At 36.2% G+C, this 144,179-nt stretch overlaps 3 protein-coding genes and 1 long non-coding RNA gene across 7 annotated transcripts; 3 read left to right on the forward strand and 1 right to left on the reverse strand.

Moving 5' to 3' along the window:
- Positions 1 to 1,207: 1,207 nt before the first annotated feature.
- golga1 (golgin A1) lies at positions 1,208 to 25,575 on the reverse strand. 2 transcript variants are annotated; one of them, XM_048210484.1, is made up of 23 exons: positions 25,399 to 25,575; positions 24,466 to 24,742; positions 20,655 to 20,745; positions 19,865 to 19,939; positions 17,795 to 17,925; positions 17,541 to 17,669; positions 16,213 to 16,382; positions 14,158 to 14,269; positions 12,911 to 13,006; positions 12,326 to 12,451; positions 12,143 to 12,238; positions 10,491 to 10,586; positions 10,300 to 10,395; positions 9,865 to 10,017; positions 9,668 to 9,763; positions 9,102 to 9,191; positions 8,899 to 9,001; positions 7,786 to 7,946; positions 7,529 to 7,684; positions 5,722 to 5,781; positions 5,358 to 5,624; positions 4,691 to 4,777; positions 1,208 to 2,822 (listed from the first exon to the last, which is right to left on the reverse strand). In XM_048210484.1, exons 2-23 carry the CDS (start codon positions 24,589 to 24,591, stop codon positions 2,745 to 2,747), a joined length of 2,595 nt encoding a protein of 864 aa, XP_048066441.1. In that variant the 5' UTR covers positions 24,592 to 24,742; positions 25,399 to 25,575; the 3' UTR covers positions 1,208 to 2,744. The 2 variants fall into 2 exon arrangements, with proteins under 2 accessions (XP_048066441.1, XP_048066442.1); XM_048210485.1 differs by lacking the exon at positions 19,865 to 19,939.
- A 4,496-nt stretch (positions 25,576 to 30,071) lies between these two features.
- On the forward strand, positions 30,072 to 96,306 carry si:ch211-158d24.2 (multiple epidermal growth factor-like domains protein 9). The gene is made up of 6 exons (XM_048210486.1): positions 30,072 to 30,731; positions 43,928 to 44,126; positions 60,019 to 60,158; positions 70,106 to 70,255; positions 78,904 to 79,173; positions 94,160 to 96,306. Exons 1-6 carry the CDS (start codon positions 30,287 to 30,289, stop codon positions 94,633 to 94,635), a joined length of 1,680 nt encoding a protein of 559 aa, XP_048066443.1. The 5' UTR covers positions 30,072 to 30,286; the 3' UTR covers positions 94,636 to 96,306.
- On the forward strand, positions 61,489 to 67,582 carry LOC125280149. 3 transcript variants are annotated; one of them, XR_007187544.1, is made up of 6 exons: positions 61,489 to 61,748; positions 62,403 to 62,449; positions 62,670 to 62,790; positions 62,890 to 63,082; positions 64,706 to 64,830; positions 66,999 to 67,582. It is a non-coding gene; the product is annotated as an uncharacterized LOC125280149 (long non-coding RNA). The 3 variants fall into 3 exon arrangements; XR_007187545.1 differs by having other exon boundaries at positions 64,774 to 64,830; XR_007187546.1 differs by lacking the exon at positions 64,706 to 64,830.
- A 9,787-nt stretch (positions 96,307 to 106,093) lies between the features above and the next one.
- Positions 106,094 to 109,359, forward strand: si:ch211-158d24.4 (uncharacterized protein LOC560966 homolog). Its single transcript, XM_048210860.1, has 4 exons — positions 106,094 to 106,500; positions 107,323 to 107,353; positions 107,478 to 107,543; positions 108,169 to 109,359. The coding sequence occupies exons 1-4, from the start codon at positions 106,306 to 106,308 to the stop codon at positions 108,594 to 108,596; spliced, it is 720 nt and encodes a 239-aa protein (XP_048066817.1). The 5' UTR covers positions 106,094 to 106,305; the 3' UTR covers positions 108,597 to 109,359.
- The last annotated feature ends 34,820 nt before the right edge of the window (positions 109,360 to 144,179 follow it).

The following is a 144,179-nucleotide window of genomic DNA, read 5'->3' on the forward strand; positions in this document are numbered from 1 at the left end:
AATATAATAGCACTTGGATTCTTTTAGGTTTATTTTGGGGGGTGTTTACACAACACCATTTTCAACTAAAAACTGAAAAGTTTGTATGCATTTTGGTCGTTCGATTACACGATAACAGCGTTTCGGAAGCCTGAAAACGTAAACTTTTGAAAACGGGTTTCATAGTGCAAGCGATAACGGTATGGTTTGCAAAAACTTGCACTTTGAAACCTGTTGAAACCTATGACAAAGTTGTCAATACAATCCCATTCACACGGATCTGTGAAAATGATTAGAAATGCTGTATTCTGCATGCCAGGCCAGTAGTTGGCGATGTCACGTATAGACTGCATGGCGTCACCACTTTCACATTTTGTAGTTTAAATGGAGAAGACAATGGTATCGTTTTCAAAAACTTGCACTTTGGGGGTGTTTACATGACACCATTTTCAACTAAAAACTGCATTTTTTTTATGCGTTTTCAGGACTGTTGCGTTCTGTCGTGTAAATGAATGACCAAAACGCATATTAAAATTCAGTTTTTAGTTGAAAATGGTGTCATGTATATACCCCCAAAGTGCAAGTTTTTGAAAACTATACCGTTGTCATCTCCATTTAAACTACAAAATGTGAAAGTGGTGACACCATGCAGTCTATAGGTGACATCGCCAACTACTGGCCTGGCATGCAGAATACAGCATTTCTAATCATTTTCACAGATCCGTGTGAACGGGGATCGTATTGACGACTTTGTCATCTTTTCTATTTTTCGTACATCGTTGACATGCAAACGTACCGTATGTAAAGGCTCTTTCCCTGTGGTTTTCTTGTGCATACAAAAGAGAGACTGGTGCACATTTAAATATATCCTTAACAGCTAGATGTTCGGATTGGTTCTGTGCACAGTGCATAGAATTTTTGTAGAATGCAGTTGTCACTCCGGTAAATGACTAAACTTTGTGTGTATAGAACGGGAATAAAGCTCTAAAAGGTGAATTGACATACAAATTTAGCTGAAGTGTGTATGTGGCCTGTATGCAGTAGTCACCTAGAAACTAATCTATAATCTCTCAAGTGAAACTGAATGTTAATGTTCATCGTTAATCATTGATCCATTAGTTCTGCTCAAAAATGATTGTCTCATCACTTTCAGATCCACTGTTACAACAAAAATACAAGTCAGCACTGGTAACCACACAAAAGCACAAACGAGTCTTCAGACTAAAACTCACTGAGAAAGATTTTAATTTTTTTATCAAGTTTTGATATTCCTGACATACCATGAAGTGAAACCGAAATAAGGATGTAGTGGTATTTTGCTGAAAGCAGAGGCAATGGATACTGTCGTGATGGCTACAGTATCATAACATCAAAACAAACATGAATACAGTTGTAGAAAAGTGCATTATGGATCTTCCATCTCATTTCTTTCTAAGCCGTTCACACACAGGGCATTTTATCTGCATTTTCCAATAGGATTTCAGAGAACCTTCATTTACGGCACAACAAATTCTCTGCGTCAGCTGATTCAAGCTTCAGAAGGAATTTCTTCAGTCTTTACATAAAACAGAAATTCTTTGGGTTTCTTTTTCTAAAAACAGGAAACACATGTTAAGCATCACGCACGGATATTCAAAGCTCTATTCAGCTGTTTTTACCAGAAGAGTCTGTCATTTAGAATGGATAACCTTAGTGCTGATGTGGCCTTCAAAGTGTTAAAACACACAAAATTACATCGTTCTGACAGCAAAACACTGGCTCTGACTGAAAACAACTTGGTTTTCACAGGTAAAATGGAGAGATGTTTCTATTGACTTGTTCTCAGAGAAATATAAATGCAGTTGCTAGTAATTTAGCCTTGAATGTTAAGGCTTCAAGTGTACTCAAATGCTTCAATATACACTCAGAACCAAAGTACAATCAAAGCATTCAGTATAAGGCATGCATGCTCGTTTCCTCAGTCTGTGCATATATGCCTCTATGTTACAGTTTCAAGCCCACAGTGAAGAATCTCACACATATACATACACACTCATGAACAGCATTGAGACTAATGCATGTGTATGATGACCAAAAAACATAACTTAAGTATCCACTGATTTATAAATCATCACTTATATACAGGTATTCATATATAAATACTTGTATGGAATGTACGTAATTAGAATTTACACATAAACAAGGCAGATTAAAGTAAGATGCTTCCACATATTCAAAATCACAACCGTATATATCTTATGACATCCCATTCCTGATTTTCATTGACGTCCAGTACTAGAGGAAAAGGGGCAGATGATTATAGTCTTCATGAAATGGAGTGGAAGATATGATTGAACACCAGCTCAAGCAAAACTGGTGTTAGAAAAAAAGTAAATGGAAAAAAAACTCATTTTTGCGTTGAAAGATCTTCAGTTGAAGGATGTTGGAAACAGCAGTGGTAGTTTTTTTGAAAGCGGATGAAAATACAGAGTACATTAATGAGACGGATGTTGTCATTTATCCATTGCTTAAAAGATGAAACTCCCAGTTCACAGAAAGATGATGTTCATAAAGCATTTGTTTTTAGTCCCTGCAATATTTTAGTGAAAAATGGACAGAGTTGTTTTTATGTCCCATTCTTTAAAGGGCATGAGCTACATAGGAACTGTTGAGGCAGAGATTGAAACTGCAGAGTCAGCAATTGTTCTCTTCAAACATCAGTAGTTTCCTACTGTGATCATTCACTGTTCCCTCTTTCACTTTGTCTCAGAGATGTTTTTTGTCTCTCAGCTCCAACTTGAGGTTCCTGAGATGGAAGGTCGTATGATTCCTTTGGGTGTGGGCTTGGAACCAAACCACGACATCTAAAACACAAACGCAAAACATTAGATTCAAACAGTGCTTCATTCAAACACAACGTTTAAAAATCATTTCATCAGTGAACGGGATATTTTGCTGAATGTTGTGACTAGGAATAGAAATTCAGGAATTGTATTAGATTTTTTTTTTCTTTTAGTTTTGATATCTATATGTCCATTCTTCTATTTCTCTATCGATCCATCCATCTATCCATCCATAGATCCATCCATCCATCTATAAATCCATGCATCTATAGATCCATGCATCCATCCATCCATCTATAAATCTATGCATCTATAGATCCATCTATTGATTCATCATCCATCCATCCACCCATCCATCTATAGATCCATCCATCCATCCATAGATCCGTCCATCTATAGATCCATGCATCCATCATCTATAGATCCATCCATCCATCGTCTATAGATCCATCCATCTATAGACCCATCCATCCATCATCTATAGATCCATCCATCCATCCATAGATATATCATCCATCTATAGATCCATCCATCCATCGTCTATAGATCCATCCATCTATAGACCCATCCATCCATCATCTATAGATCCATCCATCCATCCATAGATATATCATCCATCTATAGATACATCCATCCATCGTCTATAGATCCATCCATCTATAGACCCATCCATCCATCATCTATAGATCCATCCATCCATCCATAGATATATCATCCATCTATAGATCCATCCATCCATCCATCTATAGACCCATCCATCCAATCTATAGATCCATCTATTGATTCATCATCCATCGATCCATCCATCCACCCATCCATCTATAGATCCATCCATCTATAGATCCATGCATCCATCATCTATAGATCCATCCATCTATAGACCAATCCATCCATCATCTATAGATCCAAGCATCCATCCATCTATAAATCCATCCAATCATCTATAGATCCATCTATTGATTCATCATCCATTCAGATCATCGATCCATCCATCCATCCATCCATCCATCCATCCATCCATAGATCCATTCATCCATCATCTATAGATCCATCCATCTATAGACCCATCCATCCATCATCTATAGATCCATCCATCTATAGACCCATCCATGGATTATTGTTTAAATTAACCAATGTAATTAATGAACACATTCTTCAGAGTGAATAACAGTCAATACTTTCAATCAATTATTATTAACATGAATAATATTATTATTTAATAATTCAATCACCTTTTTAAAGCCAATAGTGGATTATTTAATTGATTATTTTGTTATAATGTTTTGGCCAGTAACTAATATGATATAAACAGATTTTTTGATACTATGATGTCTGCTTTTAGAAACAGTATTAACACAACAACTCCAATCTACAGTTTCAGTTTTGAAGTGAACAATAAATGCCTGATAATATTCTGCTTTTATAATCATTAAATAAAAAAATAAAAATATAAAAAACTGTTGATATGTACATCCCTAAATCTGTTTATTCTAAATCTGTTTGTTAAAAAGTTAAACTTCTGTATATATATTTATTAAAAAAAAAAAATAATAAAAAAAAACTTTTCCACAACTCTACACAAACCAGTGTACCATTGAAAAGGGGCAGCGAGTGTAATGTAGCACAGTGATGTGCAGTGCTTTCCCTGCTCTCCAGCACTGCTGTTGGGTCGAGCTATAAATACCTGCCAGCTGCTATTCCTGACCGTGTCACTGAGTGCTAATGGTTTGATTCAGTGCGGTGAGCCAGATATCCTGACCCACATTGTTAGCTGCCTTAGCAGAGTGGCCTAGTTAGCTCACGGGTGCGGAGGAGAAAGCTGCCAGGTGTGATGAGGGTACAGAAGAACCTTACCATCATACCATCAAAGATTTGTTTCTCTTACACACCTTGTACTCCAGAGTCTGTTTTAGCATGTCCTCTTCATCTTTTGTGAAATGCAGAAGTACAGAAACGGCTCTGATGAGCTGGAAAGCCTGAACAAATAGATAGAGAGACTCAGAGAGAGGAAACATCTCATTGGAGCATTCATTCAAGCATCACTTACAGGTACACTAGTCTGGAGTTGAGTAGATGACTCTCTAGTGTTTAAAAATCAGTGATGCACAATTGCACATACCAACTGGATAGTAATAAGAGTACTATTAGGGTAAATAATGTCCCAAAAAAACATTTTATAGTACACTGTGCCTACAATAATCTGAATTACAACTATTTGAATACATTTTAAAATGTAATGTATTTCTTTGATGGCAAAGCTGAATTTTCAGCAGCCATGTGACAGTCTTCAGTGTCACATGACCCTTCAGAGAAGCTCCTTTTAAGAAACATTTCTTATTACTATCACTTATTATAATTTGAGTATTTATTTGAAATAGAACCTTGTACCATTATAATTCTCTTTACTGTCACTTTTGATCAAATGAATGCATTCTGGCTGAATAAAAGTATTAATTTCTATTAAAAAAAACCTCTACTGACCTCAAACTTCAGAATGGTAATGCACATTGTTTTTTTATGTCATCTGAACAGCTCAGATACTGTTCAAGCCCTCACCTCTGCCTCTCTAGATGACATGAACTTCAGCACCACGTGTTTGAGGTACTCAAAGTTGATCTCCCTTGTGTCGGTGAGGTCTGAACTGTTGGTGACTGTGGTGTTGGAGGTGATGGGAGGCGGGCCTGGGGTTTGAGGGAATCCTGGAGCTGGAGTTGGAGCTGTGGTGGGCATCTGTGTCTCCGAGAGTGTCTTGTCGGCCAATCTCTCCTGCCTTCCCTCCTGGAGTCTCTCCTTCATCTCAGAGTCCGGATCTGGTTTCAGTTTCTGTTGCATAAACATGTGAGGAAATGTTTACTGACAGCTGACATGGGCTGTGTTCCATACAATACATAGACAAATGCATCTGAATAAACACACGTACCAGCTCTTTCTGTAGCGTCCTCTTCAGTTCTGCAAGCCTCTGCTGTAGCTGCTTTATTGTCTGCCAAAAATAAATAAATAAATAATTAAATAAATAGAGTAGATTGTTTGGTCCTACTTTATATTAAGCGTCTTTAACTACTATGTAGTAACATTTAAATTAATCATTTGATACAATGTGTACATACAGTGAAACCAAAAATTATTCAGACATTTCTGATATATTTTTACTAGTGGGTGCAGGATGCTACTGTTCATTTATGTAAATGAGGATAGCAAAATAAAATAAACTGACATATTATACCCCAAAAATCTTCATACAGTGGACTACCAGTAAAAACAAATTTGGAACCAAAAATTATTCAGACACTTTGACCTGACCATGTTTTACTTAAGTGTTATCTGACATAATTAAGATTAATTAATGACACAGTTTAACTCTAAGATTGTATCATATTTTATTAAACTATAGTGAATAAACTGTATTAATGAATGAAATGTTCAAGGTGTCTGAATACATTTAGGTTTGACTTTACATGTTTGTATATTGTACTTATTTAAAAATGACCTGCATGAAATTACAGTTGTAATTAATTTCTGTAACTTCATCTTTAATTACACTCTTGACCCTTCCCTTACCCCTTAACCCACCCTACCACCAAACCTGTTCCTAACCTTACCCATATCCCACCTCAATGGCAGCAAAAATGTTTTACAATACATGAACACACTATGTACATTGTACCCATTTTTTTGTATGTACATAATACTTAAAGACACCTAAAATAAATTGTGATTGATTGTTTTGAATATTACATTCAAACAAAATCATACAAAATGTTCTTGTTTACAAACATTTTTTACTTGCATTATAATGTCAAGTGCAACAGAATATACAATTTTCAAATTATAATTAAAATAGGGTAATATTATTGGTGAATATAATTTTTTGCCTCCAGTGCAGGCTTGGTTATGGCAGTAAATTTGTTTCAAAGGTAAAGAGTAATATAATGAAAACTTATTTACAACTGTTTTTACATGTACAATAATATGTATGAATGAATGGTCTGCAATGAAACTAGACAATTTTTATGTTGTCTTTAAAGACAAGTACTTACATTTTAACCCCCATAAAAACATTCTCTAAATAATGTATTGCTGTAAATTATGTTCTCCATATAATTAAGTTCTTACGTGTAATTACAAGTTTATAATTTTTGACAAAAATGTTTAATGCCCCTATTATGCCATTTTTAAGGCTCCTGTTTGCTTTACAGGTCTCCTACAATAGATTTACATGGAAGGTCAAAAAACACTTTCATTTCATTCAAGGATTCGGTCTTTCTTAAACTCCTCCTTTCTGAGAGCCTACTCTGCTGTTATTGGTCAGATGGCAGTGTGTTGTGATTGGTCTACCACTTACAGCATGTGTCGGAAAATGAAACGTCCATTACCATATCTGAATTTCAGCTCGAGCTTCCTCGGCACTTGTAAACACAGTGATATGAACAGTAACAATGGTGTCAGATTGTTACAAACCTACGTAGGTTTGAGCAGGAAGTAAGACTGGAATTACTAACGACTCGTTTCAGGTAGTTCAGATTAGGTTCATTCCTTTGGGAGACAATAACTCCATTTGTTGAGCACTTTGACCTTTGAAACTCTGCAGACCTTTTACCTTAAACCGCTATATTACAAAAAAAATGAATGCTGATATCCAAAAAAAGCACTTTAATAGGGGCACTTTAAAATCTCTGCTCTTCTTAGAACTGACATTCTTTCATTTCATTGGTTTTGTTTGCTCTCACCTTGTTCTTTTCAGCCAGTTGTTGCTCCAGGTCTTTATTGTCCTTTTGTAACTGGTCAAGATCACTTACAGTAACCGTCCCGTTCTGCTCACCATCACACTCGTCTGCATGTGACTGCGCTGTCAATCTCAACACCTCACCCTCGAGATCAGATACCTGCACACACAAAGAGATGTGTAAATACAAAAACATCAAATTGGCAAGTCAATGTATCTAACAGCAACAGGCAGCTCAGGTGGGTAAAAGCAAACACCAACCTGTGACTGGTAAGAAGAGAGCTGTTGTGTTTGTGTCAGGACTTCCTGCTGAAGTGATGTCAGCTGAGAGTTGTGTTGTCGCTCTCTCTCCTCAGCCTCCATACGACGAGACTCACACTCAGTCTGCAGAGAAGACAGACTGCTACGGGCTGCCTTCAGCTCTGACACACACACAAACACACACAATAAGAAACAGAAGCTTTTTAATGCAAACCATTATAAAGCACAAACTTTTCTGGCATCAATGGATCTAATCTGTAGTGCAGAACTCAAAAACATTATGACTGTAGTCCAGATTTTAAATCTTTGTAACAAATTTTTCACTGAACCAACCCACTGAATCAGTCAAAGCAGTAACTGAATTAACATCTGACTCACTCACTGAACAACCTTACTTTTGGTCTAAATCTAAAAGGTACATTGTCGAGAACGGCAGTAACATAGCGTGATTTGCTAAGGCAGCAGACTCTGCACACAACCTATATGCACCCATATGCATGCTGCTTAAGTGGAAATGGACGCTGTCAGATTTGACCGCAAAAGATGTGGTATTTTGATTGGATGTATTTATGCATTCATGTAGTCATGCATTTACGGCATTGTGCCTGTTAGAAAATATATGGTCGGTTTTAATGTTATTTTAAGGTGGGGAAGAATTAAATGAACGGCAACATTCAGCATTTTCTTCACATACCTCCTCTGTCACCTCACGTACCCCAGTTTGGGAACCGCTGGGTTAAGACATGCTTTTTTTGGACTTTAAATAATGGCGCAAATACTAGTAAATTGACTAGCACAAACATTAGTAAATCCCACTGCATGATTCATTTAAATACTCTCCTCCCATAAATTTTGCTTCTGAAAGGGAAACTCCTACAAATGCATATGCAATAAGGTCAGCTGCAAAAACAACTTAGCCCATGACTTATCAGTGCTAATTTTGCACTGCGTGTTTTTAGTATATCCCGACAGTAGTTTTTTTTAATGCCAAAAGAGGGTTTGCGATGGCGCAAGCTGTTAGAAAATCTGGCCCTAAAATGTGTAACCAAAACAGTATTTTTTTTTTTTTTTTTTGGAGGGGTTAAACCAGTTCCTGTCCTGCTGCATGCTTACCTTCCTTCAACGCGCTTATTTCCTCCTCCTTTGTCCCTAAATCTTGGGAAAGACGACTCACTTCCTGTTCTGCCTTCTCAAGAGACTCTGTCATTTTGCTGACCTATAAAAGACAAGCAATAAGTTAAGTTCCAAGAACAGGTACATGACTTTATGAGTGAACAAAAAAATGTATGCATGTTTGAATATGCCAGTGAATTAACCTGCTGTTGGAGTTCTTCCCTCTGTTTTCTGGTTTCCTCCAGAGCTTTGGCAATTTCAACACTGACCGTCTGTCTGCTGCTCATCTCCGCCTGTGACAACAAACAAATTTGTAACACAAATACTACATTGGTCAGCAACATAACTCAAACAGATACCTTTCAAAAGTTTGGGGTCAGTAAGTTTTTTTTTTATTATTAATAGTTTCATAGCAAAGATGCATTTAATTTATTGACAGTAAATACTGTCAATAAAAACTTTATCAAAACTGATAATATAAAGGAAATGCTTCTTGAACACCAAGTCAGCAAAGGATCATGTGACACTGAAGACTAGAGTAATCATGCTGAATATTCAGAAATACACAGCATCACAGGACAGCAACAGTTATTTTAAATTGTAATAATATTTCAACAAAAAAACAACATATTTGTTCAAACAAATGCAGCCCTGGAGAACTTAAGAGACTTCTTTCAAAAACATTTGAAAAATCTTACCGACCCCAAACTTCTGAATGCTAGTGTTACATAGTGAATATGTTTGTGCAGATGCAGTAGATGATTCTCACTCTAGACTGCTCTACTTCTGCTGTTAGTCTCTCTACGGTGCGGTCAATCTCAGCTTTGCTCTTCAACAGTGAGGCCTTTTCCTCCTCCAGTAACCGCTTGAGAGATAGACACAAACAACAGACAAACTTTTAATAATGTTCCCATGTTTCCCATGAGTTTATGATAGTCAAAGAAAGACTAGTGATGTTTCACACACCAGGTTGTCCTGATGCTTGTTGACCTCGGTTTCTCTCTCCTTCTGTAGTGCGAGAAGTTCCTCCTCAAGTCTGGCTGTTTTCTCCAAGCCTCTCTGTCTCTGTGTCGAGACCTGCTGTTGTAGTCGCTCTCTCTCTTCTGTCCACTCCATATGCTATGGGACCAAAGGGTAAAGGTCAAAGGTCAAAACTCTAAAAGGCAAAGCTTAAGGGACTTTAAGGATTAACAATAAAGCTGACTTGTAAGACTGAGCTGTTTGACAAACCCATTTTTTAATAACCCTAAACACTACAATATCTTTTCCTCGTCTAATGCAAGTATGAGATCTCTGACACAAGAGGGCGACATTTCATCAAAAAAATTGGTAGGTGTGACAAACCCATGAACAGATCTGGCTATTGGGATGTTCAATGAGACTTTGACTGATATAATGTACCAGTTTTTCTGTGTGCGTTTCACTGTCTTCAAGTTGCTGTTGCAGACTCTTCATCTTCTCAGTGCAGTCAGCCAACCTCTGCTCCAGATCTGAGATCTGACAGAATACACACACACATACATACATCACTCAGATCACTCAGCCACGGTCATGTGATGTGTGGGTTAACTGGAGAATCACAGCGTTCTCACCTGTTTGTCCGTCCTCTCTCTGTAAGCCTTGGATGAGTCGTCTTTGTGCTTGATCAGAGTCTGCAGATCTGTGATGCTGGCGTTCTGCCGAGAGATCTGGAAACCAATGAGAAACAGGAATTCTGTCACTGAATTAATTCAATTCAATTCAATTCAATTCAATTCACATTTATTTGTATAGCGCTTTTCACGATACATATCATTTCAAAGCAGCTTTACAGAGAATGCATGTCAACATTACAATTTAAAGAATGCAGTTAGCAAATAATGTAATAATTTAGGCAATTAATTTATAATCACTGTTAGCAGTTGAACTGAACGTTAGAAGCAATGAGCTCCTGGAAAAATGAATTACATTAACAATAATTAGGATATAGAAATTGTGCAATGTGCGTGTTGATCCAGATTAATCTTATTACAGTACAATAACTGTATAAAACAATTTAAGTACAGTACAGTGAATCAATTTGATTCACAATCCATAGATTTTTGACTTCATTCCAAAAGGTTTTTGTAAATTCAATTTGATTCAATTAACAATGAAATATGATTTGAATTAGGGCTGGGCGATATATCGCATGCGATTGTCACGCGCATTTCGTCAGTAAAGCCGGTTCCCTGATTGCCGCTAAATCGCCATCACCTGCTTTCAAATGGAGCGGCATTTAATAGACAGAGCCGTAGTTCACTGACAAGCTGCGCAATATCGCGTTCAATATCGAAGGCGATTCATCTGCGATAATGAACGCGATATTGCGTAGCTTGACAGTGAACTATGGCTCTGTCTATTAAATGCTGCTTCATTTGAAAGCAGGTGATGGCGATTTAGCGGCAATCAGGGAACCGGCTTCACTGACAAAATGCGCGTGACAATCGCATGCGATATATCGCCCAGCCCTAATTTGAATAATGATTAAATTCTGTTTTTTTTTTTTTTTTTAATACATTTATTGGATTCTTTAAATACTTTCTACATTATCGTTCAAAAGTTTTGGGGTCAGTAAGACTTTTTTTAAAGACAATAATGCTTTAAAAAAAGCAAAGACACATTAAACTGATCAAAAGCGACAGATATTTATAATATTATAAAGATTTCAAATAAATGCTGTTCTTTTAAAATTTTCGATTGATCAAAAGAATCCTAAAAAAAAAAAAATAATTTCATGGTTTCCACAAAAATATTAAGCAGCAGATCTGTTCTCAACAATGATAATAATCAGAAATGTTTCTTGAGCACCAAATTAGAATGATTTCCGAAGGATCATGTGACACTGAAGACTGGAGTAATGACGCTGAAAATTCAGCTTTAAAATCACAGGAATAAATTACATTTTAAAATATATTCAAAAAGAAAATAGTTGCAATAAATTGCAATAATATTTCAGAATATTACAGTTTTTAATTTTTGATCAAATTATTGCAGCTTTAGTGAGCATAAGAGACTTCTATCAAAAACATTTTAAATGGTAGTATAATGCGTTTTGCGTAAAAAAACGAATGCAAGTAATAAAGTGTTTACTGAAACCAAAAAATAACATGAAAGGAAACACATTAAATACACATACATACAGGCTATTTCATTTTAATTATAATTTTAAAAACATTATGTAATAGTGTCAAGCAGGGCATGAGTTTAGATGCTGGCGGTTTACCTGGTCCTCCAGTGAACTGACTGCTGTGGTGTGATTTGTTCTCGCCTCCAGTAACTGTCCTCTGGACTCCTCTAACCTCTGCTCTAATGAAGACTTCTACACACACACAAACACGACATGTGGAAATTAGATGACTGAAAGTGCAGTAAGATGAAAGGCATGTATACATATGTGTCCTCTGACCTCTTTGAGCAGTTCCTGTAGGTGTTCATCCTGAGAGTAGTTTGCTTCTAGTCTTCTCTCTAAGGAGGCGGCCTTCTCCTGCAGATCAGCTAATAGACGCTCTCGCTCCTCCTCTGTCACTGCAACCTGACCAATCACAGTACGGTATGAAGAGTTGTAACGAAGTAAGAAATGAAACACAGAGCTGCATATAGGTCAATCCATTTACACACACTATATATAATTTAGCATCAGGGCGTAGGAACAGGACACATTTTTGGTATATGGAGTGCAATGAAAGGGAATGAAGCACAAGGATCTCAATATGCATTGTTAAAACCATCTTAACCTTGACACACTAAAAAACAACTTGGATATAAAAAGGAATTGTATAGAAAGCAGATAAATGCAATTTGCATATTAGATAGGGTAATTAAGAAGTGTTTATTCTGATGTAATTTTAAAGCCTAGAGGTTTTGACTGGGTGCTACTCTCATGTGCGCCCGAATAATTTAACACATTCTCAGACAGCAATTTTCACTTGCAAATGTGAGTGACTGCTTTACATTATTAGTATCAATGAATTCTTTGTTGTGTCAATCAGACCTTGTTCTTGTGCTGCTCATGCTGTAGCTTGAGCTTATTGTGTTCAGACTGGAGATGCTCCATTGATTTCTCTAATGCTTTTGCATTGCTTTGTGCCTGAAAAGCAAACAAAAGAAACAACAGAATGTGGAAATGATTTTTACCATACCATTCAAGGAAAACATATTGAAAAACATTTTCCAGTTTCTTTAAACAGACATTGAGCATGTTTACATGCACACCAGTATGCCAAAACCAGCTTATTGAAATAACCTTTTGTCCGGGTTTACATGCAAACCAATAACCCGAAAACACAAGAAAATGCTTTTAAATTCGTTTATTAATAAATCAGGTTATTTCCCGGTAGTGACGTCAAAACGTAATAATTTGCATATCTGACTCAAGAGTTTTTGTTATGTCAGTTGTGATGTTAAATAAAAGCATTAAAAAGCAAAGAAGAGTATTGAAACATGTCAGTGGGAAACTTACGGCTCATATATTATCCTCTCATACAGTTACAGATGCAGCATTTTGACTTCTACTTTTGCTGCACAAGATGAGAACACATTTTTATAATTCTTTGGGTCAACAAAGAGTCTGAGTGTGTGATATATTTCCTCCTCCCTTACTGCAAAACATTTACTCTCTCTGGATGCGCTTAAATCCTCAGTAAGGGCGCGTTCCTGTCACACATGCGCACTTCAATAAGCCGACAGAAAGCAGGTTAATGCGTTTACATGCTGGGCAAAATCGGCATAAGAGAAAAAAATCTAGCTGGGGCAATCGGTTTATGCTTAAGCCTTTTATGACCTTGTCTCAGATAAAGGAAAACAGGTTAACATGTTTATATGACCACATTAATTGTCGGCTTATCAAGTGTAATCGGGTTAAGAGCGTGAATGTAAACGCACTCATTGACTGTTTCTTCAGGAGTGTATGGTTACTTCAGGGACAATTTATGTAAGTGAAAGCAAGGGTTTAAATATTTATACAACAGATTGCAGTCAGATTGCAATATTTATACAACAGTCAGCAATAAGATAAAGATAAAATACAAGTAGTTTTAATAATAATACAAAAAGATTTCTTCATTAAATACATCATGAGCAATGTTACGCCACTGTCATAAATGTATAAATATGATGTATAAATAAAAGTGAGAGAAGTGAAAACACTTATAATGGAGTAGTGACTATGCTCCCAAAAGTAACCTTCTTGGCTTCTGAGCGTCATCTGTATTGATGAGCTGAAAGTTGTCAAGTGTTCACCTTCTGGAAATCCTGTGAGACCTGCTGGATGAGCTCCTGTAACTCCTGCTCTCTCCTCTCCAGATCCACAACCCTCCTCTCAGCCTCCGCTCTCTCACTCAACAACTCATCCCTGAGAGAGACAGAAAGACAAAACTGTGCTTTCTAAAAACTGGAAGAAATAAGCTAACTCCACAGATGCACAGAATAATCTGACTGCAATCTCTTTTTCAGAAGGAAGATTTTGCACACTGCTATTTTTAAGTCTGAAGAGCACTGATATTTGATAAAATGAAATCATACCTAATTTTACACGTCCAAACATTGGTGTTAACCCTTGTGCGGTCTTCGTTTGGGAAGTACACTCAGGGTCTTCGGGGTCTCCACAGACGCCAGGCAACAAAATGCAATTTTGTAACAAAATACTTGTTTTTTTGTGTTTTTTAAACAAATGTAATTTTATTCTGTTTATTAATGTTTTTACTCCATATTTGTGCAGTTTTTGGAGGATTTATCATATTTTTTAAATTTATATAAATAAATTAAAAAATATTTTTTTTGCAAAAACAGCTTTTTATGTAAAATTCACTTTATAAATGATCAACATTTTTAAATTTCATTTATGGGGATAACATGGATATTTTGACATGGTTTAGTGTATGATTTTTGCCCATCTTTTGGAAAATGCAGTTATAAAAAGTAAAAAAAAACTATCATTTTTACAAGTAGACGGCTGCAGAGCTCCACTATTTGCTATGTGCTATTTGACTGATTGAAAGACATCTTTTCACAAGTATTCTTCAGTTGGATTCATATCTAAATATTCTGAAATCACAATTATAACAATAAAGGCTACTTTTTGTCAACGTTTAGTATTTTTTGTAATGAAAAAAATCAGTTTTTCAATAGTTACATTATGATGAGACTCCACTTAGAAAATGGACAAAATTCATCCGAAAAATCAACATTTTTGAAAAACGTATTTTTTTCAGTACAAAAAAATGCTAAACTTTAACAAAAAGTAATTTTTTATTGTCTTTTATTGTCATAATTGTGATTTCATAATATTTAGATATAAATCCAACTGAAAAATACTTGTGAAAAGATGTCTTTCAGTCAGTCAAATAACACATAGCAAATAGTGGAGCTCTGCAGCCATCTACTGGTAAAAGTGATATATTTTTTTTTACTTTTAAAACTGCATTTTCCAAAAGATGGGCAAAAATCTTACACTAAACCATGTCAAATTATCCATGTTATCCCCATGAATGAAAGTTTGAAATGTGAGTCTTTTATAAAGTGAATTTTACATAATAAGCTGTTTTTGTATTAAAAAAACAATATATTTATTTATTTATATAAATTTAAATGATATGACAAATCCTCCAAAAACTGCACAAATATGAAGTAAAAACATTAATAAACAGAGTAAAATTACATTTGTTTTTTAAAAAAACAATTATTTTGTTACAAAATTACATTTTGTTGCCTAGGGTCTGTGGAGACCCCGAAGACACTGAGTGTGACTCTTTTTTTTTTTTTTTACACTAACATAAAAACAAGATATCACTCCAATTTTTTTTTCTTTGTAGATCTAGAAAGTGTTAACAACTATACAAAGTTTCATGTCATTTGGACAAAGAGAACATTTTTTTTTTCATTTGAGCAAACGTCGTTTGGGCTCTGTGCAGACCCCAAATACCCTATATGGGTTAAAGGGATAGTTCACCCAAAACTGAAAATTCTATCATCATTTACTCCCCCCCAAGTTGTTCAAAATCTGTATAATTTTCTTTGTTCTGTTGAACACAAAGGAAGATATTTTGATGAATGTGTTAATCTGAACAGTTTTGGGGCACCAATGACTTCCATAGTAGTTTTTTTCCTAGTCAATGGTGCTCCAAAGTGGCCTGGTTACAAACTTTCTTCAAAATATCTTCCTTTTTGTTCAGCAGAAAAAAATAAATTGATAGAGGTTTGGAACAATTTGAGGGTGAGTAAATGATGACAGAATTTTCATTTTTGGGTGAACTATCCCTTTAAGGAAGTCAAGTTCTTCTATACTTTCTCACACACCTTTGAGCCTGTAGCTGCGAGTTGATCCTGCACATCTCCTCGTGTTCCTCTCCCAGCTCATACAGCTTGTCTTGGGTTTGACTCAGCGTCAGTCTCGCCGTGTTCAGCTCCTCTCCTCTCAATTTGAGCTCTTTCTCCCGCTGACTCAGCTGTTCCTCTCGCCTCAGTAGCTGCAGAAGTAATGCCCACTTATGATCAGGCTGCTTAAATGCTTGGGGAGCAATTTGTTTTTGTTGTCTATAGTGCAATGAATGAGTTTTCTGACATGGCTTAGTTTTAGATTAAATATTCCTCTAAAGGTGCCCTAGAATTAAAAATTGAATTTATATTGGCATAGTTAACAAGAGTTCAGTACATGGAAATGACATACAGTGAGTCTCAAACTCCATTGTTTCCTCCTTCTTATATAAATCTCATTTGTTTAAAAGACCTCCGAAAAGCAGGTGAATCTCAACATAACACCGACTGTTACGTAACAGTCGAGATCATTAATATGTACGCCCCCAATATTTGCATATGCCAGCTCATGTTCAAGGCATTACACAAGGGCAGGACGTCTGGATGTGCACAGCTGAATCATCAGACTAGGTAAGCAAGCAGGAACAATAGTGAAAAATGGCAGATGGAGCAATAATAACTGATTTATTTTTAGTGATATTTGTAAACTGTCTTTCTAAATGTTTCGTTAGCATGTTGCTAATGTACAGTTAAATGTGGTTAAAGTTACCATCATTTCTTATTGTATTCATGAAGACAAGAGCCGTCGTTATTTTCATTATTAAACACTTGCAGTCTGCATAATTCATAAACAACTTCATTCTTTATAAACCTCTCCAACAGTGTAGCATTAGCCGTTAGCCACGGAGCACAGCCTCAAATTCATTCAGAATCAAATGTAAACATCCAAATAAATACAATACTCACATAATCCGATGCATGCATGCAGTATGCATGACGAACACTTTGTAAAGATCCATTTTGAGGGTTATATTAGCAGTGTAAACTTTGTTTATGCACTGTTTAAGGCAAGCGCGAGCTCCGTGGGCAGGGAGCGTGAGCATTTAAAGGGGCCGCAACATGAATCGGCGCATTTCTAATGATGCCCCAAAATAGGCAGTTAAAAAAATTAATTAAAAAAAAATCTATGGGGTATTTTGAGCTGAAACTTCACAGACACATTCAGGGGACACCTTAGACTTATATTACATCTTGTAAAAAAAACGTTCGATGGCACCTTTAAGTAATGCAGGAAATGGTAGGAAGTTGATGTGTGTAATTTTTCGAAGTATGTTTTTTGCTATATCCAACTTATAAAAGAATGTGCTCACCATGTGTTTGACTTTAGCCAGTTCCTGCTGCTGAAAGCCCTCCAGCTCATCCAGGTCATCTCTCTTCTGGAACAGACTTAAACTCTGCTCTGTCATCTCATCTAACCGAGCAGTCAGTGACAACTTCTCCTGTTTGAGAGAAAGAGGACATAACAATCATAAATTATTAGGATATTAGATGCTTTTAACCCAAAGCACACTTACAAAACACTAATCAGAGCAACTTTATCCAGTATGTCACAAAGCATCTTTACCTGCTCCAGTGAAGCCAGCTTTTCCATCCACTCCTGGTCCTTCTTCTCTAATGCTAAGGCCATTCCTTCTGCCATCTTGGCCCTGTTGGATTGGAAAGCTTCGTTCTGGTCCTGAAGTTTGCGCATGGATGCTGATTGAAAACAAAAATAAGACAAAAGCTTCAATCTTTCAGAAATCCTTCTCAGAGAAGTAATCACCAGATCATTTTCAACATAATGCCTACGGACCGCATCTGTGGTGAACAGTCCTTTTCCACAGACAATGCTTTAAATGCTTCCCTCGGTGTGTGTAAACGAACAGCAAACATGTTAATAGTTAATACACTTACAATGGAAGCTTAGCAGAAAAGAGAGCTGTAGGGTTTAAAAGCAGAAATTTGCAGCTCATTTTTTTGTTAGAGCACATGAATGAAATATTCAGTAATTCAAATGTTTTGAAAGTAAGCCGGAATATTCCTGTAACTTTTAAAACCGCTTTAAAACAGACAACATTGTAACTCAGTGGTTAGGTGTTATCACAGATGGTAATGTTAGACTTAATATACGTAAAGTCAATACATAACATATTAATTTTATCTTTGTTAGTGTTGCATTAAATGTTATTAGAGACAAAAAAACCACACATTTTCATTAAATGATTTGAACAACAACATTATATAATTTCCAGATATCCTTGGTAGTAAAGCTGTAAAACACATTGTTAGTACATGCATTTATTATTATTCAATTGTAATCAGTGCATTTATCCTCTTAATTTGGGTCTAGAAATGGGGTCTGTGCTTTCAGATCATGACACTTCTGAGCAAAATAGAATCTTATATTACCTTGCTATAGCACAATCTACACTTGCTGAAAACAATTATGTCATAAAAATTATGTCATAAGGACTTTAGTGGATGTAGAGTAGTATTCTCAATAGATTTCACCTTTAAAACTCAAATGCCATGATCCCAAAGACACATTTTTCCCAGGCATGGAAAACTCCCAAAGCAAGAGGTTAAAAGAATGTTCCAGGTTCAAGTCAAGCTCCATCAACAGCATTTGTGGCATTTTATTGATTAATTTACCAAAAAGAATCATTGACTCATCCCTCAGCTTTAAGCAAAAAAATAAAAGAGAGAGGAAAAAAAAAAACACTGAGGGATGTGACCGGTTACAAATGGTATTATATTAATATATTGTTCTTATAGTTTATTAAATTATTATTATTATTATTATTACTGCTGCTGACTTTATCTTTGTAAAGCTACATCAAGTGTTCATCTACCCAACTATTTTCACATAAAATAACGACACAGTTGGACATAGTGGTGTTTTAGAGGTAAAAAATGACATAAATACAGTTCGGTTTCTCGCACAAACCGATCGTTTTGTGTCTTAGGACATCAATGTGTCGTCACGAGCTGCAGGGTTTAATTTGGACTTGTCTGTGCATGTTTTTTTTTTTTTACTCTTATAGACAAAGTTCCCATTGGCGTGCATTATACGACTGACAGACCGCAACGGTTGGAGTTAAAAATCATCATTTCTGTTCTACTGAAGAAACAAAGTCACCTACATCTTGGATGCCCTGGGGGTAAAAAACTGCAAAAAAAAAAAAACTGCAAAAAAAAATAAAAAATATGCAGTGCTCAAGTCAAAAGAAGTTCAACTTTTAAAAAACATGTTTCCAGACTTTGCTTTTTTTTTTCAGTTCCACTGCCATGTGTCTCACGTTTTTTCAAAGCAAAAATGTGTTCCGTCTGAACCAGCCCTTAGTAGTCACATGTCAGCTTATTTAAACAACTGAGGGTAGAAATAATTTTTTTGTGGTAATGTTCATGATTGCAAATGCTGTTGATAGAGCTTAACTTACATAGAACCCAGACCAAGAGGTATGTGATAAAACATTTAACAGTCTTCTTTTTTTGGTTTCTGATGAAGAACCAACCTTACTTGTCTATAAGTTGATCATGTGTAGCCAGAATACATGTTTGTGTTAAAGCATCGGACAAACGAATGGAAAACAGCAAAGGAGAGAAAGCCAAAAGGAGGAAGAGGTGAAAATGGGAGGAAAAGAACGGTACGTACAATCCTGATGCTTCTCTAATGCAATCTCAAGCTTCTCCTTGGTCTTCTGCATTAGCCGAAGCTGCTCAGCGTAGTCTAGGGTTGGGGAATGGGATACCAACACACAAACACACGACCGGAGGGAGGCAGAGGAGGATGAGGGGGAGGATCACGGGTAGGGTGGGAGGAGGGACAAAAACAGGGACGAGAAAACAAAGGGATAAACATGATTGAGAAGATAAACAAATGGAGGGAAAAACAATGATTTTCTGAGATGAGAAAACCAGACTGACTATGAGGCTGTACAGAGACAGCTACCTTTTCAGCTGACCTTTGACCTTTAAACTAATACATCATCCCTGATCAGGTCAATTATGCAATCATCTTATCTAGCACTGCTCATTTAGGGTTAAGGGAGTTTCTAGATCAGGCTATGTGTAACTGCATACCATGACAGGCTGATAGTGAGAGCCAGGTATCTATTATTTATGCAGATTTTTCCAGGTCGTTACAGTGGAGTCATTTGCATTCATGCCTGACTTGAATGTGGCAAATCTGTCAAATGCTATGTGCGTTATACAGTTCCGTTGTGGCAAAAGGTATAAAAGGTTTAAAGGTATCCGAATACAGACTGAAATAGATTCGCCACATAAGAGTGGTAGATGAGAAGGGTGTACACATAACAACCTGCTTCTAGTTTTTCCTTTTCTCACTGATTTTGTCACGTTGGCCTTTCATGTTTTTTTCCCTTCTTTCAGTCTCTTTCTCTTGTTGTGTTTACATGAGTTTCAATGTATTGTGTTGGCGATACCTGAGAGTTTGGCCTCCAGCTTTCGTATTTGATCATTTCTGCGCTGAATCTGAGAAGAGACGTCATCTCTGGAGCTGCTGCCATCAGACGCCTGAAAGCAAAAGATATATATGAAGACACATTTATCATCTTCACAGCACTATATATATATATATATATATATATATATATATATATATATATATATATATATATATATATATATATATATATATATATATATATATATATATATATATATATATATATATATATATATAATATTATATATATAGAGTACAGTCCAAAAGTTTGGAACCACTAAGATTTTTAATGTTTTTAAAAGAAGTTTCGTCTGCTCACCAAGGCTACATTTATTTAATTAAAAATACAGTAAAAACAGTAATATTGTGAAATATTATTACAATTTAAAATAACTGTGTACTATTTAAATATATTTGACAAAGTAATTTATTCCTGTGATGCAAAGCTGAATTTTCAGTATCATTACTCCAGTCTTCAGTGTCACATGATCCTTCAGAAATCATTCTAATATGCTGATTTGCTGCTCAATAAACATTTATGATTATTTTCAATGTTGAAAACAGTTGTGTACTTTTTTTTTCAGGATTCCTTGATGAATAGAAAGTTCAAAAGAACAGCATTTATCTGAAATACAAAGCTTCTGTAGCATTATACACTACCGTTCAAAAGTTTGGGGTCAGTAAGAATTTTTATTTTTTTGAAAAGAAATTAAAGAAATTAATACTTTTATTCAGCAAGGATGCATTAAATCAATCAAAAGTGGCAGTAAAGACATTTATAATGTTACAAAAGATTAGATTTCAGATAAACACTGTTCTTTTGAACTTTCTATTCATCAAATAATCCTGAAAAAAAATATTGTACACACATATTTTGTACAATTGTACACATTAAATGTTTCTTGAGCAGCAGATCAGCATATTAGAATGATTTCTGAAGGATCATGTGACACTGAAGACTGGAGTAATGATGCTGAAAATTCAGCTTTGCATCACAGGAATAAATTACTTTGTGAAATATATTCAAATAGAAAACAGTTATTTTAAATTGTAATAATATTTCACAATATTACTGTTTTTACTGTATTTTAATTAAATAAATGTAGCCTTGGTGAGCAGACGAAACTTCTTTTAAAAACATTAAAAATCTTAGTTGTTCCAAACTTTTGGACTGTACTGTACTGTACATATATATATATATATATATATATATATATATATATATATATATATATATATATATATATATATATATATATATATATATATATATATATATATATATATATATATATATATATATATATATATATATATATATATATATATATATATATATATATATATATATATATATAAAACTAGAAATGCATCAGTATTAGAATTCTGGCCAATACTGATTAGTATTATTTATTATTTACCGATTTACCATTTAATACTGATCGCCAATTATATATTATTTGTAGTATTTTTTTTTTTGTATCATTTCAAATGTTATGGCAGATTAAAATTCTATGGTATTGTGTGTAAAAATTAAAACACACTAAAAATAAAAATCAACCGTTTTAAAATGCAAGTGAATTTAAGCAGCAAAAATTATAATGTACAGTAAGAAAATGGATATATATTTTGAGATTTACATTTAAATGGTTAGTTCACCCAAAAATTTAATTTCTGTCATTAATTACTCACATCGTTTCAAACCCGTAAGACCTTCTTTCATCTTCAGAACACAAATTAAGATATTTTTGAGGAAATCCTAGAGGTTTTTATCCCCCACAGAAAGCAACGTAATTACCGCCATTCATTGGAGATTTTTGAATAAACTCGTTATTTTTTATTTGTTTTCAAAAAGTATTCTCTTTGCTTCAAAACATCAAGGTTGAACCACTTCAGTCGTGTTGACTATTTTAACCTTTTCTGGACCTTGAATGTGGTAATTACATTGCTTTCAATGGGGATAAAAAAAACAATGAAGATGAACGAAGGGTGTGGAACAACATGAGGGTGAGTAATTAATGACATCATTTTCATTTTTGAGCGAACTAACCCTTTAATAGGGTTTTAAATGTTAACTTTGATCATGAGATGACAGTAAATATCATCTAAATGTAAAAATAGTGGAAAAGAGCATGAACAATTAAATATACAAATTAGGCAATTAATTAGAAAAACACAAAACACTAATATAAGAGAAATTACTAATATAATCGCACATCCCTCAAAAGAACTATATAAGCCAAAAGGGAGAAAATATTTATTTTATATTAAAAAGAAATATCCTAAAGTTAAATTGCGCACATGCAGAATCATTTAGGTTTTTACTTTAATAATTAAAACATTTACATTTACATTACATTGGGGTCCAAATCCATTGGTTTCTCTTGATAAAACACCTATAAGTGTGGCTTTGATTTAGACCTGTTATTGATACTCTCATTCTCCATCAAGCCTGAAGGCTGCAGCTTTAATTATTTAGGGCGAAAGACAACCTGAACCTAACCCTGAGTGTGTTGCCATTAATTGCTAGAGGACAAGAGTGTCAGGTTACACTGGTTTGTCAAAGCATGTGATATTATTTAGCACTTTCTATAAAGCAGCATGGTACAGCCCTCTAGTAATAAACTTAGACATACTACCAGGTTACTCTGGTGAAGCACTGTACAAACACAGACAGTACACAGTCATATGGCTTTCACTAGAATGGATACTGTAGATAAGACAGTCATTTAAAACAGGAACAACCTTACAGCTGTTTACAAGCTCCATGCTGCTTTTCCAATAGGAAATATTTAGGTATTTACTATGTCCACCAATCAAAATGTGTCAGCTGGTACTTTACTAGACTTGGAAGGTTTTAGTTTAGAATTGAAAACAATTTTCACAATAATAACTTTTTGGGGAAAAATAGATGTACCACCATTCAGACAAGCATTAGAGAAATATCCTGTAGAATTAGGTTAATGCATAATCTCTATTTGACCAAGAATATACACAACCCTTCATAGGTTTTGGGTCAGTAAGTATATGTATGTATATATGTATAAATATATATATATATATGAAGACTTCAGATGCAAAACCTCTAAGTGCCATCTGAAATTTTCTTCTAAAATTCTAGTATTTTTATCAAGCTTTTATGTTTATGTTCAGTTATTTCACTTTAATGGCAATGAAAAGGACCTATTAACTGACATTGAAGTGAAATTACTGAACCTAAACATACAAGCTTGATAAAAATGCTCATTTTAGAAGAAAATTACAGATGGCACTTAGAGGCTTTTGCATCTGAAGTCATATATATATATATATATATATATATATATATATATATATATATACACACACACTCACTCTCATTCAACACATTCAACTGATCAGAAATGCCAAAGACATTTTTAATGTTACAAAAAGATTTCTATTTCAAATAAATGCTGTTCTTTTGAACTTTCTTCATCGATAACAAGAAATCAGCATATTAGAATGATTGCTGAAGGATCATGTGACACTGAAGACTGGAGTAATGATACTGAAAATTCAGCTTTGCCATCACAGGAATAAAGAATATTTTAAAGAAAACTTACAATATTAAATTGTAATAATATTTCACAATATGATGGTTTTTACAGTATTTTTTAACAATTTTTTTTTTTTAATTTTGCAACAGACCAAGCAACTTAATTGGCCTAAACACCACAAAGATTCATAACTGCACAATGAAGATATGAGATCGCAAAAAGATGAGGACTGAGAGTTACACAAAAGTATAAAGAGAAAGATCTACTCACAAAGTCATCCCCTGAATCTGCGCCCACAGAAGTGATGGACTCTTTGCTCATGGAGCGAGGGATGCGGCCTGAACGAGGGGCAGTGGCGGCTTCCTCTGCCAGCTTCTTCTTCAACTTTGCAAACATCTCCGTAGTGTAGATGTAGCCTATAGCCGTGTGTGTGAAGCAATGATTTAAATGACTCTCTGGGACGCTTTAGGGACTTTGCAAAGCAGAACTGGTTATATCCACGACATGCGCAGATCTCATTCTGGGGTTACTCTCTGCTGCCTTAACTCTGTGGAGACAATCACATCACTAGAATTACATTAGCAGAAGAAATTCACTTGGTCTAGTGATCACACTAATACAATCAAAGAAGGATTTTAACCAGCAGATGCTTTTCTGAATAAAATAAGCCTGCTGTGCTTCTTATTAGGGAATTGCTTAGTATATCACTTTCTAGCATATATATGTGCCTGGATACTAGACAGTGTATATACTCCTGTTTATATAGTTAGTGGAAGTGACATAAATGTCCAAAAATAGTACTATACTTATACTGACACTCAACTAATGAATTATTTAAAGCATATGCGTTGTTTTCAAGCAATACTGTAGAGTTAAATACAAATATCAACCCATAAAACCAAATTCTGATGCGTTTCAATGTTTTAGAATAGACTACATGATCAAAAAGACTCAATGTTTACACTGCTTGATATGCTACATTGTAGTAAGCTAACCAGTGTCAGGTTTGATTATGACACGTAAGCTTGATGCCAAACCCATTTGTCCATCACATGCTGCCACTGCATGCCAACATCTAAACACAGCTGTCAAATAAAAAACGCAAAGCGGAGCAATAAGAGATAATTGTAAACAAAGCTAGCTAATGTTAGCTCTCGTGCATCTTCATTACTAAATCAACAGAACAGACAATCGTGAACCTACCGTGAAAACTCCATAAACTCTGAAAGAACTGATGATTATTGTCATGGAAATGCACGGTTAACGCAAATATATTTCCAGGCGTTACATCTGTGTGTGCTGTTTTTGTCGGGGTTAGCAACCGGCTAACTAACTTCACCACGTAATCTTCAGTCACCAGAATCTTGATGACGTTCCAGGAACAACTTGGCGATTGTGCTCCGCGCTGATTGGACCACCACAGGAGGGGGGCGTGGCTACAGGTTCGCGTGATTTCATGTCAAACATGAGAGCTGTCATATACTCACAAGGCTCACAGTGTAGTAAATTAGACGCATACAATTATTAAAACTATTAATGAGACATTAATGTATGAATGTTTAGATGGTTATGTAAGATATTAAAACAATAAATAATAAATAATTAATTTGACTTAATACACTCTGATGTTGGAAGGAACAATGTTTTTTGATATTTTATTTTTTTGTTAAATGCATGGTTTTATTTTTTGTTAAATGCATAGTTTTATTTTTTCACAAAAAACAAAAAACAAAAAAACAATTATGACCCCTGCTGTAAATCGTTTTGTTATAATAGCTTATAGTTTCTTACTAAATATTACGTCATCATTATACAAACCCGATTCCAAAAAAGTTGGGACACTGTACAAATTGTGAATAAAAACAGAATGCAATGATGTGGAAGTTTCAAATTTCAATATTTTATTCAGAATACAACAGATGACATATCAAATGTTTAAACTGAGAAAATGTATCATTTTAAGGGAAAAATAAGTTGATTTTAAATTTCATGGCATCAACACATCTCAAAAAAGTTGGGACAAGGCCATGTTTACCACTGTGTGACATCCCCTCTTCTTTTTATAACAGTCTGCAAACGTCTGGGGACTGAGGAGACAAGTTGCTCAAGTTTAGGAATAGGAATGTTGTCCCATTCTTGTCTAATACAGGCTTCTAGTTGCTCAACTGTCTTAGGTCTTCTTTGTCGCATCTTCCTTTTGTTTTCTATGGGTGAAAGATCTGGACTGCAGGCTGGCCATTTCAGTACCCGGATCCTTCTTCTACGCAGCCATGATGTTGTAATTGATGCAGTATGTGGTCTGCCATTGTCATGTTGGAAAATGCAAGGTCTTCCCTGAAAGAGACGACGTCTAGATAGGAGCATATGTTGCTCTAACTTGGATATACCTTTCAGCACTGATGGTGCCTTTCCAGATGTGTAAGATGCCCATGCCACACGCACTCATGCAACCCCATACCATCAGAGATGCAGGCTTCTGAACTGAGCGCTGATAACAACTTGGGTTGTCTTTGTCCTCTTTAGTCCGGATGACATGGCGTCCCAGTTTTCCAAAAAGAACTTCAAATTTTGATTCGTCTGACCACAGAACAGTTTTCCACTTTGCCACAGTCCATTTTAAATGAGCCTTGGCCCAGAGAAAACGCCTGCGCTTCTGGATCATGTTTAGATATGGCTTCTTTTTTGACCTATAGAGTTTTAGCCAGCAACGGCGAATGCCACGGTGGATTGTGTTCACCGACAATGTTTTCTGGAAGTATTCCTGAGCCCATGTTGTGATTTCCATTACAGTAGCATTCCTGTATGTGTGATGCAGTGTCATCTAAGGGCCCGAAGATCTAGGGCATCCAGTATGGTTTTCCGGCCTTGACCCTTACGCACTGAGATTGTTCCAGATTCTCTGAATCTTTGGATGATATTATGCACTGTAGATGATGATAACTTCAAACTCTTTGCAATTTGTCTCTGAGAAACTCCTTTCTGATATTGCTCCACTATTTTTCGCTGCAGCATTGGGGGAATTGGTGATCCTCTGCCCATCTTGACTAAATAAGTTGCAAATTGGTCCTCCAGCTGTTCCTTATATGTACATTTAACTTTTCCGGCCTCTTATTGCTACCCGTCCCAACTTTTTTGGAATGTGTAGCTCTCATGAAATCCAAAATGAGACAATATTTGGCATGACATTTCAAAATGTCTCACTTTCAACATTTGATATGTTATCTATATTCTATTGTGAATAAAATATAAGTTTATGAGATTTGTAAATTATTGCATTCCTTTTTTATTCACAATTTGTACAATGTCCCAACTTTTTTGGAATAGGGTTTGTACATAAAACATGTGGAATGTATAGGGGAATTATCAAAAACTCACTTAAAATGGATAATGAGAAGTGAATATGAATTTACAGATGACTCTTCATCTAAACACTGATAACAGCATTTCAAACAAACCTCAAATGACAGTAATAAACACAAGATGGGGAGATAATAAAATAAATAAAACATTATTATTATTATTTAACCTGCCAACTGTCACTGGCCCACCGGTGGGCCCACAGCCATTTCATATTAAAACAGTAACATCCTAAACTAATCTTGACAAACTATAAAGCTTACTATCTCTACTTTTCATATTATCATACTCATAAGGCATGTTCAGACCTTTATTTTGAAATAGCGACGAACATGAATCATGAAAGATTGGTTAAAACATGTTTGTTTTCATGCCAAGAGTTCAAAAGATAACATCCAATAAACCTGAGAAAAAAGGTCTGAAAATGTTTTTAATAGAAAAAAATAAAAAATAAATGTATGATTGTGGCGGCGAGCTATAACCCGCATACATGTTGTTTTTATGTTTATTAGAGGAATTCATATCAAATTCTGCCAAACTTCCCATACTACTTCTATATAGGATGTCTACTTCATAAATTGTTTGAAAATAATGGAAATATATGGTTCAGATCACTCAAACCATATATGGAAATGGAGGCGCCTTTATATGGTCAGTAATGGAGCTTGGTTCTCATCTAGTGAAAAAAAGTGGTACTGCGCCCAAACAAAATCTTACTGAAAGCTCATTTTTTGAGATATCAACCTAAAATTTGGAACACAACTTGTTCAGATTTTTGTCTTTGATTTTCTTGCAGTTTTAGAGTAAAACTTGTTTTGTAAAATATATATTTTATATAAAATATTATATTTTTACATTTTACATTTCAATAAACTTAAACTTGTACAACTTTTTTTTCTGTTTATATTCCAAAGTATTCTTGAATTACAAACAATTAAGTTTGGAAAGTGCATTTTCATGTCTATAAAAAAAGTGGGGGTGACAGTTAACAGAAGACATTCAAGATCTCTATGTGAGGGCTGAAGATTTTTCCATTGTTGTTGTTGTTTATTTGTTTGTTGTCAGCTTACAGTTGGCCACATGCAGTCCTTTAAGATCTCATATTCTCATATGGGTTGTGTAACCATGTGGACTGTTTTGGCCATCATATATCACTTGTTTGCCCATGCACATGCGTATTCGGAGAAACAGGACTGTCCTTCAGCAGGAGAGTCTATTAACATTGTGCATAATACAATGCCATTTGGGACTCTTTTAATTGTTTTATTGTAATAATCACAACCTGTCCCAATAACAATAACACCTTTCAGTTCTAAATATTTTAAAAACAAATAGAAGTTGTTTCAATCAAGGACAGAAATGCAGAATCACTATTTTGATTATGTGTCAATTTCCAATAATACAGGTATATTGAATTTCAATAGGCTATCCGTGTTTTATTACTTATCTAAAATCTATAGCAAAAAATCAATGCAAATCTATATTTAAAAATGTAAATAGGTAACCTAACAACACATTAAGTGACAATATTTACATATCTATGGATATAGCCTCCCACACCCCTACCCACACTTTTTTGTTTGTTTGTTTTGTAGTCAACCTTTTTTATTTTACCTTATTTAGTACATTTAAGATTCATGTCAAAAGCAATCTCTGGTTATTATTGTGTGTCTCCACCTGTGCAATGTCACAGCTCACTGCCTGAGCCCCATGTGTTCATCCACACATGAGATGTCCATATGGATGTTGGCCTTCACATTGATGAGGTCTCAACACAGCAGGAATGTGGGTGAGGTGTAAAGGAGGCTCTGTTTTAAAACTCTGTTTAGAATGCTGGCATTACAGTCCAGCAGAACAATTGCACTTCTCCATCTTGTATGGCTGGCTCAGGATAGTGTCACATGCACCACAGATGTTCCTCATTCTTTTGCACAACCAGAAGATGGTGCTGCTGATGATAATAACCTGACAGTGCTTGGAAACTGATACTGCAGGAAATCAATCCAGAGCTCAGAATACCAACACATAAATAAATAAATAAATAAATAAATAAAACATAGGATATAATAAATGTCAGAATATATAATACAAATAATTATATAAAAATAGAATAAAATAGAAAATAATGAAATTTTTAAACTAGTCGTTGTTCAGTGTGGTGTATATAGAATCCCTATAGACAACCTTAGTTATAATGTCACTAATCCATGAATATAATTGCTCGCGCGGGCGCAGAATGAAGTAGAATTGCGTGATAATGTTATTTTGAAAGTCCTTAAATATTTCGAAACGCGTTTTCTTATTTTTTTCTCCACGGCTGATTCAACAATAGGCTATAAAACGAAAATATTGTAATGATCGCCTGACTGCATGAACCAGCCAGCGAGGTTTCGATGCGCCTGGTTTTGACCAATCAGACGCCTCACCGTCTGTCAAGCGGAGAGAAAAACAACACATCGCACTTCAGCGGTTATCTCATCCTGCATTCTGATTGGCCAGTACGTGTGCCACTCTAAAGCGCTTCGCTGCTACTACAGGTCGGTGCGCATCAAACACCTTGCAGTCGGTTCAGAGCCATTGAGAAAAAGGGGGTCTCTCTCGGATATGGTGGAGTAGGCTACATCGGGGCGGCTTGGAAACCACCTGGTTTGGAATAACCCGATGGAAATTGGAGGACGGAGGCATTGCGAAGTCCGTTTTGAGGAGGTTTTCATGGAGCGTTGAGATTATTATTATGTGGTGGCTTGCCTTAATGATGTTTACATCTCCGGCTTTCCCATTCATCGTGTTTGTGTGCATGGGGTTATCCGAGGCAGTTCATTCCTACGATGCGCTGCCGTTAGTACTACGGAAATCTCGTACAATCGCCGAAGAGCATCCAGATACGAGCGCGAACGAGTTTCCTGGGTACCGGCTCGGTATTGTCGCATTAACACCAGCGCCCACGATCGCGTCCGCCAGAAAACCGATAAATGTCGCCGCACCAGCAGCCACCATTAAACCACCAACAACGGACCCCTCCACCCCATCCCTGTCTAATCCCAGCTACATGGCCGCGTTTGATCGGAGGAAGCTCAGCTCCGTTGAAGCGCAGATGAAAGACACGCAGATCTCTGATAATAAAGCAGACAGATCAGGCATCGTGCCCGATTTTAGCACAACCTCTGACAATTCTCAAGGTGAGTTCAAATGGATAACGAAATGACTGAATAGTACAATTTAGAAATCACATTTATGGCAACAAAAATGACGAGAATACTCTTATTAAGCATGTGATTTAGTAGCTCTATCTAATCAGTGCGAACATCAGGCCTTTCCCTGCCTTCTGCTTCATAATCCTGTCCTGAACAAACATCATTCCTGCAGTCCGCCGTCTGCCTCTCACAATCACTTCATTAGCAGTCACAGCCATGAGACATGATGAGGGGAAGATCAACACCTCACATCTATCTATCTATCTATCTATCTATCTATCTATCTATCTATCTATCTATCTATCTATCTATCTATCTATCTATCTATCTATCTATCTATCTATCTATCTATCTATCGTTCTGTCTATCTATCATCTTTCTATCGTTCTATCTATCTTTCTATCTATCTATCGTTCTATCGTTCTGTCTATCTATCTATCTTTCTATCGTTCTATCGTTCTATCTATCTATCTATCTATCTATCTATCTATCTATCTATCTATCTATCTATCTATCTATCTATCTATCTATCTGTCGTTCTATCGTTCTGTCTATCTATCATTCTATCTATCTATCTATCCATCTATCTATCTATATATCGTTCTATCTATCTATCGTTCTATCTATCTATCGTTCTATCTATCATTCTATCGTTCTATCTATCATTCTATCATTCTATCTATCGTTCTATCTATCTATCTATTGTTCTATCGTTCTGTCTATCTATCATTCTATCGTTCTATCTATCTATCGTTCTATCTATCATTCTATTGTTCTATCTATCTATCATTCTATCTCATTCTATCTATCTATCTATCTATCTATCTTGTTCTATCTATCTTTCTATTGTTCTATCTATCTATCTTGTTCTATCTATCTTTCTATTGTTCTATCTATCGTTGTATCTATCTTTCTGTCGTTCTATCTATCGTTCTATCGTTCTATCTATCTATCGTTCTGTCTGTCTATCTATCTATCTTTCTATCGTTCTATCGTTCTATCTATCTTTCTATCTATCGTTCTATCTATCTTTCTATCTGTCGTTCTATCGTTCTATCTATCTATCATTCTATCTATCTATCTATCTGTCTATCTATATATCGTTCTATCTATCTATCTTTCTATCTATCGTTCTATCTATCATTCTATCATTCTATCTATCATTCTATCATTCTATCTATCGTTCTATCTATCTATCTATTGTTCTATCGTTCTGTCTATCTATCATTCTATCGTTCTATCTATCTATCGTTCTATCTATCATTCTATTGTTCTATCTATCATTCTATCTATCATCCTATCTATCTATCTATCTATCTATCTATCTATCTATCTTGTTCTATCTATCTTTCTATTGTTCTATCTATCTTTCTGTCGTTCTATCTATCGTTCTGTCGTTCTATCTATCGTTCTATCTATCTATCGTTCTATCTATCGTTCTATCGTTCTATCTATCGTTCTATCTATCTATCTATCTATCTATCTATCTATCTATCTATCTATCTATCTATCTATCTATCATTCTGTCTGTCTGTCTATCTATCTATCTATCTATCTATCTATCTATCTATCTATCTTTCTATCGTTCTATCTATCTATCTATCTATCTATCTATCTATCTATCTATCTATCTATCTATCTATCGTTCTGTCTATCTTTCTATCGTTCTATCTATCTATCTTTCTATCTATCGTTCTATCTGTCTATCTTTCTATCTATCGTTCTGTCTATCTATCTATCATTCTATTGTTCTATCTATCTATCTATCTATCTATCGTTCTGTCTGTCTATCTATCTTTCTATCGTTCTATCATTCTATCTATCTATCTATCTATCTATCTATCTATCTATCTATCTATCTATCTATCTATCTATCTATCGTTCTATCGTTCTATTGTTCTGTCTTTCTATCTATCGTTCTATTGTTCTGTCTATCTATCTATCGTTCTATCTATCTATCTTTCTATCTATCGTTCTATCTATCTATCTTTCTATCTATCGTTCTATCGTTCTGTCTATCTATCTATCGTTCTATCTATATATCATTCTAACTATCATTCTATCATTCTATCTATCGTTCTATCTATCTATCTATTGTTCTATCGTTCTGTCTATCTGTCATTCTATCGTTCTATCATTCTATCGTTCTATCATTCTATCATTCTATCTATCTATCTATCTATTGTTCTATATATCTATCATTCTATCTATCTATCTGTCTATCTATCGTTCTATCTATCGTTCTATCTATCTTTCTGTCGTTCTATCTATCGTTCTATCTATCGTTCTATCTATCTATTGTTCTATCATTCTGTCTATCTATCATTCTATCTATCATTCTATCGTTCTATCTATCGTTCTATTGTTCTATCTATCTATCATTCTATCTATCGTTCTATTGTTCTATCTTTCTATCGTTCTATCTATCGTTCTATCTATTGTTCTTCGTTCTATCTATCAATCTATCTATCTATCTATCTATCTATCTATAATTTTTTCTGTCTATCGTTCTATCTATCATTCTATCATTTTGTCTGTCTATCGTTCTACCTGTCGTTCTATCATTCTATCATTCTATCGTTTTATCTATCTATCTATCTATCTATCTATCTATCTATCTATCGTTCTATCTGTCTGTCTATCGTTCTATCATTCTATCTACCATTCTATCATTCTATCTGTTGTTCTATCTATCGTTTTATCATTCTATCTGTCATTCTATCTGTCGTTCTATCTGTCGTTCTATCATTCTATCTGTCGTTCTATCTTTCGTTCTATCATTCTATCTGTCATTCTATCAATTGTTCTATCTATCATTCTATCATTCTATGTCTCCTCCATCCATCCATCCATCCATCCATCCATCCATCCATCCATCCATCCATCCATCCATCCATCCAGATTAAATCTATCATTCCATCATCTGAATGCATTGATTTAAAGTATAACTTGACCTTTATTTTATTTACATATCATCATTATGTAACAGGCTCTTATGATGTTCAATGGGCCTATCCATTGATATAATATGGCAAATCATATTATAATGTGCCTGGGCTCTTTATTGATTGAACTGCGGGGCATTTGTCCTAACTAGCCAGTTGTCTGTCTGTCCTGACTTTAACCCTTCAGTATGAAGGGATTCAGGAGCTGTGAGCTATATCAGTTAAAGGACATCATCAACCAGTACTTCCAGAATATCAGCCCGTATTTCCAGCTGGGATTGTTAACATTCTTGGTGGAATGGTTTCATTACTATGTTGCTAGTAGATTATCCATTGTGTGTATGAAGAACCAGGTCACACTGTTAATGAGACTGAGGTCTACATAAATCTTGCATTTACATGGTCGTTTGGGTGCACCAATTGTTCATATGGAAATATCAATAGACTTGGCCTACTTTTCCATAATAATGCTAAATCCCCAAGACAACAAAACCAACAGTTACCACCAGTGCGCTGACAAAAGGGTCATTGACCCCACTGAGTTTACACTACATATAGGCTTAGATGTTTGTAGATATTTCGAAACTTATACCCACTTTCAAAAGAACAACTGGGGGACAAAGAAAAGCAGCTGGATCGCATAGGGGTGTTTCTGCATAACATTTTGGCTAAATTTGCTTTCTTGCACTAATCTTCAACCACAATCCCAACCAAAATGCAAAGAAATGATACCAAACAAAAATGGAAAAAAATACTAACATATTTCCAGATGAGTAAAAATAGGCAACATGTACCACAGATGTTTAACCCTTCTCTGCCCTGCCATTGTGATTAGACATACCACTGCTATTGTTCCTGATGTTGAGGTTATAATTGGGAGACAATGTCCACAAAAGCATGGATTGTCTAAGCCTGCTGTTATTAGGAAACAGGAAGTGCTAGGCAAGCCCTTCAGATAACAGAACCTCTGCAGGCTCAGAGAAAGTGGGCTGGAAATCGAGAGTAGACACTAAATAGAACTACTTCCATTTAGATTGATATATTTCACATCAATACAACAAGCATCTTGAAGAAAAATGTCCAGAAGGCATTTTTATTGTGAAGACACTGGGTTGGGCAAATTCAGAGTTTAAGAATTGTTTTGAATTTTGAACTGAATTGGCCACGTAAATTGAATTTTGAAGTCGAATTACATTGAGAGGAAGATAAATTTACTGAATTCCCATTCAAAGATTTTATTAGTCCAAAACAACAACAAAATGGTCCTGCTTCTCTTTGTGAAATACATAAAATCATTTCGCCATGGTGTATAATTTTTTAAAAAAAAGTAATGCATTTAAATTAATTTTTAAATTTTAACTTTCATTTAAACATTACAACAATCATTTAATTTATGAACTACCCATGTTATCATACACAAAACATATGGAGCATTTCCAGAAAAAGATCATATACATACATATACATATAAATAGCCTATACTATGTTCTGTATGAAATACTCAATTTATTTTGTATTTATTGTGTTTATATTATCCTTATATTAACATACTGCTGCATGTAGTTTTGACAACTTAACTTAACATTAGAATAACTAATATTATGTTGTTTTAACTTTAAAAAAAAGTAAGTTTTCATGCTGCCTTAACATTTTAAGTTTAATCAACTTGGGTTTTTTGAGTCACACACACACAAAAAAAAAAACCTCCACTAAATTTTAAGCTGTGATAACTAATTGCAACAAATTATTATTATTTTTATTTTTACAGTCGTGTTATTTTAGTATTATTTATTTATACTATTATAGGCCTAGTATTAATATTTTGAATTTTTAGTTTTTGTTATTTGCTTTTGTCTTTTTTATTTATTTTTTTAAATATTTCTATTTAGCTTTTGCTTATTTTTTTATTTCTGTTTTAGTAATTTTATAATTTTAGTACTTCAGCTTAAACTTTAAACTTTATTTCATTTAGTTGCCAGGGCAACATTTCAAGTTTCAAGTTTTTTAAGTTTGTTTTTGATCTAGTATTTACATTTCATTTTATTTCATTTCAGCTGTATTGCAATCAATGGAAAAAAATGTTACTGTATGTAAATTAAGTGTTTAAATTAAATTAATTTGTTTCCAGAAATACTTTAAACTCTGTTTTGTGTATGAATTCATACAGAAACATGAAATTATTATTGAAAACGACAATAAAATGTAATCCTTTTCATTTTATTCCATTTTAATTTAAAAGGCATTCTTTTTAAAACAAAGGTGATCCACTTCTGAATGTTGCACAACCCTATAAAAGACATCTGTTTAGATGCATTTACTGTAATCATAAGCTTTCTTACGTATAGGACTTTAGCTAGAGGGGCATGTGAAATATTCTAATGGAAACAGATAAATCCTTTACGATGAGTATGATTTTAGAGGTGAGCGAGTTTGACCTACATGCTAGCAGCTGTGCATTAGATGGCCCAGTGAACTGTCTGACTCGAGTCTGTGTGCCCGAGTGGGATGAGTGCCATTTCCACTGGAACTAATGGACAGAAGAATATGTTTGTTCTGAAAGATGTGACTCTTTCACACTGAGACACCCTTGTCATGTGTTCTTTCTTTTGTTGTCTGACACTCGGTGTCTGTCTTGTCTTTTAGATTCATATCTAACATGGAACGACCCCTAATATACAACGGCACCCTTCTTCACAGTAAACAAGTTCATGTTTAGTTCATGTTTTTATTTACAGATGGTTCATTATCATACGCCCGAGGTGAATGAATCCACAACACATTTACCTCACATCAAAGGTTCATCCTCTCAAGATGGTTCAGTTGTAATCGCACTGTCATATTTAATATTTTCAGAATATTCTCATAAAGCGATGAGTCTGGTAGGCAGCCTCATTTACATGGATGTATGTATAATCTGTCAGACTGTGATGTGTAAGCTTCTTATCCGCACCCTCCACAGCCCCCCTCAGGAGCAGAAGGTGTTTTCGTACACACTCCACAGCTCTGTGTGTTAGAAGGTGTGTCTGTCGGTGCATACAAATGATGTTTTTCGCTTTCGGCAGGTGCCCCTCTGGGTGACCTACTGCAGTAAATCTGGTAAAATGGGGTCTTGGGGATGAAGGCATGAGAGATTCACAGAAAAAATGTCTGGCTCTTAATGGAGTTCATTGATCTGAATCTTCAGTCATATGCATTAATCTGCACGACGAACATGCCATTGTTGATGTTACTGGTAACATTACATTGACAATGTTCTTTAATAGATGTGTCTGAGTGCATTGATTATTGTGTTGTTATATGCACGCAACCGTTCAAAAGTCTGTGGACAGTAAGATTTTTTATGCTTTTGGAAGTCTCTTATGCTCACCAAGGCTGCATGTAGTTGATCAAAAATACAGTAAAAACAGTAATATTGTGAAAAATATTATTATAATTTTTTTTTTAGATTTTAAAGACACCCTGTGGTGAAAATCAAGTTTTTAATGTTGTTGTTTATATGCATATGTGGTATTTTTAATATGCTTTAAGACAAACCATTTGCAAATTCATATGTCAACACCATTGCTGAGTATTTTATCCTTAAAACTGCAGTGAAAAAAAGACTGGTGTCCGTGACGTCAACTACCTTTTAGCCAGTTACGTCAACGTGCCGGCGGGCTTTAGCATATCATTAACAGCGAACTAGCAGGGGAGTCTCGCAGCTTATCCTGGTATACTTTTCTGCTGATATGAAAAATCATGTAGATTTAGAAATATGGTGGGTGTATGCTGTATATTACGATGTTATGATGAACTATATGCCTTTCTCCTCTGATGTTCTGAGTTGTTAAATCGTTTGTAAGGATACTGATTGTTAGAAAGCAGCTGTCTGACTCTGACATGGTGAACGGGAACATGGTTATTGTAACATTAACAACACATTATTATCTGTTTGATAACATAGTTAAGCAAAAGGCTAATCATATTAATTACCGTTATCTGTCCGATGTTGTAAAGAGTGATACCGTTGTGCAGCGTTTACCTCAGTAAGTTGACCGAGTGGATCTCTGAGCTGGTGTGAGTGGAGGTGGAGCTAATTTGCATATTCATTGATCCATGTATATTAAATGAGGCAAGGGTGTAGAGTCACATTCAAGCTATTTTAAGGCATGAAGAAGTTTTTTTCACAGAAAAAAAACATTTAAATATGTCATTTTGATGATCAAAGATGAGTTTTAAGGGATAAAATTATTGACTACAGGGGGATGTTAATAATGTTTAAGATATTATTAATTCCTGTGATGGCAAACTGAATATTTAGCATCAATACTCCAGTCTTCAGTCACATGATCCTTCAGAAATCATTCTAATATGCTGATTTGGTATTCAAGAAGCATTTATTATTATTATCAGTGTTGAAAACAGTTGTGCTGCTTAATATTTTTGTGAAAAGCATTTTTTTTCATGATTCACGGATAAATAAAGTTAAAAAGAACATTTATTTCAAATTTAATTTTTTGTAACATTTTAAATGTCTTTGCTGTCTCACTTGTTTTCAATTTTATGCATCCTTGCTGAATTAGGGGCTGTTTACATGACACTGTTTTTAACTAAAAACAGAAAATTGGCAAAAATAGTATTTTGGTGGCCTGAAAAGTAGGGCTGGGCGATATATCGCATGCGATGATCCATGTCGCATTATGATAATATCAAGATTATGAATATACAAGCCACGCAATATCGCGTTCATTATCGCAGATGAATCGCCTTTGATAATGAACGCGATATTGCTTGGCTTGTCAGTGAACTACGGCTTTGTCTATTAAATGCTGCTCCATTTGAAAGCAGGTGATGGCGATTTAACGGTAATCAGGGAACCGGCTTTACTGACGAAATGTGCGTGACAATTGCATGCGATATATCGCCCAGCCCTACTGAAAAGTATACGTTTTTGAAAACAATATCATTATCGTCACCATGTAAACAACAAAAATGCAAATTTGTGAAAACGGTGATGTCATGCGCATGCGTATTACATGTTTAGGGCCCTATCATTCACCCGGTGCAATGCAGCGGCAGACGCGATGCAAGTGTTTTTTGATAGTTTCAGCCCGACACAGTTATCAATTTCATGTCCTGTGCCACATTGTTTAAATAGCAAATGCATTTGCGCCCATTTGTGCGCCCATGGGCTTGCTGGTCTGAAAACGAGGTGTGTTCAGGTGCATTGTTGGCGCGTTGATATTTTGAGGCAACTGAAATAGACTTTGCCATTGACCAACTGGTCAACCTGGTCTAAAGTCAATGGCACAATATTTTTTTTGTTATTTAAAGAGCGCGTTAGTAATATGCATGCATACTTTGCATATTACACACATACAAGGATGCGCAGCAGCACACGAACATTCCAAATATTAAAAATAAAAGGATCACAGTGTAAAAGATTATGATTATGTGCATAAAGATAAAAATTCTTTGGTGGAATCTGGCTTGTAGATGGTCTGCTCGCGCGCTTTAACCTCGCACACGAGCAGATCCGTTTCCTCGCTAGAGAAGGGTTCAGTTTTTCCACTTGAAAATCCTGCCATGTAAATAGCGAATCCGCCATGGCGCAAACGCAACTGGATTTTAAAGTGTCTGTAGGTGCATAATGTTTCTTTACAAAGTGACATCGCCAACTACTGGCCTGGCAGCAGAATACAGCACTTTTAGTCATTTTCGTGGATCCGTGTGAACGGGGATCGTTTTCACAAGGTTGTCATCTGTACTCTAAAAAAGCAAAGTAAAACATTTCTGTTTTTAGTACATTGTTGTCATGTAAACACCCTAAAAGTTTTAATTTCTTTCAAAAAACAAAAAAACAAAAAAACATAGTTATCACCTGTAAAAAATATTTACAAAAGAAAGAAAAGTCATACAGGTTTGGATCAACAGTAGGGTGTTATGTCATTCTAAACCCATATGACTTAGGAGCTGTTTACACGACACCGTTTTCAACTAAAAACGTAAAACTTTTTATGTGTTTTGGCCGTTCATTTATATGACAACGGAACTGTAACTGTTCGTTACAGTTTTGGGTGCCTGAAAACGCAAACTTTTGAAACCAGGGTTTTAAAGTGGAAGGTTTTGAAAACAGTCTCTGTGTAAACCACAAAAAACATGAATATGTGAAAACGATGACGTCATGCACATGTGAATTACATGTTCAGTCTATAGTGTTTCATCGCCATCTAATGGCCTGCCAGCAGAATACAGCATCTTTAGTTGTTTTCACGGTTTCGTGTGAATGGGGATTTTGACAACGGTGTTGTCTGTATACGGAAAACTCGAAGGAAAAACTTCTCCGTTTTAAGCATATCGTTGTCGTGTAAACGTAATCTTAGTATTCTTTTGTGGAACGCCATGTACATGAATTCATGAGTGAACAAACTGCTCTTTTGAGTTGGATCTTTTCAATGAATCAGTCGATTAGCTCATCTGATTCTTGAGTTCACTCAATGATCTGGTTACAGTTCACTGGATTTTCATTAAAAAAAACCTTACATTTCAGTCTGTCCCTCACACAAAGCTCTCGAATCTCTTCAGAAGACTTGAAATATAGCGCATGAGTTGCACGGACACCTTTTGTGATGTTTTTATTGTGTTTTTGCTTCATTTTTGAAGCTTGAAGCCTTTGTACCTGCATGGAACCTAATTGCATGTAATTGGTGGACAAGCATTGAAATTCTCCTTTTGTGTTCCATGGAAGAAATCAGCATTTGGAACAACATGACGGGAATGATGACAGAATTTTAAATTTTGGATTAACTGTTCCTTTAACACCTCATCTGGCTTTGATTTCTGTCCCCTGAACTAAATGACCACCAAAGGGAATAAGCCGTTCCCTCTAAGGGATAAAAGGGTTGCTTCGGGTATACACGGATGAACAAAGGCTGATGAATAAAAACATGTATTACATGAAAGATGGATTCAAATGTGCTCTTTCAGATTTACATTTTTATAAATACAGCCCTCTTTGCTTTTTAGATCAAACACATGATCATTAGCAAACAGAATCAGTGTCCTAGTAAGTTATCACATACTCGAGACAGAGCTGTGGTGCTCATGAGGGAAAAACAGGTTCAATCAAATCAGCCTCCCTAGTAGTGATAAGAAAGGAACATTTACAACCAATTATAGTCAATTCTAAGGCTAATCACAGCTGGACTCAACATACAGATGTTGCTGATCAACTCAATAATGCTGAGACGAATGGTTTAAATTCAGATCAATATTTAAATATTACAGCGACATTGCTGGAAAATCGTCTTCGATTTGATCACAGTTGGTATAGATTTGCAATTACACAAGCTTCACTTATTCCCTTGAGCAGGCAATTGCTGCCATGTTGGAATATAATGTCACTGAATTGCCTTTAGAGGTTGTGTTCTACATCCTCTCCTGCATACTAAAGATCTGCACTCTCTCAGTCTAATATCAACTTAATGAGCTATCAAAGAATCAGGCTGGAGGGAGTCATTCATTACAGCTGGCAGAGATCAGCAAGATGGAGTAGAGTGATGCGTAGCAGACTTGATCTTGAAGGAGAAATTTACTACAGAGCAGGATTGCTGCATTAACAGTGCTTTATGTTTTAACGCTCTACGGTTGACGGTTTATCATGGTTTCTCCATTAGTTGCAGTTTTTTAACCAGGGTTTGCTACACAGTTCGAGTGTTGTCGTATGGAGCTACTTCAACCTAATATAGCCCTAAATTTGTTGTTGTTGTTGTAACCTTATATATAAGTTGATTCAGTGATATTAAATAATATTTTTGACTTTAATGAAATTAAGTAAGTTATAGCGCATAAAACCAACCAGATATAATGGAAAATCTATTTTACATTTTGGTGAATATAGGAGAAATTCATATTAATTTGTATGTTTTGAGTCATAAAATTTTCTAATTCACCATGTAAAATAGTTAGAATTGCCAAGAGAGTGTACAAAACAGAAAAAATATAACTAATCATGACTTATGTAATATATTTATTTGTTCATTTTTAAAGGGATAGTTCATCCAAAAATGAAAATTTGATGTTTATCTGCTTACCCCCAGGGCATCCAAGATGTAGGTGACTTTGTTTCTTCAGTAGAACACAAACGATGATTTTTAACTCCAACCGTTGCAGTCTGTCAGTCGTATAATGCACGTCAATGGGAACTCCATCTATGAGTAAAAAAAAAACATGCATAGACAAATCCAAATTAAACCCTGCAGCTCGTGACAACACATTGATGTCCTAAGACACGAAACGATCAGTTTGTGCGAGAAACCGAACAGTATTTATATCATTTTTACTTCTAATATCCGGTGTGTGAGGTCTGAATGCACTCTAACGCGGAAGTGATCTCTCGCACTCATTGACCATATGCAGGAGAGATCACTTCCGGAATCTAGTGATGGGAAGTTCGGATCATTTTACTGACTCAGACTTTTGAGTCTCGTTCAGCAAAATGAACGAATCTTTTTTCGAGTCATTTCGTTCATTTTAGCAAAATGTAATTAAAATGTTACGTGTTACTTCCCCAACACATATACTACTTATGCAAACGTTGATCACACTACAAACAGTACAAAACTACAATGCTATAAGATACAGAAAAGATTAATTCATTCTTTACCTGGGTCTTCAGTTTATGATAAGCTGATTAAGCTCACCTCACCTCTTGTCTGACAAGCGTTCGGGTTTAAGTCATTCCTTAATGACGTGACAGGCAGCCCCATATGCTAAACCAATGCAGCCTGAGCCGGAAAGAGAATTGATTAGTTCTTTTCATGACTCTTTCGGGTTTTGAGTCGTTCCTTAATCACGTGACAGACCCATACGCTATTTCTGACATTTCTGTCACTATGTTTTTGTTACTGTTTCTTTCAGGATCTGTGGTGTGTTATTATTTTATAAATAAATAAAACCCTGTTATAAATAAAATATTGATTAATTTGTCTTTTTTACAGTCTATCTGTAAATAAACACTAGGCTATATAATAATATAATAATCCAAGCCTACAATACAAAGTATTTATAGCCTAGTTTATTCATTGTTTACTCCAATTTTGAGTTTGCTGATATAATAATTGCTTTTCCTAGGCAGACTTGACATATTTGTCTAATATATGTATAAGAAGATTGCTCAAAAAGGACATAATGACATAAATTAAATGACATTGGTTTAGCGTATGGGTCTTTCACGTGATTAAGGAATGACTCAAAAACCCGAAAGACTCATGAAAAGAACTAATCAATTCTCTTTCCGGCTCAGACTGCATTGACTGAAACAGGTGAACTACTACTAGCAGTACAGAACCTATAGAATATTGCGCATGCGCGACTGAACGAATCATCCCCGAGATGACTCATTCTTCCCAAGTCACATTAAAGATTCGTTCAAAATGAACGAATCGTTCAAGAACGACACATCACTACCGGCATCAGAGCGCGTTTTCAGACCTCACACACCAGATGCTCAAGGCAGTTGGACATAGTGGTGTATTAGAGGTAAAAAATGATATAAATACTGTTCGGTTTCTCGCACAAACCGATCGTTTCATGTCTTAGGACATCAATGTGTCGTCACGAGCCGCAGGGTTTAATTTGGATTTGTTTGTTTTTTTTTAATCTCAAAGATTTTGTTACCATTGCCATGCATTATATAACAGAGAAACAAAGTCACCTACATCTTGGATGCCCTGGGGGTAAGCAGATAAACATCAAATTTTCATTTTTGGGTGAACTATCCCTTTAAAGAAAAAAAAATTTGCAATGATAAATTTGTAAATGAATTTATGACATCCATTGCAGTATATATTTTTACATGTCTTTAATAATATTAATATTTTGAAGTTATGTCATAATTTGAGCACATTTCTGGTTTGATGTTAATTTGAAGTGATTCTTGAGCTTTATTCAAGGGTCTTTGGGGGTTTATAAGATGAGAAATTCTTTCTTAAACCAATAAGATATTAAGGAGAGCAGATATACACTCTTATTAATAATAATAATTTCAAAAGGGTTTTTTTTTCGCAGTGATGCCATAGAAGAACTATTTTGTGTTCTTTGTGAAGAATATTTCAATAATCTAAAGAAACCTTTATTTTTTTATAGTGTGCAGGGTGAATTTGTCTGTATTTTTATATCAATATTTGATGATCTTAACATTGCCCCTCTTTGGTTGTCAAATATTCATAAGGAATCCTTTGTCTGTCTCCTCTGAAGAGCTGGTGTGTAACTGCAGCGGTGAAGGAGTGTCGGACCCTGATGAGTGCGAACGTGAGACGGGTCAGTGTGACTGTATGCCGGGTTACACTGGGCTGCAGTGTGAAGAGTGTGAGGAAGATCACTTCACCAACGGCACCATTGGCTGCCTGCCCTGTGCATGTGACACCTTCGGTGCGGACGGCTCAAGCTGTGACAGGTAAGAGGCATTGTGGAACTTTAAATTCAGTTTTCAGAATTACAAAAACATATACTATCGTTCAAAAGTTTGGGGCCTATAAGATTTTTTTTAAAATAATTTTTAAAGGTGCCATCGAATTGAAAATTGAATTTATCTTGGCATAGTTGAATAACAAGAGTTCAGTACATGGAAATGAAATACAGTGAGTTTCAAACTCCATTGTTTCCTCCTTATATAAATCTCATTTGTTTAAAAGACCTCCGAAGAACAGGCGAATCTCAACATAACACCGACTGTTACGTAACAGTCGGGGTGTACGCCCCCAATATTTGCATATGCCAGCTCATGTTCAAGGCATTAGACAAGGGCAGCCAGTATTAACGTCTGGATCTGTGCACAGCTGAATCATCAACAGCGAAAAATGGCGGATGGAGCGATAATAACTGACATGATCCATGATAACATGATATTTTTCGTGATATTTGTAAATTGTCTTTCTAAATGTTTCGTTAGCATGTTGCTAATGTATTGTTAAATGTGGTTAAAGTTACCATTTCTTACTGTATTCACAGAGACAAGAGCCGTCACTATTTTCATTTTTAAACACTTGCAGTCTGTATAATGCATAAACACATCTTCATTCTTTATAAATCTCTCCAAGTGTAGCATTAGCCGTTAGCCACAGAGCACTATCAAACTCATTCAGAATCAAATATAAACATCCAAATAAATACTATACTTACGCGATTAGACATGCTGCATGACAAACACTTTGTAAAGATCCATTTTGAGGGTTATATTAGCTGTTTGAACTTTGTTTATGCAATGATAGAGTCGAGAGCTCGGGAGGGGGCGGAGAGCACGAGAATTAAAGGGGCCGCAGCATGAATCGGCTCATTTCTAATTATGCCTCAAAATAGGCAGTTAAAAAAAATAATTAAAATTAATTAAAATAATTAAATGGCATTTATTTGATCAAAAATACTGTAAAACAATAATACTGTGAAACAATTCAAAATGATTTTTTTTTAAATGTAATTTATATCTTTGATGGCTGAATTTTTTGCAGCCATTACTCAAGTCTTCAGTGTCCTACAGAAACAATGTGTCAAGAAACATTTCTTATTATCAGTGTTGAAAACAGTTGTGCTGCTTCATATTTTTGTGTAGACTGTGATATATTTGTTTCAGTATTTAATGAATAGAAAGTTCATAAGAACAGCATTTATTTGAAATAGAAATCATAACATTATTAACGTCTTTAGGGGTGTAACAATATACTGTGTCAAAATATATCACAATACAAAAATGCTAAAATATTTATCATGGATGTGCCGTATATAGTTTACCCAAAATAAAAGTTTAGACTGATTTAATTTGACATCAAATATGGTAATGGCACATCAAATATGGAAACAAACATAGAAGCTCACACATATGAGCTTCCAAGTTTATTCATTATTATTAATAAATGAAAAATAAAATACATGATTTAATAAAAAAATGACATTTAAAACTTTTAAAATGTGCAAGCATATTTGTAAAACATAATTTTTTATTATTTTTTTTAGCTAAGCAGAATCATGAATTTATTTTCTAGTGTCACCATTGCTGTGTGCATGGAAGACAAGGTCAAAGTTCAAACCTATTCAGGTCCACCCCTGATGTAATGACAAATTTAGCATTTTAATGAACAGTACTTTTTGTTTACTCTCACTATGCATGTTAGATGTAATAATTTTTTTTTTTTAAATTACTATTTTAACTCCATTTTCACTTTGTTCAAAGACCTGAGAGTGAGACCAGTATTGTATATTGTTACACCTCCACTTTACTGTCACTTTTGATCAATTTAATGCATTCTTACTGAATAAAAGTTATTATTATTTTTTGAAACTTTTGAATGGTAATTTAAATATAACTAAAAGATACTACACACAGGATATCTGCTCAACTAATAATAAATATGTATGAAATTATATTCTAAAAGTTTTTGCCTGGTGTTGTCTTAACAATCTTCATAAAAATTCCATTTCTCCCAGTTGCTCAGAAATAATTTATTTTTAAGCCTTAATTTATGAATCAGTTTCTCCTAGAGTAGAATTCTTTAAGAGTTGGTCCATTGTCCATTTAAAACAGAAACAGACACAAAAACTTTTGACACTTGTTGTTTTATTTTTAAAAAAATATATATTTATGAATCTTTTTTACCTTTAAAAATATTCCCAGATATCCCAAGAGGCAGGGTTTTGTCAGATTTAGCTAATTTTCTCCCTAAAGTATATAAGTAAACAGATAATCAAGCAGATTATCTCAATCCCGTATTGCTTCTCTCTCTCAAAACCTTGAGGACATATCAGTTTCCTCTTGGCATATTTGTCCTGTGCTTTAATTGTTTAGAAGGTTTACAGTGAGACATGCTGAGTATTGCCAGTTTGAGCCTAATTAAATGACATTCCCTGCAGGGAGCAGATTGTTGTGGTCCCGGCTTTGTTTTGGGATGAGGCCGTAAAGTAATTGGCTTTTAGAGCCCGTAACCATGATTCCATAATCAGGATTAAGGCTAAATTTGGAGATTTCTTTAAGGACGAATGTATAGTTTTCTTAGCTATTTGAGAATATTTTTAGCAGACTGCTCAAGTAATGTCAGTTTTGAACTGCAGCATTTCAGATAGTTCAGCCTCACATTATATGAAGGTCAAAATTTATGATCTGTTATATACCTTCTCAAAACCCACCCAAGCGTTGATTCGCGGGAGAAAGAGTTTATCAAGCTATAAGTTAGTCATTATTCAGGTAGACCACCATATTTTTATTCAGCAATAAAGATTTGATGTTGTGTGATCTTTGTAATGAAGCTTCTAATAATAATTGTAATTATTCTGTACATGGAATGCTACAGTTTAATCTGTGAAACCATTGGTCTGCTAAGGTCGGTCTCCTCCTGTGTTCATACCTCAAGAGCTCCTCAGGGAAATTATAGTAGCCAAAATGAATCCATTGCATTTTATGAATTCTTATATTCGCATAGCCTAATGGTCGAATCAAAAGCAACCTTCCAAGGCTTTTTTGGTCTTAAAAGAGATTAGTTTCCGGTTGAACGGCATAGTGCCTAAGTTCAGATGCGTCTAAAATGGCATGTGTGGTGTACACAAATTGTATGCACATTTTCCAGAGGAGAGAATGTATATGATTATTGCAATCTTTCAGAGGTGATTGCAGTTCTGCATCAGAAGAGATGAATTTCATGATTTGCAATGTGTATACTGCATGCTTTATATTCCTGCCAACTGTGTGTTTTGTGTGCATCTGACTTTGTTGATGCAATATGTGGGAGGTAAAATGTCAGTTCTGCATTCCCATTATGGGCACTTCATTTCACCACATTGGCTCTTGGGGTTATATTTCTTTCTTTTTTCTAAATTTTAACATTTCTAAATTAATAATGACTTCCCTTTACCATCCCTTTTCAGAATTGTCTTTTTGTAGTGAACTAACCCTTTAAGTAGGACTTAAGTACATCTTTATATCTAATTTAATTATTACTCTATTGTCTTGTGTACTGCTGAATGTACTGACAAGTATTTATGGAAAACTAAAATATGCACAGTTGTAATGATGTAGTGCAATTTAGTACATTAATATTATGTTGAAATGTAATAACAAAACAAAAACACACTAATATTATAATCATCTGATATACATGCACTTTCAATTAATCCATCAATATAAAAGTTATTTTTCAAATTGAAAATACACAACAAAGTAAGTTGATTCACATATATGACAGAGTCTAAAATTTGCCAATATTTATCTTATACACAGACATTTTACTAAAAATACATTCAGCCGTCGCTGCCAAAATTAATTCAATGGGTCATCTTGTTAATGTTATAAATTATTTATTATTACCAATTAAAGAGTATCTGGCGCCACCGCACGGTTACATAAAAACATTTGCCGAGCACATTGGTATTAAAAACGGCTTTTAAAAAAGCCTTCAATGTTTACAGTGCGTGGAATGGTGCGCTGTGATTGGTTGAGCGGATATATCGCGTTCTGCAGAAAATTGAGAAAATTGTCGCGTTTTGGAAAGAAAGGGAGAAAACATTACAGAATAACACGACGGATATCGCATTTTGCGCAAAATTAATAAATGACTTTTCAATACTGACCAGATACAATAATGATTTTGGCGGAAACTCAATTTTTTTGAAAATGGCGTTTATCGCATTTTGGAACCAAACTCTTCATTTAAAAATATCCTGGCTCTACAAAGCTCTATAATGGTAGTGAACGGGGGGCCTGTTTTTGAAGCCCCCCAAAAAATGCATCCATACATCATAAAAGTAATCCATACGACTCCAGGGGGTTAATAAAGGCCTTCTGAAGTGAAGCAATGCATTTTTATAAGAAAAATATCCATATTTAAAACTTTATAAATTCAAATAACTAGCTTCCGGCGGACGACCGTACACATACTGCACAAGTCGACTTGCGCCAAATGATGCAATGTATGACGCAGGATGTAGGGGCATCGTAAGCTTAGACGCCTCTCGCGGTTCAAACAAATAGGGCTGTGCAACAAACTCAAGCTCCTCTTCTCTTATATCGAAATCCTCCATTTCTGTTTAAAAAATATCATTTTAGACTCCTAATTCATGACTGGTGATTTGTTTTGCTCTTTCTTCTGCGCTTCCATGTTCATCATTGTGTCATACGTCGTGTCAGAGGTTGCTCAATCGCTTGCTTTTAATTTTAATTCATATGCCCTGGTAATTAAAATAACTCCAAATCCCATCTCTCTTGCAATGACATCTCTTCTCTTCTCTGATGACGTTTACTGGTGAGGACGGGACATCCTGTCACTCACATGACATCACAGCAATATCAAACCACAATGATCAACCATCTAATCAAATCCAGATTGACAAAATCAAGTCCCACTCTATGTTTTTTTCTTTTTTGAGAAGCCGTTTCTCCCATAATAGGGAAGAAAAGACTATCACAACTTCCGTTATATGCCAACTTTAAAGGACTGGAACTAGTGCTGTGCGGTTTAAATAAGTCAGTAAAGTATAATGCAAGTAAAGGTTTTAGTATCTGCACAACTTCAGTTGCTTAGAAACCAGACTGAATTCTACCCCCTTCAGGAAAACATCTAAGCCTTTCACTTTAAAAGCATCAGGCGAGGTTTAGAGCACCCCAGTTCCACGGTTGTCATGGTTGTGAAGGATGCAGGCAGAAGAATGATGCTGGCATCTCCATGGCAGCAGAGAGAGAGAGAGAGAGAGAGAGAGAGAGAGGGAAGAGGGGGTCCAGTCGTTGTGTAACACTGACCTAGTTAATATGCAGCTGATCTGCCCCAGGGTCTCTGAAACATTAATGAGGTTTCTGCTACTGCTGCCTGCTCAACGCAGTTTCTCTCTCTGAAAACACACCCGTACACACACACCAACAACCAATTCAAATGATTAAGGAAGCCCCTGGTTATGTTATTATGAGATAATATGTGTCAAGCCGGCTGCATTAGTGTGTGCTTTGGCTAAAATCTGGCTGTGCTGCCTGATGCTGGTCGATTTTTGTTTTAAAGAATTTTTATTTGATCAAACACCATATTAGTGTGTGAATTATAAGGGTTTCTATTGAAACAAGCACAGTCACTGATAAGTGATTACATCATTTTAATAATAAAAAAAAAGCCTTGCTAATTATTTAATTGTTTAATTTTTCTTTAATTCATAGTATGATCCTAATTAAACATTACTTGAAATATCATGTTTTAGAACTCAAATAAGTAAATTTGGCTTTCATATAAAAACATTACCGTATATATATAAATATATATAATTTTGTAGTCTCTTATGTACGGAAGAGGATTAGGGCCAAGCAATAATAAAAAAATAAAACCATCTCGAGATTAAAGTTGTTAAATTTCTAGAAAAAAGTCGAGATAAATGTTGAAAATAAAATCATTAATTTACGAGAAAAAAGTCGTTAAATTACGAGAAAAAGGTTGAGATAAAATGTTGAGAATAAACTCTTGTTGAAAATGTTGAAAATAATTTAATGAGTTTATTCTCAACATTTTATCGCGACTTTTTTCTCGAAATTTAACGAGTTTTTTTCTCGTAATTTAACGAGTTTATTCTCAACATTTTATCTCGACTTTTTTCTCGAAATTTAACGAGTTTTTTTCTCGTAATTTAACGAGTTTATTCTCAACATTTTATCTCGACTTTTTTCTCGAAATTTAACGATTTTTTTCTCGTAATTTAACGAGTTTATTCTCAACATTTTATCTCGACTTTTTTCTTGAAATTTAACGAGTTTTTTCTCGAAATTTAACAAGTTTATTCTCAACATTTTATTTAGACTTTTTTCTCGAAATTAAGCGATTTTTTTCTCGTAATTTTATGAGTTTATTCTCAACATTTTATCTCGACTTTTTTCTCGAAATTTAACGAGTTTTTCTCGAAATTTAACAAGTTTATTCTCAACATTTTATTTCGACTTTTTTCTCAAAATTTAACGCGTTGTTTCTCGAAATTTAACAAGTTTATTCTCAACATTTTATCTTAACTTTTTTCTTGAAATTTAACGAGGTTTTTTCTTGTAATTTAATGAGTTTATTCTCAACATTTTATCTCAACTTTTTTCTCGAAATGTAACGATTTTTTTCTCTTAATTTAAGTACATCTTAAGTACATCTTTATATCTAATTTAATTATTACTCTATTGTCTTGTGTACTGCTGAATGTACTGACAAGTATTTATGGAAAACTAAAATATGCACAGTTGTAATGATGTAGTGCAATTTAGTACATTAATATTATGTTGAAATGTAATAACAAAACAAAAACACACTAATATTATAATCATCTGATATACATGCACTTTCAATTAATCCATCAATATAAAAGTTATTTTTCAAATTGAAAATACACAACAAAGTAAGTTGATTCACATATATGACAGAGTCTAAAATTTGCCAATATTTATCTTATACACAGACATTTTACTAAAAATACATTCAGCGTCGCTGCCAAAATTAATTCAATGGGTCATCTTGTTAATGTTATAAATTATTTATTATTACCAATTAAAGAGTATCTGGCGCCACCGCACGGTTACATAAAAACATTTGCCGAGCACATTGGTATTAAAAACGGCTTTTAAAAAAGCCTTCAATGTTTACAGTGCGTGGAATGGTGCGCTGTGATTGGTTGAGCGGATATATCGCGTTCTGCAGAAAATTGAGAAAATTGTCGCGTTTTGGAAAGAAAGGGAGAAAACATTACAGAATAACACGACGGATATCGCATTTTGCGCAAAATTAATAAATGACTTTTCAATACTGACCAGATACAATAATGATTTTGGCGGAAACTCAATTTTTTTGAAAATGGCGTTTATCGCATTTTGGAACCAAACTCTTCATTTAAAAATATCCTGGCTCTACAAAGCTCTATAATGGTAGTGAACGGGGGGGCCTGTTTTGAAGCCCCCCAAAAATGCATCCATACATCATAAAAGTAATCCATACGACTCCAGGGGGGTTAATAAAGGCCTTCTGAAGTGAAGCAATGCATTTTTATAAGAAAAATATCCATATTTAAAACTTTATAAATTCAAATAACTAGCTTCCGGCGGACGACCGTACACATACTGCACAAGTCGACTTGCGCCAAATGATGCAATGTATGACGCAGGATGTAGGGGCATCGTAAGCTTAGACGCCTCTCGCGGTTCAAACAAATAGGGCTGTGCAACAAACTCAAGCTCCTCTTCTCTTATATCGAAATCCTCCATTTCTGTTTAAAAAATATCATTTTAGACTCCTAATTCATGACTGGTGATTTGTTTTGCTCTTTCTTCTGCGCTTCCATGTTCATCATTGTGTCATACGTCGTGTCAGAGGTTGCTCAATCGCTTGCTTTTAATTTTAATTCATATGCCCTGGTAATTAAAATAACTCCAAATCCCATCTCTCTTGCAATGACATCTCTTCTCTTCTCTGATGACGTTTACTGGTGAGGACGGGACATCCTGTCACTCACATGACATCACAGCAATATCAAACCACAATGATCAACCATCTAATCAAATCCAGATTGACAAAATCAAGTCCCACTCTATGTTTTTTTCTTTTTTGAGAAGCCGTTTCTCCCATAATAGGGAAGAAAAGACTATCACAACTTCCGTTATATGCCAACTTTAAAGGACTGGAACTAGTGCTGTGCGGTTTAAATAAGTCAGTAAAGTATAATGCAAGTAAAGGTTTTAGTATCTGCACAACTTCAGTTGCTTAGAAACCAGACTGAATTCTACCCCCTTCAGGAAAACATCTAAGCCTTTCACTTTAAAAGCATCAGGCGAGGTTTAGAGCACCCCAGTTCCACGGTTGTCATGGTTGTGAAGGATGCAGGCAGAAGAATGATGCTGGCATCTCCATGGCAGCAGAGAGAGAGAGAGAGAGAGAGAGAGAGAGAGGGAAGAGGGGGTCCAGTCGTTGTGTAACACTGACCTAGTTAATATGCAGCTGATCTGCCCCAGGGTCTCTGAAACATTAATGAGGTTTCTGCTACTGCTGCCTGCTCAACGCAGTTTCTCTCTCTGAAAACACACCCGTACACACACACCAACAACCAATTCAAATGATTAAGGAAGCCCCTGGTTATGTTATTATGAGATAATATGTGTCAAGCCGGCTGCATTAGTGTGTGCTTTGGCTAAAATCTGGCTGTGCTGCCTGATGCTGGTCGATTTTTGTTTTAAAGAATTTTTATTTGATCAAACACCATATTAGTGTGTGAATTATAAGGGTTTCTATTGAAACAAGCACAGTCACTGATAAGTGATTACATCATTTTAATAATAAAAAAAAAAGCCTTGCTAATTATTTAATTGTTTAATTTTTCTTTAATTCATAGTATGATCCTAATTAAACATTACTTGAAATATCATGTTTTAGAACTCAAATAAGTAAATTTGGCTTTCATATAAAAACATTACCGTATATATATAAATATATATAATTTTTGTAGTCTCTTATGTACGGAAGAGGATTAGGGCCAAGCAATAATAAAAAAATAAAACCATCTCGAGATTAAAGTTGTTAAATTTCTAGAAAAAAGTCGAGATAAAATGTTGAAAATAAAATCATTAATTTACGAGAAAAAAGTCGTTAAATTACGAGAAAAAGGTTGAGATAAAATGTTGAGAATAAACTCTTGTTGAAAATGTTGAAAATAATTTAATGAGTTTATTCTCAACATTTTATCTCGACTTTTTTCTCGAAATTTAACGAGTTTTTTTCTCGTAATTTAACGAGTTTATTCTCAACATTTTATCTCGACTTTTTTCTCGAAATTTAACGATTTTTTTCTCGTAATTTAACGAGTTTATCTCAACATTTTATCTCGACTTTTTTCTCGAAATTTAACGATTTTTTTCTCGTAATTTAACGAGTTTATTCTCAACATTTTATCTCGACTTTTTTCTTGAAATTTAACGAGTTTTTTCTCGAAATTTAACAAGTTTATTCTCAACATTTTATTTAGACTTTTTTCTCGAAATTAAGCGATTTTTTTCTCGTAATTTTATGAGTTTATTCTCAACATTTTATCTCGACTTTTTTCTCGAAATTTAACGAGTTTTTCTCGAAATTTAACAAGTTTATTCTCAACATTTTATTTCGACTTTTTTCTCAAAATTTAACGCGTTGTTTCTCGAAATTTAACAAGTTTATTCTCAACATTTTATCTTAACTTTTTTCTTGAAATTTAACGAGGTTTTTTCTTGTAATTTAATGAGTTTATTCTCAACATTTTATCTCAACTTTTTTCTCGAAATGTAACGATTTTTTTCTCTTAATTTAACGAGTTTATTCTCAACATTTTATCTCAACTTTTTTCTCGAAATTTAACGAGTTTTTTTTCTCGTAATTTAACGAGTTTATTCTCAACATTTTATCTCGACTTTTTTCTCGAAATTTAACGAGTTTTTTTCTCGTAATTTAACGAGTTTATTCTCAACATTTTATCTCGACTTTTTTCTAGAAATTTAACGTTTTTTTTTCTCGTAATTTAACGAGTTTATTCTCAACATTTTATCTCAACTTTTTTCTCGAAATTTAACGAGTTTTTTTCTCGTAATTTAACGAGTTTATTCTCAACATTTTATCTCGACTTTTTTCTAGAAATTTAACGTTTTTTTTCTCGTAATTTAACGAGTTTATTCTCAACATTTTATCTCAACTTTTTTCTCGAAATTTAACGAGTTTTTCTCGAAATTTAACAAGTCTATTCTCAACATTTTATTTCGACTTTTTTCTCAAAATTTAACGCGTTGTTTCTCGAAATTTAACAACTTTAATCTCGAGATGGTTTTATTTTTTTATTAATGCTTGGCCCTAATCCTCTTCCGTACTTATGCTCACCAAGGCTGCATTTATTTGACCAAAAAATACAGTAAAACTGTAACATTTTTAAGGTATTATTTCAGGATTATTTGAATAGAAAAGGAAATTTATTTGAAATAGAAATATTTTGTAACATTATAAATGTATTTACGTTAACTTTTGATCAATTTAATGCATCTTTACTGAATAAAAACATTAATCTATTTTAAAAAATCTCTAAACTTTTGAATGGTAGTATAATTACAAAATATTCAATTAAATTAATAACTCAAAATCTTAACTTGAGGCTGTGTGGAGTCCTTGCACAGCACTTTCATTTAGTTATACACTTGGTCGACTTACAATTTAAATAATTAAGTGAAAATGATATCTTAATCACAGACCTGAGTTAAGTCTACTTGCAGATAGTTAGCTTGTTGACAGTGTAACACTTGACTGAAATGTTTATTGTGAACTATCATGTGACGGTGTATCATATTACAAATGACCTGTCGATACTATAATCCCATGTTCACACAGCTGAGATGGTGCTAATGGCTGGGCAGGTTTATTTCCAGTATTACGAGTATTTTTACTGATATTATGACAACAAATAACCAGCATCTTTTGCCAGCCTGGGTTTTAGCAGCCTGCTTTGTAGAATACAGCCTTTTCTAAGTTGAATTTATTGCTTGTCCTAATACATAATGGTGTGTTTCTATCCATCCATACGCATGGCTTTTATAAGGCTAAATTTGTTGCTGTAGAACGGGGTTGGATGCATTTAGATAAGCATCATGATGCTAACAGCTACAAAACACCGCCCTGTTTGGTGTTTACACAAATGCTAAATGTGTCACCCTAATGAATGGTTCTGTTCAACAGCTGGCTTTAGAGAGCCCACAGACACAGACGAGGGGTCTGTCTGCTAATGAATGTGAATGCAGGGGAAGGGCGTGAGACAGGGTGTGATTGATCATTATCTGACCTTGATAATCACTGTTTGTGTGTGATACAGTATGTGTGTGTGTGTTTAGGAAACAGACATCTTTATATGCTCTCACTGACTCATTTTTTGAATCCGTAGTGTTTTTAGGAAGGACAGATGTTTGTGTATTGCATCCACCACAAAAGCCCTTTTCTCCGGTTGTATTAAAGTGTTAACAGACGATCTTTCTCTCTGTCTTGATCTCCCTCGCTCTTTCTTTGGAGATTGTGATTGATAGGTCATATATGTCACACTTCACTCTCATTCCCCAGAATGCTCTGGGTGCCGAGTGATCGTCATGGCAACCTGTCTACTGGCCCGTGCGCACGCACCCACCCACCCACACGCTCTCCCACAGCAAGTGCAAATGTATCTACTAACACCCTACAAATGTTAAAAGGACGTGTGTTAGGTAACAATGCAGAGGTGCTTTTTTTAACATATATCTATTGTGGTGGAAACATACTTTAGGAAGATGTGAGGAAGTGTTACACCATTTCCAGTGAATGGGAACTGCAGCAACCAACTTGATATAGACCATATTCACATCAAATGAAAATAAGGGAAAGGAGAATGTCATGAGGAAATATCTGGGTTATATTTCACCACAAAATGAAGAGAAAATAATAAGATATAAAATATAAAGAAAATGAAGTCTGTAACATTATTTTTGAAGACAATCAGGCAATTTTTACACATTAAATTCTTATTACTGTATTACAAAAATATACTACCTGAAAATGTATATGTATACACACACACACACACACACACACACACACACACACACACACACACACACACACACACACACACACACACACACACACACACACACATATTATACCCAAAAATTCTTCATACAGTGGACTACCAGTAAAACTTAAATTTAGAACCAAAAATTATTCAGATACTTTGACCTGACATATGGAAATTGTGACACATATACATATATATACACACATACATATATATATATATATATGTGTCACAATTTCCATATTTTATATCGACAGTAGGTCTGTAAATGTGGGTGGATGGTGATGATGACACTGATGATGTTGTTTCTTCCCCTATTTTTAGGACCATTCATCTATAGCTTTTTGTTATTTTAATGACAGTTACTCACATTTCCCTTTAAAACTGTATTACAAAAAAGTGTATAATTACATACACCCTCAATTACACCCTCTTTCTGGCTCTTTCAAAATCTCCTTACTTTCTGTCAGATCTCCTTTTTTATTTTTGGGTCTAAGCGTCAGCTCTTTTATCACGGCTGTTGTTGTTTTTCTGGGGTATCCAGTGTTGAGATCCTGTCAGCATGGCTGAGCGCTTTAAGCTTGTCCCACGGGTGTCATTGTTGCCCCTCTCTCATCTATCACTCGCTCCACTCATACACAGGAACCAATCACAAAACCCCTGGAAGCCCCACCTCGCCCCAACCTTCACCCCAGACCTGACGCAACAGCCCTGAGGTGCAAGTATGAGTGTTATTGTAGGATATGGAGGAGTGTTTATGTGTATGGGGAGTCGACTAATGACTGTTTTGAAAGAGTAAGGGCTAAAGCATCCATTAAATAAAAAGATAATCAGCAAAATTACTAAATAAAAGAGTGATAAGCACAAGGGGTCATTAGTGGGCTTGCTAAGACAAGCATCACTATTGCTTATATGTTGGGTTTGGGATTTGAACCAAGGAGGTCTATAATACCTGGATATAGCTATATGTTAGCATTCCCATTCATCTCAATGGCAGTTTCTTTGTGGGCACAATACCCCCGGGAAATACAATTTTAATAATTGTATTTCCAATAATTTTATCCAATAATTTTATCCTTTTAAACTCATCTTCGTTTTTTTTTTTTTTTTTTTTTTCTGTGAAAAAATAATTATACAGGCCTTAAAATAGCTTAAATGTAACTCTACACTCTTGCTTCATTTAGTATACGTAGATTCATGAATATGCATATTAGCCCCGCCTCCACTCGCTCACACCAGCTCAGAGATCCACTCAGTCAATTTTACTGTAGTAAACGCTGCACAATGGCAAGTGGAAATATTGGTTTAATTAAGCCATATGTTTGAACGTTGCCAAGGAAGAAGTGGAAGAGTGAATTATACAGGCTCGTCCACAAGTCGACGTATCAGAATGGTAATTCGTTTTATGTATCGCTCGCTACAACGTTGGACACAATTACAGTAATATGATTAACCTTTTGCTTGACTACGTTATATATCAGCTAATAATGTGTTGCTAATTTTACACACACCATCTCAGTCTGCCTTCTAAAAATCTGTATCCTTAGAAACACTTTTAACAACTTAGAACATAACTGTAGAAAAGCATATAGTTCATCATAACATTGTAATATACATCATATACACAATTCACCTGCTATATTGCTAAATGTACCTGATTTTTCATATTAACAGAAAAATAAACCGTGATAACCTGGCTTCTCTTGAGACCCCCCTGCTTCAGAGAATAGTTAATGATATGTTAAAGCCAGCCCGCATGTTGACATGATTGGTTGCAATCACCTAGAAATGCCCTAGCAACCACCCAGACTATCATAGCAACTACCTACTTACCACCCAGAACACCCTAGCAACGCCCTAACAACCACACAGAGCACCTTAGAAACTACTTATCAAACATGGTGAAAGCCAAGCAGAACACCTTAGCAGCTACTTGAAAATCACCTAGCAATGCCCTAGCAACCACCCAGACCATCATATCAACTACCTAGTAACCACCCAGAACATCCTAGCAACGCCCTAACAACCACACAGAGCACCTTAGAAACTACTTATCAAACATGGTGAAAGCCAAGCAGAACACCTTTGCAGCTACTTGACAATCACCTAGAAATGCCCTAGCAACTACCTTGTAACCACCCAGAATACCCTAGAAACACCTAGCAACCACACAGAGCACCTTAGAAACTACATAGCAAACATGGTGAAAGCCAAGCAGAACACCTTTGCAGCTACTTGACAATCACCTAGAAATGCCCTAGCAACTACCTTGTAACCACCCAGAATACCCTAGAAACACCCTAGCAACCACACAGAGCACCTTAGAAACTACATAGCAAACATGGTGAAAGCCAAGCAGAACACCTTTGCAGCTACTTGACAATCACCTAGAAATGCCCTAGCAACTACCTTTAACCACCCAGAATACCCTAGAAACACCCTAGCAACCACACAGAGCACCTTAGAAACTACTTATCAAACATGGTGAAAGCCAAGCAGAACACCTTAGCAGCTACTTGACAATCACCTAGAAATGCCCTAGCAACTACCTAGTAACCACCCATCACACCCTAGCAATGCCCTAGCAATGACACAGAACACTTTAGCAACTACATAGCAAACATGTTAAAGGCCAATCAGAACACCTTAGCAGCTACTTGAAAATCACCTAGCAATGCCCTAGCAACCACCCAGACCATCATATCAACGCCGTAACAACCATACAGAGCACCTTAGAAACTACATAACAAACATGGTGAAAGCCAAGCAGAACACCTTTGCAGCTACTGGACAATCACCTAGAAATGCCCTAGCAACTACCTTGTAACCACCCAGAATGCCCTAGAAACACCCTAGCAACCACACAGAGCACCTTAGAAACTACATAGCAAACATGGTGAAAGCCAAGCAGAACACCTTAGCAGCTACTTGACAATCACCTAGAAATGCCCTAGCAACTACCTAGTAACCACCCATCACACCCTAGCAACTCCCTAGCAACCACCCAGAACACCCAAGCACTAAAAGCATGCTAAAAGCAACTTATCAGCCACTTGGCAATTGATTAGCAATGCAACACAACTGCATAATATCACACTAATTGCCTTAGCTTTTCAAGCACCATTCACAATTTCTTCAGAAAATGTAAAACTAGAGTTATTATGAAAGCAGTGATATAAGTGGTTGTGTGATTTTTGGTTCTACATAAATGGATGAACTGTAAGTGGATCGTTCTCTGTGAGATTTTGTTTTTGTTCTGGGTATCTGATTTGTATCTGATCTGTTTGTTTCTGTGATTTCCTGCATATGTAACACTTCCAACGGCCTCTGTAGTTTCAGTAACCCAGACTACTGTTGTTTTGGGTTGACAGCTTAACAGGCTTATTGAAATTAAACACAAGTGTGTGTGACAGAGACAGAGGGATTCCTGGAATCAGGTCTGAAGCAGCAGATGGTTTCAAATGTGGTCTGGGCCACAGGTCCCTAATGTGTACCCACATGTAGAAATGGTGGAATTAAAAATGAAAGGTCTAGACTGCTTTACAGTGTGCGTGACTGCATTTTAGACCAGGATTGTTAGCTGTCTGGGGCAAAACCATGTGTGTGTGTGATAAGATACCACAGAAATTAGATGCACAAAGAGGATGTTGGGAGTTGGAGCTATATTGATGTCTGTATAACAGGCAAAATTTCCAGACTGCCAGTGTCAAGCAGAGATTTCAGTTTGTTCATGTGTGTTTTCTGTGTTTTCTCTCTTGCAGTTCAGGTATGTGTACATGTAAGAAAGGAGTATACGGGCCCAAGTGTGACGACTGCCACCCTGGATTCTTCCACTTCAGCAGCACAGGATGCCAACTGTGCCAATGCAACAACCACTCCACCTACTGCCACCCTCAGTCAGGTCAGTCCAGCACACTTTTATCATCGTTTAAAGTCTCAACATTGAATTTTGAGTTGGGGAAAAGGAATTATATCCAGAAGTTTATCCACCTCCTTAACAAAACCAGTTAAAATCAATTCATTCGTGAGTTGAACTGACATGGTTCTCGTGTTCAACTCACTGCAGGTGAAGATGAATGACTTAAATGTAATTCTGTTTATCACAAAACTATTGTGTTTCTTCAGAAAACATGGAATATTATTTAAAACAAATTAGAATAATGTGAAGATAGATGAATAATTTTTATATATATATATATATATATATATCTTAGGTGAAAATGAGAACAATTCTGAGATTGATCATAAAAACAATCTATTCTGGGTACTATTTGTCACTTTAAGAAATTAAGTCTATAGGCTACTTTCTTGAAAACGACAAATAATATTACCCAAAATGCATTGTTTTTTACGGTATATTACTGCTTAAATGGAAAACGGTATTTTACTGTGTACTTTTTTTTTCTTCTTTTTTTTAGTTATTTTTGAAGTGTACATATTTTTTAGATAGACTAATCTTGCAATTCATCAAAAAAAATGTATTCATAAAAACAACACATTAATACACTAATATAATTAAACTACTGGCAAAATTTTATCAAAATAAAGATATACAAATATTAGACTTATAGAGCAGGGATGGGCAACTCCGGTCCTGGAGGGCCACTGCCCAGCAGAGTTTAGCTCCAACCCTAATCAAACACACCTGAACCAGCTAATCAAGGTCTTTAGGATTAGTAGAAAGTTATAGGCAAGTGAGTTTTATCAGGGATGGAGATAAACTCTGCAGGACACTGGCCCTCCAGGACCGGAGTTGCCCATCCCTGTTATAGAGCATAATATTTGTTATCATAAAGCATTACAGCTTTGGTTATAATATAATATAATATAATTTTAATGCAAAAATAAATTACTGATATGTTAAAAAACACTACAAATAAGGTCTCATTAGTTAACTACATTAGTTAACATGAACTAATAATAAACAATACTCACAGCATTTAATAATATTAATGATAATGTCAACATTTACAAACATGTTTTTAAGATCAAAAGTTGTATCTTTTAAGATTTATGCACTGTAAACATGATGACATGATGTGACTATGACATGAAGATGAATACATAACAATGATTTTCTTTTATTAGGTGAACTGTTCCTTAAACGATATTTCAGACTTGAGATTGACTCACCTAGAGCGATTCATCACAACATCCTCCACACTTCCCTCTCTTTTCTCTCTCCATCCTTGTATCCTAGGCAACCCAGGCTTAATTAACCTCTGACCCTACACAGCAAATTCATCAGTGTTAAATTTCAAGTGTTAAGCCAATTTAGAGTAAAGTGTTGAAGTTATAGTGTAAAATTTAGAGAAATTAACACTATCAGTGTGTTAAAAGCTTGTTTGCTTCAGTGTTATCACAGAGTTACAGGTATCCAACACCCCCTGGTGTTATTTGCAACATCCGGGCATTTATTCAGCGATCTCGCTGAAAGATTTTTCCAGACGCCATTTTCTCGTGCCATGCGGAGGATGAGAAACGACAACTGGTGAGTTAAAGCTACTTTAAAGTTTGCGTTTAATGGACATCTTCTATCAAAATTATTAATTTAGTGTTAGTTTTTACATACGGGGATGTATTAACGCGCAAATGATGTATTTGTCCTTGTTCGTTACACAAGGCGGGTGCGCGCCATCTGAAGCGGTTTTAAATATTGCTCCTGTCTGTTACAAATAAGTTTCTCAAGGAAAGCGTTTTACTCTGTGCTTGCATTATATGGCTCTTTTTGTGCAAACATGAAGTTTATCGGAGTAGTTGATATGGTAGGTGTGTCGAACATACGGCCTGCAGGCTGAACATAACGTTAGCCCATGGATCAGAGGCCTTTTTCAACGGCTCTGCCACGGAGGCGTCCAAGCCGGCCTGAGGGATGATTCCAACAATAATATAAAATTACAGTTATTTGAGACACAATTTTCTATCACTCGCTTTCATCTCGAGTAAGAGAGATTTTAAAGTTTTATTGGGCAGCTATTTCCGGGGTTTTGTTTGTGTAATATCGCACGCTATCTAACGTTATTCAGCAACGTCAACGTTAATCACTTATTATCATTGGAGATAAGTGTCACATAAACTAATAAAATACCTCTGATGGCGTTTACTTTATTTTAACAATACATTTGATGTACGTTCTCTTGTGTAGGAACCAACCGGATCATGAGACACTACTTTTAAAATTTTCTTCTTCAGGTAAGTATTTTTTTTTTTATCTGTAAAGTTGCCATGAGGCTAACATAACCATGTGAAGTTAGATATTTAAGTGTGTTAAAGTCCTATAAAGGAATATGATTATTATGAATTCTGCACAAGAAATGTATTGTAAAAGTATTGTACATATAAATTTTGTGAATATCTTTCATACATTTATTTATTTATTTATTTATTTTTGGTAAGTGCATTTGTTAAACAGGGTAGAAAGATATTGCTGTCATCCTTAGAAGTTGACTGGTGATCACCCATCTACAATCCTTCCTGATGAATCACACACCATCCTCAGAGTGTTTCCAAGGCTGCTGGACACTAAAGATCTGGTAAGTATTGGCATCCTTTTTTTTTTCAATTACAGTTAATATCTCTGAACTTAGTATATGATTGTCAGAAATATGAAGTTTTTGTTTGTGTTTCTGCAGATAGCTCAAGGTTTTAGACTCCTCTTTGGTCCACAAACAGCTGTCAAACTGCTGGAGAAGTGGCCTACATTCTATAAGGAAAAGGTGATCAGAGAAGCAGAGAACCTTGACCTTACTACCACCTCAGTGCTCCACAGTTTGCTGAAGTCTGCCAGGAATCAGTATCATGATGAATCTTCAGAAGATCACCCAGGTATTAATTTCAGAGCGCTCGTGTGACAACAATACAAAAAAGGGAGGGGGAAAAAATCTGTGTATCATTCTTTCGCTCATTTTTCTATATAAAACCAAAAATATATATATATATATATTTTTTTTAATTTTCCTTTTTAAATCCAAAATGAAAAAAACAGAAAACAACTCGTTTTCTGATTTTCAATTTTGTGCTCAAATTAAAAATGGAAAAAACGGATAATTAGCCCTCAAATTACATTTTGGTTTTCTCATTGGATGCAAGTGGCTTACCGGAAGTGATCGTTACGCGCGCGGGGAAAGCGTCAAAGCGAGTGACATGACCGGACTGAAGTAGTTAACAATACATATACTAATATACAATAGTTAGAAAAATATGAGACTAAATAATTAATAAATATAATTGTGCATAAACGTATATACAATAAATAAATGCAATTTAAAAGCTAAGGAAACTTAATCATCATGTAGAATATATAAAGTTGCTCAAAATATTGGCCATATACAGTGTTAATGCAAAAGTAACTAGTTATTATTATTATTATTATTATTATTATAGCTACATGAATTATTGCACTTATTGAAAAGTAAGTCACATTATCTTTATTAATTTATGTAATTAAATAAAATGCATGAATTAATAAAGATATTTTGTTAGGGAAATATATTTATATTGTCCCTTAAAACTACTAAAATTTCGTATTTCGCAAGATCAAAAGCTATGGAAGCCCGTTTCCGCCACTAAATAAAAAATAAAAAAGTAATTGCGACTTTTTTCATCTGTGAATTCTGACTTTTTTTCTCACAATTGCGAGTTATAAAGTCAGAATTCTGCGATATAAACTTGCAATCGCATGATATAGAGTCAATTCTGACTTAGGAAAAAAAATTCTCAAAGAATTGACTATCACACAATTGCGAGTTTATATGACAGAATTCTGACTTTATAACTCGCAATTGTGAGAAAAAAGTCAGAATTCTGAGATAAAAAGTCGCAGTTACTCTTTTTATTTTTTATTTAGTGGCGGAAACGGGCTTCCATAGCTTTTGATCTTGCGAAATACGAAATTTTAGTACAGTTTTAAGGGACAATATAAATATATTGCCCTAACAAAAATGTGACTTTTCAATAAGTGCAATAATTCATGTAGCTAATAATAATAATAATAATAATAATAATAACTAGTTACTTTTGCATAAACACTATATATGGCCACTATTTTTAGCAACTTTATATATTCTATATGATGATTCAGTTTCCTTAGCTTTTACATTGCATTTATTGTATATGTTTATGCACATTTATATTTATTAATTATTTAGTCTCATATTTTTCTAACTATTGTATTTTAGAATATGTATTATTAACTACTTCAGTCCGGCCATGTCACTCGCTTTGATGCTTTCCTCGCGCGCGTAACATTCACTTCCGGTAAGCCACTTGCATCCAGTGAGAAAACCAAAATGTAATTTAAGGGCTCGTTATCAGTTTTTTTCATTTTGGATTTAAAAAGGAAAATAAAATTATTATTTTTTTTTTTTTTGATTTTTGGTTTTATATAGAAAAATGAGTGAATGAATGATGCACGGATTGGGGAAAAAAACCCACTTTTTTTCTTTTTAGAGTGGGACAGTGATATGACATATTTTTTGCTGCTTCTGCATATCCTGCCACCACAACATTTAAAAAAGAAAAAACTGAAGATCAGCGCAGCTCAGGTCATGAACCATCTAGCTGTATTTCACAAGGTATGTGCCAGGCTACAGTTTGTGATTTTTAGTGGGTAGACAAACTACATGGTTTCCACGGGGCACTGAAAAGCATTAAAAGTCATTAAATAGATTTCACGAAAAAAGGGGTCTTAAAATTAATGACTTTTTATTCTATTTAAAGTTCGTCCAAAAATGAAAATAATGTCATTTATTACTCACCCTCATGTCGTTCCACACCCATAAGACCTTTGTTCATTTTCGGAACACAAATTAAGATATTTTTGATGAAATTCGGTGGCTCAGTGAGGCCTCTATTGAGAGCAAAGCCACCGAACCTCTCAAGATCCATAAAGGTACTAAAAACATATTTAAAACAGTTCATGTGACTACAGTGGTTCAACCTTAATATTATAAAGTGACGAGAATATTTTTGTGCACCAAAAAAAAAAAAAAAATAACATCTGTGACAAGCAGGGTGGGGCATTTTACAAAAGTAAAATGGTGGCAGTTCCTCACGGACAACTGCCACCCACACAAACATAATAAAACATAACTTAAAGTCCAGACCTAATCCTCTCTCGTCCTTCACTGTCATCGCTCCTCCTTTTTAATGCTTCTGGAGCTCCTCGGTGAGAGATAAGAGACCCGTGCAACATACAGCTGACGCTCAATATCGCTCATGTCACCGGCCTTGCGTCGTTCCCTCACGTCTCTCGCCCCGCCCTGCTTGTCACAGTGACTTTTCAACAATATCTAGTGATAGCCAATTTCAAAACACTGCTTCGAAGCTTTTGTTTCAAATCAGTGGTTCGGATCATTTGTCAAACTGCTGAAATCATGTGACTTTGGCGTTCTAAACCAGTGATTCAAAAAAAAAGATTTGAAGCAGTGCTTCGAAATCACCCATCTCTAGATATTGTTAAAGTCTTTACTTTTTGTGCACCAAAAAAAAAAAAAATTCTCGTCACTTTATAATATTAAGGTAGAACTACTGTAGTCACATGAACTGATTTAAATATGTTTTTAGTATCTTTCTGGATCTTGAAGTTCGGTGGCTTTGCTTTCAATGGAGGCCTCACGGAGCCTCTTACGGTGTAGAACAACATGAGGCTGAGTAATGACATTATTTTTTGGGTGAACTAACCTTTAAATAGAATTAAAAGTCATTACTTTTTTAAATTTTAAATAAGTCTCTTCTGCTCACTAATAGAGCTGTGTATCTTTTGAATTTTATCGATTCTGATTCCGATTATGCTTATCAATTCCTAGTTTTAATTCCAGTAAGATGAAGAAAAATTCAAAAGTTCATAAAAAATGCTAAGGTCGTTTATGGCATTAAAGGGTTAGTTGACCCAAAAATTTAAATTCTGTCATTAATTACTCACCCTCATGCTGTTCCACACCTGTAAGACCTTCGTTCATCTTCTGAACACAAATTAAGATATTTTTGATGAAATCCAATGGCTCCGTGAGGCCTCCATAGGGAGCAATGACATTTCCTCTCTCAAGATCCATAAATGAACTAAAAACATATTTAAATCAGTTCATGTGAGTACAGTGGTTCAATATTAATATTATAAAGCCACGAGAATATTTTTGGTGTGGCAAAAAACAAAATAATGACTTGTTTAGTGATGACCGATTTCAAAACACTGCTTCAGGAAGCATCGAAACATAATGAATCAGCGTGTCGAATCTGCTGTTCGGAGCGGCAAAGTCATGTGATTTCAACTTTTTACACGCGATCCGATTCATGATTCGATACACTGATTCATTATGCTTCAAATCTTTCTGAAGAAGTGTTTTGAAATCGGTCACTATATAAATCATTATTTTGTTTTTTTGGCGCACCAAAAATATTCTCGTCGCTTTATAATATTAATATTGAACCACTGTACTCACATGAACTGATTTAAATGTTTTGAGTACATTAATGGATCTTGAGAGAGGAAATGTCATTGCTGTCAATGGAGGCCTCACGGAGCCATCGGATTTCAACTAAAATATCTTAATTTGTGTTCTGAAGTTTAACGAAGGTCTTATGGGTATGAAATGATATGAGAGTGAGAAATAAATGACAGAATTTTCATTTTTGGTTGAACTAACCCTTTAAAGAACATTAAATTACTTTTAATGATATTTGCAGAAACCCTGAACTAGTAAGAATAGTATTATGTAAATTTGATATGTAATTTTTCCTACAGTGAATCGGCAGCGTAGTAGAACACTTGGAGAAACTGGAGGGACATCGCCAGCCATATCTCCTTGCTTCAGGAACTCACATGTGGGCCATCAGCAGTTACTACGTTGTGATTGACCCGATGCTCATTCCATGTAAGGGAACCATGTCGTTGGCAGCCTTTGATGAACTTTTTAAAGCGCACTTCGTTTTCAGCTCTGATGATGCTCTCAGCAACATGTACACATTCCTCCAGACAACAGTCTACAGTATAGATGTTGACACCACTGAAGAAAGTCCAAAGGTGAAAGAAACTGAGAGCCAAGCTCATGAACAGGAACTAAGTGTTACGTTTGCAGAGTATTCCATAATGCACCTGTCATGTTATGTGAAGCTTTTGATGATACTTGAAGCTCTTCGATTTTTGATTGTTTTATGCTTACAGACTGTTTTATATTGTACGGCTGCATCATATAGACTGCAAGCAGCAGGTATGAGATTTGTTTGTTGAACAAGGTCATTGTACAGGGTAGTTTGAGTGCCCTGTCCCTGGCTTAAATGAAATGTGTAGCTCTGTTAAAGGAAAAATAAAATTTATTCATTGCAGAACTTTATGATCTGATTATTGGGATGGTAACACTAATAGATGGTAACTGTTGTAACTATAGGGGTCTATGTAAATACTCAATACTGAATACAAAATACTGATTTATAATAGCACTTTTGGTGCTTTTAATATATTAAAAGCACCAAAAGTGCTATTATAAATCAGTATTTTGAACACTCATCCTTGGTATATTGAAATTACACTGGTGTTGATCTTAAAAGGAGAGTGTTAATTTTTAACACCGTAATTGAGTACTAACACTGGTGTAGTGCAGAAACAACAATAAATAGTGTTGACTAGGTTTAAAATTAACGATAATGAGTGTTGAATTTACACTCAAAGGGTGTCAAAAAGTTAACACTATCAAAAGTGTAAAATTTACCCTCTATAGTGTGGACACATATAGACACTTTGCTGGTGTAAAATTTGACACTGTGGGTGTTCTTTTTACTCCAGTGATTTTGCTGTGTATCAACATAATGCTCATGCTGGTGTGTGTGTGTGTGTGTGTCTGTGTTAATTTGTTAAGCAAACCTGCTGACATCTGAGAAGTGTAGGAGTGTTTGCCTTAAATCATTTCACCCAGGCCTCAGTCCACTGATGCCATAGACGTGTTTGTCAACTGCTTGTTCAAGTGCATGTGTCTAGGAACCCATCTGTCCCTGTCTCTCTCTCCCTCCGCGGTATGTGTGCAGATGGTAGCTGGTAACCTTTCCCCCGATGCGGAGAGCCACAGTCAGATTTACAGCCCTCCTCAGTCATAAACCCAATCAGCATCTCCGGAGACTGCTTACAGTTCATAGACTCACACCCGCCCCACAGCATAATAACACACACAAACACACACACACGAGACGAGTAGTAACTCTCAGAGCCAGAAGAATACTGCACATACTACACAAAGCCTTTTGGTTTTTCTTCATACAGAACACTTAATGAATAACTGTAACATGCAGCTGGAGATGCGATAAAGATGAAGCAATATTTTCATGTAATTAAACCAAAGAACGAAGAATAGAAAAGTGAACTCTGACATAATTACAACATGGTAAAATCTCACTGAAATTATAAAGATATCAAAACACAAGATTTCATATTCTCATCAACCACAACATGAACAAAAAATCAAACCAGAGCTAAAAAGAAATACCCCCAAAACTGGCAACATATTAACATTGTGCTGAACCGAGGGGTTTTAACCTTTACTCACCTATGTGTTGTTCCAGGGACCCCTCTATATAACAATCTGAAGTTTTCATTAATATTGTAAACATTATGAAATCACATAATGCGTAATATTATCTGTTGATTTGCATTCAGATACTTAAGCATAAAATTGTATGCAAATTTGGTGTATATAATATAATATGAAAGCTGTTCTAACTTAACTGTAAACCAGGCTTCATGGGGCTTATTACTTTTATAAAATGGTTAGTCCATAAAAATATCTATTTTAATAGTTACGTTTTAATAGTATGTTTGTAGCGTAATTTACAAACCTCATGGACCATCAGAAGCATGGACCGAAAACTAATATAATATAATAAACTACTTGTCTGTTAATATAATCAAAGTTATAAAACAGACCACACTTAGAAATATATTTTGAATATAACAATATTTTAAATTATTTATTTTTATTTATTATTATTTTTTTAATATTAATAATATTTTTTTGATTACTGAATATAGCTTTAAAAAAATTAAACTACTGACTGATGTATATTTTAAACTTCTGTGTAATATTGGTTGTTTTATGTTTAGTGTCATGAATTAAAAACTCTGTTTAGTATTATTATATACTATTCTAGTATTTATTTATATTATGAATTAGTTTTATTTTTATATTTTCAGCTTTCATGTGAATATTAGTTTGAGGAATTTTATGTGATGTTTGTCTGTTTTATTTGTTTTATTTTTATTTTTTATTTATAATTAGCTTTTAATTTATTTTATTTTTAGATTTTTAGTTTTAGTTCATCAACTTTTTTTTTATTTTAGTTAGTTGCCAAAGTAACATTTCAATTTTTTTTTGTTTTTCATCTAATATTCATATTTCATTTCAGCTCTCAACAATATGCAAAAATGATTTTTATATGCAAAGACTATGAAAACATTTTTAATAGTTTTAGTTTTGGTTAATAAAAAAACACTGACAGAAACTTTGTTTCATATCTCTTCATGGAGCCCATGCAGTACCTCCACAGACCTCCACTTAAAATCCCTGGTCTTGAATAGTGCTAACTGGAGAAATAGTGCTGCGTTTCTCAGACTGGGGCCTAATCATCAAGAAATGACCCAGTGCACATTTAGGAATGAGAGCACTTTAAGCTTCGGTGAAGGGCTCTTCTCTTAAAATGCAGAATTCTTTATTTTAGAAACAGCTTTTGAAGTCTCACTGTGCTAAACTAGTTCTCACCTTATATAACGATTTACATAAGACTCTCAGAAAGGCAGGAAGTGTCATTTTCTGTCTATACTATTGCTAATGATCAGTTGTTGTGTATATTCTCCTTGTGTTCCAGGTGTTTGTTTGGACTGTCAGAACAACACTCAGGGCCACAACTGTGAGGAGTGTCTGCCCAACTTTTACCGGCGTCACGGTGAGGGGTCCACGGACGCCTGTCTGCCTTGTCCCTGCTCCTCTGAGACCTCCAGCGGCAGCTGCCATCTCGGTGGGTCTGCATCTCTGTGACATGTTGACAGGGTTCAGGGCAGCTTCTGGCTTCAGCACATCATGTCCTGAAAGTGGATGGGAATTATTCAAGAGGGCAGAAAATAGAAGGCATATAAGGTCTCTTCTCTTGAATAGCGAGCACTAATGGATCTTGACATTTACTCTACCAGTCAAAAGTTTTTAATGTTTTTGAAACAAGTCTTTTAGCTCACCAAATCTGCAATTATTTGATCAAAATACAGTAAAACAGTAATACTGTGAAATATTATTCCAATTTCAACTGTTTTCTATTTTTATATATATTGAACTGTAATTTAGTCATGTGATGGCAAAGCTGAATTTCGCTAATTTTGTTCTCAATTATTATTAATTGTTATTGATGCTCAATTATTAATAACAGTTTTTGCTGCTTAATATTTCTGTGGAAACTAGGGGTGACCCTGAATAGTTGACGATTCGAATCTTCGATAGGAGGAGCCTGATTCGACTACCAATCTCACAGTCGAATCGTCGCAGAGGTGTTATGAGAAGAGATATGGGGGCGCTCAATATCTGATTTTACATAGACATTCTGGTTCTTTCCCAGTAGGTTAATATACAGCCTATTATGTTAAGACTATAAATAAAAATGTGAAAAGAAAGAAGCTTTTAATAAATATTTGTAATGTGCGTGAATAAATCCAACCTGTGACCGATTTAAGTTTCACTTCCATGATCCGTGACGGCAGATGAGCATCTTTACGGCAGGGATTAAATCTTCAACAATGTCTGGGATAAAGTGTACAATTGGATGCACTTTGAAATGGTAAATGATGATCAAAAAAACGTATGCAAGTTGTGCCAACAGCTCATGTCCTAGAACTCAACAACGACAAACACTGCGGCGCGCTTCTGCCGGCCAAGGAGCTGACTATAGCGCGCTATTTGAAAAGACTCAAACGGATACACGCAGATCGCGTGAAAGACTGGATTTTTCTCTCTCAGTCAGGTAGGGTAGCTACAAGTGATTTCAAACTATTTCAGCCGCAATTTGAGTAATTTTGTAATTTGAGTTTTGGATGCTGTTAATGTTTAGCTAAAAAGACAATTCTAGCTATACTTTCAGTGTTTTAATAATTTCTTTAATTTTAATTTATTTATTGATCACTGTTTTGAATATATGTTCCCCTGCACTTCAGGCATTTTGCAGTTTGACTTGATCATATTTCATTTTTTTAATTAGGCTATTTTCATTTATTAGAATGGTATATTCTGTACTAATTCAATTCTGTAAATTAATGTTTGATAAATATATATATATATATATATATATATATATTTTTTTTTTTTTTTAAATTAAATTAATTATTTTTTTTGTTTTTTGGTGCATCAATGTTGCGCTGTAGATTAGTTAAAGCTTGCTCGCACAGACAATTTAGCTGATGTAATTTGATTTGCCGACATATGAAATGTATATCTATCTTCAGTGTGGCCTTTCTGCAGTTATTAATATATATATTTTAAAGTTTATTGATCCAAAATGTTTTTATTCATTTTCTTCTATATCTTTGAGAGTGTTCTGTAAATCGTGGCTGTAAATGTTTACCCAGATTGCCTTTCATTTGTTTAAAAAATATAAAATCATTGTCAGTTTCGTCTATCACTTGACAGGCAGTTTGGTTGGTTTATAAGATGTTTCTCTGTGCTGTGTGTTAAAGAAAATAAAAGTTGTCTTAAGCAGCGGATAGACTATAGCCAGGCCTTACTTCATTTTCCGTGTCCCGCTCCATCTCGTGTACAGTTCAGCGCGCGAACCTTTCAAAGTCCGTGCACACTCTATAGTGAACTGCTGTTTTTCAAGACACCCCCCCCCCACCCCTTTATGATTCGACTATCAGTCGAATATACGCAATCTGATTCGAATCAGATTCGACTATGTAAATCCGTAGTCGAGGACACCCCTAGTGGAAACCATGATACTTTTTTTCAGGAGTCTTTGTTGAACAGAAATTTCAAAAGAAAACTTAGTAGTGAATCATTGTATAGTGTTTTTCCACAGAAATATTATTATACTACTATCACCACGTTCCGGCATACTCCACGCCTACCAAGTGACATCGATCGCCACTTTCTGGCGTACACCACGCCTATCAAGTGACATTGATCGCCACCTTCCGGCATACTCCACGCCTGTCAAGTGACATCGATCGCCATCTTCCTTCATACTCCACGCCTGTCAAGTGACATCGATCGCCACCTTCCAGCATACTCCACGCCTGTCAAGTGACATCGATCGCCACCTTCCGGCATACTCCACGCCTGTCAAGTGACATCGATCGATTGGAAACCATGATACTTTTTTTCAGGATTCTTTGTTGAACAGAAATTTCAAAAGAAAACTTAGTAGTGTATCATTGTATAGTGTTTTTCCACAGAAATATTATTATACTATTATCACCACGTTCCGGCATACTCCAAGCCTATCAAGTGACATCGATCGGCGCCTTCCGACATACTCCACGCCTGTCAAGTGACATCGATCGTCACTTTCCAACATAATCCACGCCTGTCAAGTGACATCGATCGCCACCTTCCGGCGTACACCACGCCTATCAAGTGACATTGATCGCCACCTTCCGGCGTACACCACGCCTATCAAGTGACATCGATCGCCATCTTCCGGCATACTCCACGCCTATCAAGTGACATCGATTGCCACTTTCCGGCATACTCCACGCCTGTCAACTGACATCGATCCCCACTTTCTGGCATACTCCACGCCTATCAAGTGACATCGATCACCACCTTCCGACATGCTCCACGCCTATCAAGTGACATCGATCGCCACTTTCCAGCGTACTCCACACCTGTCAAGTGACATCGATCGCCACTTTCCGGTGTACACCACGCCTATCAAGTGACATCGATCGATTGGAAACCATGATACTTTTTTTCAGGATTCTTTGTTGAACAGAAATTTCAAAAGAAAACTTAGTAGTGTATCATTGTATAGTGTTTTTCCACAGAAATATTATTATACTATTATCACCACGTTCCGGCATACTCCACGCCTACCAAGTGACATCGATCGCCACCTTCCGGCGTACACCATGCCTATCAAGTGACATCGATCGCCACCTTCCGGCGTACACCACGCCTGTCAACTGACATCGATCACCACCTTCCGGCATACTCCACGCCTGTCAAGTGACATCGATCACCACCTTCCGACATACTCCACGCCTGTCAAGTGACATCGATCACCACTTTCCAGCGTACACCACGCCTATCAAGTGACATCGATCGATTGGAAACCATGATACTTTTTTTCAGGATTCTTTGTTGAACAGAAATTTCAAAAGAAAACTTAGTAGTGTATCATTGTATAGTGCTTTTCCACAGAAATATTATTATACTATTATCACCACGTTCCGGCATACTCCACGCCTACCAAGTGACATCGATCGCCACCTTCCGGCGTACACCACGCCTATCAAGTGACATCGATCGCCATCTTCCGGCGTACACCACGCCTGTCAAGTGACATCGATCGCCACTTTCCGGCATACTCAACGCCTGTCAAGTGACATCGATCGCCACTTTCCGGCATACTCAACGCCTATCAAGTGACATCGATCGCCACTTTCCGGCATACTCCACGGCCTACCGGCCTTCCGGCCTACACCGCGCCTGTCAAGTGACATTGATCGCTATTTTCCGGCATACTCCACGCCTATCAAGTGACATCGATCGGCGCCTTCTGACATACTCCACGCCTGTCAAGTGACATCGATCGCCACCTTCCGGCATACTCCACGCCTATCAAGTGACATCGATCGCCACTTTCCGGCGTACACCACGCCTGTCAAGTGACATCGATCGCCACCTTCCGGCATACTCCACGCCTGTCAAGTGACATCGATCGATTGGAAACCATGATACTTTTTTTCAGGATTCTTTGTTGAACAGAAATTTCAAAAGAAAACTTAGTAGTGTATCATTGTATAGTGTTTTTCCACAGAAATATTATTATACTATTATCACCACGTTCCGGCATACTCCACGCCTGTCAAGTGACATCGATCGATTGGAAACCATGATACTTTTTTTCAGGATTCTTTGTTGAACAGAAATTTCAAAAGAAAACTTAGTAGTGTATCATTGTATAGTGTTTTTCCACAGAAGTATTATTATACTATTATCACCACGTTCCGGCATACTCCACGCCTATCAAGTGACATCGATCGGCGCCTTCCGACATACTCCACGCCTGTCAAGTGACATCGATCGCCACTTTCCAACATAATCCACGCCTGTCAAGTGACATCGATCGCCATCTTCCGGCGTACACCACGCCTGTCAAGTGACATCGATCGCCACTTTCCGGCATACTCAACGCCTATCAGGTGACATCGATCGCCACTTTCCGGCATACTCCATGGCCTACCGGCCTTCCGGCCTACACCGTGCCTGTCAAGTGACATTGATCGCTATTTTCCGGCATACTCCACGCCTATCAAGTGACATCGATCGGCGCCTTCTGACATACTCCACGCCTGTCAAGTGACATCGATCGCCACCTTCCGGCATACTCCACGCCTATCAAGTGACATCGATCGCCACTTTCCGGCATACTCCACGCCTATCAAGTGACATCGATCGCCACCTTCCGACATACTCCACGCCTATCAAGTGACATCGATCGCCACTTTCTGACATACTCCACGCCTATCAAGTGACATCGATCGCCACTTTCCAACATAATCCACGCCTGTCAAGTGACATCGATCGCCACCTTCCGGTGTACACCACGCCTATCAAGTGACATTGATCACCACCTTCCGGTGTACACCATGCCTATCAAGTGACATCGATCGCCATCTTCCGACATACTCCACGCCTATCAAGTGATATTGATCGCCACCTTTCAGCGTACACAACGCCTATCAAGTGACATTGATCGCCACTTTCCGGCGTACACCACGCCTATCAAGTGACATTGATCGCCACTTTCCGGCGTACACCACGCCTATCAAGTGACATCGATCGCCACCTTCCGGTGTACACCATGCCTATCAAGTGACATCGATCACCATCTTCCGACATACTCCACGCCTGTCAAGTGACATCGATCGCCACTTTCCAACATAATCCACGCCTGTCAAGTGACATCGATCGCCACCTTCCGGCGTACACCACGCCTATCAAGTGACATTGATCGCCACCTTCCGGCGTACACCACGCCTATCAAGTGACATCGATCGTCATCTTCCGGCATACTCCACGCCTATTAAGTGACATCGATCGCCACCTTCCGGTGTACACCACGCCTATCAAGTGACATTGATCGCCACCTTTCAGCGTACACCACGCCTATCAAGTGACATCGATCGCCATCTTCCGGCATACTCCACGCCTATCAAGTGACATCGATCAACACTTTCCGCCATACTCCACGCCTATCAAGTGACATTGATCGCCACTTTCCGGCGTACACCACGCCTATCAAGTGACATTGATCGCCACTTTCCGGCGTACACCACGCCTGTCAAGTGACATCGATCGCTACTTTCCGACATACTCCACGCCTGTCAAGTGACATCGATCGCTACTTTCCGACATATTCCACGCCTGTCAAGTGACATCGATTGCTACTTTCCCTCATACTCCACGCCTATCAAGTGACATTGATCGCTACTTTCCGGCGTACACCACGCCTATCAAGTGACATTGATCGCTACTTTCCGGCGTACTCCGCCTGTCAAGTGACATCGATCGCCACTTTCCGGCATACTCCACGCCTGTCAACTGACATCGATCGCCACTTTCCAGCATACTCCACGCCTATCAAGTGACATCGATCGCCACTTTCCGGCATACTCCACACCTGTCAAGTGACATCGATCGCCACTTTCCTTCATACTCCACGCCTGTCAAGTGACATCGATCGCTACTTTCCGACATACTCCACGCCTGTCAAGTGACATCGATCGCTACTTTCCGACATACTCCACGCCTGTCAAGTGACATCGATTGCTACTTTCTGACATACTCCACACCTATCGAGTGACATCAATCGCTACTTTCCCTCATACTCCACGCCTATCAAGTGACATCAATCGCTACTTTCCCTCATACTCCACGCCTATCAAGTGACATTGATCGCTACTTTCTGGCATACTCCACGCCTATCAAGTGACATTGATCGCTACTTTCCGGCATACTCCACACCTATCAAGTGACATCAGTCGCTACTTTCCTTCATACTCCACGCCTATGAATTGACATCGATTGCCACTTTCCAGCCTACACCACGTTTTGTTCATGCCTTGATGGATTGATACACGACCTTGGTTTCAATCTTGGTTACAACTGAACATTTTTTTGGTACCAAAGAGCCAATCAAAGACCTTCTTTCCATCCCAGGTTCTCTTCCATTGGATGTAATTGCACAGCAACAGTCATGGTGATGTGGCTTTGGGTTGTCACTTTACATTTACGGTCAGTGGAGCCTGAGGAGGAAAGTCAACAAGCGAGTGTGAGGAAGAGAGAGAGAGAGAGAGAGAGAGAGAGAGAGAGAGAGAGAGGGCACTGAAAGTTCAGAACTCTTATATAAGTGTACTCAGTATTATTTATATATTTACAGGTCAAATATGTAGGGCATAATGTACAGTCAGCCAATCATTTATATTTATATTGATTACGCTCGTTGGACTGTACATTAAGCCACTTATTTCATGGCTATTAACAAACAAATAAATCAGTGGACATGAAATATTAATTTAGTTTAAATGATTTTATTATCTTGTATAGAAGAGAGAGTGAAAATGAAAGGGAGTGTAAAATGATGGAGATCAAGCAGATCAGCAGTGATTATTAATGTGTCAACAGGCCCACAGCTGCGCCTCTCACCTTCCACCACTAAAGGCGTCTCACCTCAAGTTCAAACTTTGTGGAGTGGTGTAATGGTTAAAGATATGTGCTGATGACGGAAAATTTGTAGGTTCAAATCCTGCAATTGTGCTCTTGAGCAAAACACTTAACTCCAGGTTGCTCCAAGGGAAGTGCTCCTATAATAAGTAGGCTAAGTGTACTGGAAATTTCCCTGGAACTGCTAAATTACCTGCTTAGATGGAATGTTTATTTTGTGGATTTGCTGAATTTTTAAAGTTATTTAAAAATGGAAAAAAAAAATCTTAACAATCATAAAAATGAGAATCGATTAAAGTCAAGAAATTTGTATTTTTTTACCCAGCCCTACAAAACAATAAAATAAGATAAAATGCAGAATTTGACATTACTATGGTTTAATTTTGCTTTCTAAAGACAGGTTGGAGAGCATGAAATTAATTACAACTTTCCCCCCTAGTTTTATGTCTCTCTTTAGGTTTACACATCTAAAAGTACTCCATGGTGGTTAGAAAATAAGATACATTTAGGTTAGATATACAAATTATGAAAAATGACAGACAGAAAATACTTTACTCAGGAAAGAAAACTGTGATGTCAAGCCATTTCATGGGGTCTTTCATGATCCAAAAACACTCAAAAAGAGCACAAATTTGAGACTAAATGCATGTGTGCACATTTCTGTACTATTTAGTAGTTTCTCTGGTGATGTTAATGGTGGTAAACCCTCATATGTTGGCATCACACTGTCTGTAGCTGGACCATGAAGCTGGCACAGGCATGGGTGAATGGGAGGAGTGCCGGAACGAATTCCTCCACCTTCTGGCCACTTCCGTCTGTCACTGCCCGGCAGTGTGTCTGCATCTCTAATTTGCCTGTGACAGATTTGTGCATGGCGCAGACTGTGGCAGTAAGGGCAGTCAGGCTGGTGGTGTGGGGAGAGATCTGGTTCAGGGAGGGGTTGCCCTGGCAACAGCGGCCATTGAGAAAACAGATCAGTGGTGTCATGACTGTTGAAACTGCAGAGAAGATTGCATTACTGCATGTGTGTGTGTGTGTGTGGAAGATTTTACATTTATTCTGAACATCATTTTATTGATATGAAACCTGGTAGCAGGTGGTTGATGGTCAGACAGTGAGTGTGAGTGTCACACATCCTGCTAAGTGTGTTTTTTTTTTTTTTTCCCTATCATAAATATTTTAGAGCTGACACCAGCTAAGTTGTGTGTATGCGTGTGTGTGTGTGTGTGTGTGTGTACTATGGTAATAATATGATACCTTGGAGTAATAAAGACCATGAATATGGTAATCATTAAGTACCATAGTAAACATCAAGGTATCATAGTGTTACTATCTGATACCATCAATTTAGTATGAAACCAGATTGCTGCTCAGTTTATTCTCAGTTTAATATAGAAAAAACTTATATATATATATATATATATATATAAGTGAATTAAAATATATTCTCAATTACTACTTAATTTTTATGTTATTCTGCACTTCTGTAGAAAATGTCAGGCTTGAAATTTAGTGCTGTGATGCCACCTTGTTGTTGGAGTTGGAATTACAAGTGGCTGCAAACATTTTCTGAATTTCAGTGCTTGAATAAAAAGAAAACCTTTTTAACTTACTTACTACGTCAACATGAGTCCAGCATTAGGAAGGGACCACTAAAACTTTGCTCTATAAGATAAGCTATGAATGCCTTATTTAATCCTTTAGTTGTTGATCAAATCTGTTCGATCTCATTTACAGATTCCAGTGGACTACCTATATGTGACGAATGTAAGCCTGGCTTCTCTGGCCCTACATGCAACGTGTGCACAGATGGTTTATTTAAATCGGCAGGTGTGTGTGTGCCCTGCGACTGTAACGGGAATGCGGACCCTCGCTCCATGCCACAAATATGCCACCCTGAGACCGGCCACTGCCACCGCTGCATCAACCACACAACAGGAGCACACTGTGAGATCTGCGCACGTGGATACACGGGGGACGCCCGCTATCACAACTGCACCCTGAGAGGTACGACAAGTTTTTAAGCAATGTGAGAGCATAGTTACGAACATGCCCAGACAATAGTGATGGGGTTTCTGTCCTAAAGAACCTAGCTTGCAAACAGTGGAAACACTGATAAAAACCTGCACCCAGATTCCATGAAATTGCGTGTCAAGCAACTTGGCAATCTCACCCTCGTCAGGAAAAAAAGTAAACTTAGCCTGAAATCAGTCTAGCTTGCTGTGTCCTCTTCTATAATACTGCATGTTACCTTTAACAAGAAATGCCACAAGCAAACATCGGAGTGAGCGTGAGAGTTATCAACAAAATTAAACAAAAAGTAATAAAATGCAAATCATCATTACAAACAATTACATCATCACACAACCGGTGTTTGCATTTCAGTAGAATAGGCAAGACCAGGCAAGTTTAATTATATAGCACATTTCATACACAATGGTAATTCAAAGTGCTTTACATAAGAAAAGGAATTAAAATAATCATAAAATAAACACAACATATGCATCTTGCTCTGGGACTTCCCCATATTAGTTGTTTTCTTCTCTGTGGATTTCTTCTGGCGCCTGAATAATCTGTTGAACGTCTCCAACAGATCCAATTTTTGTCCTAAAATAGGCCAGGGGGAGCTCTAGGACTAAACCCAGTCCCAATTGTTGGTTCTTGACTTCGGGTCCGCTAGAACCATTCACCCCAGTGGTTTCAATTTCTCCCAGAGATATCTTATCAACGCTGTATTTAAGGATGCACCGATACTAAATTTTCTGATACCGATAACCGATAATTCTTTATATTTGAAAGCTGATAACCGATATATTGGCAGATAAATCTAAATCCAAATTTTTATATAATTTCTGCCATGTCTCAAGCACACAATTATGATGTTCTCATCATAATTTTATGTAGCCTATATGATAGACTTGTGCTGCACATGTTGCACTTATCTGTATTTTCCTATTTGAAGTGACTCTAATCATATTTCAAGCAATTCAAAACCATCATGGTGAACAGTGTGAATCTGAGGTGTCTCAGCTGAAGGAAATAATCCATTATTTATCAGCTTTAATATATCGGCCAAATTGTTTTTATTGGGCCGATAACGATAACATTAAAAATGAACCGATACCAATATGGTGGCCGATATATCATGCATCCCTAGCTGTATTACCACAGAGCTGTCCCAACCACCATGGTTTATCCCTTTTTTTAACCTTAGCTTGCTCTGGGACTTCCCCATATTGGTTGTTTTTCTCTGTGGATTTCTTCCGAATATGGTGGCAACTGGCCACAAAGCCAACAAAATTTAATGTAAGCCGATGTATCATGACAGCGCCAAAGACTATAGAATAACACAAGACATGTCACTCATATTGTTTTGAATGGGAGAAAGTGTAACGCGCAATATGGCGGAATAAGTCCCGCCTTCTAAATAAGAGCCAATCGCCGACTGGTAAAGTCATCGCGTCACTGCAGCAGCCGTTAGAAGTACCGGTTTCTATAGAAACAGTCAGACGCGCGCCTCTGAAACATGGCAGAAGAGACGCTCATTTAGGTCTGCGCATGCGCATTAGCTTGATCCAGCCTAAAAAAATACAGTTTTTTTGTCATGATTCGAGCATTTGGATAAAACATTTATAAAACAGCTGTTGTCAGATTTCATTGGTGATTTCAAATATGAAATGTAATCGTAAGGTTGGCGAACAGTTTTGGAGAATTTGATGTTTCCCTATTCAAAGAGATAGGGCATGATGCCCGAGAGGCGTTTCAAAGATGGCCGCCGACTGAATGACTTGTCTTAAAGGGACTTTGACAGCGCTCAGACCAAAGCATTTCCATATCATCAGTGAACTGCGATCATGGCATTTTGGAATCCATCACCACAAATAAGCAATGTTGATAATAAAAATTATCATTAGATTGGCACAGCAGCCAATTAAATATTTGTAACAGGCTGTATTAAACTTATGATTTGGGAAAAATGTAACACTTGTGCAGAATTACAGCAAATGTGCATGGTCGATACGTTTTCAGACTGACCATTAATTCTTCAAAATAACTGTGTTCTCAAATAGAGCTTAACATAAACAGTGGCAGCGGCGGACAGAATAAAATTTGTCATGTGACGTAAAAAGTAGCAAACAATTCCAGCAGTAAAGCTTTAGCTTCTTGGTTGATGCTATAATCATCTAGGGGTATCGCTTACTTGCTGTGGTTGAAATGCTTTAAAAAGCTTTGGCTTTCTGCACAAAATTAAGCTCTGGTGTTGGTCGTCCTTTTTTGATTACCTCCAGCTTTTCTTTAAAAGTTAATATTGAAAACAGCGTGGGTAATAAATTAGTAATGTTGCTTGCAGTTTCCATAGCGAATAATGCTAGCTATTTTATCAGCCTTTTTTTTCCTGACCATGTTCCCCACATTGGGCGGAGAACTTATGTTGGTACTTACGAGTTGGTACTATTTGAATTTGAACCTACTTCGCAACTATTAAAAAAGTATGTTCTATATAGTATGAATGTAATCTGGACATAATACATCTGCCATGTTGTCATTATCATGTGACCTGCCAGAGTTAGTTGCATCGCTTCACCTCCATTCATAAAAGCCCTCATTGGATAGTAGTGTCCATCAAATGCTCACTTCAGAATCTCTCCAGAAGTAGTAGGTCATCCAGGGACTTTTCGCCTACTGTTTTTCGAATACTATGAATTCGGACATACTACTTTGTTGGCGTACTGTTTTTTGCATACTATATTATATATAAGTATTCAATTTCAGTTGATTCTCAGTTAAAGGTGCAGTGTGTAAATTTTAGCGGCATCTAGTGGTAAGGTTGCGAATTGCAACCAACGGCTAAGTCCACAGCTCACCCCTCCCTTAGAGAAGCTACGGTAGCTGACATAGGACAAAGATGTTGTCGTCTGAGACAGCAGAGAGTAGCCAGTCAAGCAAACGTGCTCTGTAGAGCAGTTTGTCCATTTAGGGCTACTGTAGAAACATTGTGGCGCAAAATGGCGAATGCCGAAGGGGACCCGCGGTGTATGTAGATAGAAATGGCTCATTCTAAGGTAATAAAAACATAATAGTTCATTATATAAGGTCTTTATACACCACTGAAAACATAGTTATGTATATTATATTGCATTTCTGTCAATAGATCTTCCTAAATATTACACACTGGACCTTTAATACAGAAAAGCAGAGGATATTTACACTGATAAAAAAACAGAATATACAATAGTCCTTTGACTATTGTTAGTTTGCCGTTAAATCATGTTGCAAGTCTAGTCTTCTTAACAATTACTGGAAATCGGATCTCACACTGAAGCAGAACATGATATCACAAGCAGGGTAACAGAGAGCCAAAAAAATATCTTGCACCATACAGTACATCCTGGAAAACACACTGAAAATTAAAAAAAAAAATGTAAAATGATCTTGGAAATCTTGTTGTCATGGAAAATTATTCTTGAGCCAAGAACAAATAGTTTATGGCCCAAAACAGGACCGCTGAGTTTTAACATGTGAGAAAGGTATTTTGAATGATGAAGTTTCTTCTTGTGTTTGATGATATTTAGTCTTGTGTTGACCCTTGCAGCTAATGTTATTACCTGCCCAAATGTTTGCAGCGTAGGTCAGCTGGTAAGCAGCTACTTAACCTTGTTAACATTAATCCAGTAACTTGCTAACTAATAGTTTTGATACGGTTTAAGCATGGTGTTGGCATGGCAAGCTACAGCAGTCACAAAGCCTGTTTTATTTAGTTCTGATTGTTGTCAAGTCTATACTTGATTTAAAAAAAAAAAAAAAATGCCTGATAGGCAGCTGCTTTCAAGCACTCCCAATCGTATTTGTGTGAATGCCAGTGGCCAATCAGATGTGTTTAAGGTAGTCAGAATCCACTCAATACTGCTTAAACATCAGATTTTTTGCACATTTGTGAATACTTTCATTGTAACCATCAAAGTGTAAACAATGTAAATAAAAGATTTGTTGTGCAGTGTAGCCAGCTTCATTAATTATAATGGGAGTTTTCGCAAGAATGCAGAACTCTGTGAGCTTGCTCTGAATTGAAGAGATTGACAGGTTCAGTGATTATATAGAACACTCTTTGTTTGTATATCTGTATATAACCCATTCACAATTTGAACAAAAGTTCTATTTGTCATGCTGCTAAGTACTGCGAAATTTTAGGAGTGACATCTATATCTAAATGTGGGATTGATTCCAAAATTGTGTTTATTGACATAGTGATAACCACTGCATTGGATGGGACAAAAAAAAAAAAAAAAAAACTTGAAAAAAAAAGACTTGAGATACTCCAGGACTACACTGAGACTTAAATTAAACCTACCAGGAGGCAGGTTTAACTTCAGATTAACGTTGTGTTTCAAAGAAGACACATGTATTACTTGGATATATATATATCGATATTGATATACACTGTGTGTGTAAATCAAACTGGGGTACGCGTACCCCTGGGGGTACCTGAGGTGACAAAAGGGGGTACGCGAACAAAATGGTGAGTAGTTCATTTAATTCTACATTAAAATAATATTAAAATAGAGCATGTATTTCTAACTGCCAAAATGTCGTAAATCCAGTACATTTAATCAAATTACCTCATCATTTGCAGTCAAAAATGACTGTATCCACACAAGCAGCATGCATATGATAGATTGCGTGCCGAATCTGCTGCCTTAAATCGCGCTAAATTACTGTCGTTCTCGACAATGCAGCTTTGTAAAAGTGGGGATTTAGCACTTACTCGCATGAAGAACAAATATAGACACGGATAATGAATTAATTTCGATTTAAGACTCAAACTTTCTCCGGTACAAAAACATACCTTGTGTGAGTTCTTGTATTTAATGATGATAACGAGCAAGAATGCAACTGTACCCAAATATCCACATGACTGCCAACGTGACATTATTATACAACAGGTCAAAAAACTAAACGTACATTTTAAACATAGTACTGCCAGGATTTACTCTATTTTGCAATGAAATAATAACGAAAACCACAGCAGAACTACAACACATCTCTGTGTTTCGTGAACAATTCTGCGGCTTTGAACGAATTGTGAGAGTCAATGATTCAATGATTCATTTACAGCCACTTGCTTCGTCACTGAATGAATGACTCGATGACTCACTCATAAAAACAGTGACTTGCTGCCACCTACTGGCGGTTTTAGTTTAATATTTAAAAGTTTTACTTAGTTTTACCATCATTGCATATTTCTCTATTGAACATTTTTATTTAAAACATTATTTATTTTATAAAGTTATTCATAAAGGTAAAAAAAAAAATGCACTGGAAAATAAATTTAGGGGTCAAATATTGTCCCTTAATGGTAAAGGTGTGACTGCAGTTGAAGAGAGGGGGTACGCAGAAGGATGGTAATCCCTTCAGGGGGTACTCCACGCTAAAAAGTTTGGGAACCACTGGTGTATATATATATATATATATATATATATATATATATATATATATATATATATATATATATATATATATATATATATATATATTATGCTGTTCACGTTAAACTGTTCACTTTAAACATTTTATTTTGATTTAACACCATCGTTTCTGGTTCAAATGTGATTGCTTCATGTTAAATTGACTTGAAATGTTACTAGAACTCACTTGATGTTTTCATTTTGACATAACATGTTTCAGTCAAGTAACCTAATCAAACAAGACTTTCACTTCCCATCATGCTTTGCACCGGGCTGAATTGGGAGAGTAAATGTTGAAAAAGTCTTATTTTATGCATTCTTTAGAAAGATGAGAATATGGAGAGACGTCTTACTGTTTAATTTTCTATTATGTAAAAGTTTTTGTTATGTTTGTGTTTTTTAGAGATTACCGTTGTGGTGAAGTGTAGAGCTTGCTAACAAGATTTGCCTTTTTTTTATATATTGAATCAACCACTATGATAGTCCTTTGGGTCAAACCAGTATCATTTCTAGACTGCCAACACTGATCATCACATGTGTAAATAGTTTTGTTTGTTGCTATTGTTGCTATGTAAAGGACAAAACAAAAGCATTAACAATCATAAACCATATATTAACAATCATATATATATATATATATATATATATATATATATATATATATATATATATATTACAGTACAGTCCAAAAGTTTGGAACCACTAAGATTTTTAATGTTTTTAAAAGAAGTTTCGTCTGCTCACCAAGGCTACATTTATTTAATTAAAATACAGTAAAAACAGTAATATTGTGAAATATTATTACAATTTAAAATAACTGTTTTCTATTTGAATATATTTCACAAAGTAATTTATTCCTGTGATGGCAAAGCTGAAATTTTAGCATCATTACTCCAGTCTTCAGTGTCACATGATCCTTCAGAAATCATTCTAATATGCTGATCTGCTGCTCAAGAAACATTTAATGTGTACAATTGTACAAAATATTTGTGTACAATATTTTTTTTCAGGATTATTTGATGAATAGAAAGATCAAAAGAACAGTGTTTATCTGAAATCTAATCTTTTGTAACATTATAAATGTCTTTACTGCCACTTTTGATTAATTTAATGCATCCTTGCTGAATAAAAGTATTAATTTCTTTAATTTCTTTTCAAAAAAATAAAAATAAAAATTCTTACTGACCCCAAACTTTTGAACAGTAGTGTATAATGCTACAGAAGCTTTGTATTTCAGATAAATGCTGTTCTTTTGAACTTTCTATTCATCAAGGAATCCTGAAAAAAAAAGTACACAACTCTTTTCAACATTGAAAATAATCATAAATGTTTATTGAGCAGCAAATCAGCATATTAGAATGATTTCTGAAGGATCATGTGACACTGAAGACTGGAGTAACGATGCTGAAAATTCAGCTTTGCATCACAGGAATAAATTACTTTGTCAAATATATTTAAATAGTACACAGTTATTTTAAATTTTAATAATATTTCACAATATTACTGTTTTTTACTGTATTTTTAATTAAATAAATGTAGCCTTGGTGAGCACTTGGTTTAAACTTCTTTTAAAAACATTAAAAATCTTAGTGGTTCCAAACTTTTGGACTGTACTGTGTATATATATATATATATATATATATATATATATATATATATATATATATATATATATATATATATATATATATATATATATATATATATATTCATCTATTTTATTAGAATTCATTACAAACAGATTTCCAGGCATTTCTGTTTTTTTTTTCACAGCTGATGTATTTTGCTTACTTTAAAAGACTTAAAAAGTCTCTTGTTTAGTTATCTTTTTTTTTTCCTTTTTTTTTTTTTTTTTTTTTTTTTTGGACTGCAGTCTTTTTCTGCTGCCATTGTTTTTCTTGGATTTGCTTCTCAGTTCCATGCAATTTTAAGCTTGTTTTGGCTCATTCCATGCTTTCTAGGCAACCTCTCTCATGCTCATTCAGGTTCGCACAGTTGGTTTTAAATTAATCTAGTTTATTTTAAGTCAGGACTCCATAGTCCAATTTTTAGTAATCTGTACTTAATCTGTGTTTCAGAAAACCATTTTCTAAGCCACAATTAACTATTCTAGATTAAGGCCTAGCCTGTCTTAATTTAAACCCTGTCCGGGAAACCGCCTGTTATGTGTTTCTTTGTTTTTCTTTGGCTTATATTGACTAATATTTTTTATGCTCTAATAGTTAAAACTTTTAAATAGTTCCAATATTTTTGCTATGGTATTGACATTGGTAACAAGAAATAATTTGTTATAATGTATAATTAATAGAATTAAGAGATAATTAAACTGATTTTATAGTTAAGTCATGACCATAAACTGTACATCTTTTTTAAAGACTTATGGAGGGAGCAATATATATACCTTAGGATCCTTGTCTTTTATTCCTGCCATAGTAAAATTGAAAATGTCTTGAAAAAATTCTGGAAAATAATATCTGAAAAAGAGTAAGAACCCTGACAATATGTATCAAGTAGGGATGCACCGATGTAGGCCAATAAGCAGTATCGTCAAATAAAAGCACGAGAGACCATTCCTTCATACAGAATCTCTCCAGATCCTTCAGATTCCCAGCTCCATGTTGGTGCTTCTTCTCTTCAGTTCACTCCACTCATTTACTATAGGGTTCAGGTCAGGGGACGGGGATGGTCATGGCAGAAGCTTGGTTAATAATGGATTCTACCAAATACCAACAGATAAAAAATCAAAACCTGACTGTCCCTGTTAGAAGTCATATAATGGGCTGTGGTTAGATCTTCCATCAGGACAATGATCCAAAACAAACATCAAAATCAACCCAAAAAATTTGTCACTGAACACAAAACCAAGCTTCTGCCATGACCATCCCAGTCCCCTGACCTGAACCCTATAGAAAATGAGTGGAGTGAACTGAAGAGAAGAAGCACCAACATGGAGCTGGGAATCTGAAGGATCTGGAAAGATTCTGCATGAAGGAATGGTCTCTGATCTCTTGTCAGGTGTTCTCCAAACTCATCAGGCATTATAGGTGAAGACTCAGAGCTGTTCTCTTGGGAAAAGGAGGTTGCAAAAAGTATTGAATAAAAGGGTATGATTAATTGTGAGCAGTGTGTATTGGAGAAAAACATTTCTCTCATAATGAGATTTTCCCCCCATTTAACATTATTATTCTCCAATGAAAGGTTGGATTTTTGTAGATTTTTTAAATAAAAGATCAACAGTATTAACGATGCAGACTATGCTATTTAAGGAAAATATAATTATATTTTCAGAATATAATAAAAAAAAAAAAAAAAAAAAATCAAAAATAGTCTGTGGGGTAAAACGCCCCCATCATTGTCACTGTAGTTACTCTGTTCTGAACAGCAAATCCTTTGTTTTTCAATCAAATGTAAGCTAAGGTGGTTAAATATTTGGACTTTATATTTAAAAAAATACCTCAAATTAGCATCAGGTAGCTAGTTAGCTAGCCAGTTAACATCAGCCAACAATATTTTTCAAATATGATATTACATTTTTTTTTAATCATAATTATTTATTATATTCTTTTTTATTTTAAGCTAAGACTGCCTGCAATTTGATTTTGCTGTAAATGTATAAAGCTACTTGTCAGACATTTTACCCCACCCATGTGGCATTTTACCCTACCTGTGGTGCAAAACGCCATGTTATGAAAACTCTGGATATTTTTCATACTTGGTTTATAATTTTTTGTCATTGTCACTAAAACTATGATAGCTATTCTTGACAAATTTAACTTTTTGTTTCACAGAAAATAAATGACGTTTTCCATCACCCTACCCTACTGTTTATTCGATACGTATGATTGAATAAATTTGTAATGAAGACAAGTGTTTATGAAAACTATACCTTATGTGCAACTGAGTTGTATACAAACATTTCAGTTTTATAGTATAATTATTATATCTGAAAATAAATAGCAGTTGAATATAGACTGTTATAACATTATAACATTCCGACCTGAGGTTCCCCCTCCTAACCACCAGAGGGCGCCCTCTTCTTTTATACTGAACTCTATCCTCTGTTTCTGTCACATGTTTATTCCTTCCAATTTAAGGAGCCTGATTCCCTTTGTTCATTGCAAAGTATTGTTTGCAAGGTCTGCAATTCTGAGCATTTTCCCATTGTGTCTTACCTTGATTTTGGATTATATGTCTTGTCATTTGTGCACTCTCTTGGATTTGTTTGGATTTTTTTTCCCTGATTGGACTGCTTTCTTGGTGTTTGACACTGGACTTTGCTACCTGGCTTACATCTCTGTGATTTATACAGCTGCTACAAAAAAATCTCTGCAAATAGAGATTTTTGCTCTCCCCAAGTCTGCTATGTTCCAGTATCAACTGAGAGGGTTCCCTGTATAGTTTACAGCATTAGTTGGAAGAGATTTTTTTTTTTCCTCCAGAAAATAAAACTTTTGGTATCGGCTGATATCATTCTGAATAATCAGTATTGGTATCGGCTGATAAATTTAGTATTGGTGCATCTCTAGTATCAAGGTGTCATTGATAGACTGGGGGAGTCTGTTGTCCCACTGATGTAAAAGCATGTGTCACTTTTTTTTTTTTTTTTAATTAGTAACTCACAATGACGTCATGTCAATGGTATGTGAGTGAATTTGTTGCTGAAGTGGTTGCTGGGATCTCATGAATCATGAATAGTGACTGCAAGCTTCGACGTAGCCTGGATAATTTTTAATGATTTTATTACACTGCTCGCACTTTCACCTTACTGGAGATAAGGATCTATGTTAAGGAGGACAGTTGTTTATGATTGGTGTAGATTTCCTGTGTAGGCACTGTATACCTTTGACAGTGCCTTATTTATGGTGTCTACATTAGATTGACATAAATTTGAATGTATATATTTGTATTATGTGTTTTTTCAAGGCTTAGAGTTGGTTTTAAAGTAAACTGCATTTTTAAAATTTTATTTTGTAATATTCTCTGAGGTCTACTTATCAAGATTTTAACATCAAAACACATCATAATTTAGAAGTAATACGCTGTTTTCTATCCTGATTTTGACTATCTCTTTCAAGCACTCTGTTTTGATGGGCATGCCTCATGCAAGACTTAAGTAAATGATTGCCATAACAGTTTTGCATATTAAAATTGTATTTAACGTCCCCGCCATTACATGGAATTGCTATTGAAAACTTACGATGTTGTAAAATATCTTGTTACATAGTTGAAACATTTGCCAACAATGTGAAATATTTATGCGTATTGCATAGGCTAACTCGTTCTTATTAGCTATTAATAGTTTAGTTCAGTGTCGTGTTTTAAATAAAATGATAGGTGTTGTAATGTCTACCAGTGCTGGGTAGATTACTTACAAATTGTAATCAGTTACTGATTCCAAATTACATGACAAGTTGTAGTTAGTAACACAATCCATTACATTACACATTTAAGGTAATATAATCTGACTACATTTTGGTTACTTATAGATTACTTTTGACTGAAAAAGTCTTAAAAAATGGTCTTAAGACCATTTTCTGAAGGTCTTGGTCATGGCCGCATTTGGTCTCGGTCTTGTCTTGGTCTCGGTCTTGTCTTGGTCTCAGACTAAAAGGACTCGGGATTTTATTTCAAGACCGTTGTCATCACAACTGCCGGGATATCGCTAAATTGTCTTATTTCTTTAACATCATTCATTTGATTGGATGTAAAACTTCCTGCTTCAAATGCAATCAATAGCTTATTTCTAATATCATACATTTTGTTACTGTTGTGCCGGGTCAGAAATCAACAAGGGATTATGTAAAAAATGTCACCAAAATTAATACAAATTAATACAAAAAAGTACTTGTATCTTGATATTTATAACATATGATATAATTAGCAATATCACAAGAAAGAGAGCTGTTTTCACAAATATGAGCACAATTGCAAATATGATATTTTTTTTTTTTTTTTTTTTTACAAAAGTTCAATAAACAGAATTTTATCGTTAGTGACTTCAATTGATTGGTAACAGCTCTATATAGTGTCTTATTATTCTAATTGTAATTATTGATTAAAAATAAGACATTTCTCAGGCAGTAAATGTGGTTCTTTCAGATGAATTTGAGGAGTGCTAGTCTGCTCTTGGTCTTGACTCAGTCTCGACTTGCCTCGGTCTTGTCTTGGTCTGAACCCTCCAAAGTCTTGGGCTTGTCTTAGTCTCGGTTTAGGTGGTCTAGACTATAACACTGCTTTTGACTTAACTCGTTTATCACATTGATTTGCATACACCATACTGATACAAAAATACAAAGAGAAAGAAAATATATTCCATTCTTCATCAGCAACAATTTAAAGTGTATTAAATGTTACATTAACTCAGGGTTTCCTAGACTGGGGTTCTGATGAAACTCCAGGGGGTTCTTGAGTTTAATGAAAACCTGTCTTTAACTTATGAACTTAAATTCTCAGAGGCTACTTCAAGTAAATATAATAGGTCAAAGAGATTCAGCTGACAAAAAAAGTTGGGGATTCCCTGCATTGGATGTAAAAAGAAATGATGTTAACTGTCTTTGAAAGACAAAAGCCTTCCGAAAAATGGTATTCATGGTTAAATGACTCACTGACTGAGAATTCAAATAATAATAACTGTGTTCGTCAGGAGCTGATTAAATATGCGATGTTGAGAAAACACTTCTTAAAAGTGAAATGATTTCTATACATCCAGTGCTGTGTGACTCTCAGTTTTCATTGATAGGCTCATGAATAATTTACCACCATTGTGAGAAAAACATGTAATCTGTAATCTGATTACGAGTATTTTAAAATTTAATATAATCTAATTAAAAGTACTTTTTTTGGAATCTCATTACATAATCCAGATTCCATGTAATTAGTTACTACCCAGTACTGTGTCTTACTGATGACAACACAGAAAATCTCGCTCACTTAAGCTTTTATTCAGAAATTCAGTGAATGGCCTATAGGTCAAAACAATAACAAAAGCACCCTGGTAGCAAGAGACAAAGCAATAGTGACACATGGTAAAAACACTCACACTTGTGTGTTGCAACATTACTGTCAGACCCAAAATAGCTGTCACTGAATCATCTTTTATTTTTAGGCTCTCTGAAGAGCCTACACCGAACGGTGCTGTTTAAAAATGAATCCGCAGTAAAATGAAGCAAACAAATGAAGTGTCTTACTGATGTGATCTAAAACTTTGTTAAAAATAAAGTTCATCCGCGCTTTCTTAACATTAGGATGACAAGGAAGGGAATGCAAAGACTGTGTTTTTCCACAACTTGGCACTTCAAAACTTCTTGTATTCCTCAGAGGGGTTTCTGTCGTTTTGTTGCTGCGTTTGTTCTCTTTTGTATTTACCACTACATGACGTGCGTATCGATGGGCAGGGCTAAAAAGGCAATGATCTAGAAGTAGGCATTGATTTTCTTCTGCAGAGGAGGGCTTTTATTGCGCCATAATGTGACAAAATCTAAAACATGGCTTTTGGTAGCTTAGTTTCAATTAAAAAAAAAACTGATTTTAACTGATTAATGAGGAAGTTTCAAGAGTTACCTCTTGTATGTCAAAAGGAAAATTTGATTTCTCAATCCATGACCTCTTTAACTTCTTTTATGCTTATTAATGCATTTAATAACTTCTGTCATAGAGGCATCAACATGAACATGGAAATATTACAAATAGCGGAAGGTAAACTCTAATTCAAATGCTTGTCATGTTTTTTCTGCTTCCTTTTAGGGATCTTATTTTAAATTTAGATTGCTCATTTTTCAGTGGATTTTATGTGTCACTTCAAAGGATGCAATCCTTGATTACAAAATGGAAGACTTACATTTTTAGGGCAATATGCAAATCAATGATTAGTCTTTTATAAGTCATAGTCATATAATTAGAATATCGTGAAAAAGTTCATTTTTTTTTAATTGTAAATTATTTTTAAAAATGAAACTTTCATATATTCTAGATTCCCTACATGTAAAGTAAAACATTTCAAAAGTTTTTTTTTTTTTTCAAATTTTGATGATTAGAGCGTACAGCTCATGAAAGTCCAAAATCCAGTATCTCAAAATATTAGAATATTTCCTAAGATCAATCAAAAATGGATTTTCAAAACAGAAAAGTTCAAGTTCTTTAAAGTATGTTCATTTGTACACTCAATACTTGGTCGGCAGCACATATTACAGCAAATGACTTGCTCCTAGCACAAATTACAGCATCAGTGAAGTGTGGCATGGAAGTGATCAGCCTGTGGCACTGCTGAGGCACTATTGAGCCTTCAGATCATCTGTATATTGTTGGATCGACTGTTTCTCATCTTTCTCTTGAAAATATCCCATAGATTCAGGGGTCAGGCATGTTGGCTGGCCAATAAAACACAGTAATATCATGGTCAGCAAACCACTTGGAAGTGGTTTTTGCACTGTGGGCAGGTGCTAAAGTCCTGCTGGAAAAGGAAATCAGCATCTCCATAAAGCTTGTCAGCAGATGGAAGCATAAAGTGCTCCAAAATCTCCTGGAAGATGGCTGCATTGACTTTGCACTTGATAAAACACAATGGACCAACACCAGCAGATGTCACGGCCCCCCAAATCATTACTAACTTCAGAAACTTCACACTAGACTTCAAGCAGCTTGGATTCTGTGCCTCTCCAGTCTTCCTTCAGACTCTGGGACCATGATTTCAACATGAAATGCAAAATTTACTTTTATCTGAAAAGAGGACTTTCAACCACTGTTCACTGTCCAGTTCTTTTTCTACTTAGCCCAGGTAAGATGCTTCTGACGTTGTTTCTGTTTCAGAAGTGGCTTGGTAGTCCTTTTCCTGAAGATGTCTGAGTGTGGTGACTCTTGATGCGCTGACTCCGGCTTCATTTGACTCATTGTGGAGCTCTCCCAAGTGTTTGAATCGGCTTTACTTGACAGTATTCTCAAGCTTGTGGTCATCCCTGTTGCTTGTGCACCTTTGCCTACCCAATTTCTTCCTTCCAGTCAACTTTGCATTTAATATGCTTTGATACATCACTCTGTAAACAGCCACCACATTCAGTAATGACCATCTGTGACTTACTCTCTTTGTGGAGGGTGTCAATGATTGTCTCCTGGACCATTGCCAAGTCAGCAGTCTTCCCCACTAGTGTGGTTTCAAAGAACAAGAGATACCCGGAATTTATACTGTAGGGATAGTCGTTTAATGAAACTCAAATGTAAATATTCTAATATTTTGAGATACTGGATTTTGGACTTTCATTAGCTGTACGCTCTAATCAACAAATAAAAAAAAAATAAAAAAAACGTTTGAAATGTTTTATTTTACATGTAGGGAATCTAGTATAAATGAAAGTTTCATTTTTTAAAATAATTTACAATAAAAAAATGAACTTTTTCATGATATTCTAATTATATTACCAGCACCTGTAATCACTCTAACTTAATCATTTTTTTCATTTATAGCCTCTGCAGACACACCAGCTATTTTAATCATTGACTCTTTCTTCTCTCTCTCTCTCTCTCTCTCTCTCTCTCAGCTGTAAGAATATCCCCAACTCAAGACATCAAGACCTCCACAACAGAAGTCCCCAAATCCACAAGTTCCGTTTCTTCTTCTCGTCTCCTCACTTTCTCCTCCCCCACCACCCACCCAAGCCTACCCACCCTGCAGTCCGGCACAGGAGACTCCGCGGGACACAACAGCACAGCCTCTGCTCTAACAGTAGTGTCCTGGACTCAGTTTAACATCATCATTCTCGCCGTCATCATTGTGGTCGTCGTTCTCCTCATGGGCTTCGTCGGCGGCGTGTATACGTATCGTGAGTACCGCAACCGAAAACTGAATGCCCCGTTTTGGACCATTGAGCTGAAGGAGGACAACATCAGCTTCAGCAGCTACCACGATAGCATCCCGCACGCCGATCCCAACGGACTACTGGAGGAGGAGCCGTGCGTGGTCGCGGCCAATGGGCAGTTAGCGCTCGCCACTGCCGCCAACATGTACAAAGCGTGAAGTCATCGATAGGATTGTATCAATTTTAAAAGGGATAAAATGAACATTCTGGTGTTTACTCACCCTCATGTTGTATCAAACCTGTATGACTTTCTTTTTTCTGTGGAACATAATTGTGAAGACCTGTTTTTGTGTTTGTACTGAAAGTCGATGTGGTCCAACATCTTTTCTTTTGTGTTCCACAGAAGAAACAATGTTAAACATTGTTTGAACAACATGAGGATGAGTAAAGTAGCAAGTTTCATTTTCTGGTGAACTATCTCATTAATTACGATGAAAAACGTGATAAAAGATGCCCTGGGAGCCAAAGCTAACTTTTTTGATTCTACACGCTATTTAGCTCCCCATTGCTTCCTTTGTGATATCCTCATGCAAAGTGTTCTCTCGTACAATATTTCCTGTAACATTAAAGAGGACTCAAGGAAATACAAGACAAGCCATTAACATGTTACTTCACGGTAGCCCTCAGACACAACAATTGTGAATATGTTGCCTCTTAAATGAGCCAGTGTTTGGGTGTAAGGATGCTAACCTTCAGTTGCTACTTCTACATACATGAAAGAGGACCCACATGCCAAGATAATTTCACCCAAAACTGCTGTTTGTATAGGTAACTCAAAAGGTTTTCAGACTGACCCAATTGCATCGACTGGGTAATTTACTTTGGCTTTGGCAGAGGAAGTTCATTTAATCAGCAAGGAAACAAAGACTGCTAGTTAAAAGCCCTTGATATGGAAACCTATGTGTGTGGGTATGTCTTTGACAGAGACTATTTCATATATCGATGGCGGCACTTTGAATTTCTTTGGAATGCAAGTCTCGCTACGATTTCCTCTTTACTCGATTCCTGTCACGGATTGGTACCAAACTGAACATGCTACATAACAGTCATACCTGTAACGCTAGCACCTGTTTCAGCCTTATTGTATTTATGTGTGTGAGTGGGTGTTGGTGTATGTGTGTGGTTGGAGAGAGAGAGAGAGAGAGAGAGAGAGAGAGAGAGAGAGTGTGTTGAGTGTGGAGACAGTTTCAAATTTAACTGTGTAGAGCTGGATTCTACGCAGGAATGTACAAAAAGACTGGATTTCTTCTGCTGCATAGTTTCACGAAAACTGATCAAATGTTTGACACAATATTGTACTCACGAAAGCCATGTAAGCGTAAAATAACCCACAAGGAGCGTGTTCAGAAGACTTTGTGAAGTGGAAAGACTTTTTTGGGAACCTGTAAGGTACAACGGTGGACACATTGTTTTTTCCTCCATTTGTCTGCAAGGACCCTTTTAAATGTGATTCTTCAGGATCATTTTGATGATTTGGACAAAGGACTGGTGTTTGAACTGTTTGTTTTTTTGTTCCTAATTCGTCTTGTTAATTCCTATTTATTTATCTTTTGTGTTTGTCTCTGTGGTCTTATTTTATCAATGTTTTTCCAATCTTCATGCTGCATTGTACAGTGTATCATACCGAATGCAAACTGTAGGCCGAGTTGTGAGCACAACCTCAAAGACGTGTTGGAAGTCTTATTTTCTTCTCTTATTTTCTTTCTAATTTATTTAGTCAGGTTACGTGTTAATAACTCACAGTATACAATGGGATTTTGGTGGAAAATGCTGTATTTTCTCATTCCTGAGTTGTCAAATGACTGAAAATAAAGGATTATTGAATCAAAGGTCATGCTTCAAAGAGATGGTATGTCACTTTTTGAAACTGAATGAGTGAATGGATTGCTTAAAGGGGGTGTGTATGACTTTTTTTCGATGTTAAAAAGACAATTTAACCAAAAACGAACATTCTGAATGTCACTCCAAAATAAAAAAAGACGACTAATGTTAACTGTTTTGTCCGTACAATAAAAAAAAAAAAAAAAAAAGTAAATGGGACACAGTGTATTTTTGGACCCCTCTGACTTTCATTGTACGGACAAAAACGTTAACATTAGAGTTCAACAACATCTTTTTTGTGTTCCATGGAAAAAAGTAGTCATGCTGGTTTGTCTTGATATGAGGGTGGGTAAATGATGACAGGATTTTATTTTTGGGGTGACTAACATTTTAAAATAATTCTCTTCACAATCTCCTGATAGCAATCATACAAGTTGTCTAAATGTATGGAAAATGTGCAGTGTGTTTGGAAATTCTTCTTGAAAATAGTCATCATTTTTGCAGAAATTAGACATTTTGCAATTCAGAAGAACTTTAGACATGCTTGGTTATCTTAATTTTTAAGATATCTTTATCTTTAATTGAATATATTTTATAGGTGCATAATTTTTCAAGAAAAAAAAAAAAATGTTTCGAATCAAATTAGCTGACTAAATATTGTTATAACCCTGATCACCCTGCAGCTGTGTGTTTGTTAGGTTTCACTGTACTTTCCCAAAAGCTTACTGTTGAAATCCAAATCATAAGGCATCTGAATTTACAATGAACTGAAAAAATAGACAATTGGAAGTTTTTGTATTCAACACAGCCTTTGTTCCTCAAGAATGTAGCTCTGTGCAGCTCAGCTAAGAGTTTTTGTGACCCAACCCTTTTCACCAGAGAGATGTTGGTTGATGGCCAGACCTATATTTGTCTGGAATCTTTATAGATACTGATATGAGTTGATATGAGTATGATCAAAGTTGGAGTTTGCTTTCAAATGTGTGGATTGTTTCCTGAAAGGGGTGAATGTAACAGTGCTATTGTTCGGCTGTATCATGCTGATATACTACCATATAATTGTTTTTTTTGTTTGTTTTTGTTTTTTCCCCCAATACTTTTATTCAACAAGGACGCATAATATTGGTCATAAATGAGAGAAAAGACATAGTTACAAAAGATTTCAAATCCTGTTCTTTTGAAGTTCCTATTCATCAAAGTATCCTAAAAATATTAAGCAGCACACCTAATTTCAACATTGATAATAGTAAGAAATGTTTCTTGAGCACCAAATCATCATATTAGAATGATTTCTGAAGGATGTGACACTAAAGACTGGAGTAATGATGCTGAACATTCAGCAATTGACATTTCTTAATATTGACGTAATATTTCAAGTTATTACTGTTTATACTGTGCTTTTGATCAAATAAATACAGCGTTATTTAGCATAAGAGATTTCTCTCTCTCAAAAAAACAAAAAACAAAAAAACAAAAATGGCACTGGCCCCAAATGGTATTGTATGTAGGCCAACAGCACCAGTGCAAGTGTTGCTTGTATTCAACCGTTCAACATAAATTTAATATTGAGTAAATTACATTTTAGACCAGATGTTGGAGGCTTTCATTACAGAATGATTCACTAATGAATCATATAATTCACTAATATTTATTAAAATATCTCTGATTGTGTTCATCAGAAAGAAGACAGTCATATACACCTAGGATGGCTTGAGGGTGAGTAAAGCTTGGGGTAATTTTAAAACTAATCCTTTAAAGCCTGTGTATACTTCATTTTTCGCATTCAACTCCGTCTCGTGAATAGTTGAGATTGTGAGCCTTTCAAAGTATACTCTCTTGGGCCCGAGTGCGGAAGAGTGCGGAAGGGTGTTTAAGTGCTCAAGTCACTCACACATACCCTGTTGTACATGCACCATCCATCCGGTGAAAGGGCCTTTACATTTGCCAAAATAGAGTTTTTTGTTATTAAAAACAAACAACCAAGTCCAGCTCAGGTGAGAAAAGTAACGCAAATGTAGAATGACACATTACTTTCCATAAAATGTAACCAAGTAACGCACTTAGTTTACTTTTTTAGGTAACTAAAAAAATAACTGCTCATTACGCAGTGGTGTCTAGTGCATGGATAAAATGTAATTTAAAACTAAACTAATGAATGGTTATGCTCTATGCATAAGAATAGATTCAGCACCTTTTTTTAGATCACTAATAAGTAAATTAGTGATACTGAGCATGCAAACTCTGTACAGACATGTTCGCACTGGTTACGTGATCATCAGGGCTTACATAAACATATGAAATTTGTGCAGCTTTTAGTACAAAGACCACAATGCAACAAGTCTTGTGATCTCATAGTTTCGGATCCCACTGTGCATATTAAACAAATAAAACAATTAGCATGAAGAAATACTCGAGTGAATACAGATTTATAAAGACTTACTAACTGAAGAAAAATGTGCAATCAATATGCACATCAGGAAAACATGTCTTTAAATGATAATCTTTAACATTTGAATGTTGAATCAAGCCACTAAACCATGAGTAATGAGGTAGGAATTATATCTCCACAGTTTATTGTGTCTGTCTGCACTACCTCTTTAAAAACCTATAAATATGATGTTTATTTTATTTTATTTATTTATTTTAGTTAAAGCTATCGCTATGATCAGAGCGGAAATGAATAGCTGGAACACTTTGTGCTAAATGTGGTGTGAGGTTATGATCTGTTCATACAAGTATTCAATAGAAACTATTAACTAAACCTTCAGACCTAGCAGCAAAAATTATATGAAAGGTACCTTATGCACTCATATGTTTGAATATTTTTTACCCAAAAGTGAAACGAAACACATTGCACTGTAAAAAGGAGGGAAACAGCGCTGAAAAGCTGAATTCCTTTCATGCAAGACTGGTCTGAGCATTACCCATAGGTATTGTTCTGGGCAAAGTTTATATCCTGATTGTTTCAGTAGAAGCACCAGCCACGTGCCTAAACTGTCAAATGATTAAACCAGGAGATTATGGTTAACTGTGAAAAAGAGGAAAATTGTCCCAAAGCAGGGCATTTTTTTAAATTTTATGCTTCCACTTAGAGGACCCAGACCTGCCAACAAGTACGCATTTTGCGTAGTGGGTACTCATTTTGACCTCAAAGTCACTGGTACGATTAGTCACTCTTAAAAACCTGGCTCTGTGCACACGTAGTACTCAAATAAAGCTAAAGAAAAAGAGTTTGACCAATCATAGAGCTGGGTTCATTTCCCAAATAGCAAGAAGGGATGACTGACAAATGCGTATGGCCTATCAATAAAAAGAGACTGCAAATCGACATTCAAAATCCCGCTCAATCTCCCTCCTTCCACTCCCGCCGGCCGTCTCAGTGACTGAATTCTCAAGCAAGGACAGTAGCCTACAGTAGCCACACACTTTTAACTCCTTGAGGTAAACGGGTATAAAATGCTCAAGTGATGTTGAACAACAAATCTAAATAAAATTGAAATCGCTATATGGCTTAGTGATTATGAAAATGCTGTGATGTGTGACTGACTGACAAGCGTGAGTCTGGAGAAACAGGCGTTTATTTATTTGAAGAAACGTATAGTGTTGTGTTATTGTGGTAATACTAACTAAAGTACCTAATTATGTTACATAGCCTACCTAAATTATTATGAAAACTAGCACATTAGTATGCATTTAAAAGTAGCCTACCGTTAATTGTCTCAGTGCTGCGCGAGCTCTTTCTCATAAACAAACGCGCGCGCACAGAGAGGGAAGATTACTGTAAAATGAAAACTACCGTGCTTGATTTAAAATTTGTTCTTGCTTGTGTTATTTTTTTCTGTCAGGAGACGTTCTGAATTGTCCATCCGTGTTTTTAAGATTCATTATATGTCGGACTAACTTCTACTTGATATTCTTGAATACTCGATACGTTTTGCTCTTATTGGTCCTTTCTATTCATTGTCAACTGTTTTCTATACTAAATATGTTTGTATTTGCTAACCTTTATTCAGCGAATGTTTGTCTTGTTTATAATTCAAAGACAGCACGTTACAAATAGAAACCCTTTTTTTCTGTGGGATTTAGTATCATATTTGGATTTTGGAATAATAAAATTAAGTATTTTAAATGAATCACATGTAAACTCAATGTTTACTGTTTTCTAAGGGTTTCTTAATTTTAGACTAGTTTTCATTACAAAACCTGTATAAAAGACTTGACTGTCAGGTTAGTCGTAGCCTATATGTAAATATAGCCTACTTGAAATTGCAAACAAAAAAATATATTTTCAGTTTGTCAGCATTACTTGTCAGTTTGTATATACACACATTATGCAATGCAATATTAATCATGAATTAAAAAAAAAAACGCTTTTGAGCAGGTGTAGTGACATTTTTGAATTAGGTCAAATGAAAAAAAAAAAAAAACGTTAGTCAAAACTAGATTTATGAAGATCGTATTCTCAAAAATGTAAAAACAATATATGACCTCCCCAATAACCCCCGCCCCCCCCAACCCTGTGTCCCTTCCTGTTACGCTGCATACTCACAAAAAAATGTCCAAGGTTGGCAGGTCTGTGACCCACATTAAAACAACTGAGATATAACTGCTGCTCGAAAAAAAAAAGGAAAAAAAAAATACCCAAGCTTTGTCTCCTTTAGGAAGTGTTTAAAGTATGAAAACTTTGCAAACATGTGACATTTTGATTTCCTAAACTTCCCTAAGCCATTCCAATTAAAAGAGGGCTAAATGTCATGACCTCTCACACAAATTCTTCACAGGTATGGGTTAAATTCTTTTCTGCACTATACAAACAGTAATTTAATGTTATGTAGCTTTATGCAAACAAACTGATTATGACATTAAAATAAACACTCTTTGACAGAACTCTCTCGTCAGCTGTTTCAACACGTTCTACATACCTATAAAACTCACATGCCTGGCAATGTGCATTGTTTCTGTTCCAACAATATTTTTTTTTTTTTCCAGAGTCTAAATGATTAAAGGGATAGTTCACCCAAAAATGAAAATTATACCAAGCTTTACTCACCCTCAAGTCATGTTTATATGAATATCTTCTTTCAGATAAACACAATCAGATATGGTCACCATGATTTTACCAAGTAAGACATGTTCCTGGATCAACATATTATGTCCTATCCGAAAATTTAGTAACCTTTTCTCAACCCCTAAACCTAATCCTAACTTATCCCTAAAATCAGAAGGAAATGATAGTTGAGTAACACTGTTGTGAAAGCACCTAACCCAGGTTGTAAGCCTAAACTTGACATAAAAGGTAAACTTGTCCCTCAAATCTGATAGGTTGATTGGAATGTTGTTCCAACATGTTGTACTTGGTGAAATCACATTCACCATCAGGGTCATATATATATATATATATATATACACTGCCCTCCAAAAGTTTGGAAACACTCCTGGCAAAGTGTGGTTTTGGATGATATCAACATAAATCCTTATCATTTTTTGGTGCAAATACATTAAAGTAACTTGACATTATCATTGAAGTCCAGCAATAATAATTTTCATTTTGATTACATAATAATGGCATTACATGTCAAAGTCAGACATGCCCCTTTGCCAGCTGTGATGCCTGGTTACTGGTTTAAACTTAGCCCAGGTTTGTAAAAGTTTTTTGGGTTAGCACACCTTAATAGCTTCAACAACTGATTGCCAATTAAGTTTAGAATACAATGAACCAATTAGAACCCAGTTTAGGTCAGATGGCTGCTAATGGTGGATATTTTGAAGCACGCCCCCGATTGTGTTCGATTGTGTTTGTGTAAAAGAAGATAGTCATATACACTTAGGATGGATTGAGGGTGATTAAATCATGGGGTAATTGTCATTTTTGGGTGAACTATCCCTTCAAATGTTGCTGCATTTAGCTGAGCAATAATAGTGGGAATATCTAAAAGTGTTTTAGCCAAAATTAAAGTATGTGCCTATATACAGAAAATACAGAAGAACTATTAGGAGGGAATGGGAATGCCATGTGTGTTATTTTATGGTTTACTTTTCCGCTAGGCCTATCTGCCGTGGCCCACTTTGGGGTCCTCGGTCTTATTCTGGGTCTTAACCTCCTGCCCCTTCTGAGATATTGGCGAGACTCACGTTATAATTCCTATAGGCTCCATGTCATGGATGCAGTAGCAGGCAGTGTTGGGTAAGTTACTCAAAAAAGGTAATCCACTACAAATTACAAATTACTACATTAAAATTGTAATTTGATTACATTACTGATTACTGCATGTAAAAAGTAATCAGATTACTGATTACTTTACATTCAAGTTACTTTGAAAACCTATAAAAACTACAAAAATACACCACAAACTGAAACTTATAGTTCTTTCTGTAATTTAATACAGAAAAATATTACAGAAGTATGAAAACAGCAACTTGACTTAAAAATATTTGTTAATCATATGTAGCTTATTCATTCTAATGTAATCATAACGGTCACCTGAGGGCTCTCAACGACCACATCATCTGTGAGATTCTAACAAACTAAAAATAATTTTATTAAAACTAATAAATATATGAAATATTGTACACTTGTTAATGTGTTTATTTTTATAGTATTTAATGATTATGAACATATTAAGCATGACAAAATTTTACAATCGATGAAACTACAAAGCTCGCATGTATGTATGATTACAAAATAAAGTAATTAATATTATTTTATAAAGTAACATGTAGGATAAAAGTAGTTTTATCACGTGTTGATCCGTTTCTGTGACAGCTCCAGCTCTCCGACGCACAGTTATACATCCAAATTCACTCACTTCATTTCGTTCACTCTTTATAGTGCACTCAAATGACATACACTACATAGGGATTAGTGAATCAGTGAACGAGTGAGCAGTTTCAGACACTGCTTAAACATTCCTTGCTGTGTGTAGCAGCTTAAAGGTGCCCTAGAACTTTTTTTTAAAAGATGTAATATAAGTCTAAGGTGTCCCCTGAATGTGTCTGTGAAGTTTCAGCTCAAAATACCCCATAGATTTTTTTTAGATTAATTTTTTTAACTGCCTATTTTGGGGCATAATTACAAACGAGCCGATTTCAGGTTGCGGCCCCTTTAAATCGCGCGCTCTCCGCCCCCTCCCGAGCTCTCGACTCTATCACAGCATAAACAAAGTTTACACAGCTAATATAACCCTCAAAATGGATCTTTACAAAGTGTTCGTCATGCATACTGAATGCATGCGTCGGATTGTGTGAGTATTGTATTTATTTGGGTGTTTACATTTGATATTGAATGAGTTTGAGGCTATGCTCTGTGGCTAACTGGCTAACATTACACACCGTTCGAGAGATTTATAAAGAATGATGTTGTGTTTATGCATTATACAGACTGCAAGTGTTTAATAACGAAAATAATGACAGCTCTTGTCTCCGTGAATACAGTAAGAAATGATGGTAACTTTAACCACAATAACAGTACATTAGCAACATGCTAACGAAACATTTAGAAAGACAGTTTACAAATATCACTAAAAATATCATGTTATCATGGATATGCATTATATTGCTCCATCTGCCATTTTTCGCTGTTTTCCTTGCTTGCTTACCTAGTAGGGCTGGACGATTATGGCCTAAAATCAAAACCTCGATTAATTGAACATTTTACCTCGATTACGATTAATGAACGATTATTTTATTTCTGATTTTTTTTTTTCCCCTCATAGTTCACTGACAAGGTTTGCACTGTAAATAGCCTATGATTGACTATTAAGGTGGGATATTTTTTTTCCTATTGAAAGAGTGATCTGACATCATAGCTCACTATCAGCAGTTATTTTATCTATGGTTTGTAACATTTCTTACAGGTTTTTGCTCGTTGTAAATCAGATAAAGATAAATTAGCACAGTACCAGTAGTGATTGCGTGTGTGAATTAGTGCAATTAGTGATTGCGTCTCTCTATTAATTGTGAAGCTGTGGGTTGTAAATAGTTCCTTCAAAAGTAGAAAAAATAGATGCTATAACTTTTGAGTTTCTAAGCTATTTTAGTGATAAATCACAGGACAGCGCTGACAACAAGTTTCTGCGTTCCTCTGTGTGCGCGCGATCTTCACGTTTTGCGCAGCTGTTTGTATGTGTTCGTGCCACATGCAGCTGCGCGAGCGCGGCATAGATGTTTGTATATATCATAGACTGCGAGCGCGGTAGCTCAATATAATAAAATCCGATCGTCTAATCGCTTGAATGTCCAAACCATAAAACAAATACAATGACAAAGTTTATGAAGACGCAAGACGCAAGGCTCACCGCTCGCGCGCCATCACTATGTGTTGAACCGGCATTACCTCCGTGTTTTGCTTTTATGCCACTGCTGGACGGGGCGGATCACTGCTACACACCAGTTATGTTTTTAAGGGGGAAATATTAACAGGATTAAAAAACCGAAATAACCGACATGGGAAAATTACGTCGGTTAGAGGTTCTGAATTTCGGTTTCGATTACTTTTCGATTAATCGTCCAGCCCTATTACCTAGTCTGATTATTCAGCAGTGCACATCCAGACGTTCTGCCCTTGTGTAATACTAACTGCCCTTGTGTTATGCCTCAGTCATGGGCTGGCATATGCAAATATTGGGGGCGTACACCCCGACTGTTACGTAACAGTCGGTGTTATGTTGAGATTCGCCTGTTTTCCGGAGGTCTTTTAAACAAATGAGATTTATATAAGAAGGAGGAAACAATGGAGTTTGAGACTCACTGTATGTCTTTTCCATGTACTGAACTCTTGTTATTTAACCATGCCAATATAAATTCAATTTTTAATTCTAGGGCACCTTTAACTGTGTATGTTTGTATGTAACTGCATTAAAGACAGGAAAAAAATGCTGAAAACATTTATAATAACATTTGAAAACAGTATTGTTCAAAAGTTACCTTCCCACCCGATCCTGAACAAACATCCAATCTAGCTTGTTTAGGCAAGGTTGGACCTCTCTCATCTTGGGAGCGGGCATCCTCCTCCATGCGTTCTCCAGTGATTCATAATGACGCATCCGCGCCAAACGTGATTTCTTTTAGAAATGCACTTTACCTAATATGTTTTTTCTTGTAATGCACGTAACGTAATCAAATTACATAAATTTAAAATGTAATGCGTTACTGCGTTATCAGGAAAAGTAATTAATACATTGGCGCGTTACTTTGTAACGCGTTACACCCAACTCTGGTGGCAGGAAACAACCTCAACGCCAAACACCCAGTTCAAAGACAGCTCCTTCGGGGAATAGATACTGCCGCTGCAGTGCCAATTACACATGCCAGTTTTACTCAGATAGCAATAAGCATTTCAATCCTGCTTGCTGTCCAGATTTTACTTTGCAAATTTGGGACACAAATCTGAGTTTGACAACAACTCTCAGAGCTTCTCCATAGTGGACAGCAAGCAAAAAATGTTTACCATGTAGGCTACACCAGGATTAGCATATATGGGCACACAAACTTGTGAAACCCCAATGCAATATTTTTATAAGTCATGCAATGTGTTTATAACCGGTTCTCATGAAAGTATAATGCCGATTTTAAACACATTTCTAAGTTTTTAAAAGGAAACCGAGGGCTCTCATGGATTACACAGAAACATAATGGTTTATAATATTAATAATAATAAAAAAGTGCTGATACAATAAAATAAATAAGTGATTCTTAGCCTGTATCCTGTCTTACCCCAACATTTACTGTAACGCTTTGAACACGCAACACCAGTAATGACGACATGTCATGTAGGCTTGTTTGTTTATTTGCTCAGGCGTAAAGAATTTGGCTGTGAGTCAAGTACAGGTCTTGCATGAGCAAAGCAGGAAGCGACACTGGATTGACTGGACCGAGAGCCTCATGTTTTCAAGGTGCCGAAACTTCACGAGTAGGCTGTTTGTTTTTGGGCGTTGAAGAAAACACGTGGGAGAAATAGCATATATAGTGGAGTCCGAGGGAATGAAGCGGTGCTTTTTAAACTATCCATTATGGAGATGGGAAAAGAAGAGATCGCCGGTAAAGACTACTTGGTTTTAATGGAACCCGAGCCCGTGAGCCGTCTGAAGACACAGTACCGCTCACTGCGGCGACAGCTATGCTTCATCCAGTCCATCTGCGTGCTAATCTGCGTCACCTGCTGCCTGTTTACGATCATATATCACTCATACCCGTCGACGTGCAAGGTAAGACGCAAATACATTCAAAGCCAACGTAAAACAGTCGTGTGAACCTGTGAAGGTCATTATTTGCTGTCCTGAACACACCTTTGCAAAAGATATCAGATTTAGATTTCATATCTAATATTCAAATATGTACACGGTAACATACTGCAGTAGGCTATAACCGTTTTAATATCGACTGCAACAAGAATGAACTTGTACTCTTTATTGTTTTAATAACCCGCAAGTATCCAATAGTGATATAGATAAATATTTATCTATCCAGATTAAAGCTACATATTTTATTGCCTTTTCATTATACAGAGTAACTGATTTTTTTCCTTGAAATAACTTCTTGTTCAACTTGTGTTTTCTAAGATTAATAAAGTTTAGTATTAACTGAATGCTTACTAGTGTAGCCAACTATTGTAATTCACATAGCCTGAGTCTGAAAATAAATAAATAAATAAATAAATAAATAAATAAGTAAGTATTACTATTGGGATAGTTAGTAAGTACTAATATCTTATTACTAGTAAGGACAAGTGACAGTAGTAAAGAGAATGCATAATTGTAAAAAGTGAATAGCTGATACCAAAATAAATCCAATGGCAAAATAAGGATGTATGACTAATAACAACTAAATATAAGTACTATCTAATAAAGATGTAATGACACATAGTTACTAGGGTAACTAAAAATATGCTGCTCATTATTTGCTTACTTAATAGTGATTGAAATGTAAATGTACAGTTATACCTGAGATAATCAATATACTGATTCATTTAGGACTCATTCAATGAATTTGTGTGTATTAAACTGTTTACATTTGCTCTCTTTTCACAGGAAAATGGAACTAAGGAAGCAGCTAAATATGGTGAGTTCATTACTAAAGCTGAATGTTATTGTAAACATCGAGTGTTTGTTACATTGTGGTACCATGATGCATTTCTGACTTCTTGGTATGAAAATTCATGTTCTCACATTTTTCATCTAAATAGGAATGCAGCATCAGGGAAGTGAAGAAAGGACCCAGACACAAACAATCTCAGTCACTCGTCTGACAGGTAAGAAGTAATGCATATGTGGAAGTAAATACAAAACACAATTTGCCATTATGAAAAGACGAACTGTAACCAAGAGTTGTACCTTTAATCAGTTAACTTAAGCCTACCTGCTGTAATTTTGTCCACTTCAAATAGAAAGCATCTATTTAAATTTGTTTACAATTAAATATTAATTAGAGCTGCATGATTAATCATTAAAAAGATTGTGACCTTGATTCAAACACCTACATGATCTTATTCCTACATGACAACGATTCAGCTATGCCTATTAAAACTTTGACAAGTACGATCACAGCGGAACATTCAAATCATTATTTCTGTGTTACAATAATTCAAATTATTGGTCTTAGAATAAAAATGTGTAGTTCGGATATAAACACAGATGTCTACAGTAGTGATCATAGAGTAATTTTATATGCTTCATATAAAAATGATCAGTTTTATGATTTAGTAGGAGGCGAAAAGTGACTGTTATATTTGTGATTGAACCATTCATTCAAGAGATTTATTCAAAAATGATTAATCCAGTAATTTTTGACAATAGCATATCATATGCAATTTTTATTCTCAAAGATTCTTATAACATTTTTGGCTAAATGTAATCACACATTTCCCTTCTCTCTAGTTAACCCTGATGCTTTTAGAGAAGCAAAACATGTGCCATGGAAGCATGCAAGAGATCCAGACAATACCGGATACTTCACCTTAGATAAAGACGGTGAATCTCTGATGGTCCTTCGTGGCGGAACGTACAAAGTTTCTTTGCAGATCACGTACAGAGGAGTCGAAAAACGCAATGATACCTTAATTCTGCAGCATGATATTCATCGGTATACTGACAGTTATGTTGGATATCTACCTCTGCTCACCTACCTGGAAACAGTGAACTTTACGTCCCCATATTGGAGGAAAAGTCTGTTCTCTGAAGGTATTTTTCCTCTTGAATTTGGGGATAAACTCAAGGTGTGGACCAACAGTCTGTCCCTCATTGATGTTGGAGAAAAATTGGAACAAAAAACAGCCTTTGTGGTGTATCCTCATTTTTCCACATGAGAATTTGGAGAAAAGGAAAAAAAAGACATTTCTCCTTTGCATAAATGTTGAAAGGGCTGCCATGATGCATCATATTCATTTGTCTGTGATTACCTTGTCATCTAAACCAATTCTTCTGTTAGGTCAGCAGAATCATTTGGATGTCAGATATATTTGAGATATAATCAATAACAGAGCCATGTACAGAAGGAAAAAATAATGTGGTACCGTGACAGTGTCACATGTCAGTACCAGTGTACTTTGAAATATACTATAGTACTTAAATTCTTTCATTCTAGGGTAGTTTTTCAAGAACAACATGGAACATGTCAAAATGCATTTTAAAGCATTACAACTGAGGAGAAATTGTAATAAAGTATTTTGTTTTTAGTTTGATTGAAGTGGTCCAAAAAATGAAACTTCCCAGTGATGTCAAAGCTTTATGTGCACAAACGTATTGGATGTTATAATATTTATACCATTGTAACCTTATTTCATGCTTTTTATGCTATTTATGTTTGATAGTTGAGGATTTGGGCTGTTAATGCAAGGGTTACAATTTCAGTAATATTACAGAATGAAGAGAATGATCAATATCCTTATATGGGCGCTGTCATTGGAATTAGTAGGTTATAACTTTGGATTTAAAGGGCTAGCAGTTTCCTGAAATCACAATATCACCTTCATAATGATTTGCATGAAAGATCTTTTATGTACATGAATACATGTTCAAAATTGCATTATTTCTCTGGCCATAAAGCATCAATAAATACTATTACATAAAGGCTGTGACTGTTTCAGAAAATTCTTAATATTTTGTCTGAAATTTTACACTATTTTAATATACTGTTTTCTACTGCCTTTCAGAGATGCCAGATAGTCACTTAAAAACAACCATTTGCTAGATATTTAATTTATATTAAACAATTATATTTCAGGCATCTGATTGATATCGGAAAATGGTTATATAGTACACATTAGAGTCAAATGTTTCATCTTTACTGTAAAAGCATACCAGAGTAGATTAGTCATAATTCCAGACAGAAACATTAAAATGCTTTGACTGATAAGAGACTAAAGCTACTTAGCAAATAGTCCTGTTGGCACTGAGGACCAGTCAAGTGATAAGTAAACATTTCTAATGATACATTTACATTAGAAAATTTTTGCATAATGTTTTTAGAAAAATTGCATATTGTAAGCATGACATATCTAATAATAGTCAGAAAAATCTATTTTACACACACACACACACACACACACACACACACACACACACACACACACATATATATATATATATATATATATATATATATATATATATATATATATATATATATATACAGTGGCATGAAAAAGTATGTGAACCCCTTGCAGAATCTGTGAAAATGAGAATTATTTTAATAAAATAAGGGAAATCCTACAGTCACTGCTGGAAAGGGTTCAAATATGCAAAAATACTTGAAAACTGATGAATCTGCAGGAGCTGGAGGAATTTTCTGAACAACAGAGCTCAGTTTAACTGCTCAGGACAAACAAATGACTCATGAACAACTATCACAAAACAAAAAACAACTTAAACAAAACAAAAAACAAAAAAACAGTCGTAGATCATCAGGTAACCACACACAGTATTGAGAATCAATGGTTCACATACTTATGAATGGGGTTATTTTAATAAATTCAGCTATTGTTTTGTCTTGTGAACTAAATGCAAACATCTTTTATGTAAAATATCTTACTCGGGACAGTACTAAACAAAAAATAACATGCATTTTTTATTATCCCTCTTATTTTATTAAAATAATTCTCATTTTCACAGATTCTGCAAGGGGGTCACATACTTTTTCATGCCACTGTATATATATATATATATTTACAGGTGCACCTCAATAAATTAGAATGTCGTGGAAAAGTTTATTTATTTCAGAAATTCAACTCAAATTGTGGAACTTATGTATTATACCCTGAGAATGGTAATTTAATAGAACTTGAAATTAAATATTCTAATAATTTGAGATACTTTTTTTTTTTTTTTTTTGATGAGCAGCAAGCTGTAATCATCAAAATGAAAACAAAAAAGTCTGGTAATATTTCACTTTATGTCTAATAAATCTAGAATATATTTAAGTTTTACTTTTTGAATTAAATTACAGAAAGATAAACTTTTTCTAATTTATTGAGTTGCACCTGCATATATATATATATATATATATATATATATATATATATATATATATATATATATATATATATATATATATATATATATGTGTGTGTGTGTGTGTGTGTGTGTATAATACGATGTATTTTTAAATGGAACAATTTATGGTAACATTTTATTTTACAGTGCCATAGTTACACGTTACTATGTAAAAAATATGCATAATTACAAGTAACTAGCCCTAAACCAAAACCTAACCCTAACTGTAACTCTATATTAAGCACATGTAGTTAATTAATAGTACTCAGTACTTATTTGAGTAATGACAATGTAACTACGGCACTGTAAAATAAAGTGTAACCCAATTTATTGAACCCTTAGACCAAATACTTAAAAGGAAAAAAAGAAAAGAAAAAAAAAAAAACTGGGCCCAAAATGATCAAATATATGCAATTTAGTCAGATTCTCATAACTTGTATTGTAAATCATGAGATTTTTAAAGCAAGAATAACAGACTACTTACATAAAATACATAGATATCACTTGTCACTATATCTAATATGGCTTACAAGATGACATTTAAGATCTGTCATTTCAGTTCCTGGGGATCATATAATGCAAATCAATGCATTGTTTTTAAAATGATAAATGACAGGTGAAGAAATAAACATTCCTCAAAAGCCTTCTGGAACATATTTGATACTATTTTAACATGATTTAAAAACAAAAACAACAACAACAACAAAACATTTGTGTCATAAATTTTGTCATAAACTTTGTTTCATTTCTGTATTTTTTTTATTTATTTTTTTAGTCCTTTTGTAGTTTCATTTCTTATTGGTTGCCCTTGATTGTGTCCCTAGCAGTGGTCATGTTAGACTTTCTCATTGACAGACAGTCGTAAAAATTCCATCATAATCTATTATTACCCATCATTTTAATTATCATATTTTACTGATAAGACATTTAATAGCTTTTGTTTTTGTTTTCGTTTACATTTTCATTTTTAATCATGAAATGACAGTAATGTAACACCACTTTGACTGTTGGGAAGATGTCTGCTGCGGGAGCACCCTTCTGAAGCCTAAAGTTGACAAATGGGACAACCTACAGTCTCGTGGACTTAACGGACATGCGCACACGTCCTGATTTTGCTGAGTTAGATGCGTTCCTGGGTCAACATATTTTGTTGATCCTGGAACAACATTCCAGTCTGAAAATTTAGTCTTAACCCTATTCCTAACCCTACCCATAAGTTATCCCAAAAATCAGAGGGAAATTATAGATGAATAACACTGATGTAGAAGCACCAATTCATGATTTTAAGCCTAAACTTGACAAAATCTGTAAACTTGTCCCTCAAATCTGATTGATTGATTTGAATGCTGTCCCAGGACCAACAAAAATGTTGACCCAGGAACATGTTGAACTCAGCAAAATCAGGTTATGTGACATGCGTCGGTGGCAGCCATTGTAAGTTCACAAGACCAAAAGTGCATAGAAGTGTGCCATTTGGGATAGGGCTGAATGAACTTTTCACGCTGCCATGACATTTTTGCAATTGTGTGTGCGCTTGCCAACAACTGAGATGGGGTGGAAATTACAGTTACAAGTTACAACAAACCAAAAACTTCAGTCAATGACGCAAAAATTAACTGGTCCCTTGTTTTCTTTATATCCTAGATTTTGTTCCCCTGGTTCCCTTGTTTCCTCCTGTTTCCCTGGATACCCTCTTTACAGAACAACTGACTTTACTACAGGCATATGGCAGCAGTTTGCAACACCCTCATTTCCTTGAGTTACACACCCACTGATTTAATTTCTTTTTAGTGTGTCATCCAAGATATCCATGTCTTTCTTTCGTCAGTCGAAAAGAAATGAAGGTTTTTGAGGAAAACATTTCAGGATTATTCTCCTTATAGTGGATTTCAATGGCTACCAACAGGTTGAAGGTCCAAATGTCAGTTTCAGTGCAGCTTCAAGGGCTTTAAACCAGATGAGTAATAAGGGTCTTATCTAGCGAATCGATCGGTCATTTTCAAAAACAACACAACCGTTTATGCTTTATAAACAAAATATCGCCTTGAACGTTTCGCATTCTTCATAACGCTTACGCTGAATGTCCTACGCCTTCCCTATTCTACTTACGGTAAAAAATGAAACTGGCGCCACGTTCGTTCCGTAAATAGAACAGGGAAGGCGTAGAACATTCAGCGTAAGCGTTATGAAGAATGCGGAAGCGGAAAATATGTTCAAGGCGATATTTTGTTTATAAAGCATAAACGGTTGTATTTTTTTCGAAAATGACCAATCGTTTCGCTAGATAAGACCCTTATTACTCATCTGGTATCATTTAAAGCCTTGAAGCTGCACTGAAACTGCAGTTTGGACCTTCAATCTGTTGGTAGCCATTGGAATCCACTGTAAGGAGAATAATCCTGGAATGTTTTCCTCAAAAACCTTCATTTCTTTTCGACTGACGGAAGAAAGACATGGATATCTTGGATGACATGGGGGTGAGTAAATTTATCAGGAAAAGTGTATTTAAAAGTGGACAAATCCTATAAGTTCCTGCCTTTGCACTCTTGAGTTGTCTGGTATTGTTTGTGTTTGTGACACATGTTACGCTTTTGGATAATCTTTGAGTCTTCTAAATAAACCTTGTTGGATTTTTGTACTCTTCTTCATCTTCATTAGTCTTCGGGGGACCTTTTGTGAGTTTGTGGAGAGGACTCTACAGAGAGGATCTCCCTTCACAGTGGTGGTGGAAGAGGAGCAAAATCTCGCCACTCTAGCACTGGAAATCTTCTCAAATCCCAGTGCTCCCTTGCCCAATGGTTTAAAGTCCAGTAGTCTCAGCACTCTCTAGCTCAGTGGTCCCTAACCCGGAGGTCTACTGTATGCTTGATTTTCCTGCTAAACGAAAACTGAGATCAAGCATCCTGCAATAAAGCAATAAAACTCGCCTAGAGAAGAAGATCTTAGAGAAATAGCAAGGGGCCAACGCCTTGCCCTAACTCCAAAAGGACAATGCCTCCCCCCACCACACACACACACACACACACACACAAACTCTCCTTCCCCCTGCCTCAAGTCACTGAAAGTTTATATTTTATGTATAATGTAACTTGTATATATATTGTTTTTCCCTTTAATTTTTGGTATCATTCTAAAGGTCTCAGTGCGGTTGGTAAAATGGTCTCAATTTCACAGCAGTCACTAGAATTATGAAGAAGATGGAAAATTAAGGAAAATTCTGTCCTCTTTTTGGGTGGTGTCTCTTCTCCTCTCCCCCAAAACAGGTGTTGGTGTAATAAACATTTACGATCCTTTTGTTCTGGTTCTGGTATAAAAGGTAAAGAGCAAAGCAGTCATGGGGGATCTTCTGCAGGCCCCCACAGAGATGGGTGAATGTCTGAGGACATTTCTGAATTGGCTTCTAATTGTCTAAATTGTAATGTAATTGGCATGATATATTTTTACTTGACAAATAAAATGTTATATTTGGTCGATTCTGTATTATTCTTAATACATTATTTCTAGTAGATCAAAGCGAAGGTATTACCTCAAATCTGTGTTCAGGATTGTTCATACGAAAGGTTTAATAGATGGAGCATGGGGCACGTCAATTAAGTCCATTTCGATTTCTGACAATCACTGCCTTAAATAAGTTGCAGTTTTCGTAAATATATCAAAACTATGCTTTTTGTTACGAGTAAGCAGAGCGCGACCGACTTAAAGGTAGATATTTACCCTGCATCCAATGTTTAAGGTCAGACTGACGAGTTTGTGTCCGGGAAGAGCAAGTTGGCCAAAGTGACTCTTCTAAAGCGATACCGGGACTGCAGTGAACGAAATAATTGAAGATATAAGGTAATCAGAATAATCGAATATCTAAATTAATACATAACAAATGATTAATTTCTAATTGGAGACACAACCCTTAGAATAAGAATCATTTGAAATTGGAGTCAGATTAAACGAGTGAAATTAAGTGAACATTCAGAGACGCTGAAAAGGCATACACGCGTTAACCTTCGCCCAACGCCGTCGGACTCCGTTTTGGGGCCGATGGGGGGGTTCCTTACACTACTTTAGTGGCCCAGGAGGTCCTTCCCCTTTGCATCAGTGCTCCTGATGGCTACTGCCATTTTGTGTGTCTGGGATACACTACCTTGTCATCCACTCGGCCATCCACTGCATCTCCCCCTGAGGCAGAGGTGTCTATCTTCTGCTCTGTTGGGGTACCCTGTTTTGCCGGCTTCGCTAGTGTCGTCTTCCGCTCTACTGTGGTGGTCTTCAGCTCTACCTAGGTCTCCAGCTTTCCTAAATCTCCTGTGCTGGGACCAGGATGAGATTGCAAGATGAGATCCTAATTACAATTTTTATCACTGTCCCTTTGCAAACAAACTTTTAAGAAACCTGAAAATAGATATATAGACACATTTTAAGGTAGCCTGTCATATAAAAGACCTTAATATTCAAAATTAAATGTGAGGATGTGCCCGCACACTCAGGATATCATGATCACAAAAGGCAAAATTACTTCCTTGAAGTGGCGATGGCACGTAGCATCATAGAAGGGTCCTTCCTGAAGGGATCTAGTAGCTCATATTCGCTTAGAATGATCCTTTGTATGGCAAAATGCACTCATTTCAATAAGAATCCGCACGATCAAGAAATTCTTTCCACACAAGTTTTGATTCAAGTTTGTTGAACTCTGAACACATGAATTCACTGCAGTCACTATACCTTAAAGCTAATTAGTTTGGAAGTGAACAGTCTCCCTTTCTGAATTTTTGTTCAGTTCAAGTTCAAGTAAATACTTGAAGTTCAAGTGAATACTTGGTTAAATACATACCAATTAGGGTCATAAAAAGAGTAGAGATTATTTTAATAAACAATTCATTAGGACATTACAAAGTTACATTTCTGAAAGGCCTACTGATGTTTAAAGCATGTACCGTATTCCTGTGTCCAAACACATTTATTTCCTCTTGAGTTTTTTTTTTTTTTTTTTTTTTTTGCACTGTAAATTGAAGGCTTACTAATGTTGTAAAGTGAAATCTTTGGTGGTTTTATTTTAGTTAGCAATGTTTTTAAAGATTTACTCCTGGGACAATTTACATACCTACACAATCTACAGTCTTTTCTGTTTGATAAAGGTTTATGTTGCCTTGACACAGTGAACTGAGTAATTATAGAGTTGTGAAGTGTAAAAGTGACACTCCCTTTCTAGTGTGGAATGGTATGTGAATGATTTCAAGCACATGACTCAACACTATAGGGTGTGATGCAATCTCATACTGCTGTAGTTTACACTCTTTCTGGACTGCTTTTGCAGACACTTTGATATTTGCTACCATATGCCATGAATGGTTGCTTAAAGGGTTAGTTCACCCAAAAGTGAAAATTCTGTCATTAATTACTCCCCCTTGTGTCATTCCACACCCGTAAGACTTTTGTTCATCTTCAGAACACAAATTAAGATATTTTTTTTATGAAATCTGAAAGCTTTCTGTCTTTTATTCTTATAAGGGGCTTTTGTACCCAAGAAACCTTTTCATAGTTCTTATGCAGTATTGGTGGAACTACCCGCTTTTTGGCTTGTTTGCATTGCAGGAACTTGGAAACGATTATAGCTCTAAAAACGTCTTTTGGGGGAACTAAATTAGCTCCTACTTCAGTTCAGAGTAGGGTTTAACCCAGCACTATAGGAACTACCAGTCATGTAAGTGTACGTTGATTGGCCAAATGCATATAACATCCAGTATTTTTAAAAAGCAGTGTTAATGTACACTTTCTCCACAAACATAGAAAACAGCGATAACAGCATGTACCTGTTGTCTGCGGGGTTGTTTTCTTTTATCAGCCTCAATGATTTGTAACACTGAAAGTTGTTAGTCATAGAAGATTTAATCTCTTAGCCTTACTTGTTGCTCTTTCAATTGTGTAACATATGGGTCTATGTTCCAGTGGTTGGCAATAGGTGGCCCACCGGCAATAATATATGGCCCATGCCCACAGCCAGATTATTTTGATAGTGACTGGTTCTGAAATAGATCTTCGTCTTGTGGTGCCATCTAACAGCTAAAAGCAAACTGACCGTTGCAAAGCAACGTTTACTGTCTGGAATGTGTTGCGTCACATGACTCACGTCACACTGCGCCACATCCAGTGTAGACAATATTACTGATTAGGGTCCTATTCTCATTTGAGGTGTCGTATCGCGCCGCTTACGTCCGGTGTAGACACTGCGTTATATTCTTTGAAAACAGCGACAACTTTGTTGCATATAGACACACCGGCTTTGCATTCACAAAACTAGGGAGGATGAATGCATAGTTGTCTTTCCATTCTTCTTTGTATACCCTATTTTCGCTGTCAATTTTCCTCTTTGGACTCTTTGATAGTGCCATTTTTTTCTCACCAGTTAGCTTAAATGTTAACATCACACTGCACATGACGTAATAGCCTACCTCCAGCACGCAAACAATTTAAAATAAATACAGTTTTTAGAATGTGAAGATGCCAAGGAATAATTCTGAGTGTAAAAGTAGGCTACGTCAAATAATTATTACGGCTCCATTGTGTAACAAGTAAATTAAAATTATACACATTTATTATTCACAATATGGAAAGAGGAAATAAAATATAGTTTGTTAAGAGCATGACTCAAACATGCTATTAATGGGCTTATCCAAGTCCTCTTTTATTTTTATTTTAGTTTTTCTTATTTATTTTTCTATCCATTCTGCATCTCCCACATATGTGTTTTAGTAAGGTGTTGCAAGTTGGTGAATAAAGATACTTGCCAGGTCACTACTCCACTTTATTAATTTATCCAGTGTAAAACCCGGACACCGCCACACAAATGTGGCTTTTTGTTAATGACTGTCCTGCTACAGGATTCAGTAACAGCTCACTACCAGTTACAAAAGCAACATGTTCTCCAACCAATACGACCATATAGGTCGTTTGTCACTTCCCTGAAATACGACCCATAGGAGCGTTTACTAAAGTTGTGCCCCTATTGACAACAGGGCACTTTCATTTTAATTCATGAAACACACCCATAGGAGTGTTTGCTAAAGTTGCGCCCCTATCAAGAACAGGACACTTTCATTTTAATGCATTGTTTCCTTTTATCTGCATCATATTTCAGGTTTCGCATAGCTCAATTGGCAGAGCATTGCAATAACAGTATATAATTAAAATATTACTTGCTCGCACAGGCAATTTAGCTGATTTAATTTGATTTGTCGACATGTGAAATGCACATCTATCTGCAGTGTGGCCTTTCTGCAGTTATTTGATATTTTTAGGTTTATTAATCCAAAATGTTTTTATTCATTTTCTTCTATATCATTGTGTGCTGCTCTGTACATCATGGCTGTGAATGTTTATCCACATTACCTTTCATTTCAGTTTAAAAAAGATAAAAAGTCATTGTCAGTTTTGTCTATCACTTGACAGGCAGACATTATTAGACTCGCTTTATTAGAAAGTTGTTTCTCTGTGTTGTGTGTGAGAGAAAATAAAAAGTTGTGTTAAGGCCCGGGTATAGGCCTTACTTCATTTTCCGCATCCACCTCCATCACGTGCACAGTTGAGCATGCAAGCCTTTCAAAGTGATCGTGGAAAGAGTTTGTGCGCACTACCCCAGTCGAATATAGGCAATCTGATTCAAATCTGATTCGACTATGTAAATCCGTAGTCACGGACACCCCTGCCCTGCCCTATTCCATGTCCGTTATCACAAAACCCACAACACACAACAAACACAGCACCGATCATGGCATCTTCCATCCTCCAGCTGTTGATGTTAATAAATGAGGCTAGTTTTGGCACGTTTGAGCACTGACAGCTTTGAACAACACTTAAAGATGTTGTAAGCAATTTCTGAGAAACACTGCTGAAAATTTAAATCTAAACATACTACATTTTTCGAACATTTGCTAGATGTCTGTTCTCTTTCTTTCTCTCTCTCTCTCTAAAGATCAAGCAAGAGCTTGGACCCATGTTAATATTGGAAAAGCTTTCCAGTGCTGGAGAAATGATAGCGAGCTGGAAGGCCTGAAAATGTGTGCCGAGATTGCATTATTTCTGCTTGATACATGACTAACGCTAGTTTTTGATATGATTCACAGACCCAAGATAAGCTGTTGTATTCTATTATAGTTGTTGGATCACAGCTGATTCATCTGTAATTGCTTGAGCTGTCAGCTGGTTGCCTGTGGTTAGATGCATAGCAATTGGGGGCAGAGCAATGAAGGAAGGGTGTGCTTCTTTTGGGTAGGGTACAATGAGGCTAAAGACACACCTTAAGAAAAAAATTTGCTTTTCACTACTCACCAGTTGTATGTTTGCAGGAAAAATCTATATGATTGTATTGAACATTGATAAAGCAACATATTTTGTGTGAAAATAAATCATAAAAGTGGATAATTTTGTTTATAAATCTTATAAATGTATAAGGGGGTTAGTGGGGGCCTTTTACCCCACACATGGGGTAAAAGGCTCCTCAGCATGGAGTAAATAATAATTCTGCAAATAATTCTGGATTATAATTTGATTTGTGATCATATTAATGTCACAGACAACGCAGATAGAGGGTTTTATTAGCAGGTAGTGGGTGAATCACAGATAATGCATATAAGTGAACAACGTAAGTAAAATAAAAACGTAGTTATGGTAATATTACATGCAGGTTCAATAAAGAACATTGGGAACATTTCAGTTCCCGTTGATGCAGCTTGTTTTGTGTTTTTCTGTTTTGTTTTGATTTGTTTTTCTTTTGTTTTTTTTGTCCATACAATTAAAGTCAATGGGAACCGAAACTGTTATTCTTCAAAATATTTCCTTTATTGTCCACTGATGCAAGAAAATCCCAAGTTCATCACCAGGGTGGGGAAATTATGACAACATTTTTGGGTGGACAACCTCAAATTTAGTCATTAGCATTTGTATAAACGTTTTTGAAAACCAACATGAATTCAAAGAGTACAATTTGGCACATCTATTTAGAGCTAGATTTTAAAAGGATTTTTCCTTTTCATGCTTAGTTGTCAGTGGCCCAAATGTAGACCTCTTATTGAAAAAAGCATGTAAACAGTTGTGACAAGCATTTAGATCAAAGGTTTTTAAGATTCCTTTTAAGAAACGACAGATTATAGAGATTATAGAGATCTCAGTTTCTCGGTATGTTCTAGTAACTAAACATCAAATCATTCAATGCTCTGGATTCTGAACATTGTTTCATTTTTCAGGAAATGTACACCTACGATTGTTTGAGATAATCAAAGTACTTCCCTTTATTGCACTCTTAAATAGAATAGAAACTAGTATGAGTGAAACCAGTACTCGGCATGTCACTGTCCTGTGTGTAGGTGTAAGAGTAGGTAAGGTTACGTAATACTTCTAGTCCTGTACATTGCTAATACAGACTGTGGGGATTCCCCATTTCATACCCTGAATGCTTGATGTCCTAGTGAGAATAATAATGCATAGTGTTGTTGTGGATATTGCAGTAACACTTTATTTTACAGTACATATTACATGTAGTTATTGTAGTAGTAACAACTACTCATCCCAACCCTAAGTCTATAGTAAGTACATGTAGATATATATTATTACTCAGTACTTAAATGTATAATTACACTGTTATACTGACACCTTCAAATAAAGTGTAACCCAATATTCTTGCACTGTTTTGCACAATTCAAATGTGATTTGTTTTCTAAGTTCTAAGTTCTAAAGTACATATGTACACACTGCAGCTAAATTCGGTTGTCAGTTCACCTTTTAGCGCTTAATCACGTTCTGTACACACACAGTTCAGTAAAATATGGGAGTAACAACCGCATTTACAGAAATTCTATGCAGTGTGTACCGAACCAAACTGAACAACTAGTTGTTAACCCTTATAAGGTCTTTGGGGTCTTTTTAGACCTCAAACGACGTTTGATAAAATAAAAAAATAAAATAAAAAAAAAATAGTTCTCTTTGTCCAAATGATATGAAACTTTGTACAGATGTTAACACTTTTTAAATCTACAAAAAAAAAAAAAAAAAAAAAAAAAAAAAAAATTGGAGTGTTATCTTGTTTTTATGTTAGTGTAGAAAAAAAACCCAGGCAACAAAATGCATTTTGTAACAAAATAATTGTATTTTAAAAAACAAATGTACGTTTACTCTGTTTATTAATGTTTTTACTTCATATTTGTGCAGTTTTTGGAGGATTTTTCATATCTTTTAAATTTATAGAAATAAATAAATAAATAAATACATAAATAAATAAATAAATATTTTGTTGAGTAGGTTTTTATGTAATTTATTTACATATTTGTAATTAATTTATTTATATAAATTTAAAAAAATATGATAAATCCTCCAAAAACTGCACAAATGTGGAGTAAAAACATTAATATACAGACTAAAATTACACTTGTTTAAAAAAACATTTTGTTGCCTGGGGTCTGTGGAGACCCCCAAAGACCCTGAGTGTACTTCCCAAACGAAGACAGCACAAGGGTTAATGACGTTTTTTACATTCATAGGAGATGTGTCTCTGTATGTGCGGTGAATCATAGGGAAAGCGCGAGCCTTTTCTCATTCGAGCTGCCAGATCTTGCTAGAAAAATCAGCGAACAAGAATAAGCCCATAATAAACCGAAATAAATCCAAATGCTTTATGCTGAAAATAAGACCAAAATATCGCGATTCATGTCTGCTCACTTTAATAACTCAATAAACCCATTCGCTTTATGAGACGAGCTTAAACAACAAGCCCAAATACTTACAATGAGTGACCATGGCAACACAGAAAGAGCGCGCTCTGTGTGAAACAGGCTGTACAAGCATAAACAAAACACGACGCATCCGTCGAATGTGATAGTGTGTTTAGTTAAATTACTGAAAATAACTAGTAAGTGTTTTGTCACTTTAATACTACTTTGGTCACGATAACGGATACCAAACACGAGAGACGCCAGAACGTCATTATGGTTTTCAAGCTGTCAATCATCGCATTTTCCAGAGTGAGTCGTGTTCCGTACACATATGTAACAACAATTTAGGGGATTCACTCCCGCATTTAAATGTGGTTGTCATTCCTGAAACTTACAGTGTGTAGGCCTACGTGTATTTGGACACTTTAGGATGCCTATTGTTGAATTGTATTACAAAATAAGACATCTGTAACCATTAAACAAATTAGATTTTCTCAAATCCAGGCTTAATTGCCTCTTGAGGCCAGGGGAGTGAGGTTTACTTGCACAGCACTTCAAAAGTTGGCCTCTGTTACAGTCACCTCCCTAAACCTCACTCCCATCTGGGTCACCACATTGATGTGGCTGGTCTTACTCATACCTCTCAAGGGTGCATTTCCCAAATTATCACTAGCCAACTATGGTCACAAGTTTCATTAAACCCATATTGATAACCCTCATCAACCCCTTGTCCCAACTCTACTGTATTTCATTTTAAACATTTCAATCCAAAAAAGGTTATTATTCAAAAATAGTCTTTGTGGGTTTACAACCCTACCCCTATTCTTAAACATGACTTTTTTTTTTTTTTTTTTTTTTTTGTAATGTAAACCTTTAGGTGAAAATTTTGAGTACATGCAAGATATATAATATATATGTCATTACTATAAATATAATGTCATTTTGTAAGATATTTGAATTTACAGTTTGTCATGTCACTTTAACCATAAAATATATAAGCTGTAGATGATACTGCAAGATAGATCAAGTATCCCTTTCATGTCTAAACTGTTTTTGTCTATATGTAAACATACAATTGAATGCATACTCCTTGATGAACAATTCTCAGTGAAACTTGATTTCTCAAACAATTGTATTGTATAAGAGTACAGTATCAGTGACACTTCTGAGTAAAGGAAGTTTGAAATTAGTAGGATCACAAAGTCTGCAATAGTGTAAATTACTATCTAGAAGGCCTAAAATTCTTGTGTAGGTGTGAGAACACAGATAGCTCAGTCCTTTAAAGGATGCCGCATTTTTACCAGCATTTATTCGGCAAGCCCACATTCTCTACATTTTCTTATTTAATGAGATTCTTAAACATGCAATTTCTATTGGATATTCCCTTTGATGATGACAGAAACTACAATTCCTTCCTTAACATGACCTGAAACTTTTTTTCCCCTGTCTTCATTTCCTTAAAGGGATAGTTCACCAAAATTTTTACATTTCGCCACCTGTAGTGATTTTTACTTTGTCCATCCAAGGACGCAAAGTAAAATAGGGATTGGTACTCATGTCACTGCTGACGTTGTGATTTTAGGATCTCACGTCTCTTAGGGTGTGGTTATGAGTACATCAGATGAGCACTTCCCCCTTTTCCTAGTTCAGGGCACCAGTCAAGGTCTTTTACCTTGGCAGTATGAGAACACTCTCAACAGGGGCTTTTTTAATTCATTTAGAATTAATGTAAAGTGGTCAGCTGATTTATCTGAAAGATTGGTGATATTGCTAACTTGAAGAGCCTCTTCTGTATTATCAGCACAAGGAAGACAATTGTAACTAGATTAAAAAGTTCGTCAAGACAAACTTTAACCTCTTAACCCGCACCGGATCGTGGGCGACCCGCAGTGTGACGTCACAATGTTTAGACTTAATTTTGTAACACTTTTGGCATTAATATACTTCCATATATGGTACCATTTGAAAGCTTAGATTCTCAGCTTTACATAGAATATAATGACTTTTGTTTTTATGTTACACAAAGTAATAAATTATGGTTTAAATTTATAGTCATCCTACATCGCCCCCCTGCTGTGATAGGGGGGAGGAAATATGAATATGAATATGTATTTTATATACTTTTCACAAAACGGACAAGTCACATATCTTAGTTTGCTTACTATAAAAGCTAGAAGTGTTTTGAGGCCTCTTGGCCTATGTGACTATAAGGGTCAAATGTATCTGAGAAGTTAACTTGGCCACTTATCATATTTTGCTAGTAAATTTCCACCAGACAACAGGTGGCTGTGAAATGAATAAGACCATTATTAAGGGTGTCATGTGAAGGCTTCTTGCTTTCGGTGGAGTGTTGATTGTTTTTGACACAATGTTTCATTTTGCCTATGAGAAAGGTTTGACCATCAATTGGCAGAATTCCAACATGAGAGATTAAGTCAAAAGATGTAGACTAATTGGCAGTCGGCCACCCTTACAGAGAGAATTATCTCTTGCATAAGCAACACCTGCAGTTTAATTGGAGAAGTGACTGTGGTAAAAATGTTGGGGAGTACTTGGGAGACTCCAGGAAGAGAAAGAGAGGAGAGCACCTGTAAATGAGATCAAGGAAAAGAACTGCATGGGTGGACCTTACACTGTTTTAACACATAAGATAAATGTATAAAAACTGTGCCCTGGCTAGAGAGATTCAGATGTGGAGCTGGCATCTCACTTTGTTGCTTGTCAATAAAGTTAAACTTCTGGGACCTGAACCTTTGACTCTGAGAGTTTTTCTTTAAGGCCAGAACTGAAGGGACACAGAGATATTGAATTTGCAACAACATAATTGGCGAGCCCTAAGCCAGGAAGAGTTCAGGGTGGAACTACTGTGGGCATGCTGGCATTGGGCTTCACAAAACAAAGGCACCATACAAATAAGGTAAGCAATTCTGCTAATATTTGTTTTGTGTGGCCCTGAACCTTTGACTCTGACTTCACCAAAAGAGTTTTTCTACACTTAAAAAATGCTGGGCCAAGTTGGGTTGAAAATGGACTAAACGGTTGGGTTAAATGTTTGCCCAACCTGCTGGGTAGTTTTATTTAAACACATTGTTTAAATAAAAAGGAACCCAAAATAGTTGGGAAATAAAAACCAGATGAATAGAGGCAACAATAATGCAAAAGGTGAATGTTTATTAATAACTTTAATATTTTATTAATATAAATTTAATAGTTTATAGTTTATTAATATAAATTTATTAATAACATTTAATAAATGTTTATTGTTAATAATTATTCATTGAACATTAATAAAGTTCATTTCCAACATACTTTGGGTTAATGTTAATTAAGCAATACAGTCATTTTGAAACAAAGTTGAGTTAAATAAAACTACCCAGCAGGTTGGGCAAACATTTAACCCTACCGCTGGGTTAAAACAACCCAATTGCTGGGTTTGTCCATTTTCAACCCAACTTGGTTTTTAACCCAGCATTTTTTAGAGTGTACCCTCATGCCGTTCCACACCCGTAAGACCTTCGTTAAAGGTGCCCTAGAACATTCTTTCACAAGATGTAATATAAGTCTAAGGTGTCCCCTGAATGTGTCTGTGAAGTTTCAGCTCAAAATACCCCATAGATTTTTTTTAATTAATTTTTTTAACTGCCCCTTTAAATCTCGACATGAGGGTAAGTAATAAATGGCAGAATTTTTGGGTGAACTAACCCTTTATCTATGACTGCTCTAAAGCAGGAAAGTCTCGAGAGAAGCCAGGTTATCCCGGTATATTTTCTGTTGATATGAAAAATTGTGTAGAGTTAGCAATATAGCGAGTCTATTACAATGTTATGATGAACTATATGCCTTTCTCCTCTGACGTTCTGAGTTGTTCAAAGCGTTTGTAAGGATACTGATTGTTAGAAGGCAGCTGTCTGACTCTGTCTGAGATGAAGAACGGGGACGGTGTTTGTAACATTAGTAACACATTATTAGCTGTTTGATAACGTAGTCAAGCAAAAGGCTAATCATATTAATTCATATTAATTAATGACAGAACCGTCACAAAGGCTGTGCTAAGTGTACGAGCGCATTGGGGCTCACGCCAAAGTAAAGTGACAGCTGACTTGAAGTAAAGCCAATAAAGTTCATGTTTTTGAAATAATAATATACTATAATACTATAAAACATAGCTAACACAATATTGCTCTGAGCATGTGCATGTGACTGTGATTCGTGTGCATATTCAGTCAGTGTGGCCTCGCACGCTAAGTTCTGAGAGAGCTATTCAGTCCATTATAAATTTTAAGATTTTGGACGCCTCTGGAATGGATCAAACCATAGATATTAGCCTACCTAATAAGTTCAAGTAAATACGCTGGAAATTCACACACATTCAAGTATGTGTTAAGCTGTTAAACTGAATATACGAACCAAAGCAAGCATACGCAAGAGGTGCATTTGTCTAAGCGCTTAATGCAAGAAGTGCATTTTTGTCTCACTGCGTGGGGCACACATAAGTGTGTTTGTCTTTATATGCAAGAAGTGCTTTGTCTAAGTGTTTAATGCAAGAAGTGTGTTTGTCTTTATATGCAAGAAGTGCATTTTTGTCTGTCTGTGTGGGGCACAAAAATGTTTTTTTGTCTGTATTTGAAGTACTCTTGTCTGTATGTGTAAGAAGCGCTGAAGTGTGTGATCACGCTTGTGTGTGTGATAGCCAGAGCAGAAGGGAGAACCTGGCATTGAGTGGGGTCCTGGCTTGCTTTTAGATATACAAAAACTGTTAGTTTTAAAATAGGGAAAGCTTTGAGAAGGGAGGGTGACTCTAGAAAACAGTGACTAAGATGTATAATATTGTATATAGTGCAGTATTAGTTTGAAAAATAATATTGCTGAAAGCATTGCTTATGTTGCTTTGAAATGAATCATGCAGTGTTAAAGGGTTAGTTCACCCAAAAATGAAAATTATGTCATTAATGACTCACCCTCATGTCGTTCCAAACCCGTAAGACCTCCGTTCATCTTCAGAACACAGCTTAAAGGTGCCCTCGAATGAAAAATTTAATTTATCTTGGCATAGTTAAATAACAAGAGTTCAGTACATGGAAATGACATACAGTGAGTCTCAAACTCCATTGTTTCCTCCTTCTTATATAAGTCTCATTTGTTTAAAAGACAATCTCAACATAACACTGACTGTTACGTAACAGTCGGGGTGTACGCCCCCCAATATTTGCATATGCCAGCCTATGTTCCCAACATTATGAAAGGAATTACACAAGGGCAGGCAGTAATGTCTGGATCTGCACAGGTGAATCATCAAAGTAGTCCATGTGACATCAGTGGGTTAGTTTGAAGTTTTTGAAGCATCGAAAATACATTTTGGTCCAAAAATAACAAAAACTACGACTTTATTCAACATTGTATTCTCTTCCGGGTCTGTTGTCAATTCGCATTCACGACTCCGCTTCTTCTTCTTTCCTGTTTTACGGCGGTTGGCATCCAGCTTATTGGTGCATTACCGCCCTCTTCTGCTTCGGAGTATGGTTCACGACTCCGCAGTGACGCTGTGTTATCCGGTGTGCCTGAGCTTCGTTTACAGTCTGAGGGAGACGCACGCTGTATTCAAGCTATTCTACATTGTTTGTATTTTGGTATTGCTATATTTTTTAAAATGGTGCATAAGTGTGCATGTCGCGGATGTCCTAATCACCAAAAACAACGACGTAAAAGTGCATTACCAACGCTGACAGATGAAAAGATTCAATGGAATCAATTCAATGGAATCAATTAAATGGAAAGCATCCCGGAAGAGAATACAATGCTGAATAAAGTCAAAAACTTCTAACTAACCCACTGATGTCACATGGAGTACTTTGATGATGTTTTTATTACCTTTCTGGACATGGACAGTATACCGTACATACATTTTCAATGGAGGGACAGAAAGCTCTCAGACTAAATCTAAAATATCTTTTAACTGTGTTCCGAAGATGAATGGACGTTTTACAGGTTTGGAACGACATGAGGGTGAGTCATTAATGACATAATTTTCATTTTTGGGTGAACTAACCCTTTAAGTTGCTTTGTGTACATAAAAGCTGTGAATAGCATACGAGAGTGTTGTTCAGAAGCATATGTGAATATTCCTGCAGGTTTTGTGAAATGGAAAAACAAGCTTGTTAATGGACACTAAAATTCAAAATTATAAATGTGATGTAAAATGTTAAAGATTGTATAAGAACTGATGAAAGAAATAAGAGCATTCCCAGAAATTGGTTTTGTCATTAATTTGGACACTTTCCAGACTGCTGTGATCCAGACAGGGAAACACAGCCATTAATAAGTCAAAACAATTAAGGAAAAGGTAATAGAGAAAACTCTGTTTTTCCATTTCAGCAAAACTGGTGTATAGTAACTTTTAATGTATGCTGTGTGAGTGAAAACCCGGGTGTGTGATTGTTTTAAGAGTGTGTGATTAAGCCTGCATTGTATAAAGAGAGTGTAGTAAGGGAGGGGCTGCCTCTGGCAGAGAGTAAAGAAAACTTGAGAGTGCAGTAAAGGCGGGGCTGCGAGAGGAGAGAAGTGTGTGTGTGTGTGTGTGTGTGTGTGTGTGTGTGTGTGTGTGTGTGTGTGTGTGTGTGTGTGTGCACGTGTGTACAGGGAGGAAGACAGAGAGATAAAGTTCACCCTTTCTAGTTCTGACTGTTATATGAACCAGAAAGTTGGGAACAAATTCCAACATAGACTTTGAACAACATTTTGATTATTGAACAACATTATTCCCACCAGTGGACCTGAAATAGAGGAACTGCCTGTTTAAAATACCCAAGAAAGACTAATCAAATATCTTAATATTGTCTGATCATCGTGGTGAACTAGTTAACCCTTTGATGCATAACATGGGTCAAAAATGACCCGGCTGAGTTTTTATTTTCTATATCTTTGCAAGAAATTAATTTCATCATTCAGTATTCCAGGTATTCCTCAATTAACTTCTTTTTGATCATCACAAATCCTCATTTTAATTTTTTTTTTCTTAGTTTTTGAATAAAAATCATTTTTCTATCACTACCCTTCTAATGCGCAACATGGGTCAAAAATGACCCGTATTCATTTTCTACGTAATTTCAATCATGGTTGAGTGTTTCTTTGCTAAATCTATAAAAGAAATGTATTTTATCATTCATTTATTCCAGGTATTCCTTAAATATCTTGTTTTTGATTGTCAAAAATCATTATGTTCATTTTTTCTTTTTTACTTTATAAAAACACAGTTTTTGTACGTCTACATCAATTTTACACACATGGGTCAAAAATGACCCGTATTCATTTCCTATGTTATTTCAATCATGACTGAGTGTTTCTTCACTGAATCTTTGAAAGAAATGTATTTTGTCATTTATTTATTCCAGGTATTCATTAAATATCTTGTTTTTGATTTTCTACAAATAATTGTTTATTTTTTCTTTCTTACTTTATAAACAAACACAGTTTCTACATCAATTTTACACACATGGGTCAAACATGACCCATATAGAAATCTTTAATATTTGCAAATTTTTGCAAGTAGGAACATATTTACTGCAGACAACTGTTCATCTGCCACACATTTCACATCTTAACAAGGCTACTTTTGTATATTTCATGGATGCAAGTCTTATTATATTTAATATATAATATTTAATATATTTCATAATTTTTTATTTTTTGTCATAAATCAATGCAATTGGTCACCCTTTAAATCTGTCAGTGTTCCTGAAAAGTAACAGTTTTGGACATATACAACATGGGTCTAAAGTGACCTGAATGAGTTATTATTTTCTATATCTCATATATTACAATAAATTAATTTCATCATTCATTATTCCAGGTATTACTCAAACAAATCCTTATTTAAATATTTCCTTTCTTTTTGAATGAAATTTTTTTTGTGTCATTATCTTTCTAAAGGCCAAAGTATACTTCTCGTTTTATGCGTACGTGAGGGTCAGCATACAGATTTTTGTAACTTTTTATAATTTTCAGCAGATTTCTGTAACTGTGTATGTGCAACCTGCACATACACATTTAAATTGTGTTCGACTGTGCGCAAAGTATACTTTCAACTTTTTTTCACAGTGATGTGATCATCCACCTCAGTTCTGTTGAGGACCAGCCGCTAACACTCTAGATAAAGAAAATCAAAAGCCATGTGTGTCCCATGTGTGTAAAATTGATGTAGACATACAAAAACTGTGTTTGTTTATAAAGTAAGAAAGAAAAAATGAACATAATGATTTTTGACAATCAAAAACAAGATATTTAAGGAATACCTGAAATAAATGAATGATAAAATACATTTCTTTCAAAGATTCAGCAAAGAAACACTCAACCATGATTGAAATTACATAGGAAATGAATACGGGTCATTTTTGACCCATGTTGCGCATTAGAAGGGGTTTTCATAGCTTGCGCATCAAAGGGTTAATAATAGACGCAAGCTGGGATTAGAGAGGTATAGCCTACTAAAAATGTGTGAAACATATAGTGATAATAATTTAGATTATAATAGCATCAATACCTGTAGAGATGCTAAGTCTAGATATCAATTACACAGAGATACTAAAGGACAGCTTCCAGAAAATAGGGAAAAAGGACAAAAACCCTTAAATACTAAGGCAAGCTGAGGAAACACCTGGTTATGGGCAGATAAACTGAATCACTGATAAAAAAAATCCTTAGGGAGACAGAACAAAGGGAGATATAATGACAAAAAGGAAAAGGAAATGGAAAGATAGCCTTCCCAACAACCTTATGGCCCTTCGGAGAAACAGATTATTATTATTATTATTATTAACCTTTATTTAACCTGGTGAGTCAATTGAGAACCAGTTCTCATTTACAATGACGACCTGGCCAAGAGACAGCATAAAAAGCAAGTACAATACAAAAAAAAAACAGATGTCTGACATAATAGGAAGAGTAGAAGAAAGAGTTAGGGCTGTACGATATTAAAGAAAAAAAATGCAATATGCGATACAATATTGATTTAAGGATCAAATATAAAAAAGGGTTTTCAAGCTTGAAAAGTATAAGTGTAATACAGCTTTGAATTGTTGTTGTTGATTTTCAATACATCAGAATGGGTCCTGTTTAATTCATAGTTAGAATATAATGCATAACATAGAGGGTTAATTTGTTTGTTTTTTTCTGAGCAAAAATTAAATATTAATTTTTTTACCATGATTTACAGAAGACACGCTAAAATGTCATTCAGTGTAACTGTCACAGAGACGAACTCCGTGATCCCCTCCTCTGGTCAGCAGAGGGCGCCCTCACCCGAATACTGACATTCGCACATTCACTACATTTCCCATCAGCCCCGTACCTGGCACTGATCACGCCACCATCTGTTGTGACCCAGTTTGATTACCCGTTTACCATTCTCTGCTGCCTGCCTTCTGGAGTATTTGCTTTGTGTTTTGACCTGTGATTGCTCTCCGCCTGCCCTGATCTCCTGCTTGTTTTACGACCACGACTTTGTCTGCCCTGTCACTGTATCTGCCGGTACAGACCACTGCCTGTTTGAGTACGTTTTATAATAAAGCCTGCAAATGGATCCTACTGTGAGTAACGAGTCGTCACAGTAACAATCTTGTCAGGGATATTTACAACAAAAAAATCTATTCCATATTAAAGACTAATTATTTTAACCCTAAATGCTAGTTTGCCACTATCCTAGATTTTGCCCATTTGTCAGCAAGAATATTGTACTCATTTAAAATGCAATAAAAAATATTATGCTTATTTATTCGTTTATATATTTTAATATGTACAGGTCAAAGTATGTGGTTTCAGTTTTTACTGTTGCGATGAAGGACAATAGAACATTACTTCACCCCCATTTTAACATTTTATTCATCCAAAAACTTATTTGAAACCTTAAAAGTAGACATTTCACTTGCATTTAATGTGGTTTCTAGGTATGTAACATCACTTTTGTAAATTTCTATTGATGTGGACTAAATGTCTTTGACCCTTAAAGGCACAGTATGTAGTATTTTTGCCGCTAGAGGTCGCCTATTCAAAACAAAGGTGTAGCTTGATGACACAGAGTTTGAGAGCGGATTCTTGGGAGATCATGTCTTCACCTCACAGCCGGTGGAAAAGAATCGGGATAAGACTCGAGCAGAAAATCATGTTCATGGATGAGATTATTAACAATACTGTAGTATGAAGCAGAGCAGGGCAAGTGATGTGGGAGCTTAACGAAGTCGCTGGAGTGATTGCTAATGAGAGATGAGCGTGATACATACCGAGAGCTGTGGAACTTTTATTATGCCACAGTCAATGCTTCTGCTTCTTCCGGTCAAGCGTATGGGGTAACACAGCACTGTTTATCATATTAAATATATTTGAGTGAGTTTCTGCCTAGCGTTCACTTGTTGCACACTGCAGTAAGCTAGATCAATATTAGAATATCATTAAAAACTAAAACGACATAACCTACTATGCTCATATGAATACTCGACAAGACAGGTATTTAGACTGTTAGGATATTGAGGGCTGTGAAGGAGAACTGGAGTTGGCATTGCACGCTGTCCGAGAGACGACTTTTCTGTGCACACTTTTCGGGTGTGTGTCAGATGGCGTGAGTACAAGCTAGTCACACATAAGTAACAATCACGTGCCCAGTCTATTTCCTGCTTATATGCAAGGCTAAAACTTTTTGAAGTAGCCTATTAAAATCATTCAGATATCACAAGCTGCAATGTAGGGTAATAAAGAAAGAGAGATAACCACATTAGTTAACAGGTGCACATACAACACATGAAGATGAAAGGGAAATGGAGGCATCAAGCCATAAAGAGACACCAAGGACATACAAATAAAGACTAAAGAAAAGAGAGACATCTAATTCAAGTCTGTCCAATATAATGGAGATAGAGTGAGACATAGGAAGCACTGATAAATGGATAAAGAAAGGGAAGTAAGCCCTGAGAAAAGAGCTGGCAAAAATGGATTTCAGAGAAAGCAACAGACAGACAATCAAAGGTTAAAATACAATGCAAGACCACCAAAGTGCTAAGTAAATGATTGTGAGCTAATGTATACTGGTTAGGAGATTTAGGGAAAAGATGTAGACAAAACAATTATCAAATGAAAAGTACATAAAAGGGCAACTCCATGACCAATGTATGCGACACAAAAACTGAATGTCAGTCAATTTACAATGTTTGGGACCTCTCCAAGTCAGGGGTTTCTGTTTTTCAGTTGGCCTGGTTGAGTTTCGGTGAGTTGAGTTTTGCCAATTGTGGCAGCAGTGTCTATGTTGAGCTGACGGAAAGGTTTGGTTTGCCAGGCCGCGTTGTCGGTCTGGTTGGATGCTTTGAACAATGGTGAAAATTTTGTCTTTCTTGCTGTCCAAAAGGCGAAAAATGTCAGTCATTTGTGTTTTAGACCTGTTTAGCCAGCACTGATTTTTCACTTCGGCTTGATGAATTGACTGTGGACAGTTGGAGGTATTTGGTGAGGGTAAATTTTTGATTTTGGATGTGGACCTTGAGCTGTGATAATTTAGGAATAGACTCAGAACTTGAAAAGAAGTTGTTAAATGACACAAAAGAGGCAGAAGGTCCTGTTAATTCCATAATATAAAAATAGGCCCACAATGGGCAGCAATACAGGTTGAAAAAGTTAAGTTTCGAATTCCAAATTCAGTTACACATGACATTTTGTATGAAGAAGATGCCATTTCAAATATTTCGGTATAATGATGAAACGAGCATTAAAACTAATGGGAAGCCTTAGACAAACTGTCAGGTAACGTATTGGATAAAGCTCACAAAGATGAGGAATAACAGGAAACAGGATCTTTAATGACGACTCTCACTACAAACATAGTAACACACGTACACATCGAGATCAGACAAAGAACTGAAAAACATAGGGAGAATATATACAAGTACAAATGAGGAGTGATAAACATTTCAAAGGTGAATGACATTACTAATTAGACTGACAGGGGAGAAACTAGGTCCAAAACCAAAAACATAATGAAGGGGGGAGACACCGACCAGTGACACAAACCTCTCAAAAACTGCTGAAGTACTAACAGAAATGGAAAAACAAAAACATGTGTAGGCTTGAAGAAATATGCTAAACTAGTTAGAATTAAGAGTAGAACAATTAAACAATTACCTAGTAAACACCAACAAGAATTGATAAGAAATAACCCTGAAAGAAAATAATGAAATTGCATAAATGTTATTGACCGGTCTATATGGAATTAAATTAATAAGCAGGCCTGCAGGGATTGATCTGGATGATTGCACAAACTGGTGGCTACCAGGAGTTTTCTCCTTAGTATAAGTGGTTTGTGCAGTTTCCTGATGAAATTCAAATAACTGACAAAAAGGATTATAGAAATAAAAAGAAAGAAAAAATAGAGATATGCTAGATGTGGGTTTTACAACTGTATTATACACTGACCTGTCATATGAAGACACCTGAAATGTGTGAAATGAAGTGAAAATCAAAGTCACTGACTTTTTCACTGACAGATGATTTGATGATTTTTTTTTTTTTTTTGATAAATGATTGAGATATATATATATATATATATATATATATATATATATATATATATATATATATATATATATATATATATATATTTTTTTTTTTTTTTTTTTTTTTTTTTAGACAAATGGAACATTTGTGTCATATACAATGTCAGAAAAGGTGTGTACATGGATTTGAATGGTCAACCATGGGGAATACCAAATGAATTTAAGGATGGAGATCAAATCAGAATTTGAGTATATTTGTGTGTATAATTTATGAAAAAATATGAATTACATTTATTGTGATTAACAGAAGCTCATTAACCACACTGAAGACGCATTGAGAGCCTTGTGGAAACAGTTGGTATCAGTCTAATCTTAAGACCTTAGCGATGATAAATATCAAAGATCTTGAGTTTTCGCTGAAGGGTGTGTCTGTGGCGGCCTGACAAAGTCTGATGTTTTGCCATGAAAGAGGAAGCCATTGTAACTCAGGCAAACAATGTCCGATCTGCTCCAGACTTCACATGTCTGATAAGAGTCATGGCCTGAACACATCTATATGACAATATGCAGTTAGTCATAGCGCCACCTGCTGGCAACAGGAAATGGTATGCTTCACAATGTAATTCATTCCCAGAAGCACATTTCAATATTCCACAAAATACCAAACATACTAGAAACACGTTAAATCATGCAACACTTGGCTAAGTAATGTATGCGATTAACGCCACAAAACAGAAAGTTGTTGTAACTCAGGCATACAATGTCTGATCTGCTCCAAACTTCACATTTTTGATAAAAGTCCAAGGCATCTCCATGGTAATATTCAGTTACAGTCAAAGCGCCACCTGTTGGCAACAAGAAGTGTTGCATTTTGAAATGACTTTTCCATAATGCTCCTGTAATTACTCGCTTACGTGCATGTCGCCCACTGTTCACTGGTTTCCTAAGGCCAACGGGTGGCGGTGAGCCCGAGTGCGAGGGCTCTTTCATCGCTGCTTGAAGCTTTAATTTTGTTTGTTGTTCTGTTGTATTGTGCCTTTTCTCAGATCAGCAGTGTAATGACTGAGGCAAATCAGACACAATTATTGGTTAGTTAACCAATAGTTTTAAGCTCACTCTGGAGTCTGTCCCCATCCCCCGGGAAGTTTTCAGTTACAAGTTTATTGCGCTGAGGAATGTGGTTGCTGCATGGAGAACAGAGTAGAGACACAGAAAATCTGCATCTTCCCTGCATTTTCCACACAGAACACAGACTCTGTGGCATTAATGTATAGACAGACTGTGCTATAAATGATTCCTTCTCAGGAAATGGTATCCATTATTACTGATGTTGTATTGTACTCATTGTATTTACATGTTTGATGATTGTTAAATGTTATGACCTGCACGGTAACTTCAATCATGCCATGTTTAGTGTCTATACGTTCGTAGCGGGAAGATTTAAATGTTTGTGTATGCGGTACATCCATACCTGTGCAACACATCGGTATTAAAAGAATATTTAATAGTTCTGATTCAAGAACTCAGCTTGTTAACCTTTCTGGGTTGTAAAAGCCCTGACAGGAGGGGTGTTGCCACCCAGAATTACAACATCTTCATTGGTCCGGTCAACAACTGAGAGGTGTGACTTTGACCAGAGGTTAAAAACCAGCGAACAGTGCCACTCCCTTTTTTTTTTCTCCTTGCTTCTGAACGACCGAATCGATCTCCTTGCGGCCGGCCTAGGCCAGGCCTGCAAGGCCTGTAGGCCTCGGCCTACAAACGAGCCATGTGCTCCTCATCCCACATGGAAAAGACTGGCAACAACTTCGGACTGAATCACCCAAGATCTCTCCTCAGATGGCAGAGCCGATGCTCCTCAGCCTAAGGGCATCTTGCAAGTATCGTACATTTTAACACTAAACAGCAAGTTAGTATTAATTTGTAAGACTTACCTTGCTATTGCTGAAGAAACTGATGATTCCTTTCCAGATTGCCTTTGACATTTCATGTAGCTCTAGTAACAGCATCTCTTCCGGTTCAACACTATCATTACTCATTCTGACTTGCGTGTGTGTGTGTGTGTGTGTGTGTGTGACCCTTTATGTATGTTATGTTATGTGTTTGTTAGTTTAGTTATGTGTTTGTGAGTTAGTTAATAAAGATTGTGCACAATACACGTTTGGTTCTGACTCCGTCTGCTAATGAATTGCCTCTTAAGTGATAGATCCGGACTACGTGAGTAGTACAGTACAATAAGAAATATTATTTTTCCATAACTTGGAAATTGACATTTCTTAGAATTAATAAACAATCAACACTGAGCGTTCACTGGACGAACAGGTTAACTGATTGTAATGTTAATTTTAATGTAGCTACGTCCAGTTAATCTGATTAACGGATTTGCATATTCATAATTAATCATAATTAATAATCATAATGAGTTATGAATAATTATTAATATTTCCCCTTTGAGTTAATTTTCGCTACATATTTGGTGGAGAATGAGAGGCATCATTTTAAGCAATTGTTTGCAGATGGACCAGTAATCAATCATGTGTTTTGGCATAATTTTTGTTAACATCTTATACATGCACAAACTGGGGGCTTCAATGCACATTCTCTTGAACGGCAGAACGTTCCTCGATGCTATAAGGCATGTTTAAATTGTATGAAGAAGCTAACCTGAAATTATCGAAGAAATCATAATTTTCAGTTGCTAAATGAGCGTAAAACTTTTCTGACGACGGAATCGCAGATTAGTAGCGCGTACAAAAGGGTATCGAAAGTAATTAACCTGAATTTGGGCGTAGAAACCCCCACTTTCAGCTTTAAATGCATAAGTCTTTCTGACGATGGAATCTCAGATTAGCAGCACGAACAAATAAACTAACCTGAATCTGGGCGAAGAAATCCCCACTTTCAGCTGTAAATGCATAAGCCTTTTTCTGATGACGGAATTCCAGATTAAGCAGCATAAATTTACCTGTGTGACGAAGAAATCTCACTACAGCGTTTGTAATGGTGTTCTGGGCGAGACTCCCCAGTCACCGATTAAAGGCCTTTTTACTGTTCATTCCGTCACTGTATTCATATTCATGCGCGGGACCGCACATATGAAACACACGCAACGAACCTGTGGTGTAAATTCTAGCGTAGCTAACTAGCAACCACCACTGTCTGTGAAGTGATGTGCTGTTGTGATTTGTGAGTTATGCGTGACCACACTGGAGTTCTTAATGCGGGCTTGCAACGCGGTTAGAATTCTGCTCCATTCTGATCGTGTTGCGGGCTGGCATTGGTCTCCTGGCAACGCATGACAACAGAGCGTGTAGAGCAGACACCTCTGAAAGTCTGATAGCAGCACACCCACATCACAGACTGTTGTGCAAACAACGAATCACGCGTAGCCGAATCTAGCTCTATAGAAACCCTACGCGTACACCCTACGAGTTAAAACCCTTTACCTCGACTAAAAGCTGCTAGCACCCTGCTAGCACCTAGACATGTGCAAGCGTGAAGCATTCAAGCCAAAGACTTTATAGACTTTGGGATTCCCTTTAGGAGGGATTTTGATTTGAACCGCTGATGGGAACACAATGCGTTGTGAAGCTCCGAATCAAATGAATCAATTGCGTCACAAACGATTCACTGTTCGAACCGCTCAAAGCGCCCCTTTGCGAGCCAGAACAGTAAGCGTAGTGAATACTAGAGATATATGAATACGAGACATCTTTAATAAGCCATTCACAAATGGTTATTATTAAGTTGTTATCAATTAAATGTGATCAATGAATCATCTAATATCCTTAAACCTGAGGTTTCTGTCAAGACATGATATTTCAGTAAACTGTAGCGCTTATTGAAACACTCTGAAACTGCTAGGACGCATCACAAAGCCTCGTTTACTGAAATCACGTGACTGTGGCAGTTTGACACACGCTCCGAATCACTGATGCAACACAAACGATTCATTTGAGTTCCAAAGCTTCACAAGGCACGCCCCAAAAGGCACCCATCTCTGGTTTAAACCGTTTGTATGTGTGTGCGTATGTGGCGTCACTCACGTTGTCAAGTCTGAGTACCTCTATTCAGTCAAGTTGAATTTAAATTAAATTTAAAATTTAATTAAATCAATTTGTTTAGTTTCCTATCTCTACTTCATGCTAATACTTTGTTCACCTGACTATCCCTATGCAGCCAAGTTGAATTTGGTTAAATTTGAAAATTTAATTAAATCAATTTTGTCTGTTTAACTTTCCTTTTAGATTTCTAAATCTACTAGGAAATTCTAATTTTATTTTGTTCAACTTCATTCCTCCTCTACGTGTCATTTTATTTCCTTCACTTTCTTTCTATATCTCTGTTCGGTCAAGTTGGATTTAATCAAACTTAGCATTTAATTAAATCAACCTGGGTATTCACATTCCCTAGGTCTAAAGGGACCTTCTGTTTTTATTTTTATTTTATTTTATTTTTTGTGTTATTCTACTATCACCCTCTTCCCTTTTTCTATAGGATTACAGTAGTTCTAGAAACTGTTGTTTCCTTAATGAGGCATAATGAGTTATAGGTTATTACTACGCTAACACCTATCTCTCAGCTCCCCCTCCTCACTCCTTAGTGCTGAGTACATGAAGTACGGCCACCGTCCAGTGCACTTGGGGCTCCGGAAAGGACTAGAAACTCTTCCTGTTGTTTCTTCTCCTTTCGACCTCAAGGCATCTGGTCTTTCTCTGTTAGTCTAGAGATTAGGTGATCACTTGAACCAGTGACACCTGCTTAACCATATCTCCTAGCAAGACTAAATGGGTAAAAAACCTCTTTCCTTCCTTTCCCTTTTCTTATTTCATTTTTTCCTCTCTCTCTCTCTCTCTACCAGTTTGTTCTATTCATTTACCTTATGGTGATAATTTCTGGAAAGGAATCATCTGTACTCTGAGTAATAGTTTAATGACGTGTACCAGCCCCGTCATCAGTCAACACAGCTTACAGCTGTCATCCAAGATAGTTAAACACCTTAGTCTCATGCTGGCTTCCCCCACTTCAGCTAGCCACTTCCTATATGGCCCACATAGCTGTACGAACTTGCATTTGCCTGTGCTATCTCTTTCTCTCATGTCCCCATAAGTGTGCCTGTCTGCCCAGTACATCCAGCCCTGCCATCCAGGACCCCCTGGAGACCCAGCGGAACAATGTGATGGTTGCCCTTCAGCTAAAGCAGTCAACAACCTGCAACAGCAGAGTAAGGGACAGCGAGATCGGCAGCACCAGCAGACACTTGACACCTGACCTGAGCCAAAAGGAGCTTCAATTTCTCCGTAGCCCATGCTCATACGGGCTTCCAACAGGAGGTAATTGAACGAACGCTGCAAGTCACTGAGTTCCACAGAGAACCAACCCACTCAGCATGAGAAGGCACAGGACAGATGCAAGAACCATGACAGAGCAGAGCAATTGAGGGAGGTCACCAGTCTTCAGGGGGCTCTGACAGCTGTTGAACTTCGCCAGTCAAAGAACGTAAAGAACTGTTTGTATTTAAAGAGACACTAAAGCGCATGCAGAGCTGAAACCCAAACACTGACTCGGCAATGCACCAGTGTGGGAGACGAACTTGTGGTGGTCCAAAAAGAACTGAAACAGTCCTACCAACTGCAAATGGACCACACCAAGCACCAGCTCCCCCAGCCTTATACAAAGGGGGGGAGGGGCCAGAGCCTGCAGCTTAGGAGACCACAGCACCAATGCCAACATAATAGACATTCCCTTTTGTTCCAAAGTCCCTGACTGGTGTGATCCACCAAGACAGGCTCTCTGTTCCAGATCACACCCCACCAGATTCACTATGAGTTTTGACTTAACAGCCAGAAAAACTCCAATTAGACTATCAGCAGCTGAAGCCAGTCTGCATAAAGGATTTCTCAGACCCAGAAGCTTGAATGCAGATTGAGTGCTGCCCCGACACCAAGCAGGGCAGATCTGAAAGTCCCAAGGTTACTGCCACCGACTCAGACAAACCTGGAATGAATGGAGGACACCAACAGGACCTTTGCCTCCTACAACAGCTAGTCACCCCTTTGGACAGCACCACCTGCCCTCACACAGTGCCACTCATGTGACCTGACACAGAAGGCCTGTAACACACAAGGCCTCTCAGCAGGGGGTTCTCAAGACCCCAATGACTTTGAACTGCCAACGCAGTGCTTTACCCATAGCTTCTACAAAGGTTCCTAGGCAGCATAGGGCATAAAGCTTTTAAAGTAGATGAAAATGTGTGTTCGCAGAAATGCAGGAGTCTGCAGTAGGAGTGGAAGGAAACCTTGTGTGAATGTGTAAATCTCAAATGCTCATGACTATCCACGACGAGCTATTTTGAAATATGACACTAGATTGAGCCGGTTAAGCCAGCATGGCCTAACGCCACTCGCTTAAACCATCGTCCAACTAAAAGTGTGTTTAATAATTGATAATTCCGACATGACGTTTGACAACGTTTGATTCGCATGTAGATCGATGGTGCTGGCTTGTTAGATGCAGATAAAACTATAGCTTGAAGTGACACCTCTGCCGTAACAGAAAGAGTCTTAAGACATTTTAGCATATGTTCAAATGGTGTCAGTGTAAAGTTAATCTGATTTTAGCGAAGAAATCCTAATCTCAGTATTAGAGCGTAAGCCTGTGTTGACGAAGGAATCTCAACTCAGCGGCATGTAAACTGTACCAGAATTGATTATTCTGCTTTGGTTGGAGAAATACCAATTGCAGTATTGCTTAACCTGTTTCTGATTAATGAATCTCAGTACAGCGTTATATAAATGTAGATTTGGGTAATGCTCCCCTTTTATAGTTAAGATTGATGTCATTCATCTAAACTTTGGCTGCATCTACAAGCATAGCTACCTCTTGACCAAAACAGTGTTTCACTCGCTGAAAGGAATATCAGTATACCTGCACAAGACGGACTTAACTATATATGCTTAAACAAGCTTGGACTTACAGCAAACTGTGTAATTACCCTTTAAACAAGTACAAGACGTTGTTTAAAGTAGAGAGAAGAGTTTACATGAGTAAAATTTGCAAATGCCAAAACATATTTGCATTTTACTAAATGTAATATCAAGTTTTTGAAAATCTGAAAGTATAAGCGTCACAATTTAACTGTACGTAACTAGTTTGAAATGAGCAGACAGTCTTCATGAACTGTTTGAATTGCTGTGGTGTGCATTGGTTCCCATGACAACGACTTGTCACAGGAAGTGCTAACTCATCACCTTGTGATGCCATGGTGTAAACAAACCAGGCTAGGTGGCTAAGCTAACCCCACCTAGCAACCCTTCCGCTCAGGCTAAGCTAACTAATAGCTTCTACAGTTAGCGGTTAGCATCATTTATGTGAAGCCTTTAACTACAGCTTGTGTGTATGCAGTGTGAACTGATCTAAACCCATTCTGCTGTTTTAGTCACTTCTTTAAATCTTTTTATTGATTTTAATTATAATAGCAGTCAGCTATTAATTTTTACTAGTATTATTTCTTTCATCTTTGTGATTTACTTACATCTTCCTTTTTTTCTTGTGTGGTTTAATTTCCCAATATAACCACAAGCAACTAGACATACTCTCCTTCTTGATTTTGTTTATTTACAACAGTTGCTTCAATTTTATGAGCCAGCTACAAAGTAATCTGAACAATTACTAGGGCATAATTGTGAGCACCACTAATAAGCAGAATCTAATAGGAAAGCTCTCCTCTTCCTCTCCCTTTTTCTTTCCTATTTGTTCAGAGGTCAAGCCTGTCGTGAGCCATCAGTAAGAAATACTAAGAAATAATTTGACCACAAGAACCATCTTAAGTCATTTGTTAAACCTAGCTGTATTTTATACACCTGGCTGCTCACTGTGCCTTTAGCCCTAAATTCTGTTTGATCTTGCAGTAGTCTCTTGCCCTTACTCTCACCACAAGCGTGCCTAAATGTTGCAGATGCTCAGCCTAACTAACCGCAGAGCCAAAAGCAACTGGACAAAGATGGAAGAGAAGTAAAGGCAGATGACTCAAACCAGAGGTATGGTCACAATGATCTGACTGAAGTCAACTTCTTCCTGGCCCACATCCTCACTGTTTTGAAACAGGAGGTGAACAACCTCAAACTCCAGATCACAGAGACTCGCAAGGAGCTGATGCATGCTAAAAGCCACATAGACCAGCTAGAGATGGAGGCTCGGGACAGACACAAGGACCCTGACAGAATAGAGACACAGAAGAAAAGCCACAAACTGCAAACGGCTCTGACGGCTGCTCCGCAACGAGAGCAGCTGGAAAAGGCAGCCAGAGAAGACGTGGTAAAAGAACTCTGTCACAAATAGTCACTGTTAAAAATAGCAAATTCTGAACTCTAGGACAAAGATGACAGGATCAGGACCTGTGAACGTCCTCTGGATGTGTCCAGACCTGGGACTGAAGCTCTGACCCAGCAGCTGGACAACACCAAAGATGAACTTGACATGGCCCAAAGAGAACTGAGACTCTCTTGCCTGCAGCAGAAGAACCTCCCCCAGCCAAGCACAGAGGTACAGAGAGGGGAGCCAAAGCCTTCTGCTTGACACCTCATCAGCCAATTTCCTGAAATCCTCTAAAGCTACAGAAGGAGAAGGATTAAGTCAGACAGACCCAGGCACCAGACCTACCACAGGGAGAAGCCATGGATGGAAACATCCTCTTCCTGCAGACACCGCATGATCTCCAACAGCAGGTAGCACAAGGGCGACTGGACATGCCTGCATCGAACCTGTAGGAGCTTCTAACGCTAGTAAGGAGCCCCATGAACAGTACTTACTTGAGAAGTACTCAGAAGCACAAGCTTCTGACCACTCACACAAGACAACTCAGACCTGCTCAAGTCGGCGCCGCCACCAGAGCAGAGGGACACAGCAAACTTCAGACTCCTTTGGACTGAGAGCAGAGGTAACAAATGCTTCTGTCATCAACCCTAGGTCAGTCTGAAATACTCTTCACACTACAAATCCCATAAACTCTTCCTGCAACCACCTGCTTCATGGGTGTCCGAATGACAGGTGACACTGTCATGGCACCTGCAACCTCGACACCTGCTGAGCAAGCTCAAAGCCCTGAACCTTGCGTTGATTCCTGCAGCACCAGCTCAGAGAACTTAGCTTGCCCACGGTCTGCATCAACGACCACCACTCCAGGAGACACATACAACCAGGGCCCATCACAGCCTTCCAACCTTGTGTGTCAGTGATGTGTCTGATCTTTCTGCACCTTCAATGTCGCTCACTGTTGCCATAAGAGAGACAACAACGAGCGAAAGGGGGGGAATTATGTAATGACTGAGGCAAATCAGACACAATTATTGGTTAGTTAACCAATAGTTTTAAGCTCACTCTGGAGTCTGTCCCCATCCCCCGGGAAGTTTTCAGTTACAAGTTTATTGCGCTGAGGAATGTGGTTGCTGCATGGAGAACAGAGTAGAGACACAGAAAATCTGCATCTTCCCTGCATTTTCCACACAGAACACAGACTCTGTGGCATTAATGTATAGACAGACTGTGCTATAAATGATTCCTTCTCAGGAAATGGTATCCATTATTACTGATGTTGTATTGTACTCATTGTATTTACATGTTTGATGATTGTTAAATGTTATGACCTGCACGGTAACTTCAATCATGCCATGTTTAGTGTCTATACGTTCGTAGCGGGAAGATTTAAATGTTTGTGTATGCGGTACATCCATACCTGTGCAACACATCGGTATTAAAAGAATATTTAATAGTTCTGATTCAAGAACTCAGCTTGTTAACCTTTCTGGGTTGTAAAAGCCCTGACAGGAGGGGTGTTGCCACCCAGAATTACAACATCTTCATTGGTCCGGTCAACAACTGAGAGGTGTGACTTTGACCAGAGGTTAAAAACCAGCGAACAGTGCCACTCCCTTTTTTTTTTCTCCTTGCTTCTGAACGACCGAATCGATCTCCTTGCGGCCGGCCTAGGCCAGGCCTGCAAGGCCTGTAGGCCTCGGCCTACAAACGAGCCATGTGCTCCTCATCCCACATGGAAAAGACTGGCAACAACTTCGGACTGAATCACCCAAGATCTCTCCTCAGATGGCAGAGCCGATGCTCCTCAGCCTAAGGGCATCTTGCAAGTATCGTACATTTTAACACTAAACAGCAAGTTAGTATT

Source organism: Megalobrama amblycephala, linkage group LG12 (assembly GCF_018812025.1).
Source record: "Megalobrama amblycephala isolate DHTTF-2021 linkage group LG12, ASM1881202v1, whole genome shotgun sequence".
Classification (NCBI taxonomy): Eukaryota; Metazoa; Chordata; class Actinopteri; order Cypriniformes; family Xenocyprididae; genus Megalobrama; species Megalobrama amblycephala.

Coding starts and splice junctions, on each gene's coding strand:
- golga1 (XM_048210484.1), bottom strand. CDS start 24,591: ATGTTTGCAAAGTTGAAGAAGAAGCTGGCAGAGGAAGCCGCCACTGCC. Junction 19,940..20,654: donor GCTGGAGGCCAAACTCTCAG/GTATCGCCAACA, acceptor CCCCAACCCTAG/ACTACGCTGAGCAGCTTCGG. Junction 9,002..9,101: donor GGGAAGAACTCCAACAGCAG/GTTAATTCACTG, acceptor TGTCTTTTATAG/GTCAGCAAAATGACAGAGTC.
- si:ch211-158d24.2 (XM_048210486.1), top strand. CDS start 30,287: ATGTGGTGGCTTGCCTTAATGATGTTTACATCTCCGGCTTTCCCATTC. Junction 60,159..70,105: donor CTACTGCCACCCTCAGTCAG/GTCAGTCCAGCA, acceptor CTTGTGTTCCAG/GTGTTTGTTTGGACTGTCAG. Junction 70,256..78,903: donor CAGCGGCAGCTGCCATCTCG/GTGGGTCTGCAT, acceptor TCTCATTTACAG/ATTCCAGTGGACTACCTATA.
- si:ch211-158d24.4 (XM_048210860.1), top strand. CDS start 106,306: ATGGAGATGGGAAAAGAAGAGATCGCCGGTAAAGACTACTTGGTTTTA. Junction 106,501..107,322: donor CATACCCGTCGACGTGCAAG/GTAAGACGCAAA, acceptor CTCTTTTCACAG/GAAAATGGAACTAAGGAAGC. Junction 107,544..108,168: donor CTCAGTCACTCGTCTGACAG/GTAAGAAGTAAT, acceptor CCTTCTCTCTAG/TTAACCCTGATGCTTTTAGA.